Genomic DNA, 144,179 nt, shown 5'->3' on the forward strand with positions numbered 1-144,179 from the left:
TTGCACCTTGAAGTTACTGCTAGTTCTACCTTCCCAAGTTCCATGTACAGAGAAGCAGGCCCTGGCTTGTCAGCAGCTTAACTACTTACTCCTTATTTTGCATGCAGCGGGAGACTTGTTTGCCCAGTTACTCAGAAGGAAATCGCATACAAATCCAAGCTGAACATTTCACGACCTTGCATGGTTCTAGAAATACCCAAATTTTAAGAACAAAGGAGTTCCAGCAAGTTCCCATTTCGGAGATCTCTTATCTTCCTGCTTCTGCTGGTGGCAGCAAGAAGACAGCACTCTGACAGTTGTAGAGATTTTGTTTACACAATGCGAGCTGGAAAAGTGGTCACAGAGTCTCAGTCATTTATTTAACCCCCATCTTTTGTTGCATACAATATTCCTTGTAGCATAAAGGTTTTCACTAAAATACAGAGCTCTTACTCTTTCAAAGGATGGATTCTGATAAAAATCTGCTGCTGTAAATTTTAAACAGCACCACTGAGTCATAAGTAAATTTGTGTTGCTGGTGTCTGTAATGCTTTCTTGTAATGAAAGGGTTCGTTTTTACCCGGCTTTAGCTCAGATGAATATATATAGTCACTGGGGCTTGCCTTACTGTTAACAAAGACAAACGGGCACCTTAAAGGGACAGATAAATCATGTCTAAAACCAGTAAAGTTTTTGTTCAGACCTATACAAGAGCACTGTTACAAAGGTATGGGCGTAGCGTAAACAGCAGCAGCTGCTACTACGCCCGATACCTAGAAACTTCCAACACTGTAGACGTTTTTCCAGCATTTTGCTCTCCAGCAAATTTTCGAGTGGGTGGCACTGTGTAACCCTGAAAACAATTCCTAATTCTCCACTGCTGTACGAGCCCACACCGCTGAGAAGCCAGGTTTCATCTGTAGTGACGTTTCTGTAATATAGGCCCTACGCGCAGCAGATTTTGGCCTGAAGGCGACCACTGCCAAGTGGATTCATGCACGGACAAGTTCAGAAAATACCAGGAGAAGAGAATTACAGCAGACAGATCTTGAAAAAAGCAGTATTTATTTTAAAGTACAACCCAAAGTTGTATCTGTAAGAAATGCACAAGGTATCTTGTTTCTTCCACAAGTCTTGGCTGTGTGCATTTCAGTTCAACTTAAAAATGCATTCAGGTTTACAAATGTACAAACAGCACAGAAAGTGTATTACAGTCTCAACAGAATGCTCTTACATTCAGCCATTTTGCTCTTAAGGTTTTGTGTTGGTTTTGTTGGTTTCTTTGTTGATTTTTTTTTTCTTTTTTACATTCTTAGAACCTGTGTTAACAAAGACAGCCTTATTTTAAAAAAATACTCTGCATTTTAGCACAAAGTGCTTTTTGATTTTAAATTAGAACTTGGAGGATAATACTGGAAAAAATTTAAAAACCCAAACCAGTACTTTTCATAAAAGTATTGCATGCCAGGACCATTTTATAGTTCAACTCGATTCCTAAATGAAGATGGCAGATGGCAAAACGTGAAACCAGTGAAATTGTTCAGATTTACAGGCTTCAGCTGTAGTTGGGATTTGTGACCACACCCAGACTTTTTCAAGCTCATCTGCAATCTCACACTACCATGTTGCAGGACAGACTTTAAAAAGGAGCAAGTGATGAAAGCATGACTGGCAGGGGGTGGGGTGGTGGGGAAACAATGACCAGCAACAGCCCGAAAATGATGTTTCAAAAATTTGTATTCAGAATTGTATCATGACCCGGGTAAGATTTCTTTTCCTTTTGCTTGACTTCAGTTTTCATGAGGATAGTGTGAATTAGACCAAGGATCTGAACTTCTTCTTCCAATTGTTGGGCTCCAGATTCTCCAAGGATTGTAGGTCTGTCCCATGTCTTCAGCAGGATTGGCAATGGCGGCGGCAGCGGGCGGAGGAGGAGCGGCGGCGGCGTTTTCACTACCCATGAGATCAATGCCTGACAACGCGTTTGTTGGAGTGGTGAAGGGAAGGCCACTGTTGAGATTACTTGACCAAATGGAACTGCTGAATGGAGTGGTGGACCACAGGCCACTTGGGTTGCCAAGGATCGACTGCAGTAGAGAAGAGAGCCAGGTAAGCAGCAGTCAGTAACCTCTACTTTCACCTTGTTGACAGCCCCTCCGAAAGGAAAGTACCTAAGCAGCAGCAAGGCTGCTGTGGGACCCCTTCCCTCTTCACTGCAACATCGAGTTCTGAACTCCCTTCGCTAGGGCTCGCCCAGAGGAACCACACTACGAACGGCCACCGAACGCCTGGTGACTGAATGGGCTGCAGAGTGCAATTGCATGACAGGTTTTTAAGCTGTTTCCATTTGAGTTGATACATCCCCATACCATTGCTAGTTTAAGCACTACTGGTATTCAAGCTTTAACACACAGTGGCCAAAAAGCTCAAGCTTAATTAAACTAGTTAGAATGAGGTAGATAAACATGGCTCAAGTCTCAAAAACCCCATCAAAATTCAAGTTGTAATGGAAGGTAGCAGCAAAGTCTCTATTCCTTGATCCTTTTTTGTTTGTTTGCAAAACTTACCTCTTTCTATTCAGACATTTCTGTTACCAATTGTACATTTTAGATGAACCTACCTGCATTCAGCCCCGCTGTACCTCCCCATATTCTCAGTATATAGTTTTTCCCCCATCCAAAATTTTTCCAGATGAAGGGAGAGGGGATTGGAGAACTGGCCATTTGTCATGGAGTTCCAGTAAGTCTGTCCTGGCTCAAGACATCTGGAAGTCTCTGACAAATGGTCACGGTGCAGACGCAGGTGGGCAGTCGGGATGCACAGGACAGGTACAGCAAAGCCTAGCGAACACATGCAGAAATGGACAAGGCCCAGGCGCTGTCACTGTTTTATTAAAGCCCAACCAGCAGCAAGCGACAAGCAGAGGAATCAAACCCCTGCTGGGGTGGAACGTGATACTCGGAAGCAGCCCAAGATGGAGATGAGAAAGGTTAGCGTAACTTTCATGCTAATCTTAGCACAGAACCTGCTACATGTAGGCTTAACGCACTACATACCTCACTGCCAACGGATTTAATGTACGTATGCTGTAAATTCAATTTGCAAAACATGCAGTAAACTTGATACATCCAAAAGGCAGTGGACTTGTTGAGTAAATGCTGTAAGGTACAACCATGGATTTACTGGGTGGAGATGGGGCATCCCTTCCCAGGATCTCAGCCCTCAGATAACGCACACTAAAGGTTAACCAGTATCAGTGTATTCTGCATCTGAGGATTGAAATAAAAATCCCTTTAGAAAAGTAAACAAGGTAAACTCTGAAAACGTCTTCATTTCAGGTTCTCATTTTCTCCCCTGGAACGAAGAAGACAGGCTCAGTCTAATCACACTGAAATTGGTTGGGCACTAACACATTACCAAAGGGTCCTCAAAGAATTTGAGACCACGGGCTGGACAGGACTTTTGAGCACACTCGGGGGTTAACTGGGGCAACGTCATTAGGACTCTCCAATGTCACTGAGAAGTTGAGCCAAACTAGGGTTACAGTTTATTACTCTTTTTTAACAAAATGGTTATACTTAAGCTATACAAGCATTAGACTGCTAAGCCTACAGCAGGGAACACTCATTCTGCTGCTCACACCCTAACACTAAAAGTCCACTCTATTTCCTCCCGTGGGCAAGAGCCAGGAACTATTCCTACGTGTCCCAAAAGCATTCGGGAGAGCCTGATAGAAAGGCAACCGCTTATGAAGTAGAAGCACCCAGGAAAGGAGCGGTAGCAAAGAGAACCTTAGATTAGACCGCTGCTCCCTTTTCAAGGCTGGTGGAGGGAGGTACAGGGTGAGTGTCAGGCAGAACTACACCCAGGGAAATGGAGAAAAAAGGAGTAAGGGCCTGTGGTTAGAAAGAAACTTGGGACAAAGTACCAGCAATGCAGCAAGGCCTGAGGGGAGATGGGTCCCAAAGTCAAATGCTATTTAGTACCAAAGCAAAGAGTTATGCAAAAACACGAGAAAGCAAGAGTAAGGAGAATAACCAAAATGAACTCCCCAGAAACCGTCCTAGAAAGAGAGCGACACAAAAGCCACTATGTAAGTGCTGTTTGCAAGAACGGCTGTGCCTCTTGTGCCAGAAGGCCCTGGCCTGGCACCTGCTCTCTGACCTAGCCCTGAGAGCAAGGAGGCTCCGGGACAGGAACAGCCGAGTTTTCCTGTTCTGGCTCACCAGAAGCACTTGAAAAAAATCACCGTTATTAAAAAGGCTTTGAACATTTTTGGTCCGTTTGCTGCTTCTTGTTTATTATATGATCTTCTCCTTGAGTAAGCTCCTAAAATGCCTTTTTTTTTTTTTCCCCCTCCCCAAAATCAAGGTATTTAAAGGGAGAAACTGACAATTCTTCTACACCATTTGTCTTGATTCTGTCTCGACACTTCCCAAAGCACACTTGCAGGCATTTTTCAGAAGTGGCCAGGAAATAGCTTAGGAGCTACAGAGATTGTTCTAGTTGTCCTCAATCCCTCCTCCTATCAAATGCTGAGAAATCTGCCCTCCATGTGACCAAAAAGCAAAACTCTCTCCTTATGTAGTTCTAGTGAGGTTGCAGCTACAGCTGTAACTGCGTGACAAGGGCGGGATCAGTAAGCGTGTGTCTATAAGAAGCTGCGTGACCTTCTTCAGCTTCCCCTGCCCCTCACCTCCCCCCCGCTCCGTCTGAACTGCTACCAGGTGAAGTAAACACTGCCTCTTACTCACTACACAAACATTTTCAGAAGACAAGATGAAGAACGGTTTCAGCTGGCCCTGAAGACAGCTGTTGTGGTGTAAGTTTTGTTCTGACAGATAGAGGGGCACGAGGATGAGAAAGCAGTGCTGCAATCGGTGTAAAAGTTGTTTTTTTTCCTTCTTTGGCTATATTCAAGATCTCCATCAAAATTAGCATCAGTTTAAAGGCTTCCCCTTATGCTCAGTCCTTTAGTGTTTTTTTCTAAGCTGAAAAGAATACATTTGAGGTCTTTTAAGTAAGGGGGGTTTTGACCTTTTGTTAATTTACAAGTAGGTGCAACATTGGATTCAGGAAGTAGAATCGAAGTCTTAAAAGTTATCATATTGGCTGTTTTGCAACTGTCCATCAAACTGGCAGTGACAGAGGCAGTGTCCAGCCACAGCACGGGAGCAGAACAGCTCTTTCCGCAGTCCTGAAGCACGTGGGAAGGGAACACACTTTTGTATGTGCTGCAAGATGCTCTCGTGAGAAATGTTTTTATGTGAAGCAATTTACACGGATTCATCATCTGCAAGTGAGCAGAAAAATCACCCTTTGTCCAACAGCCGTGTCAACTCAGCTACACAGACATATGCGTAAGTGTAACTTCCCTGTTCCTTTATTCCTCAGTTGATTTCTTTTTTTCACCCAAATTTAAAAATCCTCTAAATGAAATGAGACAGCAGATACAGAACAGGTTGGTAACAGTAACAGGACACTGTATTTGGACTGAATACTTACTGCAGTTGTGTGAGTCGGAGAACTCGAGCTTGTTGGCCAGGAGGGTACAGAGTCTGTAGCTGAAGGATCCCAGATGGATGATGGAACATTATTGAATTCACTCCAGTTTCTCTGAACGTCCTGCCCATAAGCAGATCGAGCTAAACCAAGTTTGCTAAAAACCTCTAAAAACAAAATGAAATAAAACTGAGTACATCACTCTTCCTCTTTCTCCAAGAGCCACAGCAGACTAATACTCTTCACAGTTATTTCCCATATTTTTCTAGCAGATCCTGCTGCAGTGCAAGAATTGAGATTAGAAAAGGTCACAGGATAATCCAGATCTCATCTCACCTGCCCTACATCAGGCAGTGGCTACAAAGTTAGAATCATGGTTATAGGAGAGGGAAAAAAGAGAGTTACAGGCTTACTGTTCAGGCCAATCCAGTAGCAGCCTATGGGATGTGTGGTTCCTGGTATTATTTACCCGAGGCAGAAGCACAGCGACCCTGAGAGCCCTGGCGGTTCGTTGTAACAAGTTAACGGCTGGTGAGGTACGCGACTGGGCTGAAGGAGCCTCTTGAAATCGCAGCGCTCGCGTCCCTCGCGGCGCTCCCTTCCCAGGTAGCTCCTGGTACAGGAGGCCACGGGCTGAGCCCCAGCCCTGCCGTGAGAAGGAGAGGGCAGCACCAGCGCTCCTGGGTCACCTGGGTCCCCGCACACAGAACTGATCCCAGCCATCCTACTGCCGTCCCCCAGAGCCGCCGCTGCCAAGTGGTGCCGACGAAGATGCAAGAACCCCACGGCAGCAGCTGCTATTGGCAGCAGGCCCCCGGCATTTTTCAGCAGACCTACAATTTTTTCCAGTAGACGTACAATCCATTTTGCGAATGCCACATGCGAAGTTTGCTTCGCTCCTCTTTTGCGGACACCTTAAAAATACCACGTATCCCCGAACACGGTATGCAAACCTACGTAAGCACACAGAGCATCCGCGCCCTGCCGTACGGCCTGCCTGAGTCAAGGCCTGCCTCAGTCGTCACTTACGGGAAGTTTGGCTAAATATTTAAACACAGGAATTAACTGCTGGGTTTATAGAAGCATCAGTCCGTCATGCAGGTGTACAAACGCTAGAGAAAAGCGACATGACGGATGGGCCATTGCCTTGTTTATAGAGCAATGGTTTTATGGAGGCGTAAAGGGCTCAGGAAACCACTGGCCTAGCAGCACACTTTCGAGACCTACTGTAAAGGTTCAGGGGGAGGAATGGAGGGGAGGAAGGCTAAGGAAAAAAACAAATATCAAGAAATTCTACTGAAACCAAGAAACTTCAAAAGCAGATTATTTCCAGCCCAACACATACTCTGAGAGTTTCCACTAACACGCTCTGGGCTGGAACACAGAATACACCACCCAGTTTTTAACACGCTTTCCTGCATAGTCATTCTTTTGGGGGGCAGGGATGGGAACACTGTCTCCACTTAACCACTGGAACAGAGACACACCATTTCTTTACCTGTACTTGAGTACAGAACACTCACCTCCAGTTAAGTTAAAAGAATGTCCAAATGCAGAGAATGAGTTGAGAGGCGTGAAGTCAGGACTGCCGGGATTGCTGATGGGACTCCACAAACCCGAACTAAATATTATGGAATAACGGGAAAGCAAGACAGAACTCGTTAACACAGTGCTACCAACAATATTAACTCACCGATCTACAGACACGTCTATGTACAAAAGTGTGTGTGTGTGTGTATATTTAACTATATATTTTTAATGGTAATCAAGAGTTAGGAAATCGGCTTATTTTTGCTTTAACAAAAGATTTCAGTGAAATACCATTTTTCTGTGTAGATACCCACCTTGGAGCAACACACTGCTACAGACATAAAGCTCATTAATCTGTAGGCTGAGCGCCAACACAAACCTGAGAAGTAGCTCTTTTGATCAGTTTTTCAGAAAACTTAGAGGGTCCAAGCCATAGTGCCGGATTTTCTTTGGCAAGCAGACAAAATTTAGAGCCACTGAGAAGGGATACAAATGCTCACACTCTACCTTGTGGGCCAGCTTCTTGAAAATACAGGTGAGTGCACTGGAACCAGTGAGAAATGTTCACAGAACCAAACCAAAACACCACCCACAAACTTTGCTCAGAAAAGCAATTCCTTTGCATACTGGAACTTGAATTCAAGTCTCTTTCCTACTCCAGAAAGGTTACCAGGCGCTCACTGCTTCCACAACGGAGACAGACGTGCACTGCCAAAACGTGTCAGAAAGGCCAGCGTGCCTTGGGGAACACGCCAGCCCGGCTGTACTCCGCTGCTATTCGTCACGCAGAGCCCAGGGATAGTTCTGCTCTCTGTTAGAGCTGGGAGCGAAAGATACTGCTGCACAGCAAGATACTCCGCCTGTTACCTACTGCAAGTGACCTTGGTGCGTGTTCCTCGGCACTGAAAGATGACTTCTCATTGTTTGGACGCCCGGGGAACGTAAGACTGTCAAGTTACTTGAAAGGAGGGAGGGGAAGCCCCCATTGCACCCAGAATATCCTTCCATCTACTTCTGGGTCACTGGTAAGTTCTAAATTTTTTTTGTGGGGTGAGAGATGCTGTGCCCAGACTTTTTTTTTTTTTAAAAAACCAAAAAAGGAACCAGAATGAATTTTGTCACTACCTTCAAAATGCCATTAACAGTTTACAGTCGTCTTTTCTAGGGGCTGAGGTATTTGCCCAGAGAATATAAAAATTACCTGTCAGAGCCATCACTGTCAACAACTGTGTGGGAAATGCTGATATTGCTGGAAACATCTGTCTTGTTTGGAGAAACCTTTGGTAAACCGCTGCCACCTGCACAAAAAAGTAGATATAAAATGAGTAAAATGAAAAATAACAAAGTAACAGAATATTCAGAAATATTTAGAACTCCAAACTGGTTCTAGTACCTGGGCTCTTGTCATAACCTGCAGCTACAGCAGCAAAAGTGGGGTTACCGTTCCTGCCTGGAAGAGAAGCTGCCTTTGCCAGCTTATGTTTGGTACTGCTCGGCTGCTTGCTTTTCGTTTCACTGAAAGGAGGGGGACGGGGGGGGGGAAAATAAGGTTTTAGACTTCAGCAGTTTGATAAAAAAAGCAGCAATTTAAGCTAGCATTCATGGAAATGTTACCAACAGCTCAACAGTTCATGTACTTGCACATTTTTCCAATCTACCAAGTCATATGAAACCCCAGGAGAATATAAATAGCACGGTAGGACGTGCACAGTAATACCAGCAAAAAAGCAGTTTCCATGGGAAGAGGAAATGGGTGTGAGAAAAGGGAGATGCACCGTGTGAAGCACATGGCTTGCACCAGTGTTCGGTGCTTGGGAAATCAGTAGGAGGTGCAGATTTGGGCTCACTTGCTGCAGCTGCTGTTCACGATGCTGCTGTAAGTGCCTCCTCGGGGCCCAAAAGCAAACGATGCGGGAGGAGGAGGAGGAGGAGGAGGAGGAGACGGAGAGGCGGGTGTCGGCGAGGGCTGTCGCTGTTTCAGGAAAGCGTCTGCGTTCAGGGTTTGCAGAGAGAGTTTGTAAAGGTTGTCCGTAGCTACAAAGAGAAACACAAAACATCTTCCCGTAGTATTTACGTTACAACAAAGGCTTCTCAAACCCCTGCTATCCTTTCTGTTCAAACCGAGGCGTGACGACGAAGGCTGCTTCCCAGTGATGGGAGAAGGAGCTCCTTCTCTATGTGCACCGGTCGTTACTCAGGTTTACTACCTGCTTTCAGAGAGTTTATATTGCAACAAAAGCACTGAGATAAACTGGTTTGCATAGAAGAACGAACCTTTCTAAGTGAGCGCTGTGGAGAGGGATGACTTGATGTTCGTGTGCAACCAAGAGGGAGGATATTCAGCTCCCACACAAGGGACTTGCAGCACAACCGAGCTAACCACTGCATTAAGGCGCTTTCAGTGTTCCCTCTCACGGACAAATCATTTAATTAGTTTCAACTTTGGCTACAGCAGACCTGACCAAGTAAAACCCCACCTGCTGTAGAAAATACATTTCGTTTCCGAGCGGTAATTCTCATTTCCTCAATTTCCCCAGCAGCCTCTGAGTCCCGTTCACCACCGAACAGCTGCGGAATGGCCCGCGTTCTGCCCGCGTGGTTTTCAGACCTCCCAAACCGTACCAGATGCTATCAATCTGGGGCCTACAGCAGAAAACGGGAGCACAACTATGCAGCGAAAAAACGACGGGAAGATCTATTCACAGACCAAGCCTACCTAATGGATATTCATTGCAGAAGACTAATTCTGTCATCCTCTAGCAATTACTTACAGCTGCCAGCTTTGTGGAGAGGCACAGAGTCCCACTCTGGCGGTGGAGAATCCTTTTCCCCTTCTGAGCTGCTGGTGTTTCCTAGCTCTTGTCCAGAACCACTGGGGAGAAATTTGGCTAATACTGATGGCCTGTTCTCCATTAACTTACTGTTTGGACCTATTAAAAGAAGAAAAGCAAGTCCATGGGTAGTACAGTGAACAGCTTTCTTTGCACACCAGACATAGAACTAAGTGCTCAAGAGGTGTTACAAACAACCAAAGAAAACTCCCAAGGTGATTATAAAAAATAGCCTTACACTACCTCTTGTTTTGGGGAGGTTTCTTGATTTAGCTCCATTCGTCAAAAGGTGCTGTGTAGATATCTTGGCTGGAAAGGTTTTGCGCTGCTTGTTTTCCAGCGGGGGAGTATAAGACAATTCCAAGGAACTAAATGAAAACAGAGATCCATTTATTTTTAATCTCTCTGAAGTGTTGAAGAGGAAACTTTTTATTTATTATTTATATATATATATATATATATATATATATATATATGCACCATACGGTCCTACAAAATGCTGGTCTCCTGTGGTTTCTTATGTCAAACTTGTGCTCATCTTCAAAGCTATTCATAAGCAGAGTTTTGTGTTTCTCCTATACGCAACTCCACCCTTCCTAACCCAGGCTCATTTTCTACCCACACTGCTCCACACATTTATTAGGGCTCACTCACCTTCCAGGAGAAGCTTTCATCCTGCAGCTCCAGGATTACAACACCTGCTGGATTATCCAGAGGCAACAAGAGATGGCAACTGCTGCTTTTCTACTCTGCCCCCACACGCTCTTGTTAGTTCCCATGCTCCCAATACACTACTGCTCTGAATGTACAGGATCATCTTTCAGTCGATGACATAAAACTAGTCAAGCCCACCACCAAATTAATTTAGCTATACATTGTCATATTGTTGCTGTTCTCCAGCTATTTGATTAAGTGTCTCAGATTTTCTTGGAAGGAACCATTTTACCCATTTCTCACAGAAGAATTCCAAACCAGCTCTCATGGTGGCCTTTGAATACTGCCACATGTAATGAACTGGTGGTTTATATGATCAAGGAAAGTAGACAACAGCAAGAATAAATAAGGAGGAGACTCTGCCAGGGAACATTTCCAGAAATATTTTGAAGGGAATTAATTTATACTAACGATTAATCCCAGTTAGTCTAGTACTAATTACAGCAACAGAGAAAACACAAGCCAAGATACCCACACCTCAGTTTGGTGAAGTTTACCGATCTGATCTCAGGATTTCAGAACACTATTTCAGAATGAGCTAGATACAGTAAGACTAAGGTTCTTCATTTTTCCCCTTTCTATCATCTGCAATCAACCACCTGCCAGGAAGGGAGAGGGACTGGCAGCAGCAGCCGTCACCACCTTTAATAACATAGCCAAGGCTGATCTTACTCTGTGGTACAAAATAGGAACCTGCACGGCTGTAATGTCACCAAGGGCACCCGAAGGCGCTCCTGTCAGCGCTGGCTCACTGCGCTGCCACTAGAAGCATTAACCCCAATTTATGTATGTCATACTTGTTAGGAAAAGCTTAACATTGCTTAACCTGATCATCTTCTCTAGATTTAGTTCTCATTTTATTTACACACCGTATTCCCGTTAAATAATTTATTACCTAGAAGCTTCAGACATTCCCTGGTATCAGGAAGGCAGAGGAAGCTGCTTAAAGGCGTCTGCTGTTGGCGTTAGCCAGACCGACAGCCACAGCAGTCGAATGCGCAGATTTTTATCAGTTCGTCTTCCCTACAAGCACGATGCCTTCCCTACTAAAAAGCTCTTGTTATGCTTACCTCGGTTTCACATCTACAGGGATTTCTTTCTTGATACTTGTTAGCAGTTTTTTAGTTTTCTGTTTTACTTGGGCTATTTCATTTTCAGGTTTTTCTGGTATAACTTTTCCCTTTTGTTTTTCAGGTTCCTATAGAAGACATTACAATAACATGTTAATATTCATTAAAAGTGAAGTCCCTCTTGCACATCACAACATACTCGGTATAAATAGGGCTGAATTAAAAATACTGTTTGAAAACAGGAGCATTTTTGCAACACAGAAGGTATCTTTTTACTACTCGGTGAGTATACCTGTAAAACCTGCTATCTATTTTTTCCTATTTGGAAAAGTAGAAAACGAAGTATCTACAAAATTAACGTGCTTCAAGCAGACCTGGTGTTTGCAAATACACAACTCCTCAGGCCGTGGCCTCTGAGTCTACTTAAAAAGATGCTAGCTCTGTACCGAGACCTCCATTGTGCCTGTGGTACGCAGTCCAGGCCGTCTAAAACAGACTTCAAAGCAGCAAAGAATATGACCAACTTCCTCCAATTTATTAGTATTTTTTCACCACACTTCTAAGACTGTCTGAATACAAGTACACTGTCAAATAGCCTTCCTGAAAAATCAAAGGTGATTGACAGATGAGAACTTACTAAACTGTAACTTGTAAAATATATTACGAAGATTTCTTTTCTTACCCCCCCCCCCCCCCCCCCGCTAGAATCCTTGTCTTTTCCAAAGTTCAAAGTTAAGACATGTCAAAATTTAGGCTTGGTTTTCTTCTCTTAGCGATTACCTTTGCTTTGTTTGGCTGCCTAGCACATGCTTTAGGACAAAATATTGATGACCACCTGACCACTACACAAATTGCTAGAGCTTTAGTTTATTACCTAGAAGCACGTAAGCCGAATGAGTAAAATAAAGGTAGGGGGATTGTCAAAGGTAGTTAACTACCTGCGAACTGACCCTTTGTAACTGATGAAACGCATGGCTTTACCCTACACCTTAATTATCAAGACAAATTAGTGTCCATACTCCAGGGGTTTATTCTGCAAACAGAACAGGCTAGGAGTGTGCAGAGAGACCGTTAGCACAACGCTGCTGACGATCGGTGGTTTATTCAAGCCACAGTCATTCACTCAGGCCCTTTCAGTCCCGAGACTGTGATTCAAGCACGTCCACACTCAGAGGAGCAAATTTTATAGCGAAGAAGTAAAGGCGAGGATTGGGAAAGGTGTCTTTAAATTAACGTCGTACCTTTGCTAGGTGTTAAGAGTGTATGAGAGCTGGGGGTGGGGGAAGAGACTGCATTCCTGCTCCGAGAGGTGACCCGCCAGCTACACGGGAGCTGCCTTTTACGAGCAGTGCCGTACCTCTTTGAGAAGTGGTTCTGTGTCTGGGTTGGAGGTTTCGGTTGTGGTTGAAGAACTGTCATCATCTGCCAAGGAATCCTTCAGTTCATCCTCCTGTTGCTTTCCTTTCCCTCTTCTATCCTTTTCTTCCCGCTTCTTCTGTGGCTTAGCCTTGCGCTGAAGTGTTTTCCCTTTCCCTAGGGAGATAAGGATGCTTCAGATTCGCAGCATCAGCACCCCGATGTGGGCTAGTTCACTCCGTTTTAGAGGCTAACCCACATGATTAAGCCTCTGAAATTGCTGTCTGTTATGATATACCAATCACTTACAGCCGCTTCACACCAAATGCGAGCAATAGCATCAAACCTGAAGAACCCTGATGTCCACCGTGGCATGTATGCTCCTGAGCCCTACCTCCATTGCCTCTGTAGACGGTGGGCACCTGGCTCCCTAAAACTCTGCTCTGCCCTATTCCTGACATTACTTTTAAACACCTTCGAATCCCATCTGACAGCTTCACCATGTAAGACTAGATGTAAACACGAACTTCAGAAGCTGGTACAAGCTTTTATCACCTGAACAAACGAAGAACAGAAATGACTAGCGTGCTTTTCAGGTAAAAAAAACCCCAAACACCACAAACCAAACAACTTGCAGTAAGACTAGAGCGGATGAGAAAAATCACTAATACAATTTATCTAGCAAAGACGTAAAAAACCAGAACCCCCAAACCCTGAAATCTCACACCCAAGTATACTGTCTCCCCTTGACGTATTTTATTCTGTCAGAGCGTACTGTTCTAAGAGGTATGACTAAGCTGACTGTAAAATAGTTTGGCTCGACACATTAAAGCGTTACTGCATCTCAAGGTAGGGAAAACAACGCGTTGAACACTCCAGGGGATGTTTAATCAATTTTCTTGAAGCAATCCCCATATACATAAATAATGCTGCTTGAACAATTGATTATGTTGTCCCTGCAATTACTACAGGCTAGCTGAAAGCATAGTACAAGTTCAAAATATACAAGTTTAAGAACCTTCAAAACCAAGCCAGAGGTCCTGGGCTTGCAAAATAGGCAGGAATAGGCTCCCAGGGCGTAAAAAAGTTATCAAAAAAAGAGCATCATTAGAGAGAAACCGCCTGCATGTGGAGTCATCACCTTCTTACCACCACCTGCTGTTACTCTCTTACAGGACGAGAGCATTCCCAACATTCCCCTGGCTCTCGCTAGATGTCATGTTCGCCTCTGCCAGTAAGGTCCTCCTCGGGCACTGCCCTTTGCCCTAAGTGCTCCCGTTCACAACCCGCACCGCGCCTGCCCGCAGCTTCCAGGATGATCCTGACAGTTCACTCAAGCAAAGACTCAGTCAACCTGGGCTCAGTAAGTGGATTCAGCCTCTTCTGGGATTTGTACCAGCCCAAGTCAGAATTGCGCCTGGAAGCGCAGCGACAGCTGTCGTATTTCGTTTGGCAAAACGTTCCTCAGGGGAAGTCTGTACCAAAATACAGATTTGCCTTCAGTATTTTGGCAAGTACCAGATACGTATCGAAGGGCAGTGCCTTCGAACTTCGGGTTTTTTCAAACAATATCAATGTTTTCAGTACCAAGAATGACAAAAACAGTGGAGATAAAATATTCTTTTTAGTGTGAATGCAAACCAAAGCATAAACACAAGTAGGACTTTGTATGGAAATTTTCTAAACGTCGGCTTCCAGCTTATTGGGGTATATTCTGCTTTTGTCTCAGAAGACCTCATTCTCAGATTTGCTTCAAATTTAGTCTACATTCAGGCTTGCTAGACAGTTTAAGGTTCGTCATTAGAAAAATCTATGCAAAACGTTACCATGACACAAAAACATAACGTAAAGCAGCTGTTTAACAAAAAATCTGACGTGGCCTCTGCAGCAGTCTGCTGGGACCCGAGTCTCAGGAAGCTGAAACAGAAGACTAAAGACAGGACTCCTGCACAGGACATTATGGCAGCCAGCATTAGTCCAGAAGCTGCTGCTTCTGCAAACGTTTGTCACTAGCTCCAGCTATTTAATCTGAAGACAAATATCAGCGTGCGTACGTAGATCCAGACACATAATGGAACTTCCCCTACGGCTTCACATTTTTAAAGACAGCAAATGGAAATGGGCAAGTTTTATTTGATGTGCTGAGCTAATGTTGTGGGTTTTCTTGGTTTTACAAAGCTTGTCCAAGAAGAAGTCTACATGCATAAATCTGATTTGTTGACGGAAGGCGATGAAGAGGTCAAGAAAACTATCTGGAGTGCAAAATGTAACGTTCATCATATATTTTGCAATGCAGAGTACGTTTAAGTATTCAGTATACTACCACGTCAAAGCACAAATGATGCAAAGCCTCTGTAACAGGAGGAAAAATGTGAATTTATCTGAATGACTTCATAATCAGGAAAGAGGTAAAAAACAGGAAAGTAATGCCACAAAAATGGAACCCAGGTAAGCGATTAAGAGCTAAGCATTTTGTCGTCGTTTAAACAGCTTTTGAAACTGATAAATCAATAGAAGCACCCATCTCAAGAAAACGCATTTAAAGACACTTGAACAGATGCAAGCAAAGGTCTGTCAGCACTCAGAAGCAGCTATCTGCTACGACAAGCTCCCAAGACACAGACTGCTAGAAATGGCTACAGGTACAAAACGTTGCCATCGGTACACCACGCTATTTGGATCAGGAACGCGCTTTTGAAACCCAACTCAATGGTCGCCACCCGCGCAGCGGCTGCGTCGCACAGCAGCACTCGAGTGCGAGGGCTGGTTCCTTTTCGGGTTGAACTCCGAACGGCAGATGCCCTCCAGAAGCGCTCCCAGCCCTTTCAGGCATTCAGTCCACCTGGACTTTGACCAGTCCACCATAAATCTGCTTGGACACGCCCCAGGAGGACGTTGCATCCTCACTGCCAGCCATTTTTGCTTTCCAGAGCTCCAATACCGCGCTATTTGCTAACAGAGGCGCTGCCTGCAGTCACGCCGTTTGCCATGTGGCCTTCGTGAAGGCAATACCTGTCAAACTGGTCATAACTCTCTTAATGGCCCCAACCACATCCCCTTCTCTAAACTAGAAAAGAAACAGCCCAGAAATAAAGCAGCCTATTGCAGCAGGACCCCAAAACCTCTCATCACTTCAGAGTCTCCGCTTTGAAAGTCCAGGTGCATCACATCCACTCTGAATTCATTAAGAACATTCAGCTCACTCCTACTTAACGGAGTGAAGCTTTCCTCTTCAGCAGTGTGTGATCATACAGGTGCTTCAGGGTCTATATGCCTTCCCACCACCCATGTTCTTAACTTTATCTCTAGTAAGCAACACACTATCAGTACCGTTTCTCTACAACATTTGTGTTAGAAAAAAAGTGAAAAATCGTTTAGAAATGAACGCCTTAAGATTAAACGTATACCCACATAACTCTGGGACACAGCTGAAATGGCTGATACAAAAGCACGACTAGAAGTTCTACTCTAACAAAGTCTTTGTAAGAAGGAAAATAACTGACGTAATTTTGAAAGTCTGAATGTATCTTACGTATGAAACTCAATGCAATTGTTTTCAGCGTTAGACAACTGAAAAGATGCATAAACAATTCAAACTCAACTCTAACATCATGCAGAGATGAATGCAACTTACAAACATAGGTGCCACGTATTAACTTGCTGACCACCTGACCTCAAGGAATTTCTACAACTGCAAGTCTGGGCATGAGGAATTCCATTCCCAAACGATACCACGGGGGGTTTACCCATCCTGCTCTTTTTCCCCCTCCTCCCTGTCTCAGTTTTCATAACACACTAGGACAGCTTCCTTCTCCTTTCCTCAGCCCCCAGCCCCACGTACAAATGACAGAGGCGGGAGGGATGGATGCTAACCCAAAGGCAAAGGAGTAGCAACCAAAAGCATCTTTCTTCTTCAGAGGGTCAGATCGCTAGATGTTCACACTTACTTTCATCAAAACGTTCCAAAAACTCTGCGGAAAGAATCACAACCTAGCGTTGCACGGAGAACTTCACTGCCACCAAACGAATAAAGGAAGCGTTCAAGACGCAGGTACAGCAGGGCAGGGAACAGCTGAGAAGCTATCACTTCCCACCCTATGAAAACATGACCTTTACAGTTGATTAGATCTTGTTCTGTGGCTTACATAATGAATCACCCTGTTCAAAAAAGCAGAATTGTATTACCTTTGTTTTTTGCTAGTGGAGATGGGGGCTGCTCTGTAAACACATCTGGGGAAGGGGATTCTGGGTGGTCAAAGTCTTTTTCCATAGTTTCTATGAGCCCGGTGAGATCGGAATCCTCCGAGCTGTGCCGTCGGCTGCTGGCACATTCGCCGTGAGGCGGGCTGAGAAGCGGGAGTTGCGGCAAAGCACTTTCAGTCTGTTGCTCTTGCTGCGGGGGCCCCGATGCCGGGGGCTGCTGGAGGGGCGGCTCTGCCAAAGCCGGTGCCTGCTGCTGCGGCGGCGGCGGCGGCTGCTGGTTCTGCCTCGTCCCCTTGGCCCTTTTGCCCGCGGCGTGAGTCTGAGCCGTGGCACCCGACTCCAAGGCAAAGGGGCCCGCTCTGTTCGCTGCCTGCACGGAAGCTGCTTGCGCTGAAGTCCTGTTAGGTACGCTCGAGCCGCTTTTGGGTTTGAGGCTGTCGACGTCAGGTGCGCTTCTATTGCTGTGAAGGTGTGCTGTCGCGTTGCATTGTTTGTGACTCCCTGCGCTGGGTCGTGAACTCGAACTGCCTGCTCCGTAGATCCCTCTGGATGAACCGTGGTTAGAATCTGATCCCAGTGCATTCAAGCTGGAACAACAACAGGTGCTTAAATACACAACGTTTCCACTCTTCCACAGGAGAAAGAATCCCGATGTCCAAAAGAATCCTTGAACTACACTGTTCTTGGCACATAACCATCGAAAATGCCTGAAACTTGTTCAACAGGTCAGTAGCCTTTACCATTTCCTGCTCACTTGCTCGCTGTACATACGAACAAAACCACAAGTAAAATGACAAGCAATATATGTCTGAAGGAACACTGAAAGGAGAAGGGTTTTTTAAAACTTAAGACGCCAAAGGTAGGAACTTCTGGCCTGCAATTTTTCTGCAGTCTATACCTGTCATTTTCGAGAACATTTAACAGGAAACTTGACAGGGTTTTTTTTTCTTTCCAAAAGATGGATATTCCTCACAATCACAAAATCCATCTTTTTATCCAAGCCATCTTTCTGTAAGTAACTGGGAGGACCTTTGTTCATTCACCTGTTCTAAAGAGCAGTATTACTTTCCTACTTGGCCTTATAATTAAAGAAGGGGGAAAAAAAAGGCGGGGGGGAGGACATCCCAACAAACCCCCAAACATATACTTACTTTCCATCAGATGAAATTCCAACTATTCTCCTGAGATCAAGTGGCCTTCCCATATCAAAGGGAGGGTTTGAGGCCTCAAAGGACAAGCGTCTCCTAAATGGCTCCCAAATCCCTTGAGCTTCTAGGTAGGCTGTTCCAATTACCAAGAGAAAGAGTACGCTGCAGAGAAGAGAGGCGGCCATCTTAAGTATTTCTTAGTTTTGAGCATTTTAAGGTTAATGAATCTAATCACACAAGACCAAACAAGTTTCTATCTTGTACTGAAAAAACTGAAAATTGCATCCACACCACAACTTTGTCCGACAAATGTAAAATTCACAAGTCTAGCGTGAGGCACGTATCGCTAACACTGAGAACAGAGGCTAAATGCAAGTCTGACACACAGCTGCCAAGAATATTAATCCGAAAAAGCGGTATCATTCAAAGCCTAAAGGGGCACCCAAGTGGCCAGCAGCTCTCTCCGCTCGTTGGTGCGGTTCCAGTTTAAAAGCAGAGACCTTCTGCAGAGCGCCGTACTGCGGCTCAGAGAAGTCAAACGCAAGAGCATTTTTCCAAGGAGCTTTACAACTAACGGCATCTGCTGCAACACCGTGCTTAGAGCTCTGCACTTACATAACGCACTGCAGTGAACTGTATTTTTGAATGAAGCAATAAAACCACTGCAGAGACCTTCATCGCACCGCTATCGATCTCCTAACAGGCAGGAGTTTCGGGGGGAGGAGACAATGGTGATGGCTAAAGCTTGCCTTGCCTATTACCCTGGAAAGTTTATGAGAAGAGAACTTTAAATTACCAGCTTCAGTTTCTGCTCCCGCCCTGTTCTGACTGCCAGGTTTTCTAAGCCAAGGGTATGAAAACCAGCACCAGTTCACACAAAAGGATGAGATAACTCTTGCTTAATTTGAACTAAAAGAATCTAGTCCAGGTCTCATCTTTTAAGCCTCCACTATCACCAAAACCACAAGCAACCCTGGAGACTCAGTCAGCTGTTGATAGCTGGTTATCAGTGCTTTCTTCCCTGCCCCTGGGATTAAAAAGGATTCTAGATGCATAACCAGAGGGCAGAAGGTAGGAAAGATAATTTTCATCAAGATGTTAACGATCAACAGCAAAGTTGAAAGAAAGGAGGGGATTTTTCAGACAAGCTTACATAAACTGTTGCTCAGAAAAGTAATGCTCGCCTTGGGGGCCATGCCACCAACCAGAATTACCTTTGGGATGCAAGGAATGAGGTACTGTCTCTTTCACTTGTTAATTCTAACCCATGGTGCCATTTGAGTTTCACAAGACTGATACCAACAAGAGCGTCACATCTCTACCACTGTGGTGCTACACAAACTCGAGATGCAGCGCACAGGGTTTTGGTGGGCCCCCTCCTCCCCCTCGACCCCGCAGCACCCCCTCACGTATCAATGCTGGGCTCCACAGCGGTACAGGGGAGGCTGCAAGAAGAGGTCACCTCAGGGGCTCCTTTCCTCTGACTCCACTCCCCCTACCTAAGCCAATTTTGGTGTTTTCATAAAGAATACCAGCTTTGAAATTAATACCAGAGCAAATCTTGTTTTATGGTCTTTTTAACTGCACTTTCTGGGTTTGGTGCGGTCATGGTGGAAGCAGTGGTGGTTTTGGCTTTTCAAAAAAAGTATTATTAAAAAAGAGAAAAATATAACTAGCCTAAAATGTTCATGCCATTTAAATCACAAAACAAATTAGCGTGAGGAACACCACGCAGCAAGCAGTAATGTGGTGTAGACACCCAAGAATGATCTTGGTACATCCCCCTTTCCCCTCGCGGTTTTATCCCGGAGCACACACATGCCTAAGCCGGTAAGTTCTTCATGAAAAGGACCGGCTCCTTTGTCACACGTGTACATATCCTATCAAGGTGGACTTCAAAACCTGGAGCCACAAGCATGGTGCAATCCAAACCCACAGCGATTTAGGGAGGGCAACAATTAACACCACCGTATCGAATTAAAAACATGATCAAGACAAACCCCCAGGGTTGGTCATTCCTAGAAATTAAGGACAGCTCTGCAACAACATGGAGGTATTGTTTTAGTGGCAACCAGCAAACCCCTATGTAATGGCACCCTAAAAGAGGCTGGCTGTGCACGGGATCCTTTGAATACTACGAAATGGTTACACTAGGACTCTTCTCTAGTTTGCTGCTAAGAAGGATGTTTTGTACTTGTAGGAAAAAGACATAGTGAGGGAAAAGATTAGCATTCTGGTTTCTTTCGTAAAGTCTAATTAGCAAAAACAGTACATACAAAGTTATCCACACAAACTACAACTTATCAGCTGACAAGTATTACTTGCTTTGTCAATAAACTAAAGAGAAACCAAGCTTATAAATTTCTAGCAAACATACAGAAGAAAACCACTTAAGTACTTACTCAGCACTTTCCGAAGTAATGCAGCATTAGTTAGGAAACAGCATTTTCCCAACTTCCATGTCTGTTACTTGGGAAATTTTGTTTCCAAAGTAACACTGCATTAGTTAGGAAAGTGCTGAAGAGTCAAAAAAAGAAAACGAAGCAGGCTGTAACTTTTATCTTCTCTATTTCTTTTATCAGTCCCTAGAAGGGAAGAGAGCCTGACTGAACATTTATGTAATATAGTACAGCAAAACTGAAAAGCCAGTGTCTTAATATGAAAAAAATAATAAAGGAATATTACACATCTGTGATAATGCTTTGGATTTGCAACACACAGGAAGACCACTTTTTCATCACGGGCACCTACAGCAGCAATCCATCTCGTGTCAAGAGACAAGCTTAACAGCAATGGAAGAGGAAGACAGCATTTGCTGTCACTGGTAAGTTTCTGTGCTAGGGTTTTCTCTGGATAAAGGCAGCGGGGGAAAGTATCTCACCTCCGAGAAATGAGCAGGGACACATTGCAACCTCAGATTTCAAACAAACAAAGATAGGTAGAGGTTAGACTAGGAAAACACAGTGGAATTTTCAACCAGTCACAGCTAACACACATCTGTTTGCCGAGGAAGTGCATTAATACGCTACTACGTAATGCCGAGCGTGCGGAGTCGCAAACAATGCCCTTGGGGCTCTCAGCACGCCCAGTATTAGTACCACCAGTTGTCTGTCACACACACATGGCAGCAAAGCTAAATTCATCCAAGGCACCTGCTAAGCTCATTACAGTCACTGCCTCCTATCTCTCCAAAGCACAATACTCCAGAAGGAAGCTTCAATTTTGATGGGAATTCACCGTTAGCAGTGCTTTAATGCCCGATTCGATTCAAGTTTGGCTTAGTTATTCATCAAATAAATTACACGTGACCAGGGCTAACAGGAGTATGTATCTCACTTCAGGAAACAGGCCCAAGCAAGAAGTGTATTATTTTTTTATCCTTGGTTTGAGCAGAAAGTCAGCACTCCTCAGCCTTAAACTGTTCACACCCAACCCAAAGGAGTGTTTATTAATTTGTTTCCCTTTTGACCTCACCCTATTTTATTTTACACCAATCACAGCATGTACTGAAAACATACATCCTTCTCTGTAATCTGCATTCATGCACATGTACTGTTAAGAACACACACACACAAACACACTCCCTACCTCATTATTCCTGAGATGATTATGTACAGTGCCAGTTCCCAGTTGGGCCTGGGTAGCGCTTCTGCACACGTTGCTAACATGTGATATGGAAGGGATGCATTCAAGATAAATATGAATTCAGAGCCTCCCGCAGTGATGAATTTTAATTCACGTATGACTCTGGAAGCAGTGAAATCAGGTGTAAACCTGAAAACAAAATAAAGTACATTTCCAAGCAATTAGCCTAAAAATCCTTATGAGTGTCTCAAATACCTCAGGATGTGTTTAGCTAAGTTCATAAACACCTGTGTGCTTAACACATCGGATACTAGATGACCCCTGATACACCATATGATGATATATTATAGCAACTGAAATTAAGTTTTGACCAAATCTGTTAAAAGAAAGGTATGAATGCAGTAAAGAATTAACAGCAGCTGTAAGCAAGCAATGAAACTGGCCATTATGTGAGCGGTGAGGTTTTTAAACACTTCACCTTTAGTCAGAACCGCATGCCTTATCGAAAACATCACCACCAGGCTCCCGCCTCGTCACAAACTAAGATTGTTGCAGAACAACGACCAGTGTCATCTATCTAGACCTCTGCAAAGAATTTGACACTTTGGAGAGGCATGAATTTGATGGATGGACTGCTCAGTGGATAAGACATTGGCTGGATGGTCACACTCAAAAGAGTCACGGTCAACGGCTCGATGTCCAAGTGGAGACCAGTGACAAGTGGCAATCCTTGGGGGTTGGTTTTGGGACTGATGCTGTTTAACATCTTTGTTGACGACATGGACAGTGGGATCGAGTGCACCCTCAGCAATTTGCCAACGACACCAAGCTGTGTGGTGAGGTCGACATGCTGGAGGGAAGGGATGCCATCCAGAGGGACCTTGGCAGGCTGGAGAGGTGGGCCTGTGCAAACCTCATGAAGTTCAACAAGGCCAAGTGCAAGGTCCTGCACCTGGGTCGGGGCAATCCCAAGCAGAGAGACAGGCTGGGGGATGAGTGGGTTGAGAGCAGCCCTGGGGAGAAGGACTTGGGGGTGTTCTCGGTTTTACAAGAAGCTCAACATGACCCAGCAATGTGCGCTTGAAGCCCAGAAGACCAACCATGTCCTGGGCTGCATCAAAAGCAGCGTGGCCAGCAGGTTGAGGGAGGTGATTCTGCCCCTCTACTCTGCTCTGGTCAGACCCTACCTGCAGTGCTGCATCCAGCTCTGGGGACCCCAGCACAAGAAGGTCATGGACCTGCTGGAGCGGGTCCAGAGGAGGGCCATGAAGATGCTCAGGGGGCTGGAGCACCTCCCCTGTGAGGACAGGCTGAGAGAGTTGGGGTTGTTCAGCCTGGAGAAGAGAAGGCTCCGGGGAGCCTTTACAGCGGCCTGCCAGTGCTTAAAGGGGGCCTGCAGGGGAGGTGGGGAGGGACTCTGGATCAGGGAGTGTGGGGATAGGACAAGGGGTCACGGTTTCAAACTGAAAAGGGGTAGGTTTAGGTTAGGCATGAGGAAGAAGCTCTTCACTGTGAGGGTGGTGAGACACTGGCACAGGTTGCCCAGAGCAGCTGTGGCTGCCCCCTCCCTGGCAGTGTTCAAGGCCAGGCTGGATGGGGCTTTGAGCAACCTGGTCTGGTGGAAGGTGTCCCTGCCCATGGCAGGGGGGTTGGAACTAGGTGGTCTTTAAAGGTCTCTTCCAACTCAAACCACCCTATGATTCTAAATACTAGTGAAGTTTCACTGCCTGCAGTATCTTGTACAGCCTCTTACAGAACAGAAGCATCTTCTGAACTTTTTAGATATCATATTCTGAACAGTTAACTGTACATGCAAGCAGAGTTAAAAGATCAGTTTTTGGGGCAGAGATCAGATCTTTTACAATAAAAACTGACAGGATTAGACAATCATTATCATTAAGGCAACAGATACAATATTCAAGACTAAAATTCTGTGCGTTATCACAACAATCCTTAGTCTAAAGGCTCTTTTCTACATACTGCAATGCACCAAAAACTTATGTAAATCTAGATCTCATGTGTATTCACAATCCAAATGAAGAAAATTTATAAAAAACGCATATAGTAACACTATTCCACCTCAGAAATTTATACTTACTGGATGGTAATAAAAGAAATACTATAGTCAGTCATGAAAATTTGAAAGTTATTTAAAAAATAAATAGTGTTTGCAAGAAGAGAAGAAAAATTTTCTCTTTGAAGTTGTTTTAAAAAAAAAAAAACCCTAAACACTCAAACCTTAAGTAAAAAACCTGAGAATTTAACCAACAGTTTTCATCTGAAACAGAATTAGGTACAGAGAATTCCCATGTAAGACTCCATTTAAACGTAAGAAAACACACTTACAATATGACAATGTCTTTAGAGGCATTGGCACTTAGTGCAAACTCATGACAGTTAACTACTTTAAATCCGTATCCTTCACATGTATAGCCACTGATTTCCATGGTTTTCACATTAATCTGCAGCTGCCCTGTATTTTCCACTTTAAACGTTCTTCTCAGAGTGAAATTTGGTTCTTTGTATTTCATTTCTAGAAAGAAACAGCAGAAAATGGTTAGTGTTATATCCTTCACTATATCCACGTTGTACGGTAGAAGAAAGGCCTGTCAGTATTCCAGCAGGGAAGGGGACTAGCAAGGCCTGGGGAAATCCCTACGTAACCCGCAGAAACGGATCTCTGAAGCCAGATTCTCATCACTGTCAAGGTAGGGCACTTGTACAATTCCAGAGCACTCTAATGCATCAGGGAAAACCCACAAACTCCCAAACCTCTGACAGCACTGCTGCCTCACAAAAAAAGTCATCTAAGCTGTAACGTTCTTTGAGGTACTGCTTAGTGGTGTGGCATTCTGTGAAAAGTCCCAGCATGAGGAGAATTAAAGCTTATTTTTTGTGTCTTAAAAAAAACCACGTGTGGCCGAGCTACACACACCTTATTAGCAAAAAAAATCCCTAAACCACAACATGTAAGAGGCAATGACGAAGCTTTACTTCAAGTTTTCTTCCTTGTCCCTCAAAGAAAGCAGAATAATCTCAGATGATAATTATCATGGCACCTTACAAATACATCTGGAAATCTGCAAGGTACAACGCGGATTTTAATACCAGATACAACTAAACTTCTTTCACCAGCTCCTGTGGGAATACAGGTACTCTTAGCTCTCCCCGCGGAAGCAAGCCTGGGGCCACAAAGCAGAAAACCTCTGGCACCAGAGTACAATCTAACTGGGATTTAATTTTCCACAAGGAACACACCCTACCTTTTTCCAGGTTGGCTATGTGCATACACAGATTCTGAAGGTGTGAGAGGGAAAAAAAATACACAGAAAGTTTCATCTGTGATACAATTTGACTTAAATTTAGGAATTAGAGATTATCCTAGCAAAGGTACTGGGATCTTCACCTCCTCTGTCTTTAATTTTAGTGGATGAAGGGCTTTTGTTTCATCTTTCCCAGTTTTCACATTAACGTGACAAAGGTAAAATATTTCATTCTCTGCCTAAACGAAGAAGCAATTTTAACGTATTTAAAGAAATTAAACTTCTGGGGCATGAGAAGAGGGGAAAAATACTTCCACACATTTCAAGTTGTACATGTAAAATGTGATTTCTGTTCAGCATAGTAGCTCACAAAGTACTCACTTTCTGAACAGTCTTTTAATAATGCTTCTGTGATTTTAAAGCGTAAAGAACTTCCTGGACCAGGCGGCTTGCCTGCAACCTTCAAGCTCTCAGTCGTTCCTTGTCCTTGTACCATTATGGCATCTACTACAGTCAAATTATTTCTGTGTACAAAGAAAAAGAGGAAACTCTCATAAGAGGACTATGCAAGCTTCTCTAGAGACTATGAAGTTAACATCCCAAATCTGGAGGACAGAAACACAAGCAGTTCCACAGACAATTCCCCACAATACGGAAGTAAATAGTGGGGGTTCCCAAACATAGTTTGAGACAAAAACCTAAGAAATCACAACGTAGCGTACAAATAAACAACTCAATGAGGTACTGGTTAAAGGTTTCTATTTCATCATCATATTAATGTATCACGCCTGATACAAAAGCAAAACAGTTATTCAAACAGGGCTCTTTACTAGACAGATTGAACTGGCACTGCAGCTCGGTCTTGCAAACGTCATCTATAACCGGAGTCCCTACGTTCAAGACAGCACAGTAAGTATTTAAGAATGCGAGCCTCCAAGTACAACAGTGGATTACATACTTATATTAGAAAGCATGCACTGAATACAGTTTAACTACTGCAAAACATATTACAACTGAATTTAAATTCAAATTTTCTCCAGACACAAAATTCTACAATTATTCTTGTAGAAGTGATGGTTTCTTATCGGCAGCAGATCACAAGTATGACCTTATATATAAACTAAACACATCAGAAAAACTCACAATCATTTTTGGAAATATCTATCATACCTGATAATAATTAATGACGACACAGTTTTATTGAGAACTGGAGTGAACTTTACTTTGACAGACTTTCTCTCACCAGGTTTTAACATTAGGCTTAAAACTGAATGACGAGCCAGGCCCTTTGTAAGTCCTACTGTGCTCTGTATTGGCTGGACCTTAAGAGAGTGGGGAAAACAAAGTAACACTTTTAAAAATAGGAATTTTTTACATATATTTGACAGAAATAATATTATTTTAGCTACAAAATTGGTCGTCTTATAAAAAATATGGTATATACTGGGGTTTTTAACCAGAAAGTCCGATAGCACAAGAATTTCCCTACTTATCGGTAAACCATCTGTGTTCATTAAGAAGCAGAGCACAGCAAGACAGAACTGAGCTAAACTACACACATGTGGATGCATAAAGCTCTGCCAGAAGAAAGAGTTCAGAACTTTTCCGAATGTGTATTTAAAACACCAAGTTAGCATTAGGCCATTATGTAACATTTTCTACCCACAATTGTTGTTCCATTGTTAAAAACATTCTTAGAATATCATTTTTCCTAAGTAAATGAAAAAAGGGGAAAAAGTAAACTTAAAATAGAAGAACTACTGAAGAAAGTATGTTTCGCTAAGTTTGCCCTTAGGTACTGCGCAAGCATCAAATTGCTAATCTAAAACTACCTGCAAATGGAGGGGAAAAGGCGCATACACTGAATGAAAAAAGAAAGCGTTCAGGATGCGGCATGCTCTACATGAAAAAGCACACACTTAAAGATGTCCACAAAACTCAAATCATTTAAAATAAAGAACAAAGCAATGGAAAACTCAATACTTTCCTAATTTTAGAACTACCAACCACTACACCAAAGAAAATAATCCTGTAGCAGTAACAGAATGAATAAATGCAGTTTTCCAGTAACTTCCACAATTCTCTTATAATGTCAGCACACAGAAAAAGCGACATTTTAACTGTTATGGTTGAAGAAATACTACTTTGCCTAATTCCCTGAAAATATCCAACAAAAGCATCACATTTTTCACACATACTGATACCTAAGCTTGAAGTCACATGCAACTGAACAAAACATATTTTAAAACATTAAAATATCTCAATTTAAAAATCTAAAGAACGCATTGAAATACTTACACAATTTCTGAAGACCTGGAACTCGAGAGTCCTCAGATTGAAATTGGTCGGCTTACTCAAATTCAACCTAAAACAGACAGGCAGTATTTTTTTCCCCCAGATCAGGGAAGATAATGATGATACACTTGCACTTCAGGATTTTGGCACAAATCAAGAACTTATGGTAAGACTGAAATAACATACAGCTGAAAGGATCAATTTTTTTTATTTTCCCCCCTTAGACTTCAAGTTAAAGAAGAAATGTAAACACCATTTTAGCTTAGCAAAAAACCACAGATGTGCATTCAATGGCAATCAGCCTGGATTCAGTTCTCGCCTGGCCTAAGGATTCAAATTCTAGAAGTGGCCAAAACTGTAACTACCAACACAGCTGCCAAACAGTGCACGCAATTTTTGTAAAATACACCTTGCTGCAGCGTGAGAGCGGCCTCACTTACTCTAAAACAACACTTACCGGTCTAACATTTTATCCACGAAGGTGGATGGATTAGAATACAGAGCTACAGGAAGGAACTGAACGTACACGGGAACGTCAGCTGGATTTTCTACAAAAATTTCTTCTTCCTATTCAGAAACACAGTTTTTGTTAAGTTTACATTGGGGTTAATGTCATCAGGAATAGTTATTAAAAATGCAGTCCCTACAGAATGATGCCATCAACGAAATAACTTACTGATGAACCGTTTGTGTTGGTCAGAGGGAAGCTCAGCTGGCGTGGTGAACTAAGGACGGAAGGCCAGGCCATCTCTGCTGTAATTTTCAACTGGACATCCTTCTGAAGATCTGTGTCTACTTCAAATACAGCATTCAGTCTGGAGTTAGAAGAGTTATAGAACTTACTTTACAGGAGTAAAACAGGAAAAGCCTGGAAAAGGCAAAGCGCCGAAAAGCACCCTGAAAACAACGTTAGTTTGAGAAACGGAACGGTACATCATTTTTATATGCAATTAAAAACCCCACTGAGCTCTGCCCATACGTAATGCTATTAAAAAGCGCAACAGAAACAAAACATGCTATATGAGACCAACCCAAAGATTCTACAGATGCTCTCTGTTTAAGTATTGTTGCCAACATCCATCCATTCCAAGTTCTGTTATGGCCTATTTAGGGATAAAGGTGAGCAGAAAACGTGGTAGGACTTATGTAGCGCTTCACAAACCTTTCAGTATTTGCATTTCTCTTAAATCACTGCTCTCTGGATGGAGACACACAAATTTTATCTTTCATTAGAAAGTGCCTAACCCTCACTATTGCAGAAACAAATTTTGAGAATGAGACTCGCATCAGAAAGAAAAATAACCAAAAATAACCTGATGATTTGCAAAGATATAAACAGTAGAAAGGAAAGACATCAGCCCCGTTACAGCCCGTTTCCCATACAGCATCCAGACATCCACTATCCCTAACACGCACTGTCCGTATGTACAGTATGTCCGTACACGTACTCTAGCTGCAACGGATACACAGAGTATGAGCTATAATCTTGTCTAACATTTAAATCTAAAGCAAACCTGAACTGGTCACACTTGGGGCCAGCTGCTATTTCCATCAGTGAATGAAGTTCTTTGCTGTTAATCAACTTCTGCAACAGGCTTGATTCCTGCTCTCCTACAAGCTCTCTACCATAAGCTGAAACAAGACTGACAGTATTGAGCTCTCCAGTCAGCCAAACAGACGAAACGCTATGGACTTCAAACCTAGAGAAGTATTTTGGAGAGACTCCAAATGCCCAAGTCAGAACACCTCTGTGTTCAGAAGGAGCAGTTTCTCCTTTGCTGAATGCTACCTTGGGTACGTGGTTAATTTTAACTCTCTTTAAATCATTACAGATTCTAGATTACATATATATTATATTAGATAATATTAAAGCATTATATATTCTAGCTAGAACTGTTACTTACTCAAAAGTAGCTCTTAACATAATTTTCCTTTACTGTCCACTTACTGCAGGTGATAGGACATTCTTGGAAGTTAGTGGTGTGGCTAAACAGAGGATTCTGTTTAGATCAGATTTCTTCAGGAGTTACTACTATATCAGCACTGTAACAAAGAAGTGCTGAAGGAGGTATGCTTTTGTCACTGTGTTTAGCTACACATGGTCATTTTGTTTCTCCACAAGCATGCATACCTTTTTTTGAAATGGTAGTCTGGGTGCTATCATCACAAAAGACAGATGTGCTTCCTGTTAATGCTAACTTAGGTCTCTTGGAAATGAAATCACTTTATATATGAGAAGGCAGATGTTTAAAAGGTACACAGCAGCCTACAGATTTGTCTTTTCCTAAATATTACATAGCAATCATTAATCACCTTCTATTTAGCAAAGCTCAAGGAAAAATGCCAGACAATTTGATAATTCACTGAAACGCAACAATCCCAGAATAGTAACAACAGAAAACCTTACGAAATCTTAGGGGGATATTGCGGTTACTACTTTCAAACAGATTAAGCAGGGATACTGCACAAGCAGTATAATCTGTTTTGAGAAATTTCTGCAGAGCAGGGACTGCTTTGCTGTTGCCATCTTCTCAAGAACTGCAGCATTCTCCAGTGAACAGTAACTTTCAGCGTTGTGTCTGACTTGAGGAAATTATTACTGTTTTTTAACTTTTGTATTTTATGAGAGCACACACAATGCAGAATTATCCAGTGATTTAAGGCCTGAGAAAATAACAAGGATAAAATACTTACCTATGGCTTGAGTTCTCTTTTATGTCTGTCCATTCTTTGAACAAGTTCTCATGCAAATCCCAGTCAGAATCCCATGCATCTTCTTGCATCGCTACGCTGTGCTGAACTTTAGATTCCGCTTTAAGAAATAACACGTCATGTAAAACCACTGCTTAAGGAGAAGACTTTTTTTTTTTAAAATAAGATTTTCATTATAAAGTTGAACATGACTTACATTTAGATAGAAAAGGCAATCCTACATAACAATGATCTCCACATTGTAAACCAGGATCAAAATAAATATTTGCAATCTGCAAAACAGATCAGAGCAGATCAATTAAACAGCACGGTAAACCTAACAACCAAAAGGAAAAAAAAACCCACAACCAAAAAGACTTCTGATGACCACAGAAACTTAACACACGCTATATATAAGAGAGAACTTGTAAACATGTAGAAATAAGGCATGAACAAACCTTTGACTTTTTTCCTGGCTCTAAATCTTCTTTATTACTTCTCAGCCTCTTATAATAAAACCTTACATCTTCTGACAGGGAGCGTATGTGTTGTATTTTCACTTTCTGAGAAAAGGAGTTCATAATGTTCAGGCTCTGGTGAACTACTTTCCCCTAAAGAAAAGAAAGGATGAAAAAAAGTCTGCAGGATATGCATTTTCCCTAGCATATGTATTTATTTATGCAGGTTGGCAAAAACCACAGCAGAGCTGAAATGTTAAATTGAGATTTTTAACTAGGCTATTTTAAAAAAAAATGCCACTTGTAAGACTTCAAGGTAAGTTTCTGAGAAGTTGTATTGATTCCTCCACCTGCTTCCAAACACAGTTCATCCCACTTTCAAAATCAATTACACCTTATGTGTCTTGAAGAGCCAGGACAACAGTTCTGCTTAATCATGTTAAAAAAAGTACCAGAGAAGGAAAGGCAAGAGAAAACTTTGGGTTTTTGAGCCTCCTAGAAGAAGGGAAGAAGAAGAAGGGAAACCAGCTTCTTGTAAGAGACGTAGTACATAGTTGTTAGTAATTAGAAATAACGTGAAAGGAACAGCAGAGTGAAGCTGCAGATTACAAACACTGCAGGTGACAGAGGGCATTTAAAAACATAGGTACAGCCTTCCTTCCCACTCCCATTGAAATTAAGACAGCAGACGCTAAAATTACAAGATTTAAAAAAAAACCAACCAAAACAAAACAGTGCAAGTTCTTTCCCCACACCTTTACACTCTGCCTCCTCTTCCGAGCCAAACGTTACTTCACCTTTCGAGCACAGAACATGTAGTCTGTTTGTCACGATCAGAATCATTACAACGCTTAAGCTCTCCCCCTGCCCTCACTGTAAATCAGTGATTCTGTGGCCATGTTTTTCACGTTATCTCAAAACCCAACCCTGACAGAGTAAACGATACATAAAAACCAACAGAAACAAAAAAAGCGCAACTAAGGATCGGTGACAAGATTCCAGATTTATATAAAATAAATGAATACAAGCAAATTTAAATACCGAAGACTTATCTTCTAATGAACATGACTAGAGTTTTTCACATTCCCCTTAAATCAACACTTTCAGCTTTTTAAAAATGTCTCTAAGGCAAGGACTGAAGTGGAAAGATGGGAAATAGGCACTTTTGCAGGCTCAAAATGTCACTGGGGCCTCGGGAAACATCACATACTGTAACAGCCTCAATAGCAGCAACTGCAGAGGGAAAGCAGCTACAAGAATAAATCTCTAAACAGTACGGTCCTGTTTAACTGAATAGGAGGTATGTCTGTGATTCATCTATGGGATCCTATGGGTATTGAATGAGCCAGATAAAGGTCTGTTAAACTCTGCAGAACAAACGAACAGTATTTCGCCAACACCCTCACGCAGCATTTAGACTTGAAACAACAGATAAGGGAAGGCGCTTCGTCCATCAGTAATAAGAAAAACAGAACAATGCTATTTAGCATACAGGTCCTCAAAGATGAGCTTTGACAAGGGAAGAGTTGAGAGGTGGCGCTGTGTAAGCTAACAATGCCGTTACGAAGCAGAAGCCAACACGGCTAAGATCTGTTTAAATCGAGACACAGATCTTTACAAGGCCTGTATACACTGTTAGCGTATTGCTGACAAACTCTGACAGAACACCAGAGACCAGACTTGGGTGCAAATACACTAAAATTATAAACAGGGACAGACAGCACTGGGAACTGGGCAGCTGCAGGAGAATTACATCCTAGGTCTGAACCGAAAAGCAAGTGTTACTAAAATTGTAGCGCTTAGCTATTCCTGGATGTTATAGCTGTCAAATTTCGCTACCAAACACTGAAACAAGAAGAATTAATGCTATTTAAGGCTTATTTTCATAAGTAATGGAGGCATTACAGAACAACTAAATGCAAGAGTATCATGACTTCAGTGATCACAAGTTCAGTTTGAAATGAATCCAAGAAAAAGGGAAAATAAGTCTGCTCTCCATGTCCTCAAATATCAAAAGAGCTAAGTGAGCAACTAACAGAACCGAAGCTGACTACTCTGAAAAGCTTGGGGCTTGAACACAGAAAGCAGTCTAGAATCTTGTCGAAGGTGGTAACTGTATCTGAAACTATACTCCAAAACAAAATGCAGGAGCCCAAGGGTCCCCTGAATGAATAATTATGTGAAAAAATTACTAGAAAAGAGCATGAAGTCAATAAAAATCACAACAGTCTGGGGATGAGAAAGAAGGATGACAGCAAGGAAGCTATGCCTTAGAGGCTGAGAAACATAGGTGCCACAAGTAGTAGTAGCTGCCAAACCAAAATAAAAGCAAAGAAAAAGAAAAGAAATCAAGCTGACCAAGACCTTGGGTGCATACTGAGATACACTAACAAGCTCTTTAGACATTCCAGTTAGAACAAAACAAAAGGAGATTTTAAAAAACTACTATTTTATGGCCCAAAATGGAAGAAGATATTTTAATGCGGCATTCAAGAGGGACAGTGATCTTGCTAGGAATTAGGATACAGAATATAGAAACTGCTTTATCTTTGGCGAAAGGGAAAAAGACCTTAATGTTATTTCATTTTATCAAAGGCTCATGGAGCAGTTAATAGATGAAGTTACAGATACAGTATTCAGTGTAATAGCTATCCATATAATGGTGAGGCCGTACAGTCAAATAGGAAACAAAGATCTTAAAGATAAAAAATAGCAAGTGTTCTTTGCAACCGTAGGCACGACTGTTTGGCCTCAGAAGTAACGAAAGACTTCAGAACAATTTGTGAAGTTGGAGATCAGAAGGGAGATGGAATGGATAATGGAGCAAATGTAGCAATGATTTACTGAAGTCCTGCCGACTTGACCTGTCTTCCTCCAATGAGGCCTATCACATTACTTTTTCAAAAAATTATGATTTATCTACTAGACATGAGTAAAGCATTTGATAAAATGCCAGTGAAAAATCACTATTTAAGAGTACACAAATTGTAACATAAACAGGATATACCAAGGAGCTGCTAGAAGAGGAGGTGAGAACATGTGGCACTCTACAACAGATTGAGACTATGCAGGACAGGCAAGGAAACAGAAACCATTTCCACCAACGTGCATGGAATTAGTTTTATCCTTTCAGAAAACTGACTATCTCCTTTTGCTACCTTTTCCCCCTCAGTTTTCAATCTCCTTCCCTATGATTTTCCACCACATTACATTCCCAACTCACCAGAAAGTCCCATGAAGTTTACACCTCAATGAAATACCAATTGCAAAGTCAATATGCCTTGACTGCCCATGCTTCTGTGGTTATGCTGAATGCCAAGTGAGAAGAAAGTATTATCTGATTAATAGCTTGCTGCTGGAGCCTGTAGCCCTGAGCAAAGCTGCTGCTTTCAGCTCCCACTACAGGAGCAGGAATGAAAACAGCCATCACATTTTTACAGAGAGTTGTAGACCCACACAGCCCTCTTCCTTTCCTGTTACTCCACCACGTACCCTTGAGAAGATCTGCTTTCAGTGTGGAAACAACACAATAATGCTTCTTCAGAGATCAAGGACTTACTACACTAAAACATCAATTTACTAGCAGGTTTTGTTGTCTTTGGTATTACACTTCAGGAATTTGAAGAATGCATTTGTGCAATTTCATCTCTCTCTTACTCTTGGTGCTAATGCACATGAACTGGTAATCACCAAGTGACCACAACTATGTTAGAATGAAGCTGCAAAGAATCGGGTTTGGGATCACATCAATATTTCAAGATCCCATTCAAGTGGGCAGCAGAGGAGATGCTGGGGCTCATGCTTGGGACACGTGAGGGGAAAAAAAACCCCAAAAGTAGCAACAAACTGAATCATAACCGTTTGGTAGCACAATCCCTCTGTCAACTTGACATGCAACAATTGAAGACACTGGTTTCTCTTGAAAAGGACACATAAATAAATAAACAAACAAACCAATAAGAATGTAATGCTATGGCCCAACTCTCTTACCGGAAAAGAAGGCGGAAGAAAAACATGTTTTGGGGAGCAGGTCAGAGACCCCACAGCAATCACTGCCTTCACTGGTATAGTTAAAATCTGGAAGAAAACACAAAACAAAACCAACCAAACAAAAAAGAATGAGAAAAATTTAGGGAAAAATATTTACAACTTCAGCCTTTAAACATCTCTTCTACTTTCTTTGCACAGAATAACAAAAACCTGAAATTGTACAATTAGTGTAGTCTAGGTTTATACACACATTTCGAACATGGAGACATGAATTCAGAGTTCAACACATCATGATATTCAGAACAGTCACTCCATATCATTAGGAAGCACACCTTGGCTCAGGCATACTTAGCACCACTCCACATGGAATATAAAAGCACAGGTAAAATATATAAGGTCTCCAATCGGGCATTACATAGGTCTCACTTGAACGGGGCTTCCTTTGTTGGAAAGCAGGAGGATAACATCTTTGAAGTAAATGAGTACAAGGGAAGAGGATATACCGAACTTCTCAAAAAAACATTAGAAGTCACGGTAAGACCTTGAGATAGACATAAACTTAGAAAAAGTAGTGTGGAAGGGATGGCAATGAGATCATTTCTGTATATTAAAGCTACCAATACGAGTAACTTGTAAGAACGAGCAAGAAAATAAAACATTTCAAATTCTGTAACTGAAGGGTCACATATGCATATGGTCATACTAAAAAAAAGCTTAAAATCTCAGGTAACTGGGAGAAATTTGGAATTTCCCATTTTCTTGTAGCTTCATCAGAATCACACAGTAAGCTATATAATTTCCTGTCTTCATAAGCACAGTGTGTCTCTTTTTTCCCCCCAACACATATCACCCAAAAATATTAAATACAGATTCCATGACGTATTAGAATCTCTCTCTTCTGCAAAATAATTTATTAACAGGAAAGGCACAAGAAATTGAGAATTAACCTGTTGTTCTTCTCTCCCTTACTAGTCTCAGTGTAAGAACTCTGTTTCTTCAACTGTCAGCAAACTGCAATTTCTCCAAAACAACTTTCACATTGAGTTTTGACAAAAAATCCTCTGCAATTACAGCTCAATTTCAGTAACTGATAATGTACCAAAAAGCACACTGTCAGCACATGTTATGCCAAAACATCCACGTATTGATGCTTTGAGGATGTGTGAAGCCATACCTCAAAGCGTTAGGTCAGATTTAAATGGATATTTCTGAAAGCTAGGTGAAAATCATAATGAAAGTCATTCTTCATTGTGTCAGAGAGGACACAGCATAAGTAGCATTACTGTTTGATGCAAGGTTAACTTCCAGAGATAACTTGACCTCCAGAGGTCCCTGCCAACCTCAGCTTCTCCCCGCTATTGCAATCTGTCCACTAATACAACTCTTAAAACTTCACGCTTAAAAACTGAACAAATCATTTGTGCGACACCCATAAATATACAATAAATATACCTCATAATCTGTCGTGATTTGTACAGCTCCGTCATGAATTCCTTCAAGTTCTTTCGCTATTAGTTTTACTCTAAACACAGCATAATAACCTGATGCTAATATCACCTGTAAATGGTAGAAAGAGAGTTACCCATCCTGTTCCATGAAATGGAAAGAAATTTCACTAAAAAAACCATACCAAACATCCTTATTTCTTTAAACTGAATCAAAACCCATTTGAAACAACTGACAGTGGTAAAAAGAAAAATTCAAACACAAATTACTAACACAAAAATTATCTGTTCCTTGGGGTGATAAATTCCACTCTTCCCAGATAAATGTTAAGCATCATCTGAGGGCATGGAGGTTACTGTTTCTGAGGCTTCCTCTTTCAAAATCTAACCAATCTGAACATAATACTGCTTCTTAAAATACATTTTAAAAATTCTACATGCTTTTTCATACTCAAACTCAGCCAAAAACTAAGAATTCTTATCCTCCCTCCCCCCTCCTGAAATGAAACTGCAAGAAGTTGCACCAATTGACCTCTTTTCCCCCTGCTTCTCTATCTAGCTTTAAGCAACAGATTCAAAGGCTTACTTACCGAAGACTGATCGGACGCACTAGCATTTTGTAGTTCCTGGTGGTTGGCAATTATCGTTGTTCTGTTTCCCTTTTCGGTTGTTAGAAGTTCTATGGCCAAACCATCCCCTATAATATGCCAACCTTTTATAGCCAGCTTTAAAAGAATGAGAGGTACTGTTTTCAGTGACAACACTGATGTAATTTTTACAAGGCAAATTAAAAAAAAAAAAAATTTAAATCAAAAATTTTAATTTTTAAAAAGCAAAAAAAAAAAAATCCATCCTTACCTCTATCGGATTGCTGTTGATGACTGCAAATAAAATGCTGGTAGCTTCTGTTGCACTCAGTATGCCAAAATCTATAAATCGTTCCTCAGTTTTTGGAGGCAGTACGAAGTACTAGAAAGATTGATAAAGTTATTTTAGCACAAGGTAAATATAAAAACTCTAAGCTTATTAACAAAAGCATTAATAAGTCTAATACAGCGGTACTGTATTCTATAGGGATAAAATAAAAACTAAAGGGCATAAAAAAGAATTTTTCAGCAGTAACCAAAGCTGTTCACTGAACTGGCGAAATCATTTTGAAATTAAAAAAGTCATCCTCCCACAGAAGTAGAACAAAGAATTAAAAACAGTCCTATAAAGCCTGCCTCTAATTAGACAAAAGTAGCTAACAAAAAGGGAAAATACTTACATCTAAAAATCCTGTGTATGCTCGGACAGGTAGGTGAAATTTAGAAGCATTGGTGATAAGTAAAATATTATTATCTATATGAACCGATGATGTGGAAGGCATAAAATGAAGTGTAAAAATATATCTGGATTCATTAGGTGGAATTAAGACTGGTTTACTGAAGTTCTGGACCTAGATCAGCGAACAACGAAGATCAATGTTACAATTTAACAAAAGTGCAGCACATTTAAACATTCACTATTAGCTAAAAATGTTCACTGAAATGGGCCTTACTTTAAACATCGGTTTTGCTTCTTCTGGTAACACAACATCATGTATAAGGACTGCAAAACTGAACGTGTTTGTTAGATAGATCAGTCTTTCCACGGAATCAGCAGCACTGTCACGGATGTGAAAGAGTGTGGCAGCATGATCAAATCCTAAATATCTATTAAAAGAAAACAGTATGAGATAAATAAGGTCTTTCCTCAAACATAAAGTGTTTTCTTACGCAAAAGACTAGAATTTGTTCAATCCAACAGCAAAAAAGGTACATACCCCACTGAATACTGAAACAATATTAGTTATCACTGTACCTGTAGTGCTAGTAAGTAATTAAAATGAGATAAAACATGTGAATCAGCGTGTTAGGAGGACTAAAAGGAAGTCTTAAAGTATTGAGATAATTTGCAAACTATGAACATTCCTTATTAACCAAACCAGGCATTTGCAGCACAAAAGTTACCATAGGTAAGGTTTAGTTTGTTCGCTTTTAAAATACTCTGTCAGTTCTGCTGATAAAGTAGCACCTCATTTCAACAATAATTTTGAAGTCAACTGAGCCATACTTCATAAATAAGTAACAAGAAATAAGGAAGCACTGACAGTACTTCCAAAATTTTGCTTAAAACAAAAATTTTCTCTACCCTTACTTCATATAGCGATAGAACAGCAAATGGAAAACTGGAAAAATCTCCAATATCGCATTTTTAAAGAGTCTCGTCCGCAGCCTCCGAATGCTCTGAAAAACAACTCACTAAGGTCACTCTGAACCCAAGCCTTAAAGCCAGCTTATGCATTACTAAAAGTACCTCATCTACTAGTGTAAAAACAAAAATTCAAACAAGTAATTTTAGTTCTAAATGAGCTCCAGATCCAGAAAACTCGGGTATCGCCTCTTTATATCCCCTCTCCCCCTAAAAAAGGCTAAATTCCCTGCTACATCAGCTAATTTACAGCACTTAGCTTTTGAACTATATTGAATTATGGTGAGCTTACCCATCCAACACTTCTGCTTGATACGGTATTTCAAGTTTGGAGTAGCTCTTCTCTTTCGCTTTAACAGTTATTTTCCCAGAAGACTGTGATGCTTTTTTTGCTTTTGACGCTGTACACACAAGAACATAAGAAGTTTGTTAAAGCAGAACAACAAAAAAGATCCATTAGGTTAGACTAGTGTGAGTGGAAGAATAAAAGCATAGAGCTAGCTCAAAAATAAAGTATCACGGAAGACAAACATGGATCTTCCGTTTGGGAAGCAAGAGATCAGAGTTCTGAATTCCTCCTCTTTAGTAACAGTTGACCTGACTGAGTTAGTAAGCTTATCTAAGATAGGGAAGCCTGGTTGTTCCTGTCAAATAAATGATTCTGACACGTCCAGAGGATAGCTCAGATCCCAGGCGAGCTGAACTCCCCACTTAACAATATGGAACACACCTATCCCTCCACTAAGAGAACAGAAACCTGAGGTGGCTGAGCTCCTCACGCAGAGCTACCAGCCGAGCAGGACCGAATGCAGCAACATTTTAATAATGAAGAAATCAAAGAAATGCTGAACTTTACAGAAATAGAACCAGAATCCATGTGCGAACGCAAACTACACAAGCACCAAGAACGACGCTCACAGGTCTGCTCCAAGATCACAGAACAAGCAGCGTCAGCCTGGTAGCAGTATCACCAGAAAAGCCAAGGGATTCAAATACCAGTTAGGGGAAGCCACCAGCCCCTAAAGCCCCTGCACGTATTAGGACAGCTGAAATGGCAAATATTTAGGGCTGGCTGCTTCACTGAAAAGAATTCCCTAAGTCAATCCCTTAAACACATTAAGCAGTTTGACTGGGTATTTTTCCCCAACTACCACTCCTTGCAAGATCTACCACATGTTAGTCAGTAGGTCCTCGTACAACACTTCCCTCCAGTTTCAAAATCTGAACACATCATCACCTCAGGTTGACAGAGCGCAACTATTTCATAATTTATTTATAGGCTAAAACATACTTCACTCTTCTTACAAACCATAAGCTACTAAATATCTAAAGTACTAATCAATAAATAACAATAAAAAAAAAAATAATCAATCCTCTCCTCTCTATCCATACAACTTCTAAAATTATGTCTACCTGAAATCAAAAGCATTACATCTATAAACTCCCATTTTTAACCAATCCAGGCAGAAAGACTTACAGCACCAAGTAGTATCTTAAAGCAGTAACATCTGAGTAGGTCAACAGCATTCTGACAGTTGATTAAAATTTCTACAAAAATAGAGGTGCCTTTCTACAGAACGTCAGCATAGTATTTACAGTCACACTATGCAGGAGGAAAATGAACCAACACTTCTTTCATAAAGATATAAATGAAAGTCAGTATCAGCATATATAACATATCTTTGTAGGAAAAGTACCAGTAAAAGATTTTTCCACATTCACATCCCTTTTTAATATGAATTCAAAACAGCAAAAGAAAATGAGCCAGCTTTCACAGTAAGATCCTCAAGAGCATGACAGAGCCCTATTTCCATAGGCATTCCAACATAAAATATACTTTTTTTAGAAATAAGATTTTTGGATTCTTTTTTAAACTTTGAAAGGATCAAAGGCCAATCCAAGGGATATACTCTCCTCTAATATACATTACTGTGAGAAACACATCCTGGTTTGTTAGGATTTCTCAAAACCAAATGCCTTTTTAGACTAACAATACATTTTTAATAATCATAGAATCATTAGGTTGGAAAAGACCTCTAAGATCATCAAGTCCAACTGTCAACCCAACACCATCACGCCCACTAAACCACATCCCAAAGCGCCACATCTACATGTTTTTTTTAACACCTCCAGGGATGGTGACTCCACCGCTTCCCTGGGCAGCCTGTTCCAATGGTTGACCACTGTTTCGGTAAAGAAATTCTTCCTAATGTCCAATCTAAACTTTCCCTGGTGCAACTTGAGGCCGTTTCCTCTTGTCCTATTGCTTGCTACTTGGGAGAAGAGACCGACCCCCACCTCACTACAACCTCCTTTCAGGTAGTTGTAGACAGCGATAAGGTCTCCCCTCAGCCTCCTCTTTTTCCAGGCTAAACAACACCAGTCCCCTCAGCCGCTCCTCATAAGACCTGTTCTCCAGGCCCTCCACCAGCTTTGTTGCTCTTCTCTCAAAGTGTCTTAACACAAGAATACTGCTTATGTTTAATAGAAGAATTAAAAATTCCTTCTCTTCTTTACCAGTCTAAGTTACTTGCTGATTATGATCAGAGACAATCCCTTCAGAAATAACTGAAGTTAGAAGAACTGTAAGGCTTTTCCAGGTAGGAAAATTCCATTTCATTCTCAAAATTAATTACAAATAACATTTTGTTAAGAGAGTGAAAATAACTCATGAAGTTTCAGCAAGTTTTAGGAAGCACATGACAAGTTCTAAGAAGAGAGGAGCAGTACTTACCATCAAAGCTAATACTTGCAACTTTGGTATATTTACTTTCAGAGGCTTTTAACGTAACTGGCTTGAAATGTACTGTTATAGCTTCGTTCTGTGGTGTAGGTCTAACACTCTGCAAACAATCAAAATAGGAAGCACCTGTAAATTTATCATTGTTAACACACTGTGCAGCCTTCACGTATCCTTCAAAGTGATACAACTGCAACTGTTCTGGCTGGGTTCTTACGGGTCTGCTTTTCCTATAACAAAGCAGCACTGAAAGAGGCTTTAAAGTTTTTTCAGGTTCTGCAAATTACTTGGTCAGTATGCAGGAAAGTGGGGAAGAGAGTTCTCCTTGGAAATGTTGGATGAAGTGACAGTATGGCCTGAAACATGTTAATAAAACAGAAAACAAGCCTTGTTTAAATTAAGATTTATTTTTTATCCTTAATGTTGCAGGGTTACCATAGCTAGACTATTTTTTTCTGGTGCACTCTTTAACGAAGCTGTTAACTGGCTCGTGTAATTACTGGTGATGATACAGACATCTATCTACCTTGTCTCTGATCCTGTGCTAAGTCTGCAGAGATGCCACAGGGAAATGAAACAACACCGTATAGAGAATGGTTTTGTAAAACTGAGATGACACTAATTCTATACCAACATCTTACAAGATCATCTTTTGTATCTGAGGATTACTGTTTTAATTTAAATGGAAAAGGTAAATTGGGCATTGCTGGGATAGCAAATCTGTTGGTTATTAGCCAGAGCTATTTGTAGAGATACTCATTGCTATGCACCAGGATTATGGATTCCATGCCAACATCTGAAGCCTCTCTAAAGGTTGCTAGCAAACTCTTTATCTAGATTCCATGGAGAGAAACTGGGCACAGAGCATTTAAATGCTCTTATTCTTGTTTTGCTTAAAATTAGGATGGCTGCCATGATTCCTCCTCCCCAGCTGTCTTCTCCTGCTGTAAGAACAGCTCAGCTGCTCACGTAGCAGCTGTTAAGCCACTGCCAATTCAGGATGCTGTATGAAGGAAAGCAAAATGAGTGCTGGTTTACCTTATGCTGGGCTGCAGAGGTTTAGCACCTGCTCTATAAGCAGCTGAGCCTTTCTTGGTCAGAGAGGAGCAAGGCAGACAGCTAGTGGTACAAACCAATTACAGTTCTTCCATGGTAAGTTGTCCTTGATTGTAAATTAGAGCCATAAAATCGTGCATACGTAACTAATTTCTGCAGACTGCGTGATCCTTGGAGGAAACAAGCAGCACTGCTCCCACAGCTAATGAATAATCTCTGTTAACTCAACTAGAAGTTTTGTATTTTGGATTTATAGTACTGACCTTTGTCAACCATTTGCATACACACAGTGCAGATATTTGCTATTTCTCTGTATATGTCAATTCATAATTACCACAATTTTCTTCTGATGAAATCCATACTACAAAACTGAGATCTTCAGGTGTCTTTAAAAAAAACACCCTCTTAAAGCAGATTAAACCAAAGCTGTAATCACGTTCACAACTTTTGCGTGGCAGAAAAGATAACCATTTCTAGTAGCTCTTTTCATGCAAATGGCTGGGTTTTTAATTAGTGAAGTTTCAAATTTTGCTGATTTTAGTAAATAAAATCTTAAATATTCAAAAGGACAGCCTGTTGCCAGAAAAATGGCATGTTTCAGAGGTGCATCTCTTAAACAAGTGTAACAAACCTAGATGTATTTACTCAAAATGTCTACAGCTAATGATTTTAGTTGAGGAAGGAATTTACACTGTTTTGTGAAAATCTCTTAACTACATCATGCACATTTCTCAGTTGTTGCTTGATACTATAAAAGGAAATACAGAACTAACACAACTAGATAAAAAAACCCAAACATCCTTAAGGATCCTTTCAACTACACTTCCCTCAAATTTCAACCTATTTCAAATAAAGCCCAAGCAAAGCTTGTTCTGAAATGTGCCTTAAGAATCATCAAATACAGACAGGTCATGCGAATACTGCAAAACAAGTTCCATCAAGAATCTAATACCACCAATTTTCTCAAAATCTCTCGTACCAGCAAATTCAGTGAGGAAGAATTTAAAATAGACATGCTTCAGTAACACATGGCTCTCCCATGGAGTCAAGATTCCTGACCCTGCTGTATGAAGATACATTCAATGTTTAGCATAAGAGCAGAAGCATAAGAACAGAAAATGAGGACCTTAAATCTTCTAGAGAACACAGAGCAGGGGAGAAAGTTTTGTGCTATTGCAGCAGTTATTGGGAAGGACTTCGAACGTTTAAGGACTCTCAGACTATACCTATTCTAATAAAATAAAGAGGAGAAGAGTATGGCTTGAAATACTGGCACGTGTTCATCTATACTGTTTACCTGTCAGCAGGCTCCTGAACATAGTTTTGTCTTCTCCACCCAATATATTGCTCTAAAGACTGAGCAGGCTGTAGAATTCTGCTTACAGGCAGTAAAGACACAGCTACCTGCCGCAAGAGGAAAAAGCCCTGTGGCTACAGGCAGCAGGCTAAGGCTGGTTCCATTACCGTCACAATCCACCTCCGTACCATTTTATTCACTTTTACAGACACAATTATTTTGTCAGTAATATTTTGGCTTTCAGTTTAAATAGGGACACACCTAACTAACTGAAGTTTACTTTCACCATAAAGCACCATGCAGAACAGCTACGGAACAAATGACTACTAGTTTTTAATCCTTTAAGGTAACTTTCCCTTGATAACTGAGATGCGTGCACTCAAATGTGCAGACTGAAAACGTAATGCAGAAGTAAACTACTTCTTGCAGGTTCATAAGAGAAAAAAAAAAATCTATTCTGAAGTATGCGAATTGTGACAAAAGTAAGTAAATACTTCCTTATACCAACACTTATATTTTCAAACTGATAGAACTCAGCTTCAATATGTGTCTGTCCTGAAGTTCCTGGTTCTTTATGCATCAAACATGATCAGGAACTCAAATTTTAAGGAGTGTCTTTGTTTTTAGCAATTAAATGGTCTTAAATTGCCTTAAGAAAACACAAAATTTTCATTCTAGAGAAGGGATAAAAGAAAGTGTTCAACAATCTACATTTACTAGATTTTTGACAGCGTGGCTTGACTATTGCAGCATGACAGCAGTTCCTCCAGTCATGAAACAAACGAGATTCTCCCTAATAATGGAGAAAACCCTACAAAATGTAATTTAAGGAAGTTTTTATAAAGAGTTTTAGAACTAAAAAAGAAAGTCAAGTGACTCACTCTTATTTTCCTCAACCAATTTGTGGGACCACAGCATGACTAAGTACATAAAGACAGAACAACTACAACACTGGCAACAGTAATAGTCTCTCATACAGATGACCTGAAGGTATTTAGTTCCTCCAGCACCCAGCTTAAATACATGCTAAATATAGCCTTGGCCTTTTCTTCTGACATTAAGATGAAATTTGTCACAGAGCTCTGTCTCACTTTTAAACCCTAGCTGTAAAGGGTCAGAAATCCATTTATCAAGCTTTCCTAGAAGTAAGCTATTCACCAGGTTCCTTCCAAAAATTCTTCTACTCTTTACCACTTTGAAATTCCTCAGTTGGCACAGCAGCAGAAATTCACATAGTGCTTCAAATGCTAGAAAGGTTACAAACTTCACAACAAAGCTGTGCCTTAATGAGAAGAACAATTGACCTGATGTGCTGTACGTGACACACCGAAAAATAAATCTTATCTGGACCTATGTGGTAATTTTATCATTGCAAATGCAAGTCCTAAAAGCTTTAAGACCACCGAATTTGCTGCTTTGACACAATGTGAAAGAATAATTAATCTGGAAAAGTTCTGTCAGGACATGTATAATGGTTATCAAATGATAAGTCTTCCATTAGATCGCAGTCTTCTATAGTCTACGGTCCAAAGACCATAGCTTAAAAAAAAAATGGGTAAATTTTTGGTTTTTTAATGGAGGAGTATGAATTAGGTACTACATTATGAGATATTAGAAGTGATGTTGATGGTTTGAATATATGGTTATTTGCACTGTATTCAGGAAGTACATTACACACTCTATAAACAAAAACAACCACTAAAAACTGTCCCTATGCCAAAAACCTGGCAAATCTATGAAGATGGACATAAGACAGCAGATATAGCTGGAAAAACAACTTAATATATTTGCCAACCCTTTGATTGTAAAAATCATACATAGGTCTTTTTTTAAATAAAAACTCTCCATGGGAGATGGTTCATAGCTTACAAGGCCACAAGAGACCTTACAGGATTCATCTGGCCTCATTAATGCGATAACCATCAGGACTTAGACGAATTAAATTCTGTTTGCGCTACACTGCAAGTTTCTCTTGACTTGAAAATTATTAGTGAACAGCAACTCAGAGAACATTGCAATGGACTATTATCACAGTGGAAAGTTATCCTTGTTACTAAAAAACCTGTCCTGGTTTTAGTTTAAATTCACCCAGCCTCCGCTTCCAGTATCTTGGTTTAAGTTTTCATTAGACCTCTACTATTAAAATACTATTTCCTCCAGTTACAGCCATAAGCTTTAAAAACACAGAAATGCTCTCCAAGAGCTCAGTAAGAAACCTTTGCCAATCCTTCAGTCATTCTTCTGGCTCCTCTGGTTTCTTTTCAACACTTCAACACTTTTTCAAGTGCACTGGGACAAGGTATAGCTAGCTATACAACTAAAGCTGGAAAACAAGGAAGACAGGAAGGGGAAAATGAAGAAGTGAGAAAAACAGTGGGCAATGAGAAAAACTACACAGGAAAAAGGTATGAATGAAGGCGGACTACCAGACTAGAGCCAAAATTCTGTAATAAAAATAGAAAGCAGAAAACCCAATGCCTAGAATTCTGAAGCTGGCTGCACTTTGCGTGCAGCTGCAGTGATCTCACTGGAAAGGGCTCTAGAGTGTTTGCAGGCTTTTTCCTTATTTCAAGCTACAAAGCAGAGAACCTCAAGAAAACAAGGGTCATTTTACAGTCTGCTCTTGAAAGCTACTTTTTGCTCATCTTGAAAGATTATGTTGGGCAACCACATTACACACTCTCACGGAGCATGTGATGGGGTCAAAGAATCCCACAGACTCTGCATTAATCTCTCGTTCACTGAACAGGAGTTACTGTTCTCAAGCATAAAAGCTTCCGGAGGCTCAGATACTGCAGGCACAGCCTATAAATACCGAAACAGCCGTTCAAAGAAGGCTATGAAGCAAGTGAATTTTACCATGCATATAGATTATCTGTCGTACTATCCAGTTACTACCAAGGTGTTTTCAGTCATACCTAGCTTCTAATTCTGAACACTACATGGTGAACCTGTGAATGATCAATTTTTTTCAGAGAAAGTAAATCCAAGCAGAAAGTTTCAAATTGAAAGGAAATAAAACTTACTGTAATTGGCACATCTTTTGTTCCTGAATTTAATAAATGCAGATTTAAAGTTTTTGGCAGATCTGTTAAAGAACAAAAAACACACCCGGCTATTAGGCTATTTTAACATAAGGACCTTATATAAAGTCATCTGCACTAGCTGGTTTCTCATATAAATCCACTCAGAAACTCATCATCATCATCAGAAACTGAAACTCATTCATTCAGCAGGAACTAATCTTATTTAAAAATCTTTACACGTTAAGTTGCAAGGAAAAGTACCTCAGAAGCTACCATTTTTAGTTGGAAGAAGATATATCCTGTTTTTCTTCAGTAATGAGTCCCTTTTACAGTTTCAGAAGATACCTTCAGCTTTACTACTTTCAGCCATATACATACTACTTTTTTATTTCACTATACAATATTAATTTAAAATGTAAAATATTAGGCACAAACGTGTAAGAGGCACTTCAAAAAAAAAAATACCTTAAGTAACAAATTTTATCAAGTTCTCACACTTTCATTACTCCCTGTGTCTGAAAATTATTAAAACTTATCTAGATGTAAAGCAATCTTTCAACACAAGTTCACAAATTAACAATTGTTTTCAGACTAAGCCATGCACAACTGTGTAAGACCAATGTTGCTACTACACTTACAACTGGATGAGTAAGCTACTGTTTGCTTGTACACATCTCAAGTATACTTGCAGGTGAAGACATTTGTCCACTGCTCTAACACATTGTTATCCTGCTCTTGAAACTCTGGCTTTTAAAAATCATCATTCCACAAGCAACCCTCAGCAGTACAAAGACAACTGGGCTTTCGCCTCCTCACCCTACTCCTTACAAATATTGTGAGACCTGAAGTACAGTTTACCTTGTGTTCGTAGTGTACCAAAATCTAGCATTTCTGTTGATGAATAGATTCCTGGAGCTTTAAGAAAAAAAAAAAAAGTTATCATTTTCTTATTATACTGAGTTAATTAAGCTGAGTAACTTGAAAAAAAATCCCCAAAAAACCCCAACCACTTTTCTACGAACCTGTTGTAACTTCTACTTCAACAGGGAGAATGATAAATTCTGTGTTGTCTGAGGCATTTGTTTTTATTCTAATGAAGGCTGTATGATTATCTGCTTCTCTTGAAGAAAAGCTGGCTCTCATCACTCCTTTTGTTTCATAGGGAGGTATTTCCTGATAAATAATCAAAGCACATCTATGAGAGTGCAGTAATTACAAAAAAACTGCCACACCAAAAAATTACAGAAGAAGCACGGAGTGTAATTGTATTAAGAGAAAAAGCTGCCATAGCAGTAAGAGATAGGCTGCATACTATTAAAATTACCATTAAATTTAGTAAGGATAGTTGTAATCATCTATTATGACACTGATTAAAAATAACTATATGCAAGAAGACTTTCACATCCCATTTGATTAAGTTTTATGTATTAAAATGTGGTAAAAAGACAGCAGACTAAATTGACAGAATCTTCCAATAAACAAAATCTAGTAATAAAAATGTTACTGATTACAGTAACACCAAATACTGTTTTTGTGTATTCTAATTTGTTTTTTCTCCAAAGCAGACATAAGGCACTGTTTGTGCTAAACACAAATCGAAATAGTGCAGAACGGCAAGTAGCCAGAAGCTTGTGGAGCTGCAGGTTTATTACTCACAAAGCCATTTACAGGGAAAAAAAAACAAAAACAAAAACAAAAAAATCAAGATCTGTTTTAGTTTCTGTACCAAGACTATTCCATCAGTTCCAATCTGCATTCAGGATTTGAAAGACAACTCTTCCTATATTTGCTGGACACAGCTGCAGCACAAGACTAGCTTCACAACCACAGCTGAAGGACTAACATTGCATATTCTTCCCCATCAAATTACAGAACAGTTGGGGAACTGGATTTTTTTCTTTTTTTTTTAAATAGAAGATTAAAACCTTCTTCCACTTGAAATGCAAACAAACATGGCAGAAAGGAGGAATTTGATGAGTAGTCCTTGCATCAACTGATGTTTCTGTTGACAGCTTCTTTCTTTTGTGTTTTTGATGAAGCAAACTGGACAGGATGCAATCCATATAGGTGCTGACTGTCTTACACATCCCTTCTGTGTAACTCATACCAATCCATTCTGGAGGTCAAGCCATATTTTCCACGGCACAATGACTGTAGATGTGTTCTTTGAAAACTGTTGAACATCAAGCTAGTTTCAACTGCCACTACTTTGTGTACTTTAAAGTTCTGTTTCCGCACTTATTCACAGACCTAACATAATGTAGCCGTTCATTACTGTTTCAAAGGATGTGATTTAACTCTTCCGTATGTGTAACCAGGGACACAAGGTTTGTCAGATCTCTGAAGTAACTTTGGACAGTGATTACAAAAATACTTGTGCATATGCAGACTGCTTCATCCAATTGTCCACATATCTGGCATCAAAAGAATTTTGGACGACGATATACATCCGTATGCCAAAGTATCATCAGTGCATTTCAAATAATTTCTTCTACTTTGCAGCTTTTTCTATGTGCAGTGCAGCTCTTGACATAGCCAATACAATGATACACCTGGTGTTTTCCTCTTACTGATTTAATTTCTGCTAGTTGCCTTATTGTTTTGAAATACCAATGGTTGATATGAGGACTAGCTCTGACTAGTATTAACCTAACTGCCTTTCCATGCAATAGACTGGAAGCTTTCACATGCATGTCATCATTGCTTTAACTGGCAACCTGGCCTAGAGAAGCTAAAACCCCTCGTGCTCTGAAAAGCTACATGCTCAATAAACAGAGCTAGAAATAAACTGGACATTTAAAAATCTTCTAGTCTTTTGTTTGTGCCTCTAACATGTTTGTTACAGCCCTACTAATGGCTACAGAATTCAACATTCCCCTTGAGTTCTTTTGACAACAAGGAATGGGCTATCTTTAGAAGCAAAGCCATTTGAGTAAAATGGTGTCAAAACATTAGGACCTTCATTTTTTGAAACCCATTTTAGTGTTTAACATCTAACCCTCAGCATCTGTTTACTCTTTCCGCTCCATTTTTTAAAATGCTTGTGAACTGTATTCACATCACTTGTTTGCAACTTTTGTGTCTACAACTGAGACGCTGCCCTTCTCATGGACTTTCTCCAGAAAAGCCAGGAATTAAGTTTTGTGATTGTTCTCCTTAGCTCACTTGGAAATATCCTGGGTTTACTCATTACAACAGGTGTAAATGTCAGTGACTATAATGATACACCTGAGTAAAAGACAAGTTTTGGAGCCCAATGACTTTCAAGTCTCTCCCATACAAAAAACAGCCATCAAAAAAAGGAGTAATTCTAATTAAAGAGGAATACAGGTTTTGTATCTAGTTGGACATCACCAACAGTGTGATACGCAGCATGGAGCCAATACTCTACCTTCAGGATGCTTCTAAAACTCATTTCACTTAAAGATACCAGTGTGTGTTACTTTAAAACTACATTAAGTGAAGAACACAACAAAACAGATTTAATATAGGACAGATTGCGAGCCCATCCAACCTACTACCCTGTCTCCAGCAGCAGACACGAAGAGTAAAGAGTAAGTGCAGGGCGTGCATACAAGAACATTTTCCGAGACAGCTTCCAGCCACTCTTGACTCATGATCTAGGGATTTACTGCAGCTAGACATGCTGCTGGTTTATTTAGTAGTCTTTTAACAGATTCTTCTTCCCTAAGTTCATTCAGCTGCTTGTTCAACCCATGTAACCATTCATAGTGATCTGCAGGAAGGACTTTCTCCGGTTAAGAAAAAGGGAAAATTAAAACAAATTCCATGTATTTTTCCTGTAGGTTAGATCAAGCTCACAGGCCATCAGAAGGACTACATTGTCCTGAACGCTTAGGTAGGTGTAATTCATTCTAATGCGAATCACCTTATTCCTCTCATTTAAAAAAAACAGAGCTCAATACAGACAGCTTCTTTTAGTCAAAGCTTTCCTTCAATTCCAATACCATACAGTTAACGGACTCTGTCATTTTAAATTTTTATGGGATATTTTTAATGATTACATGACAAGAAACAAAGTTAGTAAAAAACCCCCCAAAAATCTACCATCATATCAAAATAAAACCTCCTCAAACAGGTATAATGAATGCTGCAAGGCATGACTACTCACCCATAGTTTCCTTGTACCTCCCTGCTGACCTGTTGGAAGCTCTAAATGGAGATCACCTCCACTGGAATACATTTCTACCACCTGAGGCGGATAACAGGAAAATGTTAGCGCTCAAATTTAAAGTGGTTTAGTTAGCAGGTATAATGTGCACTGGGTCAGCAACTATTTGACCACTGGAGTATCTTATAAATTCACTTTAATGATGATATCGCCATTTGGTAGCGCTATTCTTTATGCACTTTCTGTAGCACTTCACAGTTTGTGGATCAATTCACAGATTCAGATCATTTACCAGTGGGCTATTCATTTACTTGTTGGGCTAGGCACAGACATCAATCCTGCCTTAACATAAGAATGCTTGCCAACGTTACATACTAGGGTACACCATAAAGGCACCTTATGCTGTGCAAAACAAGCAGAAGGAAGCTAAGAGGCATGCCTGGATTAAAAGCACAAGATCTATTTTAGTTTTTTTGCTTCAGTATTTTTCGTAATCACCAGTGAAGTTTAATTCTCTATTTTGCAGTAATTGCGACCGTTTTAAAAATGGAAATTTCACAGTAAAACCTCAATTTAGCAAATTAAGACATCTATGAGCATAATCTACAATTTCTAGAACAACTGATTTGCATTTAAGCAGAAAAATATTTATATAACATGAAAGACAGTCTCAAATAGCTTTGAAGTTCAAACAGAACTTTAAGTACCAAAATAAACAAAACTTCAGTTTAATTTCATAAACATAAATGAGCATTTAACGGATTTCTCTTAGGCTCACCTGCAAAGGTTCACTGTGAGGGTTATGTATATTTATTATAGGAGAAAAACTGCTATTTACAGGAACTCGTGCCCCAATAAATGGGCGCAATCGATAGGGATTTGGTACCCCAATGCCAAACACCTGGTTCGGAAGAAGAAAAACAAGCTTAAGGAGCTGTATGTAACTGTTGCAGAGCCTAACATATGTGCGCCAATTTTAGTAATCTACCAAGAACTCTTTTAGATTAATTTTATAGCATATTAACCGAACATTTAAAACCAGTATCATGCTAAAGCACGGAAATAAAGAAATTGGTTTAGTTTGCAGCTAAAGGGCAATTCTCATAGCTACTACTTACTTACACTGACATATTTAGAACACAGGAAGTCAAAATAACACCTTTTTTTCTGATACTCTGAAAGACTAGATAACCAGCTAAAGGTTAAAAAGATGTGAAATATCCTTTAATCACACCATTAGGGACAGACTATCCACATGGAAAGCATTTTCGTTGTTGTTTTCCAAACACTGCCATGGTACGAGTCATATTCTTTCAACAAGAGGATTCCTCTCACTTTTCAGGCTCTCATCTGTTTGGTTTATCCTTCTGAATCTCAAGTGAGTAATTTTTTTGCCAGCTTAACAAATAACATTGTCTTGTCACTGGATCAGATGAGTACAGAGCTAAAGAATGAGCTAGATCACTGCAATAAGCCACTAAAACAACACGCACAAAAAAGTTGTTGGGAGGATTTTAAACCCTACATAATTTCATCAATCTGGCATACGGTACTGCCCTACAGATATTTACAACGATATACCTCTGTGTTACAACAAGCAGCAGGGATGGAACCTCCTTCAACTGGGCTGATTAAAAAGCACACTATTGTGCAAATATCCTTGGATGGTTTAAACATGCCATAATAAATACTGCTCTGGTTGATTCACACTTCACAACTTTTTCCGAAAAAATGTAATTCTCTTACCTGATAAGTAAATACCCCATGATTAGAAGTGTTAATAAATAAAGTGTTCTCTACATTTCCCACTACTCTTGCGAGGAAAACTACATCAAAGGACGTATTCCCTCCCGGAAGAATTTTCTGAAAAAAATAAAATCAAGCAAGCAGGGAATAAGCAAAACTGCTTATTGAAGACATTCCACCCTGCAGATAAACAATAGTTTGTCCGCTACAAAAGATCTCCAAGCATTCTTTATGGAAAACTGAAGTTAGAAAGTCTACTGCAAATCGGGGGGGGGGACGGGGGGGACGGGACGACACACACACACGACACAGACAGGGGGACACAGATGACATACAGGGGAAGTAGAGGTTTTAGACAAATAAAAATGTGTACAAAATAATAAAAATACCGATATTTTACAACTATTATCTAGTGCAGGATCACATTTAATTGAATTTTTATGCTGAATTCTGAACTTCAAGCTCATCTTATCACAGAAATACTTCGGACTGACAGTTTACAGAACAACGGAGAAAGGCAATTACCGCAGGATTTGCACAAGTGAGAAAGATTGCTTGTAGACAGGTTTTCTAAGTTTTTAGTGTTTACATGGCCCCTGCCTAAGCCACAGGCCCTGCAGACAAAACCAAAACTAGAGGACTACATCTGACAGCAATGTGGTTAAGAGTTAACCCTGTTGACACCATGTTTTTTTAACCTGCAAGTTCCTGTAACACGACTGCAGTAGTTGCAAGTGCATTGGAGGGACTGCTTCACACTAACATCACTCAAAATTTTCAGAAGAACTGTAAGAACAGCTTGCTCCTGTATGTGCTCTAAGGCAACGCACACTTAGTCACTTCAGTAATAAAGGAGATCTGCTGTTAAACCATCAGTTACAGTATACATTTCCAACGTAGTCATAAGTTCTACACAGTATTTCACTCCTTGTCTTCTAGTAGGGCTTGTTTCCGTACTTGTTTCAAATTTCCTTGGTAACTGATATGAGATCAAGAAGTGCAGTAGCTTACTGCAATAATTACATACCTGAAAGTACTGAGTAGTCCGTTTAAAGAAGGGAGGGAAATCAAGCTGCCATTTGGGGTGGGGAGGAGGAAGGAAAAGCTCATTTTGAGAAAGCAAAATAACTTACCCTGTTTTGAAAAAATGATGCATGAAAATGTGATGTTGTAGCAGATATTGATACTAACGTAATTGTTTCTTCTGAGCTAGGGTTATGTAGGTAAACTTTTTCCATTTTTGGCATTCCAACTGGCCTGTCGAAACAGAAAAAGAATATTTTTAAAGTTACAGATTTCTAAAAAATAGAGCATTGGGCTTTGACCCATTAAACCAGATAGGAACGTAACAGTGATGAATACCGACAACAGAACTTTGCATAAATGTTTTTTCAAGTAATATATGTAAATTCTACCTTGAAGGATTACTTAGTTAACCTATTTTCCTTTTTTTTTTTTGATTACTTTTCCTGAAGGCTTACCTAACATTGTATCATCCTCTAAAAGGACAACTATCCAAAATGAAGTTCTACTTTTCAGGTTTTTACTTCCGAATCAGAAGAGCTAAGTTTTCTATTCTTGTGCTAGAACCCCTAAATAATGATCTTAAAAGTTGCACTCAGCAACTTAAACAGAACACACCCTAGACAAAAGTCCAAGCACAATTTTTTTCGTGATACACTGTAAGTAGCCTTACTCAGAAGCCAGAATTTTTCTGTTTTATAATATGCCCTACAGAATTACATACACAGACATGTGCAGCAACAACTATTTTATTTGTATATTGCATTTGAAGTTATACTTTAAGGAAAAAAAAATAAATGCTTGAGATAAATTCTAGAATTTAAGAATTCTAAAACACAGGAGTCAAACAATTAAACAACAGCACACTTGTTCAGTAACAAGTCATGTAACAATTTATTCCACACAAGCTTTAGGCTTGTTCCTTTTTGCTTAGCTGACATGACCATAAATGCTTCAGTTTCACCAATTACTTTTCAGACTGGTATCTCTTCAGTTTTTTTTTCCATGCCTTTTAACACATACGTGTTAAGCATCAGCATCAAAGCACTAATAAAGTGGGTAATTACATCTTGCTCCAAATAAAACTTTGGAATTAAATTCTGGAATTCAAAATAGTTAACTCTTAACTTCCAGGCTACATGTATTCTGTGTAGCACTCCCTCCCATGTCACCTGCTCCAAACATTGCAAGGACCACAAAACCCCTGATAACAACCACGATCTGTAGTACCTGAAATGATGATGACCAATTACAGGCAGATGTTTTGCCATCCTCAGTTAATTTTAACAGGCCAAATTAATAAGCACTCCTGTAGTTGCAGTTTTTCAGCTTGGGGCCAGGGGGGAGTGTCTCAATAGCTAAAGCCACATAAGTTTGCTGTAAATTAAAGGTTGCATTGAGCAGAGGATTTAGTGACAGTAACTAAACTATACCACAATTTACAGAGTGATTGTGGTAACAGACAGAACCTGCTACTTATGAAATATGGGCTAAACAGATAGATGCTGAAGACCATGATATTAATTCAAAAACACAATTACTAATCTTCAATAAACTACGGCACTCCATTACTGTAAATCTTTTTGTTTTGCTTGCTGAGTTCTCCTAATTTCTTGTCTCCATCAGCAAACACTTGTTCTTGATCCTTCTTTCACTGCCCAAAAAAACCCTCATTTTGTCTTCTCCAACTTAACTAGTAATGAAGATGACAATTTCTCTCCTTACCTTTTAAAACTCGTACAAAACCTAACATCCAGGTTAAGCCATAACATAAAAGTACTCATATCTGTTGCCAGTATACATGGGGATATTAGAAAGCAAAACGGTTCCTCAGCTGCGATGTTTTGCATTAACTGCTGTAACTGCTACATTGTTGGTCAATGGAATCAAACAGTAAACCCATACACCTGTGCTCCCTTTGCTAGGGAAAAAGCTTATCAGGCCAGAGGAATCTGAGTGAGAGCCAGCCCTCCAAAGTTCCCCATCTCTACCCCACCCCCAGAAGAAAAAAAAAAAAATAAACCCACAAAAAACCCACATACAACAAAAAAACCCTCAGAACAAAACAAAACCCAAAACACCCACAAAAGCCAACTGAGGGAAGCGCCTGCTGATATGGAGTTACCCAGCACCTGCTTATGTCGGCACCCACTGCTTCAAACACTCCTTCACTGACATCAGTACAGATGGGCTTGAGTATTTTATTTTACCTGGTTGGTGACTGTGAAAGGCACTAGCAAGCTTTTATAACAGTCAGCAATTTTGCCTGAATTTGTTGTTTAGAGAAAGTGGTCACACCTTAAACAAGCACACTCTGATTCTACCAACACTAAAAAAAAAAGTCCAACTCCTCCAACATCGAAGAGAGCTCTTTCAGTCTCTCCTGAGGATCAGCTGCCTGTTCCCTAGTTCTCACTGCAGTTTCTCATTCTCCTCAGTGGAAGATATGCTCCCAGAATCTTGTTGCAACTCTCTTTGCTTGCCACAGCCCAGTTGCTGGATACTTCTCTTCCCCAGAGCATGTTCAGTAGCTCCCCAAGAAGAGGAAACCATCCTCCTCAATGCACTCCAACCAGTTTTCACAAGAGGAGCTTAAGAGCCAAAAACAAGAATCAAGGAGAACAGTTCCTACCAACCACAACAACAGCAGGAAGAGAGAGATGATGAGGTAGACTTTAAGCACTGTATTACATGTGAGCAAACAACATGACTAGTGTATCACCTGTGGTCTCTATAGAGAACCACCTGTGTACTGAAAACCTAAGACCAGAGTTGACTTAAGTGACACTTTTTATGATGCACAACTTGTGAAACACCACAAAGCCAAGAAAATTACATCGAATGAACTGGTACTACTGAAGTGTCAGCCTGTTCCTGTCAGAAAGGCAGCTTAGAAGTAAAACTCATTACCCAGGAAATGTTTCAAATATTAACAATCTTTTAAGGCCTTCACGCTTTTCCAGTTTTGAAAAGAGGGGAATACAAGACAGTACATTTGAGAGGCTAAAGCCTACAAAAACAACTAGTAGGGAAGCACCATGACAGATGTCACAGTCCACTAACTTCATATTCCAGAGTAAACCACCACAGTGTAACTACAGCTGACAGGTAAAGTCACTAAAAAGGAATTCTGTTGCTAGGACTATGCTTTATTTTGCTATTTTGTTGACCATTCTGATTTTGAAACAATTAAGCCCAGTATCATGCCTTGCTCAGATAGAGCTTTCCTTACATTCTTTAAGCTTGATGTTAGCCAGATCTACAGAAATAGGACAAGCCTCATTTGTTTTTTCTTCCTTCGGACATGGTAAAATCCAGGTAAAGCACTCCGCACCAGTCACCTGTATGAACCTACATCCCAAGCAACAGTGATGCTCTCCAGGCTGCAGATTATCAAGCTGCAACGATCTGCACAAGTACAGTGTTACCTGGTGCCAAATTTTACAGCAGAATTTCCTGGAGCAATCATAGCTAGCACTTTTCTTTGCAATAAGCTGGTACAGACACACACCTTCAGGCAAACATGAACTGTCAAAGCATGTAAGATTTTGCTCCTGATCTTTTGTCCCTGCATAATGCTAGGTCCACCTACACTGATAAAAAACAGATACCACAACCTAGATGAGAAGATGGTAATTAAAAAGGGTGAGGTGCCTGTTCAGATCAGGAAGGAAGCCTGTGTTCATGTTCTTTACTGCTGCAACTCAACTCTTCCCAAAGTCTTGAGTTAGTATCTGCAGTGTATTGTAAGAATGTCCTTGTAATGGAATTCATGGCTGCTCTAGGGATCAAAAGGTAGATTTTTTTAACAAAGGAAACAAACTCCAGCAAAAAGTTGTGGAGATGAGTCCTTGAGTTATTGGCTCAAACTTAACTTGCAACAATATCTAGCTACTCACTGTGAAACAAATATGGATTGAGAAAATGCCCTTTTAGAAGGGTAATTACTTTTTTTTTCTTACTGCATGTAGTTTAGACACCTCTGTAAAAGGCTTGCTGGTTTTATGACAGCTGATGCAAATGTATCATTGAAAAGCAAAGGATACAAATTCAGCAGATACATTCTTCCTCTTCCATCTCCTATTCTTTCTCATGAGACTGGGAGAGAGCTGAAGTCAATAAAAAGTTTCCCATTTAGATTTTTGGAGTGCTATGAACAGAGATAAATATATTCAAGATTCAATTGAGGTAAATTCCCCATAAATCTGAGAGTTTAACAAATACGTTTTCCCCTAAGTATTTTCTCCTTTTAGCATCTTTGGCAACTGTTGAAACAATTGTACAACCAGCTGTCGCACAGCATATCAAAAGTTGCACGTGGGTTAAATCAGTATCCTGCGTCAGACAGCAGTGAACGGCAGATGCCTAGAAGGCAAAAGTGTAATAACGTGGAAAGCATACAAAGTCAGGTGCCCAGAAAACTCTCTTAGCCTCTAAATATAGGCAGCTTGGGACCTCCTGAACCAATGCAGATGGTTCTCCAGACAGAAGATCAGAGAGAATGAGCTTCAACAGTAAGAACTTGGGTGTTGACTTGTAATGTGTCCAGCTACTTTTCATGACATGAAACGAGCTGGTCTGACAAGGTTACCTCTAGAGACTGAAAAGGAATGCCTTTTGTACACCATTCTGAAGATGCTGCTAGTTTCTTACGTGAAGGAAGCCTGCATGATGTACAACACCAGAGAACTAGTGACACGTGAAATTGTATGCATCACTGGCTGAGTAACACAGTCAAGTCACTTCTTTAACTGAAGACAGAGTGACCGAAGCATGTAAGATGAGAATGCAAATGAGTCTCTAACTCGGAAAAGCAAAAGAAAACAGAAAGGTTTTGATTTTGTATAGGCACTAGCTTATAAACCAACTGTTTCTCAGCTTCCAGATTTCACTGGCTTTTAACAAACCAGGAAAGTTCTTTTACATTACACTTGACAGAAAGCTAGTGTCCATGTAACATACCAAATAGAGCAAATGTCCCATTTTATGTTAGGAATCTAACTTAGATCCCATACAACAAATCACACCTTTTCCAAACACTTAGCAAAACCCCACAGGAAAAATACCAGTAGCGGAGTCTTTTCCCATCATGTCACCAACTGTGATTTGAGTATAATAAACTACTATTTGCTTTGGCAGCATTTTGCAGTCTAGCATGATAAGCGATCAAAACCAGAGCCAGATCTAGACTAAATGTCAATTTACTGTCAACAGTTTCTTACATTTAACAAGCTCCACAGGAAATGAAAATTTCATTTTGCAACATTTTTTTTTAAAAAATTCCAACCATCTCAAACTCTCACACATTAGAATTATATTAAATGTACCATGTAAACATTTGCCTGCGTGTTATAGGTGCCGTATAGGTCCTTTCACCATTTGCAAATATACTTCTTTAAAATGTAAGAAAATAGCCATTTGGATAAACTCTCTACTTGCAAAAATTCTCCAATATTTACTGTTAAGAGATTCGAGTTCTTAAAGAAAACAGACCGATCTGCTAAACTCTAACCTTATCTTACTTCAAGTAACAAAGTCTCAAGACCTGCAAGGAGGTCTCAAATATTTGAACATTACCAAACAACTACTTTCGAGGCCAGCTCAAGCTTTCATAGAATATCCTGCCAAACACAAGAGCTCACAAGCAAGAAACACAAAAACACTGCAAAAATCCTGTAACAACAACATTTCAAAGGAAACGCAAAGCAAGATTGTTTATCAACAGAAAACCAAAAGACAGATTTTCAGAATACTGTCCTACCAACGAGAAAACTTTGTCTAGAGAATGGGACCTTGCTCAAACTGAGTGAAGCAAGAACCTCCATTTACCACAGAAGCCTATGTTGATCAAGATTAAAATGTCATTTTTGCTGAAAGTACCATTTCATACATGATCAATCATTTCTATGAAGCAGGGGCAAGATGTCAACTTCATCTTTAAAATAATTCCACATTTTAAAATTTTGATGGTAAGCAGTTCTAGCTTATGTTATGTTAGTATCCTAAAACACTCAATACCTTAGCACTCCATTACCAAAAGTTACTTCTATCAAAAATTCAATTGTGAAGAACTTAGAAACTTTACTTTTGATATAGTCAGAGTTGAATTCACACAAGGAAAGTAATGTATCAAGATCTATGAAGCTCTCCCACAACATAAACTGCCCTGCAACAGTATTCTTCAGTCTTCTCCCAGATGGACTGCCTGCAAGAGCTCTAATATGAAGACTTGTCTCAAACACAGAAAGACATATATGTAACGACTGTTCTGCCAAAATAGCTTCCAAGCAACCAACTCCCAAAGCTACGGAAGACGACGTAATGGTTACTATTCGTATGCTAGAACACCTCAATCATTCCATTCCCATTTAACAACAGGGGAGAGTAACAGATTAAAAGAGCAATTACAAGGAACAGAAAACAGCTAAGAATAAAGGCAGCTAGTTACGGAGTCATTGGGTTTGGGTGGCAGGTTTTTTGCTTGTTTGTTTTCTTTAAAGCCCCAAATCTCCAATATCAAACACATCGCAGAATTTGTTCCAGAGGAATACTGGTGTTGCTCCAGAAACAAAAGCAGAAGGCTTTCACATTAAATAACCAAATGAGTATTCCACTGGGTCCGAGGGGTCCCCTGGAGCAGTGATACGGGAGAACCTGCCTCAGTTCCACCCCATTCCCAGAGGCTTAATGTATACAGGGAACATCTGGGATGTCTTCAAGTGAGCTAAAGATCTGCACATCCTAACATAAAGCATACCTTTCCTTTGATAAATGTGAGATTACCCGGACTGCCTTCAAAGTGGTAGAATATGGTAGTGTTTATCTTATATTAAAACAGCATTTAAAAAACCCCAACTGTTATAAAATAGAAGTATAAATCCATTGTAATCTCATCTCCAGGTGGAACACAGGATGTGTGTCTACAGCACCTATTTATCAGCTTAATACCGATTTTGATTTTCTGAGATCCCTAGATAAAATAACTTTTAATAAATATTATTCCTGCTCAAGTTGGCATGTTTTTGAAACAGACTAAACCCACACACTTAGACCAAAAATGTCACAGGAAGAAGGGGTTAGCTTACAACTGAAATTAAATACTGCAACTTTCTTCAGCCTAGGAATGGCACATGTCAGTAGCTCAGCATAAACATGAACTTTGAATAAGCTTGCCCTTCTAAATGCTACATGCTACCTATTAACAAAACACCACTTCGGTACAATACTCATTCAGAAACTAAATATGCATTTTATGCCTTTCCTAAAATCCATTATTGGCAAAAGAAATAAAAGCCAGAATTTGAATGTGAAAACCCTGTCTCTAGTTCAAAAGGCAAAAGAACCCCAAAAGCTTACATCTGCATTATTTGACTTCTAAGGTGCTTGGCACCTGCAGTTTGTTCCCACCGTAAGGTTGAGTTACTCAGCGTTTCTCAGAGTTGGTTCACTTTTATTTAAATGCCCAAGTACAGATTTTAAACTGAACTTTGGGGCTCCGTATCTAAACCTTTTCTAAAACAGTTTTTGACATCTTACTGAAGTTTTAATAAATCAGAAGACCGTTTCTGTCTGACACTATGACCTGAAGCACAACAGATAAACTAATTATCATATGCTGTTAGAAAATAAACAAACAGTACACATAATGAATCAAGATCTAACATGCAGGTTCCCTGTTTTACTCGATGGAAGGCAGCGATCCCCCAGCGCAGTTCTGCATTTATTGCACAGAGCCCTTCCTATGTAAGGGATTTGCACTACTTTAACATTGTATTAGATCTACACTATTTCTTCAACGCTTTCAGCTCTCACAAGAACAGCTTGCATAAAAAGCCAAAATATAATGAAGAACAGCTTAAAGTATTTATGATGCTGTGTGGGATCTGTTTTTACCAAGGAAAAAAAAAAAGCATCTCTGGAAATCCACAAAGCAAGGAAGCACATGTAGCTTTCTTCAGAGAAGCCTGCATACTACAGATGACCTTTAAAAGCAAGATACAAAACACTTTATTCATATTAGAAAAAGGTGTATAAAATACATTTCAAATGTCAAATTCTGTAATTACGATGAGCTGAAAGCTTTCACAACTTTAAGGAGAAAAATCACTTAAAACCGAATCAATAGGGAAGTTCACAGTAACTAACAAAGAGCAAACTGCTCTACTAGTTTGTACTGCACTCACCAGTATAATTTGTTAACTATAACCTAATTTTGTTACAGCAGAGATGCAGCAGAGCAAGACTTACCAGTAATATTTTACTACTCCATTTAGAAACTCAATATTCTCTTACCTAGGACCAGTTACAGACATTACAAAAACCAAAACAAAACCACAGAACATCAAAAGCTAGAGATTCTGAAATTTTGAAGGAATAAGGAAGAGGTGACAGAGTGATTATGTCTTTACTCAGAAGTAAGAGTTACAATCTTGTTAGACTGAGCATAAATAAATTCTGTTAAAATGAGGTATTTTCATATTAATTTGCTATTTAGTAGTTTGGTTTTTTTTGTATAAAGGTTATTTCTGTAAAACTACTCTGGGCAAACAACGTACAGTTACAGCCTCTCTTCTTTCAGAAACACAGAAGTATATACCGAGTCAACACACAGGAGCTTCCTCGCACAACTCTGTAGTCACCACACAGTACAACAGTCTTTCCTACAGACAAGGGGTACTATATTTTTATCAATAATCCATGGCTTATCTGTAAATAAAGCAGCTTTTCATTCAGTGGCAGTGCTGGCTGAGGATGGGGGAAGCAATACTCTGCTAAGGCACATCAGGGCTATTTTCTTTCTTCCAGGATGAAGCGTTCACAAAACATTTGAAATACTCTCACTGCAGTTTACATTGTGTCAAAGTATCAATCATGCACAGAGGCTGCATCCATGTACGTCAACTCCAGAAACAATATTGAGTGTTAACAAGAAGAATGATTGTAGCGACCTATACACAGCGACCAGTTACTGGTAAGAAAAGTTAAGACTGAAGCAGTTCTCAGAGGAACTGTCTACAAGCAGGTACACTGCTGAAACAAGCTTCCTTCCTCCTCCCTTTCTTTTATCTTTTAGAGAAGTCACAGATAAGTTTGCTGTAAGCCATTACATTCAGCCACTGAGAATCGAAACAGCAACCAGCTGCAAGGTGGAACATGGAGCTAGGTTCCTGGAGGCTGCTTCTCCTTGAGGCTGTATTTTCACAACTCTATGTTACTGTTCTAATAACTGCAGATGCACTGACGAAGTTTCTTTGCCACCAAAGCAATACTGAAACGGACATGCTAGAGTAGATGCTCTCTGACACGGGTTATGTACAAACAGAAAGGTAATCTCACCTCAGTACGTTAAATTCTAGACTTAAAACTGTTTCCACTCTACAGAGCAGCTGTAAAGCACGTAAAAGTAAGTGCAAGTACCAAAGCACTACCAAAACGAACAAAACCACGGCAGCTGATAGGTCACTACATGATATCTAAGACCATGTACACCAGCTCTCTGGAATAAGTAGGTCAACTACACTTACGGACAATCTATCAATGCTATTTCTGTATACAATCTTCATCAGTTTTAAAAGCTCTTGAGATGCTTTTTTCTATTTGTCTAACTAAACAGATCAAAAGACTTTTCAACTTACTGTTCATGGAAATCCAGCATTGGTGGCTCAAACCGGAGAGGTCGGCAATTTCCCCGATACAGGGATACACTGCAAGAAAAACCAAAATGCTGTAAAAGATACTGTTAAATGATACATTTTTGCTTTTTTTGCTCCCTTTTCATCTCAAATTGCTCTTTCTTCGCAAAATGTTCATTAATACTAATAATAGAGCAACTAATTCGAAAGAAGAAACAGCCTGACAAACTTGTCTAGTCAGAATACTGTCATTTTACCAGCCACTCACATGATTATGTGGTGTCTCCAACAAAGACTATGCAAGAGTACATACCTTGGAAGTGGACATAATTGAAGTGTTAGTTTTCCTCTATACAGTGACGGCTAAATGAAACAGTGAGCTAAATAGGTTTATATCATCAAACATCTTCTTCAATGTATAATAGTAGCATGGGTTTCTCTAGCTACATCTATTTTAGTACATAAACAATCTTGGACTCATTTGATGGTACTGCGGCCACAAGGATGAAAACAGTCCATGTCTATACTGTTAAAAACTCATAGTCTCCATAAGACAGCAACTCTGCTCTAGAAACATTCCTTAGCTTTGCCTATACTAACCTCACACTGGGAACTCTTTAGAAGAATGCTAGTAGATGCAGTTTAAAACTTAAATACTACTCAAACAATCCAGCAGTGAAGACAACAAAGTATCTGGAAATATTCACTACTACCGCTTATTTTACCAGTACAGTTATATAGAGTACAATCAATAACCCACAACATAAATTACAAGAAAAAATACAAAGCAGTTGCATTGACTGAAGCATTTTCTTATTCAGAATGATGTGACTGTGACCACACTTAAGTTATGTCTGTAATCCACTAACTATTTTGGGCTGAGCAAAAATCATATTCGTACAACAAAACATAAAACAGGGAGACAATAAGGTAAAAGAAATAAACAGGAAAGGTTAAAGAATGGCTCAAGACCAATGGTTTTCTTTTTTCTTTAAATGCTTTTGTTACACATACTGAAATAGCACTCTTGTTTTAGAACCTTGGTTTTCTAACTTTGTACCAGTCCTAGACACCCAAAGACAGAGCTGCAGCCACATGTCCTGGGTGAGAAAAGCTGCTCCACAAACCCAGCCAGGGCAGCAGAACCACCCAGTTCTGCCACAACAGAGGGAGAAGCGAGGAGATGGAAGATGCCCTCGGACATGCACATGTGGCTCGCCTTACAACAGCTGAGGCCTTGAACTCAATCAGTCTAATGCCATCCAGCATACTTCCAGGAAAACGAATTATTGATCGAATTCAGCTATCCTTCCGTACTCCAGAACAGGAAGCTACTTACAGGAGTAGAAATATAAGAATACAGTTGAAATCTGTATTCTCTAAAGCACAGATCTGGGCAATGACAACAGTGTAACAAATCAACCGCTTTTTTTAATAAAACTACAACGGCTCAACAACTAACTCTAGTACTCCACAACTGACTCTTCACATTTCAAGTATAATACATGTGTAATATTCATGCCGATTGATTTACAGCTAAGTTTGGATGTTGAAGCATCTTCAATACTCCTTAGAGCTTAGTCATTAAAAATAGCTTTATCCACATAATAAAACATTATTGGGGCAAGAGTAGGCATAGTACAGTCAGCTTCAGTGTAGACTTACATACATACACGCCTCTGTGTGCACACGCACATACATGCATGTGTATATATGCATGTATATATAGATCACAAAGCAATAGACATGAAGGTGTAAGACACACTAACAGGAAGAACTGTATTCAGTTCTACAGAAAATCACAATTCTTGCTACTATTAAGTGCTGCTGTGACTCATTACAGTTGTCAAGTAAGACAGAGCTTGGGTTTACCTTCTCAGGCTAAAGTCAAACCTTGTGGAACAAGTGGTCAACAAGATGAAGTTTACAGAGACACAGGACATAAGAGAATAAAGTTGTAAAATCATATTAGCAGTGATATTTTGAAGGACAAAAGTTGGTAAGTTTTCAAAGTTTATGGTCCAATTTTAAAATACTAAATTTAGAGTGCATTTTTAAACTGAAAGGACAAAAAGCTCATGTACTTCCACTGTCAAGATAACACTAAACAGGAACTATTCTTCTTTAATAATGATTTTTAAAATAGTTCTGACAATTTCTTCCAATTTCAAAACTCTGAACAGTCAACCAGCACCTCATTTTTTATTGGCAATTACTGGTAAAAGGACATATCAATTCCTTTTATGGAAAAGTTATCAGAAATATTTACAACACTTACAAAGGCAATAAGTAAGATCTTTATTTCAAGTACATTGAAAATACAGTCAAGAGTAGCTTGACCCAACTTGAACAATCAGCACATACACAATTCTCCATATACATGAAAAGTTTAGGCAACGTTTTCTCAGACTGCATAGCTCTGTTATCCTGGATAGCCATTTAGACAATACAGTATTTTTAAAAGGCTAAAGTTTGGTAAAGGCACCTACATCATAATGAATGCCAACTATTATAATAAAAGTAACAACTGTAATAAGATTCAAATGGGAACAAGCAATATTGGAATTCCCAAACTTTGCCTACTGAAAGGCCCAACATGACTCAACTTGCAGCAGACTTCGAAAATTATGATGATGTCTGCTCTGCTGGGCACTTGCTCACTGAAGGCTGGATACACCCATGGGTAGGGCAACTCCACCACATAATGACATTTAAGTTAATTACTATTGTATGCATGCAGAGCAATGTCTCTCAGTCTTCTATCAGAGTTCAAACATTTTTCTTTCCCTACCCCTCCAAATCTTCTAGCTTTCAAAGTCAAGAAAACCACGAAAAGGTAAAGATGCATCTGAATGCGAGAGGACTACCAACATCTGCCAAGAAGCTCCAGCACATCAAGAACTGGCCAGAAGTCATCTGAACCTATGAAGTTTCAGGAATGACTAGTCCCTGGCAATGGTTTAAGACGGTCCCAACACTTTTTCCCTTCTGCAAGAATTTTAATTTTAGAAATGAGACTTGAATGAACTACACACAGTCCCTGACATGATCATCACCATCACCACACCATCCACTCTGTCACCCAAGTGAGAGGGCATTTACCTCAATACTAACTACTGTACTGCTACTACCCAGAAGCAGCCTCCTACCAGATGCAATTCACTGAAGTGCAACTTCATGTCTCAATAAGGTTAGTCACAGATGCAGTTATAAAGACGGTCAAAACATCATTGCCTGGAAAGCCTGTAGGTGATATGGATGTCCATCTGCACTGAGAAACTATTTTCTTCTGTCTAAGGACATTCTGCAGCACTTCTATAACGTTTTGCTGTTTATCACACAGTACTAGGCACTTGTAATTTTAAATAACCTGTGAACGTCTCCACATTTGGAGATGAAGAAAATGCTTGTTAAATATAGTATTTAAAGATTTCTTCAAATTTGGGCAGTAAGTGTTTCTCCATGTCCTCACTTTACCTTTCTAGCTGTTCTGCGATTTCTGGAGGAGGTCTGTGCTATGTGGAATCTTATCTGTACCATCTTTAATTGCTACTGTGGAAAATTCAAATCTAAGCTCTACATGTATTTTTTCCCACATTACTTTACCAGTTGTTTAAAGGGTTTTATTTCCTGTCCCGTGCCATAAATTGTTAAGAAATAAAGACAATGGCATCAAACTATCAAACAGCAAGAGATCTCATTATTTTATTTAGCGACACAAACTCTTAGAAAGCCACTACTTTCCTATTTTTATTACAACAAAATAAAATGAAAGTGTGTCCAAAAATAATCACATGAATTTTTAAAATTACAAATACCTCACAGTGGGTACTTTTTATGTCAGTACGTCCTTGAAAGAGCTACCTCAAAGACAGAACATTTTTGGCTAAAAACATAACCAATCATACTTCCCTGACTGCATCCATGACTTGTTAATATTTAAAAATATGGCTGAGCTGCATATATCAGAAAATGTATTAAAATTTTTATAGTTAAAATTGTTTTAGAAATACGGGTATTAAAGAAAGCCTTGGTGAGCAACTGAACGCCCACAAAACATTTGACCACTTCAATGTCTGGCAGTAGCCATTGCTCTAAGTGCAGATGAATCAAAAGACTAGCAACAGAAGTTTTTCATAAGCTACACCCAGCTAGTGATTGGCTCAGTTATGCCAACATTAACCTTGTATCAGGAAAACACACTCATGATACTAGACATTAAACTTCAAAGCTAACACTTCCTGAGGGGGTTGTCTGGGGAAAGGGTGGGGAAAGAACAGGGTGAGGCTTGAATAGATGCACTGTAACCTGACCACGGGCAAGAACAAAACAAATTAAATGGCTAGTTCATTTCCCTCCTTCCAATTAGTGTTAAAAAGCAGATCAAAGAACTGAATAAACTGTCTAGATAGGGAAGAAATATCTGCAAGCTATACCAAGAAGGAGATTTTATAATCTCTAGCAAAGACAATGAAAGACAAGTCATCTAGAGAAGCTAAGCATGTGGACCAGAAACCTAGTTTTAAGCAACGCCATTAAAAAAAAACAAAAAAATCACCTGAAAAAAATACTTGCAAGAAAAATCCATGTAAAACCAATAATGACAGAGATACAGAGAGAAACAGCCAGCCAGCAAATTGGAAAGCTACTTTGCAATATGGCATCAAAGAGTTTGCAATGCAGATCTTTATCACACTGTGACTGAACCCCAAATAGGCCAGTGCTCTGAAGTGGAATAGACTATTTCTCCTGGCAAACTCGGAGATTTTTCAAATCTGTAAACTGGTGTTTTATTACAACACTGCAATTTCAAGCACAGAAAGCAATCTTTGATAAAAGATAAAAAATCCTGGAAGCATAGCTAATCATGGCCTCAGTCTCATTCTCAAGGACCAAATTCAGTTGTTTCCTGGGAGACAAAAAAATTGCACATACTCCCTAGGTCACAATAAAGGCACCTTCTTTCTGGCATTGAGACTTAATGATTTAAACAAGATCCTATTCCATTTAAACCATCTCCCTAAGTACGACTCTACCCAAGACATAAAATACACTAATCATGGTTCTCAGAAGTCCAATTGTCATTCCTAAATTCATGTTTTCCTACTTGCAATCTGACTAACATACGGCAGCAAATAGCTATAGCTGTTTAAGTTCCTGTCCACAGCTGTGTCCCCCACCATTTCGCAATCCCCTAACAGCTCGTGGAAGAATGCAACAAGTACCCACAGCACAACAGCTCCAGTTCACAATCCACGTACAAACCCATCATGTCTGGCAGGGTAAAATAAGTCACTGGACCATGAACTGCAGCGGCTGAGCCACAGGCACACATATTCACTTTCTCTGTCACCGGAGGGAGAATCCTTGGCAGGAAGGACAGGTAAACAACAACTGGGGTACGAGCACCTTAAACCACTCATGTTGGTACGAGTTATGAATGACCAGAAGTCCGGCTGATTTAATACTACAAACCGTGACAGGGAAGAACACAATGATCACTTAGCTTAAGCTACTTGGCTGATGGTAATGGAAGTTTATACTAGTTACACTGCCCTGTAACCTATTTGATTTGATTGTGTTCTTCCAGAAGCATTAAGTATCATCTTATTTATCTTTCAACATATAAGAGAAGCTCAATAATGAAATTTAAGAGTTTCTTTTACTGCTGTGCAAAGTCTCAGTCTACTATAGGGTAATGAGTGCAGGGCTTCAAACACACAGTTTAAGATAGCAAAATGGGGAAAACCCCTAGTAAACAAATTATCTAAAGTGCATCATTTTAATTTGATCTTTACAAAACTATTTTTACTTTATCTTGACCAAAATATTATGATTCGTATGATTACGGCAACCAGGAAAACCAAATTCAAGTTAACACTTAACTACATGGTAACTTCATGTGTGGTAATTCATTCTCCTATCACAGTACACTTACATACACGGAGGTGTGTATGTAGTATAAATAGTTAACAGAGAAATCAGTACTGAATACAGCTTTGGAAGTGATTATTTACAGGAGTAGTTTAGTGAAATTCACATTCTGCTTGCTTAAATCCAATGTTAACAGGCAAGTAGGAAACAAGTAGTTTAGTAAAAGCACCATGTGGAAAGTTTAATTTGAGGGACTTCGGAGATAAGAAATAAATGGTCAGAAGTCATGAAGGAGAGAGAGGAGCCTCCACTGCTGGGGAAAGGGAACAAAGAGAGATTCAGGGAAGGTACAGCACCACGAGTTTCAAGTGTTATGCAGAATGACTAAGCTAAACTTCTTAATTTAAAAAGCAAATAAGAAGTTTGTATAACACTGCATTGGGCTTGCATGGCAGGGTTCTGGTAGTAGGGGGAGGGGGTACAGGGGTGGCTCTTGTGAGAAGCTGCTAGAAGCTTCCTGGGCTCCAAGTTGGACCCTCCTCTGGCCAAGGCCGAGCCAATCAGCAACGGTGGCAGTGGTGCCCCTGCGGCCCATGGTGGGATGGCAGGCTGACCCCCTGCAGCCCATGGAGACAGCAGTGGAGCAGATGCTCCTCCTGCAGCCTGCGGAGGACCCCATACCAGAGCAGGTGGTTGCACCCAAAGAAGGCTGTGACCCTGAGGGAAGCCACGCTGGAGCAGTCTATTCCTGAAGGACTGCACCCCATGGAAGGGACCCACGCTGGAGCAGTTCATGAAGAACTGCAGCCCATGGGAAGGACTCATATTGGAGAAGTTTGTGGAAGACTGCCTCCTGTGGGAGGGACCTCACACTGGAGCAGGGGAAGAGTGTGAGGAGCCCTCCTCCCTAGGAGGAAGGAGTGGCAGAGACAATATGTGATGAACTGACTGCAACCCCTATTCCTGTCCCCCTGCACTGCTCAGGGAGAAGAGGTAGAGAACCTAGGAGTGAAGTTAAGCCTGGGAAGAAGGGTGCAGGAGGGAGGTGATGTTTTAAGATTTGGTTTTTATTTCTCATTATCCTACTCTGATTAGATTGGTAATAAATTAAATTGAATCCCCCCTGCCAAGTTCAGTCCGTTTTGCCTGTGACCATAATTGCTCAGTGATCCCTCCCTGTCCTTATCTCGACCCAAAGCCTTTCATTATGTTTTTTGCTCCCCATCCCACCGTAGGGGAGGAGTGAGCAAATGGCCACATGGCGCTTTGTTGTCAGCTGGGCCTAAACCACGACAAACACAAGTTTGACAAAATTCACATTACCACAATACACAAATTGCCTCAAGCTTCAGATCAAAATACGAAGTAACTGCCTTATTTCAGTACATATTATTAAGTCTTCTCTTTTACATTATCACAATAAAGATAATGTGAATTTGTGTTTTAATTTCACCTGGACGGAAACACCTGCCACATTTTTCAAAACTTGTCGCAAAGAGAATGCAATGGATGGACGAAGGGATGGGGAAGAATCTATTCACAGTAACAACATAAAGTTTTTCTTCAAAAGGACCCCAAGAAGTTTTGAAGCAGGTAATCAAACCCACTCCTTTCTCAATAAAACTTCAGTAAAATGAAAAAATAATCTACAAGCAGAGTTTCTGTTTACCTGCTTTTTACTTCTCTGTGGTCTACATTACAAAGTGAATTAAAGGATTCTTCCATTTCTCATTCCACATGTGATCTAGCTGTCCAATATTAAAAATTGGTTTACATTTTAGTTTAGAGACAAATAGTTGAAAAATTACATGAAATGTATTTGATGTTGTTTACACTAAAACTTTATTATTCTTACGAAAAAGATCACAAATCTCGCTGCATTAAACTTTTAGAAAATCAGGCTTACCTTTTCTGTTGAAATGAACTGAGGCCTATAGTTGTCTCAGTCTGTAAAAGAAAAAAAATAATTTTAAACTTAAGACACTGACAGCACTATACTTCCTGTGGGGAAAAAATCCCCAGCAACTGTTACAATTTAGCAGATCAGATCTTGAAAGACAAAAGGAGAACTTCTGATCTGGAGCAGAAAATGCAAGCGGCTTTTTCCAATTACTTAAAAAGAAACAAAGCCTCTACCGAAAGACTGTTTGGCCCTGGACAAGAACTGCAGTCAGTTCCAGTGGCAGGAACTCCTACAAACTGTAAAACAAGCAGCAACTTAACAACTTAAAAATTGAGAGAAGGAAAAAAGGCCAGGAAATTGTAACACTGTAGGTAGCAAAAGAAAAACCTAGCATAGATGTAAGAAACAAATTAAGAAGAGCATATAAAACAAGTACAGTCAGGCAATTATCTCACCGGTGTAATTCAATGAACTAGAAAACAAAGAACACTATAATCTCCATTTGATTCGGAAATTTCATCTCCTTCCCTACTAATGATCTTCTAACCTCTACTATTCATACCTTTACTACCACTCTGCTGGACATTATAGTTAATTATCTGAAAACAAGGAGATCAGGTTGTCTAGAAAATTCCAACTAGTTTACCCTTGTCTAAGAAATCCCAACTGGTTCAAAAAGCTGCATATGGAATGTCTTCCTGATGCAGCTAATGTTAAAACAAATGTCTTCAAAAACTTGTCTTCCCACAGGATTTGGGGATCAAACTGAGCATTTCAGTCCTTCTCTTAAAGGTATTTCATGGACAAGATGAGTATTTATCTTCTGGGAGCAGTAAGAAGTCTTATAGGTCTGGTAAAGTCTATGGTGCACCTTGAGTCATCTGACACAATTCACCTCTAGTATACGGATGTCATTTGTTTGTTAGGGGAATGTGAATTTTTCATATGTCATTTCAGAACTAAAATCAAGTCCCTTGGCTGACCACTGATTTCTATTTCAACTACAAATTACACTTTCTTTCCTTGTTTTTCCTAAGATAAGTGTTTTTTCTTAAAATATTTTTTTAATTACCTTTACTTAATAATTCCTCTGATAAAAGAATCTATATTTTATTTTGCTTTTTGGAGACACTTCTTTGAAATTTTTTAATTACTACTATTAAACCACTTAGTCCACAAATATTAATGTTTGATTCATGTCAAGGATCAATTCTGGACTGTAAATCTAAGTAGTGTTTCAGATTTCAAATGAAATTATTTGTTTTATTGACCCTCCAATTTGTATCAAACTAAAGAAAGCTGGAAATGTATTATTTACCATTGTAAAACAAAGTAATCAATTTGTAACTTGAGAATTTATTTGCAATTTTAACTGTCTAGGTAGAGCATCAATTAGCTTTTTTGTTTTAAAACCTCTGAAATTGAGGGGCAGACTGCCTTGCTAAAAGGACGTTGCAGGAGGCAGGGGCTCATATGGAATTACGCTTTGCAGTACAGCATGATCAGTGCAGTTTTTCCCTCACTGAACACAATGCTAAGAGACAAGGTAAGTTGTTTTATATTGCCCATTTTATTATAATTTAAAAATCAGTAAGTTTTCATTTAAAGTCAGTAAGCTTTCATTTAAACTTATCTATTACATTTGTACTGTTACTAGGAGAACAGAGCATTTCTCTTTTTTTCATTAAAATACACTGGCAAGTGTTTCCATTAAGTTTTCCCAGCTAAGGTTCATTGCTCACATACTGATAAGCTTTTAGTTCAACTTCTTAGTTTCTGATGTCACTCTCCATTTTATATTTCCAGTAAGACATAAGTAAATAATTACAACCTGTAGTGAATTGTTTCAAATAGTAAAAGAAATTCAATTAAAATGAAGAAAAAATAAATTTAAAATCAGGTTTAATTAACTGAGGAATGGTTAAGATATGAAAGGTTTTGTATCTAAAACTTCCTAGGAAGTACTGCCTAACAGATTGATTAGCTCCGAAATCTAAATAATTTAATCATAAAGAAACCCAGATCTCTGCCTTCCACATGTTATTTTTTCCTCAGATTAGAAAGCTGAGAGCAAACCTTCCAGTTTTAAACTGCCACCCATTAATTTCTCAACTTAAAAAATAGATAGGAAACTGAATCAAAGTGAATCAGCTGAAAATGTTCTCTCCATCCAAAAAGGACTTGTGCTGTCAGAAGCTGGTTTAACACTTCATACAAGCACTTATTCAAAACATTAAGCCAGTAATTTCCTCTAGTTCACAACAGCACGATTTTATAAGCTCTGCAGATAATACGTATCACTTGAGTATTTTAAAAATGGTTTCAATAAGCTTCAAACAGCTACTTATAATTACATGTGCTTATTCTTATCTACTTTTCTATCATAAATCTGACAACCATGAATCACCATCTGCCTTTTCAATTCTCTCTTTTTTTTTTTAATTTTATTTTAAACTACGTACCTATTGCCTACAGCTTGCAGATGTACCCATTCTCTCTAAAAGCACATCAAACTACACCTGGGTCTGAGGGCTCTGCAAGAGATGCTGCATAGCCTACTCTTTAGAAAGAGACTAGTGCTTGCTTGTAAGGACTAAACCCAAATTATTTGACTGCAGCTGAGAGGCACACTGATCTTCACCACAGCCAGCTACCATTGATCTAGGCTGACAAATTGCTCAGTAAGTCTCAGCATTTATGAGCTTCCTGCACATCTCTGATGCGTGTAGCAAGTGATACGCTCCAAGTATTGAGGAGGAAGTTTTGGATCTGAAGATCTATCCAATAATCAGTAACGCAGATGTACCCAAAAATGACCCAAATCCATTCTGAGTTTTCTCTACAAACAGAAATCATCTGCTATTCCTCCCTACCAAACAACCGCATGCATCCCTCTTTCTTTTACTACAGCAATTATTTAAAGCCACTCTTCTGATTTCACCAGCTCCACTCTTCTGTGCTGTGCATTCACACCACTGACTTTCCTGTCTACTGGAGGGAGACAACCAAAAATTGCAGCGACAGTGTTCCTTTGAAATACTGTTATACAGCTGTACTGGTTTGGGGCAGGATAGAGCTCATTTTCTTCATAGTAGCTAGTATGGGGCTGCGGTTTGGATTTGGGCTGAAAACAGCGCTGAAAACACAGGGATGTTTCAGTCACTGCTGAGCAGGGCTCACACAGCCTCAAGGCCTTTTCTGCTTCTCACCCCACCCCACCAGCGAGCAGGCTGGGGGTGCACAAGGAGTTGGGAGGGGACACAGCTGGGACAGCTGACCCCAACTGACTAGAGGGATGTCCCATACTGTATGACGTTGTGTTCAGCAGTAAAAGCTGTGGGAAGGAGGAGGAAGGGGGGGACATTTAGAACGATGAAATTTGTCTTCCCAAGTAACCGTTAAACGCAATGGAGACCTGCTTTCCTGGAGATGGCTGAACACCTGCCTGCTGATGGGGACTGATGAATGAATTTCTTGTTTTGCTTCATGAGTGCAAGTTTTGCTTTACCAATTAAACCGTCTTTATCTCAACCCACGAGTTTTCTCACTTCATAGAATCACAGAGTAGTTCAGGTTGGAAGGGACCTTCAAAGGCCATCTAGTCCAACCCCCGTGCAGTGAATAGGGACATCTTTAGCTACAGCAGGTTGCTCAGAGCCCCGTCCAACCTGACCTTGAATGATTCCAGGGATAGGGCTTCTAAAACCTCTCTGGGCAACCTGTTCCAGTGTTTCACCACCCTCAGTGTAAAAAATTTCTTCCTTATGTTTAGTCTAAATCTGCCTTCTTTTAGTTTAAAACCATTACCCCTTGTCCTACTGCAACAAGCCCTGCTAAAAAGATTGCCCCCATCTTTCTGATAGGCCCCCTTTAAGTACTGAAAGGCCACAGTGAGGTCTCCTCAGAGCCTTCTTTTCAGGCTGAACAACCCCAGCTCTCTCAGCCTGTCCTCACAGGAGAGGTGCTCCAGTCCTCTCATCATTTTTGTGGCCCTCCTCTGGACTCACTCCAGCAAGTCCACATCTTTCCTGTGCTAAGGACTCAAGAGCTGGACGCAGCACTGCAGGTGGCATCTCAACAGAGAGGAGCAGAGGGGGAGAATCACCTCCCTCGACCTGCTGGCCATGCTGCTTTTAATGCAGCCCAGGATACAGTTTGCCTTCTGGGCTGCAAGTGCACATTGCCAGCTCACGTCCAGCTTTTCATCCACCAGTACCCCGAAGTCCTTCTCCGCATCCCCCAGTCTGTGTTGATATCGGGGATTGCCCCAACCCAGGTGCAGGACCTTGCACTTGTCCTTGTTGAACCTCACGAGGTTCAGATGGTCCCACTTCTCAAGCCTCTCCACATCCCTCTGGATGACATCCCATCCCTCAGGTGTGTCAACCGCACCACTCAGCTTGGTGTCATCTGCAGACTTGCTCAGGGTGCACTCGATCCCACTCTCTATGTCACTGATGAAGATATTAAACAGCACTGGTCCCAGTATGGACCCCTGAGGGATGCCACTTGTCACTGACCTCCAGATGGACTTAGAGCCGTTGACCACTACCCCCTGGCTGCAACCATCCAACCAATTCCTCACCCACTGAACAGTCTACCCGTCAAATCCATCTTTCTCCAATTTAGAGAGAAGGATGTTGGGGGGACTGTGTCAAAGGCTTACAGAAGTCCGGAGAGACAACATCTATAGCTCTTCCCTTGTCCACTGATGCAGTCACTCCATCATGGAAGGCCACTAGGTTGGTCAGGCAGGACTTGCCCTTGGTGAAGCCATGCCGGCTATCTTGAATCACCTCCCTGTCCTTCATGTCTTAGCATAGCTTCTAGAAGGATCTGTTCCATGATGTTCCCAGGCACAGAGGTGAGGCTGACAGTTCAATAGTTCCCAGGGTCCTCCATTCTACCCTTTTTAAAAATGGGTGCAATGTTTGCCTTTTTCCAGTTACAAGTTCCAGTTGACAAGTTCAGCTCCAGCCACACCTTGGCCTTCCTGATGCCATTCCTATACAACCAGGCAGTGTCCCTATACTCTTCCGAGGATACCTGTCCCTATTTCCACTGCTTGTGCATTTCCTTCTTGCCCATTAGTTTGACCAGCAGATCTCAACTCATCCATACTGGTCTCTTGCCTTCCTTGCCCTGATACACCTGGGGATCAAGAGCTCTTGCATTCTATGGGAAGTGTCCTTAAAGATCTGCCAGCTCTATCCTGCTCCCTTGTCCCTGAGGGAAATTTCCCAGAGGATCCTATTGACTAACTCCTTGAAGTGCTGGAAGTTTGCTTTCCTAAAATTCAGGGTCCTGACTTTTTTCTTTGCCTGACCCATACCCCTCAGGACTGTGAACTCCATCAGTGCGTGATCACCGCAGCCCAGGCAGCAAGCTTTTCCCCACTGCCAGCCCGCACTACTTTTACCCTTCTGATTCTCTCCCCCCATCCCATCGTGGGGGAGTGAGGGAGAAGCTGCGTGGAACTGAGCTGCCAGCTGGGGTTAAACCACAACCACTACCAAACTTACTCTATGAAGTTAACAGATGTATAAATGCCCTATATTCCTTACTAATGTCCTTGAAAGTGCATTATCCACTACAATTAAATACAACCTTCCTGTCAGTAATTAATTTTTCTTTAGAAACATAACTAAAGCACATAATTAAAGCACCAGCAGCTACCTGACAGTCAGATGATGGAGCTAACAGGTTCAGATTCCATGACAGGGCAACGAAAATAGTCATTACCAACACTGTCCCATCCTTGAGAACTAGCTTTGGCTCTAACAAGAGAGCATGTTCTATTAAGTTGTAAATGATCTGGTAGATAAAGTTGTTTGTTATCTATGCTCTTAAGCATCTTAACTGGCAGTCAATATGCCTATTATCAGTTTTAGTCTAAGACCCCACCCAGGCCAACTTTTAGACAGAGAGCAGTTAACTCCAGAAAAATACAGAAACAAATAGAAATACACATCATTGACCACAGCTGAATTACTACAGAGTCATGGCTGTAGTTAACTTTTGGGAGTTAAATTCGCCAGCTGATCATAAACTAAAGTTTTCCCTCCTATGTTCCAAAATCACGGATTTGCTATGAATAATATATTGCCTAATATCTGTACATAAAATTTAAAACAAAAAAATCACTTAAGTAGGACATCACACATCTAACACATATTTAAGGGCAAAATCTATCAGAGATTCATGCTTATAAGGAAAAGCCTGGTTTTTCCTTTCAGATGTCTGTTAAACACAAGAAAAATAACAAATTCATTTCAATGATACTGTTTGTGTTTTGAGCAGGGAGTTGTTTGCTTTTTGGTTTGTTTGGGTTTTTTTGTGGGTATTTTGTTTTGTGGCTTTTGGTTTGGGTTTTTTAGGTTTTTTGTTTGGTTTTGGTTTTTTGTGTTTGGGTTTGGTTTTTTTTAAATCAGGGTCAATCAAGAGCAAAGAAATAGCATGCCAACTTCAGCAGCTCATCAACCATAGCATCATGGAACTAAACCAAAAATAAATCTCATGTGGCAGTTTCTATAATTACCACTCATTTTTATTACATGTCAATCTTTAGAGTCATGCAGTAAACAAAACATACAAATGTGTTCAGTTACATGTTCTAAATACATTTTTTTCATTTGATCTTCAAGTAAAATTGTGGCCCAACTGTGCTGCAGTCTGGCATGCTATTTTTCCTGTGTGACTGCACAAAATTCTCAACCATAAATGCCAAGAACTAAAACCATCTATCAGATCAATCCACTATTTAAAGTGTGAAATCCTGATGGTTTATAAGGTAAAGAGAAATAAAATTATGCTCTTTAATAAATACCATTTATTCTTTTCTCCTGTAAAGGATACATCTGTATTAGTGCAGCATTAGCAAAATATGACTTACAGGAAAATTTCATTAAATCTTATCTGTATGTGAGAAGTATTACAAATAAAAAATACTACCTTGCAATGTACAGATCAGGAAGCAGGCTGCATAAGCACACTACTAATATTTCAAGAGACATAATAAGCTAAGTTACTGGGGAAAAAAATACAATTGGATTAATTTCTGGGTCCAGCTGACTGCCTAACAACAAAACCTAAGGTCAGCATATAAGAAGCAGTAGAAATATACAACTGAGTGGGGAAAAGCAGCAGGAGAGGGAAAAATCACCCCTGTAAAAGTACTGGGGGTCTATGATCCTTCCACCCAAAAGCCTGTGTTCAAGTCCTAGAGAGTGAAATTTTTATTTTTATTTAAAGACAGCATATGCATTTAGTCTGTTGCTACTGACAGTTGCATGCCTTAATTCATCTCTTATATAACCAAGAAGGATTAAACTATAAACCAAAGGGATTTCAGAATAAAGACAACTTGCACACAGAGAGTTCCGAAGGCAGACTGCCAGCACCAGTTTCAAGACTTAAAACCTCTCTCCCGAGGCTCGTATCCTCAAGCAAGATTTCACAGAGAATCTGTACCTGAAAGCACACCTTACACACTCAGTACAGGTGTGGAACAATACCAGACAACAATCTTGCACACATAGAGACTCAAAAACCACACCTTACATTTTGAAGGCTTAGTCTAAAGACATACCCATGGTTGTTAACTTCAGCCAGAAAACAAAAAAAAAAAATCCCACCAAAAAAACCAACCCAGCAACAACAACGGCTAATTTTAATGTCTCACCAGTTTGTTATAATAGCTATTCTTCACTTCTTGGTAAGAGGTCATATTACCTAGCACTACATTCAGTCAGTCATCTAAACATAGGCATCTGCTGCCACTTGAGATTAATGTCCTAGGGCAACCTGCCTGGTTTCAGACTGACATCCAGAAGGGCACGGAGTTTCTCCTATGCCCTGTGCCATATCTGCCAGGTCCATGCAGATGTCCAGGACGGCCTAGGGCATCTCAAATAGCACTGGTTACCTATGTTTAAGCAACGGAATTAAAGTCCTAAAGTCTTAAATAAGACAGCGGGCAGTGGGTGGAAGGTGCCACGAAGCAGGGAGGCACTCTTAATCGAGAACTGAGGTTTCTGAACATAAAATACATATCTTTAATGTTACCAAAATTCTCAACTACCAAAGCTTTCTGTATTCCTACACAAGAGTACTCGCACTAATTTAAAAGACCCTTTTAGAACATTCTACATATTGTTATTCTATAGTAAAGCTGGTTCCTTCCTGTAGAAAAGCTAAGTGCTGCTTGCAAGTGAATGTTCAGAGGCAGCCACAAAACCAGTATGTATATGACAGCTTAAACCTTCATTGCGGCATCCATGAGCTCTATGCAAATAAGTACATAAAAGAAACATAAGTAATGATGAATACCTTGCCTAAGGTAATGAAAAAAATCGAATGCTGTAAGCTGAAAGGTAGCTGAAAGTGGACTGAGCTGAGTCATTCTTGCCATACTCTTTCATGATCCAGACTCCCATAAAGAAACAAAAACATCAGTTGACTTTAGCTGATGCAACACATGCTATTGACATTGGCTTTGCAACAGTCCCTTACTCCTGGGCATCAATTAATTATTTTTAAACTAAAGCCTGGGGATGGCAATGCTTCCTGCACAAGAAGAAACTGCAATTTTTTTCTGAGCAGTAGCAGGAATGGCAATGAACCAAGATGGGTTTTCACAGAATCAAAGAATGGTAGGGGTTGGAAGGGACCTCTGGAGATCATCTAGTCCAATCCCCCTGCTAAAGCAGGTTCACCTAGAGCAGGTTACACAGGACTGCATCCAGGCAGTTTTTAATCTTTTATAGAACCGCATATATTGGAAGGAAGCTCCAGAGGCCATCTAGACAACCCTTGCTCAGAGAAGGTCTCATTAGCGCAGGCTGCTCACAGCTTTTCGGTCATTGAGTTCTGCATATCTTCAAAGACAGAAATTCTACAGCTTCTTTGAGTAATCTGGTCCAGTGTTTGATCACCCTCAAGTTTAAGAGCTTTTTTCTTACAGGGTTTTGGAATGTCCCATGCTGAAATTTGTGTACAAAGCCTTTCATCCTTCCATTGTGTGCACAATGAAAAATCTGGCTCATATCAACTCTACACTGCCCACAACAATTAGTTTTCCCCTTGGCCTTCTCTTCTGAAGGCTGAAGAAACACTTTCTAACATGAGAAGCATTCCAGCTCCCTGATCACGCTGGTATCCCTCTGCTGTGCTTCCTCCAGTATGTGAGTGCTTTCCTTGTACTAGGTAGCCCAGACTAGGCACGGTATTCCAGCTACAGCCCCACAAGTGCTTAAGTGGGCGGGAAATCACCCCTTACCTTCTGGCTCCACATCTGTTCATAAAGTTGGCTGGCGGCCTTCTTTGCTACACGTGCACACAGCTACCTTATGTTCAACTTGTTGTCTACTAGGACCCACCAGGTCTTTTCTGCAGTGCTGCTGTCAGTCTTTTCCAGCAGTGCCTAGCCTGTCCTGTTATTCTCTCCCAGGTGCAGGACTTGCATTTGCCTTAGCTGAATTGTCATGAGGTTCCTGTCAGCCTGCTGAAGTCCCTCTGAATAGCAGCCTTGCCTTACAGCATATCGACTACTTTGCACAATTTGGTAGCATCCACAAACTTTCCGAGAGCACTCTCTATACCATCATTCCAGCTGCTAATGAAGTCACCAAGCAGCATTGTCCTCAGTATCAACCTCTATCACGGGTAACCGACTGCCAGCTGAACTTTGTACTGTAGAGTACACCCATTGAGGTCAATGGTCCAGCCACTTTATTGCTCACTTACGCTGACTGTATCTTAGCAGTTTGGCTATATGGATATCAATGGAGATGATAGCAAAACCCTTTGAAAAGTCAAGATAAGATATGAAAATTTGAGGTAATAAAGAAATACATTTAAAACTTGCACCCTGAAACACTATCGCTGATACACCAGAACTGAATAGTTGCCAATTCTGCAAGATACTTCTTTACCATGCCATATGGAATGAAGTACAGATCATGCAGAAAATACTAAAATTCCTCCAGCAAGAGATCAGCATTGCTGATTCCCACGCATGTAACTCAGTCCCATAGCTTCCTTGTTGCAAAGCCACCACAAGTAATGTTAAGGTTCGCTCTATTTGACATTTAGGACCATTATAATTCACATTACCAGCTTCTGTGACTAGAAGTTTACAGCAGTTTATGAACAAAGACAGTAAACGTATTAAGTGTATATATATAACCACACAAGTTTTCTTTTTACCCTATCTTAGCTATTCTGCAAACCAGTAAGTATCAGTAAAATAATTTCTACAAGTTCACCTGTAAAGAGCATGTCACACATCTAAGATTATTGCCGCAAGGGTAAGTGTAGTGATTCACGTTAAGGGAATTTGATTGAAGAGTCTTACCATTTTCCTTTTCACTGTAGGAATACGCTACTTTAGAAATACTACTAGATAGGCAGAAGTACTTTCCAAACGCTTAGTCTGAATAAGAGGATTGCTTGCTCTGGAAAACAGTGGCCTCAACTACATTGTGCAGGAAAACATCAGACACCCAAGGCAAGAACTCTCACAATAAACAGAATGACCTAGGAAACATTCCTTTGTGAACTAAAAGCAAATGAAAACTTTGCTCTGAAAAATAAATTCTACTTTACTGTTCAGTTTTCAAAATAAAGTCCTCGAAAAGCAAGACTGTATGTTGGCTTAACATGAAAGGAAAAATTATTAAAAGTAACAGAGTTTATTTCAGCACTCCTAATATTTGCAGGTGACATCATTGTCAGGGGCTTAAAGCATCTGTCAGGTTCTGGACACAGGTTCAAATAATCAGGACACACAGAGGAGATGGTCTGACACCAACAAGGTGAAGTTCAGCTGAAGGACAGCTCAAATCTAAAAGGGAACAACTGACTAAGCAGCAGTACACTAAAGAAAAGAGTGTGTCTAGAGAGCACAGCACAGAAATACAAACTATATGAGCAAACAAAATGCTATCAAAAATTTACAACTCATTTTGGAATTACTAAAACAAGTGTTATTACACAGGGAAGTAACCACCCTGTCCTTTCTCAAAGCCTTAAGAGTACTAATGTCCCAATTAAATGCTACACTTTAAGTAGTGTGTAGAGAAACAAAGGTCCAGTAAAGAAAGTTACAGGCTGTTTTTAAAAATCTGCATGAAGAAGCTATAGGTGTCTTTTAGTACAAAATTAACACTATGAAGAGGAAAAAAAAAAACTAACAGAAAAAACCCTGAATATATATTGGAGAACAAAGAAGAGGCAAAACCAGCTTTAGGCATGCATGAAAGAAACACGTATGTAAGGAAACTTGTGAAAGTTACTTCTGTAGAGATTTTAAGAACAGAAGAGTCAAGCATCTGCCAAGGGCAGCCCATTTACACACTACCTGAAGAAAGTACTAGGTGATCTCCTGAGGTCCATTACAACCAAACAAATCTATGACACTGTGAAGTGCCAACCAATTACATAGACAACTCCAAAATACCTGCTACTGAAGAAAAAAACCAAACCCTACATTGCATTGAGCAATGGACAACTAACATGAATACAATTCTTACCCTATGCTCAGGATCTAAATAAATTATTTTAAGAATTCAAAAAGTTATTGAGTCATTAACAGGACTGATTCATGTGAATAAACAGACAGAATTAGGAAATTAACTCATTATTGTAATTCAATCCATGTAGCATAAAATTTTTCAGATATAAAACTTTAATCTAAACATGTATGCTAAAGAATAAATTCTTGGGTTCTGCTCTGATGAGACAGAGGGCAAAGCTACATGGTGTAGCACTTTCTAAGCCACATACTGGAAGTACACTTCCAAAAAGTACTGTCTTTACTTCCCTACTGTATTCCACTAGCATGAACCAAAGAAATTTGCATTGCCAGTTTATTTTTACTAAATGTAAGGGTTTTTTTACTTAAATATTTACAGATTTATGCTCTTTCAATGAACAACCATTTTAAGTCAGTATGGTCAACCCCAATTTTCCCAACACATTTCATTTACTTTTTACATCAAAAGTTCCAAAATGTGATTGAAACACATAAGGAGTGTTTCACCGATAATACGTAGTCCAAATAAGTAAAAAAAACAGTATTCAGAGGATACACTCCAACTGGAGGGAGGTGTCAGAAAGCCCTAACGATTAAATTATGCAAGACTCAGCATTTGATTTGCCTTACTTGGAAAGCAACTCCTTCAAACAAGAAAAAGGCTTGCTTCTACTATAAAGGTATCAGATTCTCTGAGGGGGGAAAATTAAACCAAGACTGGGGATGGCTTTGACACTTCGATGATTATTAATCATTTTATGCACTGAATTGCTTATTTTTTATATTTAAAAAACATCATCAGAAGGTGACAAAATATTAGATGGCACTGAGTTACTACTACATCATCGTATTGGTGCTATAATGGTGGGTGACCTACAACCAATGAACATTTGTGAAAACTTGCAGCAAGCCCAAAAGAGAATCATCTAATGACATTACAGTAGGTTTAAAACTTTAGTAACTGCTGTTCACAAGATGTAAATCTGTTTTTCCAACAACGTAGCTGCTTTGCTTTTATTTTTTAATTGCAGTAAGTAGTCACAAGAGGTCACCATATTAAAATCCACAGGAAAAAAACAAATAAATGGTAAGCTAGAGTAAATATGCTGTATCATTCTGATTAAAAGGAACCGGTTTCACTTAACACAGGTATTTTTGGCTTAAGAGCCACAACCATAACATAAAACATATAAACCCTTTATTAGAAATTTTGTGTCTCTTGCTTTGTCGTACATCAAATACTTCGCAGCGTATTAGGATAAGTGGCAGCCAAATGCAAGCCAAAGCACTGTGAAATTTACAATGCGACATCCAGAATTGCTCGACTTTGTCCCAACATAATATTTAAACTAATTTTCCTGTCTCTGTTGCATCTTGCAATAAAGCTGGAATGATTAACAATCCATTTTACTTTTCCATCTTTATATGCATTATTGAGGTGGTTCACAGCAGCACCATTACTTCTAGTCCTGGGAACTATAATGATTAATAGAGGGCCAAAATTAATAAATAAGATAATTTCAGATTTGTAAGATTAATTTTAATTAGTTAAAAAATATAAAAGAGAAAGCATCCTGGGGAAAAAATCCCACCCAAAATGCAGGTAAGTGAACTCAGCTACATCATTATCATCTTAAAAACTGGGCCAACCCATGTCTGTCATTTTTACTGAACCACAGAATCACAGAATGTCAGGGGTTGGAAGGGACCTCGAAAGATCACCTAGCCCAACCCCCCTGCCAGAGCAGGACCACCTAGAGTAGGTCACACAGGAATGCATCCAGGTGGGTTTTGAATGTCTCCAGAGAAGGAGACTCTACAACCTCTCCAGGCAGCCTGTTCCAGGGCTCTGTCACCCTCACAGTGAAAAAGTTTTTCCTTATGTTTACATGGAACCTCCTATGCTCCAGCTTGCACCCGTTGCCCCATGTCCTGTCATTGGCCATCACTGAAAAGAGCCCAGCTCCATCCTCCTGACACTCGCCCTTTACGTATTTGTAAACGTTGATTAGGTCACCCCTCAGCCTCCTCTTGTTGAACAAAATATACGCTAATAGAGTTTGTAAAAGAAAAGAAACTAAGTCCAGTGATTTTTTTTCCCTCTCATATTTATACTGATACGTGGTATCTCCATGCAAGTTAAAGAAATATTCTGCGTCAAAAGCTTCAACAATTGAGACTGTAACCACTACATGGCAAACTTCCACCATTCTACTCTCTATGTCCAAAAATAAGCCTACATAGATATATATTATGAGAAGGTGTTTATCACATGACATCTAAATAACTACCTAATGAAGAATCTGGGGCTTCTTTGCTTGCTTGCTTGGTGGTGGGTTTTTGGTTGGTTTTGTTGGGAGGGGGCGGGGCAGGGTTTGGTTGGTTTGGTTTTTTACAACCATTTCTGTCACCAGTTCAGACCATTCTGAAGGATCTGATCCTTATACATTATAATCTTAAAATCTATAGTAAATTATTCTTGATTTACATTAAGGACCAAGCAGTGGAAGAAGAAAACAACCCCAAACAACGAAACAAAAAATCCAAACAGCATAGGTAGGTGGGCAGAAAAAAAAAAAAAAACACCCTTCATAAATCTGAAACAAATAATATTACCATAAGCCTAGAACTATACAGCCTTTACATTTGTTGATTCTTCTAGATTGGAGTTGCAAATCAAGCACTGCACTGGTAACTAATGAAGTTTAATGCAGTCACATGCCATGTTTTCTAATCATTTAAACAATTAATTGCTTTCTTCTTTCTCCTCTCCTCCCTCTCAACTACCAGGACTAAGATCATCAAGGAGTTTTAAAAAAATACATTCTCAACATAAATACAATCCACAAAATGCATGCAAATGTTATTACAGTCAATAGAACTTCAGAACTATGTAGCTCTAAAGTATCAGGCCATGTTGCTATGTATTTCATAAGAACTACTACCACCATCTCAAAATATGAGCAGGTATTCTTTAAAATTAACTTTTTGTCTGTTTTGACTCATACCAAAAGAAATCTGACAAGAATGGCAATGTTATACCTGACAAATCCGTATGTGCAACAACAGTTACCTAATTTGAGCTTTCTTTAAACCCAGAGGAGACTTGGTCCCAAGGGCTACCTTCATATTTGGGAATCTTCCAACACTTCCCAGCCCCTCTAGTTGTGGTATCGAGTTGCATCCCAACTCTACATCAAGATGAGTTTTAAACACAAAGCATCCCTGAGTTTTTTTGAAGAAAAAAACACCCTGGACAAATAGGCCAGACAGGACCTGTGGTAAACTCCATCAGTTTCGCAACACAGAAGATCAAGGAACCAGAACCTCAGGACACACCGAAGCACATTGCTGAAAACAACTTTAGAAGGTCCAAAAGTTTTTTGGACTGAAGTTTGATGCTTGCTCACTTGCAAAAATCCACTCACCCATGAGTTTCAAAAAGCAGTTATGAAAAAGATGAAACATTGCTAGTTCAGATGATTTACTCAGACTACATACCTGCAATAAGTCTCCTTCATCAAAACGTAGCATTTCTATTATGCCATCTGACTGGATGAAAGCTGCAAAGAAAAACAAAAAGCTAAGTAACTTAACAGAAAAACATTTTGTTATTAAATTAAAAAGAGCAACTTAAACATCTAAAAGTTGCTGTACCTCATTTTGCAGGTGACACGCTATGACAATCGAAAACAACAATGCAGAGTCTACTGAAATACCAAACACAAATCTGTGATACTAATTTTCCTCTGAGACCTCCAATTCCAAGATGTTCGCATTAATAAGTACCACACTTTGCAAATCAGTCTTTTGGCATAAAAACATTTAACTCCAAAGTGAACAACTTCTATGCTCTCTAAAAAGACTGGCTGCTCCAAGCTAACTCAGTACTTTGACCAATATATGACTGACTGGGTACCTAAACAACTGAGTTTTAATACATCTAAGCCCCAAAAGAATTCCAACATTCACAAACGGAATTTCAGTTTCATTTATACACCTAAAATCTTAACTGTACATCTGGAAAGCCTTGTTCACAGTGTTCCCTAATCCTCAGGTTGGCAACAACTCTCTCCATCTTGACAGTAACACAATAAAATTTGAGACAGTTTAGAAGTGCTTGCACCATATGACTAAACTTGATGAAAAGTTCATGCTTCAGTCACATATATGGTCCTCAAATTAAGCATTCCTCCTCCACTCATTTCCTCTAAATGTTTGGTCAGGCAATTGTTCTTCAATTCCTCTCAAAATGTAGGGAATGCTACTTTCTTTTAAAGACAAGGAAATAAGGGCATTGCCCTTCCTGTAAAATATAATAATTTGTACAAGAATGAACACGAGTTAAAGAGGAAAGAAAAGTTCAAAGGGGTCTAAATTTTACTCCCCAAAAAACTATTCACACACACACAAAGCAGGTCTTTAGGACAAAATTTTATTTTTACTTGTTTAGTAACGACCTCAAACCAGAAAACTGCATTAAGGAAAAAAAAAAAGAAATCCCTATAAATAACCCCTCCCCCACAGCCTTTTTCCATGACCACTTTTACCATTCAGCTACACGAAGCTGAGTGTGACAACACACCTCTGTTTCAGCAAAGAGGAATAACTTCAACAGGAAGAAGTTAAAGGTTGCCCAGGACACAGAAGCCTAGTGTGCGCTTCTGGAAGATGGAATTTGAATCCCTATCTGAAAAAGGAGATTTAAACTCTCATCTCTCACTTTGAAGGTCAGTGTTCTAACAAGAACAATTATTATAAGGTCGCCAACATCACCACTTGTCTCTATATGTTTTAAAAGAAAGAGTGACATCACTTTCAGAAAGCAAAAATATGAAAAAAGCACTCTTGGCAGACAGGAGTAAAGGGAACTACCACAGAGAGAAACACAATTTTTGACACATATTTGTCCCAAGTGTTTCCTCACTGGTTGCATTAGTGACACTTCACTCAGCACCCAAAATTCAGTCTGCTACTTAAGATATTACTGTTTGCACATCCCATTCTGCAACCCTGACTCTCCCCACATTTTGATACCTTCTCCTAAAAGGTACAAACTCCATAACCTTGCTTTCATATGACCAAAAGTAAAAGTTAACATAAAACAAAGATTGCTGCTGTCATCTCCAAAAGTCTCTTTTGGTATGCAAAGAAAACAACCAAATAAACAAAAACCCCAAACGACAAAATTTCATACAATTACTTTCCAAGCTACCATAACTCAGAATTCTAATGTTTAGGGACACAAGCAGAGAAAGCAGCCCAGATCACGTACAAGTGTGAAAATCACCACAGAAAAGGGGGGAGAAGCTCACATTACAAACAATATACTTGTCCTGCAATGTTAACAGTGGCATGAGTAGTACTAGTCAGTCAGTAATATCTTTTTTTTTTGTTTATTTATTGTTATTACCCTAATGATTTCCAAAACAAACAAAAGTCATCCTCAGTCCAAGACTCAGCAGTTTGGTCAATCATTTATATTGAAGAACTACACAGAACATAGGTCAAGAGATTAAAAAAATCAAACCAAAAACAAATCAGCATTTAAACAGCTGTTATGAGATCAAGTCCTACAACTTACGAAGATTTGGGCTTTTAAAGCTTAAAATTACTGGAGCAGGTCTATCAGTTTAAAGTTTAATCCTAGAAACGAAGAACAAGTTAATTCTTGCCAATTTACCTGGCAATACATGTGTAAGACATTCAAGTCACTGTTTAACTTTGTCTTTAGAACCACTCAAAAATCTCAAAGTGAACTGCAGCACAAGTAAGAAAATGAAACTTTGACATGTTCAGTTAAAAGGCAAAGTGTGACAGTTAATCCCAGTTTCATGGAAATGTCATGCCTACTCTCTGTGCAAAAAAAAAAAAACAAAAACAAAAACAAATTACAGATTAGCTGATATGGAGGGAAAATTTTCAATTATTTACTTAGGGACAAATCTAGAATGAAATTATGTCTTCTCATGTATTAGATTTACTGCAAGTTTAACAAACAATTTAATAAAAGAACATATCAATAAGAGCACACCTTCCTAACATTCAAAAGGAATTGCACCTTTGAGGCTAGGGTGTTTTGCAATTCTTTTGTTTTCTAGTTTTCTGCTCTGGAAACAAAAAATACACAGAACTTGACTGTGACATCAGGCACAAACAAAAAATTCATTAGAAAACAGCTTTTTGTATTCATAATCTAACAACAACAAGTAAAACACAAAAGGATATTTCTTCAAATGTGTATTTCGACAGAAAATTACAAATTCTTAATATTTTCCTGAGGCTTTTTTTCCCCCCGTTTTAAATATGATGATACACAAAGCAGAAAGTAGCAACAATTCTTCCATAACGATAACATACACAAAAGCTCACAGAAACTAGCCAAAGGCTTCTTCCCAAGCAGCTTGAACACAGGCAGCTCTTCTGTAAACCCCAAACGCTTTCTCAGCCACTCCACAGTTATTTCATCTTTGTTGCACCTTACGAACAAAGCAACAGATGTTCCAGAACATTTTGAGCGGATGACACTGTTAAATAGAAGTGCCATTCATCATTATATCATTTAAGAAATGTTTTCAGAGAGCAGATGACAGTGCCAGGTGAAGTCAGATGCACTGCGAAGCTTGGCTGCTGGCCATTTCACAGCAGTCACATCCCAACTCAGAACGTGATGAAGTTTCTGTGGTTATACCTTTTACTTCATTTTAGACTAACTTTCAAGCCTTTGTTTCTACTTTATCTGCTATTTCATCAAAGCAAGGAAATGACAAGCAAATAATCTACACCTTCATGAGATGAAAGCTTGTTTTTGCAACCGACTTCTCAGACTCTCAATTCAGGATGAAGCAACGAGTCACCTCATTCAAACGAGGCAAAGCCAATTACATTTAAAAAAAAAAATCACCACCGACAAGTCGTAAAGAATCACCCAAACCCCTGTAAAAGCGGCTCTCAAACTGTCCAATATGGACCACAGAGAGGACAAAGGCTTCTTCAAAGTGAAATGCCAGCAGTGCCTGAAGAGCAGAACACTTCCTTCTGGGTATTTGCCCATTCCAGAATTAGATGCAGCTGCTCACCATTTGCACTTGCGGTACCTGAGCTGAGTAAGTTCACAAACTTCTGCAGCGCAAGTCCAAAAATAGTATTTTCTGTCCTTTTCCACAAAATATGTATGTCATCAATAGAGAATAGGTTATTATCGATGCCAAAAGACTCTGCAAGCAATTAAGTATGAGATCACCTGGGCATGCTTTATTAGGTGAACCATTCCCCATGCTACAGAGGAAGATGACTGTTTCTGCAAAGTCCTTAACAATTTCGCCTAGAAAAACTTCTTCCCAAAGTCCAGGCTGACAACACCATGCTCTATTATCAGTCTAATACTGCAGCCAATACTTTAATACTCTACAATAGTAAACTGCAGCAAATTAAGAACTGCTGACTGTGCCATTTCCGTCACCCTTGCCACATGACTGGCAACTGCTACAAGTGGGGCAAAACATAACATTTGGGATAGGAAGCATTTCAGCTGTCATAGTGTGATCTGCCACTGCACAAATCAGCAGTCAAGAAGCCAAATTACACATTAGGAAAATAATTTCTTCCTGACCCTAAAGGCAACCGAAGACCTAAAGGCTGATTATAATAGTTATTAGCCAAACTTTAAACATTAGCATATTCAGGGCCCAAAGAAGGAAAAGGACAAAGGTTCATATCCACAGATTTCAAGGCCAGAAGAATCACCTCCTCCTTGCCTCTGCTGAACAGAGTATTTTCTTCTAAGAGGTATACGCATACCCCTCTCAGCAGAAAACCTTTATCCTTTCCAGCACTCTCAAGAAGCAAATTTATCAGATTCATGAGAATCCATGAAATTGTCAGTCACTCTCACTACTAGGATATTAAGTGACTTCAGGGTCAAATTTTTCCAGCTTCTAGCTTGCGTATCCTGGTTTCCTCTTTTCAGACGGTAGGACACTATTAACAGAAGTTTATAAGCAACCACAAACACTAAAAATACTGTAAGTTTCGTTTTCTGTTTGTTTTCAAACCACAACCTTTAAAGTGCAACTTCTTTACTTAAGTCAGCTTTTCTATGAAAAGCTCATAAAAGATATCAGAAAAAGGACCTTGAATGTAGGCCTTTCCACTTGTTCCAAAAAAACCTTTTTCTACAGAGAGCACTTTCTAAGCTTTTCCAAACTCTTTAAAAAATAGTAAAACAAACACCACCTCCACAGCCATAATCCCCCGCCCCCCAAAACACAGCTTTCCAGAACAGTAAAAAGACGTATCTATTCATTATTACCAGCAGATTTCTAAATGCTTTCCCCTGCCTTTTCCAACAGTATCACAGTGCTTGATGATAAACACCTGAAGTAATAAAAATGGAAACAACAGTAGCCTCAAGAGATAAGAGAATTCACTTGAATCCCTCAAAGCTGAAGCAACATCTTCTCACAAGTTTATATAGCTAGCAGACAAGTTTTGTTTGAATACATCACTATTTTAATCGTCTCTGGTTCAAGCCTTTTATATTTTAGCTTAAAACAAGAAAAGTACAGATCTATAAAGCATCATGTAACATGAAGAAAATTGTAAGATCCTACACTTCTCTAGAGTAAACTGGAACTTAGTATCAAAATCACTTTAGCCAACAGCAATCCTTAGATGTGCCTGAATTACATATAACAGAATAAATTTGCAAGTAATATGAGACCACTGAATATGCCAAGACTCTTGGTGCACAATGATAAAAAAAATTTCCATGGGTCACAGGTTATGAGGCCTACTTCTGACTGCCATCTGATTTTAAGGTGGCTTTGCAAAATTTTTTTCTTTCCTTTAGCCATTATCCATTTTTTTCATCTCAACAGGAATGTATATTCTGCCATACATGCTTATAAAAACACTATTCTGGAATATTACTTAATTCTGGAACAGCTACTCTAGAACATGGTGCCTTCATTTCTTTTTATGTTAATCATCATTATATATGCTCTTACTTGCTTATAAGAAATATTTTCTCCCTCAACTCTTTCTAAACCAATTTTCTTATAAGCTGTAGTTATAAAACTTGGTATCATCTAGTCTAAGAATTCTCCCCAAATTCTGGAAATAGTGTCCCAACTTAATAAAATAGGGCCAGATTGGTTATTTAAATCTCCCCTGATTTACACCAAGTTTTTTCAAAGTTCAGTTTCTAACCCTTTGTCTCAATGACTAAGCTCACTTCAAGGTAACTATAACCACATGAGCCAATTACAATGTGCTAAATGTCATTCACTGCTGTCTATGTAATTGTAATTACAGCATTTGTATCACTACCGGTTAAGCAGCACAACTAAAACTGGACGAGTTGGTTTTAAAGCTTTGACTATGAATTAACTGCCTATGTGCAACCACACAATTTCAGTCATCCTCAACAGTCAAAAATTGAGCACCACGAGAAATATAGGCAGGTGGATATAGAAAGATAAAATAACAGTATTATGAAAGGAAAAATACATTATAAAAAATTAAATACCATACAGATAAAGAAAACCAGTATAATGCAAGCAATGATTTTTATTGCCTTCAGGAACACAGAAGTCTGGTGAGCCTCAAAAAAACCCATCCCAGTTCAGTGTTCAATACACTAAAAGCTGTTTAAAGAAAGGCCTACTCTCCAAGATGGGAGAGTCACTGTAGCTATCAGCCTGAATTTCTGCCTACGTCCCAACAGGTGACTGTTCACTGGAAATGTAAGAGATCATTCTCTTCTGGGACAGTGAAGCTCAGGAAAGAGGCTCCAAGAGAGAACTACCGGTCAGCGGGCTTCCTTTTCAACTAAATCCTCTTGCACTTAAATAGCCAGTTCTCTTGTTTCTTTTCCAGTAGTCCATAATGAAGGGATATGGATAATTTTTCCAACAGACCTCAGGAAGAGTCATCACAGTCAAGGCAATAAATACACACAAACTAGTAAAGATGATATGCAAAAATAACTCACTTAGAATATATTTTCTATGTAAAAAGACATTTTTTTTAATTAAACCCCCTAATTACCATCCCTCAAAAAGCCAGCTTGCTAAATTTTTATTTTCTGTTTACATATTAGCTGAAATAGAAACTTTCCTAGATAATGCACTCTAATCATCATGTGAAACAAAACAGCAATACACCGAGCTAAATAACAAAAAGACAGCATTTTCATTAAAAACCTCATTTTGTGCTACCGGTCATAAAAAATACTTTTATGACTTTACACAATACATACTCAAGTTCATATGCATCAACCTGTGCCTGAGTTAATACAAGCTAAACAGACACAGTAGATCACTTCCACTGCAATACCTGAGCACATGACTCGCTATCCCACAGTGAAGGGGGGAAAAAGGTCAAATAATTTGTATTTTGCACACAGCAGCACAAATCTGAGTGTATACACTGTTACGCAACTACGTCTGCATATAATCTTTTGCTAACTTACTCATGTGTCACTTCTGACTTTAGATACAAGACAAGCTTCTTTACAAAGCACAGCCATTTCCTAGTAAGGAGAGCTGTCACATTGCATTCATCTGCTCATCTCTTTTCGCCTTAGTTAAGGCTGATGCAGATTTTTAGCAATCCAGTGATCAATTCAGTTTTTAAAGCCAGCCACAAAACAGAAAGTGACAGCACAATTCTGATTCAGAACACAGGCCGCAGGCAGACAATGAAGCTACCGCTTAGCCTGGGAAAGGAAGAAAGTGCGTCTCCGTCCTGAAGAGGCAGTTTCACACATGTGGCTCGCTACATTTGTTTCACACTTCAGAAGATGGTGCAACTGCTTGAAGGCTTGATTTTTTTTTATTTTTTTTTTAATTTTTTTTTTTTTTGCGGAGTTTGCACTGATTGGATGTGTTGTGTAATAGAAATATCCTTGCAACAGAACTACAGAAACATACCTAGAAACAAAAAAGCTCACTGAAAGTAACACGTACTACACCTAGCAGTCTGGTTTTATTTAGTTTTTTTTTAAGAAAATTACTTTAGATTATTTCAGATGGATAGAAAAAAAGAATCACACATTATTCAAATACCTTTATTCTCAGATGCTTATTCTGTACTCAGCCTGTATTTCCACCTTATAGGAATTTGCATTTTCATCTACTTCAGCTAAAGCAATTTTTATTTTAATCTGACTTTTTTGATGGTAAGAGTTTTAAGAAGTTATCTGCCATCGATCAAAATGGTCTATGTCAAATGGTAGCAATAAACACCATAAATCGTCATATTAAAAAAAAAATACAAACCCCAAATACTACTTTTAAAGTTCCTAGATGCTTTAAAATACCTATTAAAAACATTTGCTTTAAGATGGTGTTTTACTTTTAAACATTTCAATAATTTCATTTTGTCCTCCAAAGACATTTAATTGTTGTCTCCAAAATGCTTCTCAGGAAATAACATCCAATTCTGTTATTTCATGGAGATTTCATAGAGGGGTATAAATGAGAATGCTTATTTTCAAATAAATTTAAAAAAATAAAAGAAAGGATAAGTAGTTCTCTCATCTGGAGAAAGACTTCAGTGCACAATATTTTTAAGCCAAAGAGAACAATACTTCTGAGACTCATGGAAATGTCTCATAAACCCTTTAAAGTGAGGGGAAAATTTAAAAAGAAGTTAAAGAGAAAACAAATACCTGCAAAAAGCACCCTTTTTTCCGGCTTTGGGCCATAGCAATGACGGCTTTTTAAAGTATTTAAAATAGCAATCATTAGAAAGAATGAAGTTTCAATATACCAAATCAGGTTATACCACCATAAATTTGTCATTATTGAACTTGTATAGACATAAAATTAGTTGGAATTAGCCTCAAAAACAAGATAATCTGTCCTACAATGAGGGGGAAAGCAGCAATCCCTCCAAACTATTCTTAAATCTTTATCACACTTCAGTTCTCAAGTTTCATCACAGAATCACACAATGGTTTGGGTGAGAAGGGACCTTAAAGACCACCTAGTTCCAACCCCCCTGCCATGGGCAGGGACACCTTCCACCAGACCACGTTGCTCAAAGCACCAGGGAGGGGGCAGCCACAGCTTCTCTGAGCAACCTGCTCCAGTGTCTCACCACCCTCACAGTGAAGAATTTCTTCCTAATACCTAACCTAAACCTACCCCTTTTCAGTTTGAAACCGTTACCCCTCGTCCTATCCCCACACTCCCTGATCAAGAGTCCCTCCCCACCTCCCCTGCAGGTCCCCTTTAAGCACTGGAAGGCCACTGTAAAGGCTCCCCGGAGCCTTCTCTTCTCCAGGCTGAACAACCCCAACTCTCTCAGCCTGTCCTCACAGGGGAGGTGCTCCAGCCCCCTGATCATCTTCATGGCCCTCCTCTGGACCCTCTCCAGCAGCTCCGTGTCCTTCTTGTGCTGGGGACCCCAGAGCTGGACACAGCACTGCAGGTGGGGTCTCACAGAGCAGAGCAGAGCAGAGCAGAGGGGCAGAATCACCTCCCTCAACCTGCTGGCCACGCTGCTTTTATGTAGCCCAGGATGCGGTTGGCTTCCTGGGCTGAGAGCGCACATTGCTGGGTCATATTCTGTTTTTCACCCACCAGCACCACGAAGTCCTTCTCCCCAGGGCTGCTCTCGATCCCATTCATCTCCCAGCCTGTCTCTGTGCTTGGGATTGCCCTGACCCAGGTGCAGGACCTTGCATTTGGCCTTGTTGAACTTCATGAGGTTTGCACAGGCCCACCTCTCCAGCCTGCCAAGGTCCCTCTGGATGGCCTCCCTTCCCTCCAGTGTGTCAACCGCACTACACAGCTTGGTGTCATTGGCAAACTTGCTGAGGGTGCACTCGATCCCACTGTCCATGTCGCCAACAAAGATGTTAAACAGCACCGGTCCCCAATACAGACCCTTGAAGAATGTCACTTGTCACTGGTCTTCACTTGCACATCAAGCTGTGGACCATGGCTCTGAGTGTAATTATCCAGCCAATTCCTTATCCACCAAGAGGTCCATCTGTCAAATTCATGTCTCTCCCATTTAGACACAAGGATGTCATGCAAGACAGTGACAAATGCTTTGCACAAGTCCAGGTATGACATCAGTTGCTCTTCCCTTATCCACAAACACTGTAACCCCAGCATTAGATCAGAAACTTCTAATTGTGACAATAACTTTTACTACTCATGCATCACTGCAAACTGATGTGTGCACAGATAACATGCACTTATTGGAATCCTAACCTTTTCAGCACACAGAAACATTTAACACGTAGTTTACAAGAAAAGACAGTCAGTTCATAGATTCTGCAGCCTCAGGAGAACAATGCATTAACTGACAATAATTGTAACTACTACCATTAACGTCAGCCTTCCAAACTTGCACGCTTACTAAATTAGCCACTGAACAGACCCACAAAACCCACTTACTCAAAAAAATGGATTGTCCTGACACAGTGCAAAGACCTACTTGAAAGGTACATCCAGGCTGATTAATGACCTTAATAAACCTACACAGAGAGCAAGAACTGTTCTCTACACTGTAGAAAAGAGGAAGGAGGATGTGATTTTCAGAGTTTCCCAAAAGCCCCACAGCGGAAGACGACAGTGTGCCAGGCAGACACCTCCCAACATCTAAATGTCTTGCTGGCAATGTGAATGCAATCAGATAAGAACTACAGCTTATACTCTGTGGACACTACGGTTTCCAATTCTTACTCCTACCTTGCTACCTGCTATAGAGGACTCTTTCTGTCACTCATCTTAACCAATGTTATGACACAGAAACAGCAGCCTACTGAGTAACAGAGTTCTGCCCTCCTCGCTGCCCCTGATTCCTACCCCCTCCCTTTTTTTCAGTCACTTATCAGGGTGGAACTGCATGAATTCACAGAACAAAAGGGAACGTGGACAGCACATAATTAAGATTTTGCTGCCGTAACACTTGCAACTTGGTTGAGACTAAATTACAAGTGGAGAGAAGAACCATTAGGAGGGAGGAGCACAGCATCTCCACCCTCTCTGTGCTCATGTGGCAACTGTTACAAAAGTGTCCACTGGAAACAGCTATTAAGCCTGGAGGACAAGTAAAAGAGCAGCAAGATAATGCTTAATCAGCTACCATACAAAGTCTATAAATGCAAGGATTGAAGGTCAAGAAAAGGTAGGAAAAGCCTAATGCTAAAGCCCTAGTGTTAATGATGTGGCAGTAATGATACTTATTGATTGTTTAGAAAGCAGTCTGCTGACTTGCCATGTGGGAACACAAACCAGCAGGAAAAAGCTGGCCACAATGTCTGATAAAGCCAGAAAAGAAATGGGTGGAGAATAACTGCAGCAAGTTTTGAAAGAAGATAAAATACAGGGCAAGAAGAGTGAAACAAAATAGAAGAACTCCAGTTTGGGGGAAAAACTCTGAAAACATTAATAAGAAATTAAAAGCTGCAAGTAGGCATACGGAAATGAAATGCTTAAGTACACTTAACTGCAGAAATTCAATTAATCTACCCAAACCACTTTGGAATCAGTTACCTCTCAGAATTAAATAATCTCTTCTGGTCAGACTCTCAGAAACTGCCACAATGACTTGGGTTGACACCCTGTGCAACACAGATCACAATTTCATCCAATAATCCCAAACCCTTAGGCTTCGTTACAGAATACCTTTTGAAGAGACATCTAGTTCTACTTTAAAGATTGCAAATATTCCATAACACCAAGTTGCCCCTTAATTAAGATAACAGCCAATTATTTTCACTCAAAAATACCTTTTGTTTCTACTTTGAGATGACTAGCACTAAGTTTCAACCTAAATACGCACACCTTTGCTAGATTCAATGGCCCTTCATCATTAGAATTTCTTTTTCCCAATATAGGTAATTTTAAGGCATAATTAAATAATGCTAAATAATTTTTTTTTTTTTTTTTTAAATTCAGCTTCAGAGTTCCTTACTCTAATGTCTTCTTCCCTAGAGAAATTCAATTTAATTCATGGGACTCATCAAGTACTGGAACTCTGATCAAATTTTCCCTGATAAAGTGGAACTTTGTTTCAGTCTTCATCAGATAATGATATTCAGTAGAACTGATCAGCAGAGTAGCTTCACCTGTAAAGATTCTGTCTCTGTCAACGAAAAAGATCTTTCCTTCAGCATCAGACATAAGCAAGTTTCCCCAAATCCAAGCAACGTGTTCATAGTTTCATTACTTTGGAAGCCACAGTTTAGCCAAAGCTATTTGGGCAGATCATGACCCAGTTAAGCTATATGAAAGGCAACTGACTAGCTATACACTAACATAAAAGCAGCTATATCATTATATAAAAGTTTCCCCCACACCTTCCTTATCCTCTTGTATTTAGAGGCAGCGATTTAGAGGGCAAGAAGTGTCTCAGTGCCTTCTATCACCAAATTAAACAGCAGGATGCCTGGGGGCAAGGGTCTCGCTAAATAATGGTCATTTATGCCCATTGACAGCTCCACAGACTGAAGTTGCACACAGATCCAGAACACCAAAGCAAACATACGAGAAGGAAACAGTTTCCAGTAAGGAACAAGTACTCCCCTGATGCAAGAAAGGAACAGCCAAGCTTGGCAACATTCAATATCCAGATATCTCAGTATTTTCTCGGATATACGAGTTGCACAGATTGTTAAGTATTACTTTAATACATCTTGTATATTAACATGTCAACCACAATCCAATTTCTTGTCATATTACCAGGAGCTAGCAAAGATGGAAACCAATGGCTATATTATCCTTTGCATGAAAGATGGCATACAAATATTCCTGTCTAAACAAATTTTTCAAGAGAAAGAATGAAAACTAGGGGACAAATAAAGCCTATGTGATGCATGAATATAGAAACAAGGAATGGCCGAGAGGGATTTTTTTTTCATTCTACGACGGTACTTCTTTAGTGATGCAGTGACACATGAAACTTCCTGCATCAAATTACAACTTTGCTCCTATCTAAATTATATCTACATTACTACTACCATACATAGCACTGCTTTCACCATGGAGTTACATGGAAACACACAATTCTCCTGTCTCACAGATATTCCCATCAGTTGTGACAGTTATTGCAACTTCTAACCAAGTTTTGAAGACCACAAGGGAGACTCAAAACACAGAGACAGAGCAACTCAGTGCAGAATGGACCTTAAGATGTCATCTAGCTCAACCTTCTGCTGAAACATGGTGAATGCTTAATTTGGACGAGGTTGACTAGGCTTTTGTTTAGCTGCGTCTTGACAACCTCCAAGGTCAAAGATTCCACAACCTCTCTAGGCTTCTCTCTGTTTCAATGCCTGATTGTCCTCATGGTGAAATATGTGCTCATTATGTCAAGCCAGAACATTGTAGTGATCCTGATTTGAAGACCATAATACATTGAGGAGTCAGCGATCCACACAAGAGCTAACCCGAGTAGGCCCACGTCTGTGCTGTGTTGCATGTACGGGCTGGCTTTCAGGCCCACGCTGCGCTGCACATACCCCCTGGCTGCAGAATGAGCTCAACCAGCTCACTGTAACAGAGGAGCCTGCAGGCAGCTCCCACTTGGTACCAGCAATTATGCCTTTCTTACTGGGATCATCACAGACCAGCACCTCCTGGTGCAAAACAAACTTTCCCTGTTTCACTTTATGGCCACCATCTCCCAGGCTCCTGCCATGCATTTCTGTGAAGAGTCTGGCTCCATTTTCTCACAACCTCTACTTTGATACTGACAGGCTGCTACAAGGTCCCTCCAAAGCCTCATCTCTACGCAGCTCTGGGTCCCTCAGCCTCTCTTCATAGGTCATGTACACACCAACCATCTTTGCGGCCTTCCAGTGGGACAGTAGATAGCAAAACTGGATGCAGTGGTTTAGGTGTGGTCTATTAAGTGATGAGTAAACAGGAATAATCACTTTGCTCTAGTCTAGTGGCTACACTTCTGTATGCTGCCAGGGTACGTTGCTGACTCATGTATAGCATTTCCAGCTTATATCCCCTGCAAGGGGTTATTCTGTCCCACATGAAGGACTTTCCATTTGTCCTTTTTGGATTTCATGAAGGTCCTGTCAGCTCATTGCTCTGACCTGTTTGGATCTCTCTGAAATGCAGCCCTGCCCTTAAGCATACTGACTGCTCCCCAGATTTCGTACACTCCAATTCCAGATCAGTGACAAAGATATTAAGCAGGACAGATCCCAGAATAGAGCCAGGAAGAACTCCTTGTAAACAGCCTCCAAGGTAGAGCATGAACCACTGCGGGGAATAAACCAAAACCAAACACCCTGCAGTTTATCTAGTTGTCTGGATAGTTTCTATCACTCTCTACAAATTCCACCTGCAAATATTTGCACAGTATCTTGGTGTAAACCACCGATTCATTAAGACTTTTTCTGCAGTGCTAACTTAACATACTATATTAACATCTCAAATAGGGAACCCAAAAATCCCCTAGTGGAAGCAGATGGCACACAAAATAGTTGGTTTCTTTATCTCAATATCAGTATCTTCTATCATCTTCAATCTGAGCCAGACATTTTCAGGCTGCAGCTTATCTATTACAAAAATAAAGAAATATCCTAAGCCAGTCACATCAAACTATGCTGAAGCCATCCAATTTCACACTACGGAAATTACCTTGAGATGTTTCCAACAGCATATGCCTGTAAGGAAATGAGAAAGCTTTCTGTTTTCAAATGCTAAAATTCCCTCTTTAAAAACCTCCTCTTTGAGATCTTTTCTCAGCCATTTTTTTTCTTCACTACCACCTTCCTCTACAAGGACTCCATCCTACTTCAGATCTACGCATCTAAAAAGTCAAGCTGATGAACAATGAGTATATAAGAGGTTTAGTGGAAACAAGTGTTTAAGTTATTTAAATCAGTACCATGCTTGTCTACAACTTTGTCTCCTAGTCTACCAACACTCCCTCAAATGGTGATTTAGTCTGTTTAACACCACTATTAGGTGTATTTCCTGACTTACATAACTTTTAAAAAACCTATAATCAAGGGTCTTTTGGGATTTTTTTTTTTAAGTTTAAACAACTTTAAAAAGTATGCACACATTCTATTACACCAAATCTGTACAGTTCAACACAGATCTCAATGTTCAGCTGAAAAAAACTCAGATAAGCCTTAAGACATCATTGTTAAGACAGATTGCTTGATGAAGAATAGTTAATGGATACATTGATCAAGTAACTTTAAAAACCTAAGCATGCTGTATTAAGAGTTAGCTAAACAGTCCTATTAAATAACATTTTGTAACATCATACAGCACATAGACAGAAGGAGCCGTTAGGTACACAGTTTCATTCCATGTACACCTCCTTCCACTAAATTTCATTCAGGCACCCTTAAAACCAGTTCAATAACTACAGCAGAACTCCAGTTCTCAGATGGTTCTATACTGCTATGCATACCAGGCAGTAGGAGGAGAGGTATTAAAAATGCCTCTGTGATAGCCTTAGTGAGAAGATAGATCTAGTAAGCGTAGCCGGAAAATCTCATACTAGTGTAAAACTCCTCTTTTTTTTTTTTTTACTCCTTTTCAGAGTGTGGAATTACATTGCAACCTTCAGCTCTTTGCTATTTACCCATTACATCCAAGGTTTTTAAAAAGAGAGAAAGAGCGTGAGTGTGCACAATCCTGGTTTAGTCTCTTTAATATTCCACAGCGCCAGTTATCCAAGCCTACTTATAAGAAAATATTAAAAATGGATTTAGACAGTGTTAAATGCAGATACTGCATCACATCCTTGCTGCAGTCAGTAAAACACTAATTATGCCATACAGACAGTTCAGAAAACAGAAATACCCAACATTCCTGCATCGCATGTTAAAATTTTACCAGCTGCCTCTAACAAACCCGTATGTGACACAGGATTATTCTGTGCCTGTATTTATAACCAGAAAGATAAATACCTCCCCTTTAACTCTCATGATCATTGGTTCCTTTAGTCTCCTAAATCAGGCATCTACATTTTCATTTCACAAGCTTTACAAAATGCAAAAAAGGGAAGTTGGTGGCAAGAATTTCTGCCTCCATACCCACATTGTTTGTTAACAATTCCTCCATATAAGAAAGGTGGGTGACACTGAGCAAACTGAGTTGAACTACGTTCTTATTTCCAAATGAACAAGTTAGATTACTAAGGTAAAACAAGTCAATCGCAAAATACAGGCCATTCCAGCAATGCACAGATATACTCCCAATACAAAAAGAAATTCTACATCCTCTATCTTGGTATTAATAATTGAAAACGCTGAAATACTAACACAAATTTTCAGAAAAAAAAACAGAAAGGATTTTTAAAATAACTACACTTTAAACTCAAATTTGGTGACTACCACAAGTGAACAGATTGGGTCAGTTTCTTCCATAATAAGCACCTGGTGCGCTCATCTTTCAGAACTACACGATAATGCAGGCTGGAAGTGACCCCAGAGGCCTCCAGCCCAGCCACCTGATCAAAGCAGGTCCAGTTAGAGCAGACTGCTCAAAATAGTACCCAGTCCAGCTCTGAGTAACCCCACTTATACCATGAAGAGTGCAGATTTACTTCAAATGCTCTCTTTTAGAGACAAAAAAAGAAACCTTCTTACAGTTCCTGTTACACCCAGGTAAATTCGTGCCGTGGACTGACAAAATCAGAGGCACCACACTGGATAGCAGTTACTAGCAAGAGAAATAAAATGGATCTTTATTGACTTTTATTCTCGCTGAACCCACAAACACAGGAACAAACCAAACTGGTTCCAGCCTGCACTTCAGTCACACAACTTTTACTGCTGGTTATGTATGAACCACATCCACCATTCACTCTCAAACTCCCAGCTGATTTACCAAGTTTACAGTTTGAAAGATTCTTTATACTTATAAACTTAGTAAATCAAACCATGGTATCATAAGATATATTGCTTTAAGCAGAGCAAAACTGGGTAGGTTTTGAAATAGTGTGACACACAGCAAATGTCAAAGCTATACTGCAAATAGCTGAAATTTTAACATGCACAAAGGTATCCAAATGACTCAAAGTAACCCATATTGCAATACTGGCAATCAATCACAAAAATCACAACTGAAAGCTTTAAACAAAGTAAGGCCTATAGACTTCCGCAAACTTTGGAGGGACTTCAGCATGTTAGGCACTATACAAACACATAGCAAGTTCCTTCAACAATTTACAATCCAAGGCCCTGAACGGCAGCATGCTATATCCTTCAGTTGACCTCTACAGCTGAGGGTATCTCAGTCCACCTCACATGTGCAATACAACTGGACACTGGTGAGGGAGAAAGAGATGCAGGGGTGGGAATAGCAACCACACTGAGCTTACACAGAAGGTCACAGAGAACACGGGGTCTCAACCTCCTGTCCATTGCATTACAATTTTTCCTTATATTTAATTTAGCCCAGAGATTATGCAGACAAGTATGAGACCTTTCAATCCAAGCACTTGGTTAATATTTATCATTCAGAAGAGCAAAGACATAGTGCAAACCTAATCAGCTCTCCCATACTGAAGTTTCAAAAAAAACAGCGAGATAGCATCAACAATTTTTACTCCCTGTGTTTTCCTCACACTGCTCATGATTTTGATGTGCTACTTCAGCTGCTAGGGTGTTTTCACTTTCACTGAGGTCATTCTTTTTAGATCACATTTTGATTTAAGTCAGAGTCAAAACATTAGCATTAAAATAAATGGTAGCCTGCTATATATTAGTTCTGACAGTGGGATATGACAAATGAGCAGTATATGTGCTAAGTTTTTTTTTTAAATAAAGTTTTTAAAATATAAGCTTTCTCCCACATCACCTTCCAGCATTAGTCTACTTTCAATACTCATACGAAGTACCCTAGATTGCTGTTTTAGATACAGGTAAAAAGCAAAAAGGAAAAGCTACTTCCCTGAGATGAGACAGAAGGACAAAAATGGAATCAGAACTCCAGCAACCCAGTGCACTCACTGTTCTAATGACAACACCTCCCTTCAACTCATCTGTGATCACTTTACCTCCCATTTACACTCCGCAACTAATTTAGTTTCTAGGATGCTAGCGGAGAATATGTCAAGCTTTAGAGAGAAAAAAAAAAAAAAAAAAGAACATTTTGTATTTTCACTAACCTATCTGGTGTCAGATCTCAGATGTTTAAATAGAAATTTTTCCCAGATCCAGCACTAAGATGTAACTTCAAAAGCTACAGTTAGCAATTGAGCCTAGCCTAAATATCAACCTTGCTCTAATTGCACCAATCTTGTCAACAGGTGGGTGGGTAAGAGAACTATCAAAATAGTCTCAACAGGCTTTCAGTCAGCTGTCCAAGTAAAAAGTGATTTAAAAGCAATAAATCACTGCTGTATAAAATTAAGACTCTTTTTTTTTTAAAATATAAATAAATGTAAGTGAATATAAATAAAGGAACAAAGGCAAAACAATTCTCAGGTATAAAAGCATGCTGATGTTAGACATTTATCTTTAAAACATTTTACTGACCATAGGGTTTACGGCATTATTATGGTTTCCTTCAGCCTGAAACCCAGAAGGCTGTTGTGTGTCCCCCAAAAAGACACAACTAAAAATAAAAACAACCCCCCAAACAAACACACAAAACCCAAAACAAAAACTGTACGTGCTCAAATACAAACTGAAAGCTGTCCTCAATCCATGCGGCAATACAGAACATGATAATTACACTAGGAAAGGATGAGCCTACAAAAAGGCTGAAAATCACACATATTTGCAAAACAAACTCTTCAGTTATTTTTACCCTTACTAAATGGCAAGAGGCTTTGAGACCGAATGCAGAATGTTTTTCCTGCCATGTCATTCTTTTGCTAGGGGTTCACTTCCTAAGTGAAAAAACCCCAAACATAAAATTTTACTATCTTCTCAGTCTTACTCATTCCTCAGCAATACATGGGCACTGAGGACACAGCTAGCCACACACACACAAAGTCACACATCAGTGTTTAGTCTGAAATTGATGTTTACATTTTTTTGGCTGGTCCACATGCAGTTTTCTCTGCTCTCATATTTGTTCAAATACCAGATACTTTCCACAAGTTCTGTTTCTCTAGCACAGAGAGAGTGTACAGCAGTATCAGTGTTCCCCATGAGCCTAACTTACAGCTTGTATACACAAAGGATTTTGGTTTTGCTTCTCGCTTTTAGACAAATGGCAAAGCTGTTTACATTACACTTTTACCCTCAAACTCTTTGACTAAGATTGGGGACCAGAAGCAGTCATGTCAATCTGGAATACTCCAGCACCAATCTTCTTCCCACTTGTGACAGCTCCATAAAGAACTGCTTGCTGCTCCTTCTCCACAGAAGCATGAAGCCAGCATTACTCTTCTGTGCATCAGCTCCGTCTTCCCCGCAGTTTCTCCTCATGTGCATGCAACGTAAGAAGAAATTAGCGTCCTCCACCTTCATTTTCCACTTTATTTTGTGATATTCTGACCTATTCTTCTCTCACTCCTATCATTCACCTGAACACCCACTTCTATCAATTTTTTTTCTGTAGCAACTTCTCTGGAATATATACTGCACTGTGGCTTACTACAGTCACCTTCACTTCGGCAGTGCAGAAATAGTACAGGAGCAAGAATGCACAACCTCAGTCCTAATCCCTCTCCACAGCTTCCTTCCTGCAGCTGTAGTGAAACGTGTATGTCCACATTTGGGAGACAGAAAGGATATTACTACCTATTTCCCTACTTCCAGATTTTTTTTTTTTCTTAAACCATGTCTTGCTATGTTTAACTTGACACAACCTGGTAGAAGTTAAGGCACTGAAGGACAGAGCCTGAAACACTCTCCCCTCCTTTCTTCTGAACTACTGTTTTGAGCCCTTCGTCTCCTATGCTCTGTCACCGCCCCTTGCAGACTGGCACTTAGTAGTTTCAAATCAATGGGACTGGATCTCACAAGACACTTTTGACTTAGTCTTGCCTTAAAACTCCACTGATCTTTTAACCAGGGTATAAACAGGCATTAAACTCGGCAAGAGGAACACTCCTAGACAACAGTTTTCAATGTGTGATCCACAAACGCAGATCGTCAAGGAATTCTTCTAAGGAGTCCATAAAAGATGAATTGAAAAAAACAACAACAACAAAAAAGACCAAACCAAGACTTATTAGCGAGCTTAAATGTACCACTTATAGGCTACGCTCAAGCAGCAGAAAAGTTGGGAAGAAAAATGAGTGTCAGAAATCAGAAAAACTGGGAAAAAAAAATCCATGTTCTATATGAGAATCAAACTCACTTTTTGAAAATGACAAAAGCGCTGCTGGGAGAAATTGTAAGTAACAAACTGTATCAATAGAAGGAAATGGTATGAGTACAAACTACTCAATTTTCTTGAAGGACTTCAGTCATCTCATCGAATCACAGAACGGTTTGGGTTGGAAGGGACCTTAAAGATCACCTGGCTCCAACCCTCCTGCCATGGGCAGGAACACCTTCCACCAGACCAGGTTGCTCAAAGCTCCGTCCAGCCTGGCCTTGAACACTGCCAGGGAGGGGGCAGCCACAGCTCCTCTGGGCAACCTGTGCCAGTGTCTCACCACCCTCACAGTGAACAGCTTCTTCCTTGTAAAAGTAAAACATCCATTCACACTTTACAAATCTAAACCTGCTTTTGTTTGTCTAGGAATGCCAAGGAAGTCCACTTAGAAAAAATCAGTATCTCTTTCACAAATGAACAAAGCCAGATCATCACTTCAGCCATCACAACTTTTAGGGCACAAATCAATTCCATCATACTGGTATATGACATAATTGATAAAGCTTATAACTTGTATAAGCTATTACCTGTAAAGAAATACAATCAAAATCAGAGTTAAAAATAGGTATTTCTTAAGCATTTGTGGTTTTCTAGTACCTCAAGACACTACAGACTGAACCTACAGACTTAGAAATTCTCATCACTCTAAGGATACTGTATCTTCCTCACACTGTTTTCTAAATGCTAAATTCTCTGAAGACAAAGTCAAGTAAACAAGAGCAGCTGTGACACAAAATTATTTGGTTTTTTTCATCACTTTAATATCAACACCATCATATTTGTAAAAACAAGTTATCAGGAAATTACTGAAATCGAGCCCTTCATTACAAAATGAAAGGCGTATCTGCATTTATTCCAATACATGCATTATTAGGATGAATTTCTTCCCTCAAGTCTGGTCTAGACACGTGACTACAGCATCCTCACTGAACTCCTATTCCATACCCTTCTTACTCTTTTTTTTTTATTCTTACTTCGTTTCATCCTCTCAGACCTCATATGGCCTCACACGTTTCAATCTCCTTCCAACATACCCTCCTCCAGCGCAGCAACTTGCTTGAAAAGTAAATTCTCGTGTCAGCCAAAGCAAATGCGTTTCACCAACTTCTGTAGTACATCACATTTATCTGCCACACTTTTAAGTAGACCATGAGTCTGCACCTTGGAAATGCTTGAAAGCCGTTCTCAGCAATGCTACAGAATACGCTTAGGTGTTTCGCTCGGGGCTTTTTTTCCTTGTTAAACCACAATGAAAAGACACCGTGCCAAAATCAAAGGCACCAGAAGTTACAAAGTCTCCGTCTGACTTTCACTAAAGTTTGGAGAAAACGCCATCGACCTCGCGAAGGTGTCGGACACCTGTCAAAAGTTCGGGGAGGCAAAGGGGAAGGGGGGGTGTCTCGCTGTCACTCCCGAGCGCGCATTTTTGCCCTTTCTCAGGCAGGTTTGCCCGCCTGTTTAGCTTGGCTCGGTCTCCTGCTGGAAGCCTGCCGCAGGGAAACCAGCTCAACGCGAGAAAGCCTTCCCCCCCCCCCCCCCCCCCCCGCCTCCTTTCCCTTCTCTCCTTTTTAAAGGGCAGCTCCAGCTCCATCCCCGCCGCTGTCAGCGAGGACAAACCCCACCGACTTCGCCCTAACCTCAAGGGCTCCCCCACGCCATCACACCCCCCCCCACCCCCCTGCAGACCCGTCGGCGCACCCCGGCAGCCGCGGGGGGGGGGGGGGGCGACGACACGGACGACACACACACACATACACACACGACCGACACACACACACACGACACAGCGCCAGCGACTCCCCGCGCGGCCGCCGCACGGCGGGCAGCGGGACCCGGCGGCCCCACCGACAGGGAAGGGGGGGCGAGGCCGGCAGCCTCACCAGTCGCCCCGCGGCACGCACCCGCACCGGCTCTACTCCCCCCCCCCCAACCCCCCAAGCCGCAACCGGGGAGCGAGCGGGCCGCGGCCGCCAATAGCCCCGCAAACCGCCGCCGGAGGAAAAAAAAAAAAAAAAGGAGGAGGACGGAGGGAGGACAAGAAAGGAAGGGAAATCTGGGTCTCACCTTCCTTCTCGGCCCGGGCCGTGTGGAGCAGCACCGCCAGGGCGAAGCGCAGCGCCGCGCCCCGCCAGGCAGCCGCCCAGCTGCCGGCGCGAGGGAAGGGGGAGCCGGGGCAGCCGGGCGCCGCCACCGCCGCCGCCGCCTCCCGCCGCGCCGTCATCGCGCTGCCGCAGCCGGTGCGGGACCGCCGTGTCTCCGGCCGGGCCGCGGCGCGCGCGCGGAGGAGCTCGGAGAGGGACGGAGGAGCTCGGGGAGGGGCGGGGCGGGGCGGAGCCGGGGCGGAGCCGGGGCGGGGCGGGGCGGGGCGGGGCGGGGCGGGCACCCCGCGGCGCGCTGCGTCTCCTGACGCGTGTGTCACGGGCGGGGTGAAACACCGCACGGGCACGCGCGCGCGGACGCACACAGAGGCGCGTACCTGCTGCCGCCCCGCCCCGCCCCCTGCCTGAGGGGGCGGGGTTACCAGGCGGGAGGTGGGGAGAGGGTGCCATTTTAAGTGCGGGCAAGGCGTCCCTTTCTTCTGTCCGGGGCAGAGAGTTCGGGGAGCGGGTTGGGTTGGTTTGGTTTGGTTTGGTTTTTAATTAAATGTGACTTTAGGTCTTCTGCAGGTGCTGGCTGTTCGTGGCGGGGTCCTCCCGCCCCTTTAGTACTCTCTTCTCCCCGCCTCTTGAGGGGTTGGGGGTGGCGCTCTCATTGTTTCCCAGCGGAGGGCATCGGGGGCTTCTCCTGCCCGCCTTCAAGATGGCGGCGGGAGAGTGCTTGCCCGGAGGGCGGCCAGCCGCGGCGCGGGGAGGTCCCTTTTCGGCGGGGGCGGTCTGTGCGGCCGCTCCCGGGGCGGGCAGCGGTGTTTCCCTGCGGCGCCGATGTCCTTTCCCCGTGCCGTAGCTTCCCGCCCCGCGGCCGTCGGGGGATGTCGGTAGCCCTCGCTGCGAGGCAATCCGTCCCGCTACCTGGCCGGGCCTTGTCCCCGCAGCAGCCTCGCCAGCGATAAAACCAGCGGACACCGCGGTATTGCGGCGCCCGAGGCGTAGCGTGAGGCCCTGCGCTAGAGCAAGGGCGTGATAGCACGCGCCTGCCGCTCTTGAGGAAAGAGATAGACCCGTCACCACCCACGTCAGCGACACGGGAGGCCACGGGGCCTTCGTGAAAGGGCGTGAAGCGGTTTGCGACGGGGGAGAAGGCGCGTCGGTGCCAGGACGAGGTTGACGGCTCGTCAAGTGGGCGCAACGTTGGGTTGGCACGTGGGTCCGTTTCGCCAACGGTGGAAGGAGCGGTGATTGCAGGCGGGCGGCGCGGCGAGGCTGCCGATCAGAGAGGTGAACCGCAGCCGTAGCTTGCTCTGGGTGTCGGCAAGATCGGGGCTGATAGTGCCAGAGTCATCTTAGATAAAGCGGCAGAGGGAAAAGCGTGTAGTACGAGCAGGCTCTGTTCACTGATGACCTGGCTTAGCTTTTCACAGTAAAAAAGCTGTATGCAGCCATGCTCCGTTCCTTAATCATTGATTTCCCCATGTGATCAACGTGTTACACTGGGTTTCAAATGCTTGAACATGTAGTTGGATTTCAGCTGTCACAACAGCATAATAGATTTGGATAGCGTTAATAGATTCAGAATCTCCAAGGGACTGACTAATGCGCAGCTTAACTAAAAAATAGTAACATTTATTATGGCTCTTACACAATAATAACATATACTGTTCTTTATTGTCAGAACACCTCTGAAGCATCTTGAAATTCTGGATGCTGTTGTTTTGTTGAGCTATGGCCACAGCATCAACTAGGTTTGTTTCCAAGGGAGAAAAGGAAAGTTGGAAACATTGGGTCAAAGCCTTCTGCAGCAACAGTGATCCTTTCCGGAAGAGGCATGAGGCTCTTAAAGAGTTAAAGGCTTCTGTGTAACTACTAATCTCTCAAACTTGCATAATCTTTTGACCACTGCATTGAAAAAGGACTTAGGGGAATCGGTGACTTAGGAGCATGAGTCTCTGTGCACAGTTCTCAGACCCAAACCACGGTAAATATAAAGCCCGATTGCTATGAGCAGAAGCCCACATGTTGACTTCTGTGGGGGATAGGTATGTACATCAAAGAGCACAATCAAATATAAAAGTAAAGAGGTCAGACAAACAGCAGTTAGTAGTGCTTCTTTATTACAGTGGACCCTGTACGATCTTGATTTTACCTTCTTAACTAGGCTTCTGCTGTACATGCATTACTTTTCTGGATAAAGAAGTCAGCTATTTTCTCTTTCTCATATTTCAAATCAGTGTTGCACAACCGAGCAGCCAGACTTTCTCGCTCCAGTTCACGCTGTAGAGCATCCGACCCACTAAAATGAGTGGGAACTCTAATGAAACTAAGATGTAAGGATGGCAAGATCTGCCTTGTAGTAAAAATGGAAATGCCAACAGTGCTATAAAAAAAAAAAAAGGCCATGATATAAATGAGAGAACAGCTGTGAGTCCTGCCATTATGGTATAAATCTTAAACCTCACAGCATTAAAATATGGGCAGGTTTTAATTGTTCTATATACAGAAAGTCTTTTTCAACAGATATTATTAGTTGTGTAGAAAACAAATAGCTTGCAGTACATATTCTCCCTTTCATCTTTGTCCAGGACTCCCACTGTTTTCTGTGCAGGAAAAAACAATACAATATGGTTCAATGTCTGCAAATGATAAAGCAAAAAGCATTCTGTTAATTTATTTCTGAACTAATCTGGGTTATATTATTTCATACATGTTTGAGGCTCTTCAAGTTTCTTGGTTTATGCATGCAGCGCGTATAAATATTAACATTTGGATATTGCAGTATTGCTTGAGCCTGTTGAACAGTTTTTTAAAAGACGATTCTCATACTAAAAAAACCCCCAACTTCTTATAATAAACTATGATGAGATGTAGAACATAGTTCTTATGGAAATGTACTTGTGTTGATAAACAAAAATGGCATGAATATTTAGACGCCAAAGTTCAACAGCTGACTTGTCGGATGAAGAAATGCCCTGTTCTACAGAGGAACACATTAGAAAGACTTTGAAATGGGGAGCCATACTCTGAATTCTGCAGCCATTGTCAGCTTTGTTAACATGATTTCTAAACCAGAGTAAATTTAACACCGGAAGAGGTATGGTTGGTCTACCTTCAGTCTTTCCTACTTTCAGTGGAAAGGTGTGTACTTAAAAACTGCAACATTTACTGAGCTATGGTAGTTTAAAGTGTTCCTCCTAAGCATACCCAAGTGTCAGCATCCAACTGTCATGGAAGTTACCTTCGTTGACGGTTTATATTCTTTTTTTCTAGGCAAGGAACCAGAATGTCTAAAATACAGAGGTATGGTTTCTGTCCTGCCACCTTTGCTATGGAGGCAGAAACTTCTGGGAGAGTGTCAGAGTGGTTAGTTAGAAGCCGCAACCTCTTCAACTGCTGGTACTCATTAGAAGTTATCTCCCTGACAGACTCCAAAGTAAACATCAAACATTTGAACTGCGTTGTCTCTCCTGCAGGGGGTTATCTCTTCTGTGGGACACGGATTAAATCCAGGTGATGTTGCACTTGAATAAATGAGTAACATCCGTGGGGTCCCTTTCTCAGGTTCTGCTGGGAGCAAAGGAACTAACTCACAGTGGGAAATACAGTCCCTTAAACTGGCATTGAGATTTCTGTCACGAGTGTGCCCCAGGTTACTTTCTCTTTGCTTTTACTGAATGTTGTACATGGTTAATTGGTTGAAAATAAACTAAGCAAAGAAAGAAATGGGGAGAGGAGGCTGTTGGATCATCCAGTCAACTTCCCTGCTAGTACAGAGCTACTCCTTGTAGCTTGTTTATTAGTATTTTTCAAATTCTTTTTTAAATAACTAAAAGAATTCCCACCGCTTTCTCTGAAAAATTTGCACAAGCTCTGCTCTTCGCTGCCAACAAGATTTTCTGATAGCCTTTCCCCACCCTCTTTTCATTTACTTCTGCTTGTTCCCATATGTATAAGCCAAGTATTTCCTCCCATCCTTAAGGTTTGCATTAGTTAAGCATTTGCTGGCTGGAGACTTGCCTCCATCTACCTCTGCTTTAACAAAACTAGATGTATTAAGCTCTTTTAACCTCTCTCTATAAAACCGCTCTTCCAGATAATTCCTGCTGCTGTTCCTTAAATTGCCTCATTTGCCTCAATGTTATGATGGATTGCACAGAAACGATGCACATACAAGCATCGAGTCTGCTAGGGAAAAGTTGTCCTTTCAGAAGTGTTTCAATAAGCTTGAGCTGCCAAAATGACTTTGCATCACTTCAGTGCTTTGCATCACTTGGCTGTATTTTTGATCACCCTAAAACTGGGCTTACCACCATGTGGATCTGTGGTGTGTCTTTTACTTGCCGATTCTTTGCAGTTCTGGCTCGGCTGGACCTGTGTGCTGAAGGCAACCCTGCAGTGAGGAGAAGTGGCGCAGGGCTCCCCCTCTACTTCATTGTCCATGCCAGCTTCGAGTCATTGGAGGGCTTTGTTTCCAACATTTTATTTGTGGCATTGCAAAACTTGTGCATGGAGAAAACAGAGTAGACATGATATATTGGGGTTTTAATGTTCAGGATTGTCTACAAGATTTATTTTTGGTGAGCCCTTGTTACTTTTTACTTAATGACTTTATTTTCTACATAAACAGTGGTAAATTTGCCCTTTTCTATTATGTTCTTTTTCTGTTTTCTGTTCACTTAGTCACTCATATGATCATACACCTAAATTAAAATCCAAGATATGTCATGTAATTTTTGTTAACCCATTGAGAAAAAAAATATCCTTAATTTCTTTAAGAATTTTACATTTTATAAACTAAATTTAATGATCTAGAAGTTACTTTCTCAGAGAAAGGGAGGATCACCTGATCAGGCTTGTCATTTATGATACTAATGAGAGCCTGCTTTCAGCTTTGCCTTGATAAGACCCATGACACTCCGTGTGATTTTGGTTTACTCGTTTCCACTAATAAAAGAAATGATGCAGTATTTTGCTGGCAATAGTGCTAGCTGTAGTATCGCTATTGTGAACTATGATGTGAACTGTTGCTGTGGATACGTACCCGGAAAGTTGCACGCCCTAAGCACGAGCCTCGTTCATTTGACCACCACTTCACGTTTCCCTGCTGCTACCTCAGCGTCACGCAGTCACCATGTCATAGCCCCTCTCTCCTACTGCGGTCCTGGTGCCAGACAGAGTGGGCTGGTCTGATCTGGGGTGACCTAATCAGTTGTGTCTGGCATATAGGTTTGATTTATAAAAGATGAAGGCACCCAGAGGAGGCTGGCTAGAAGTGGGTGTTGTGCAGCTGTGGTATAGTGACTCAGGCTCTCCGTGCTCAGTGACAGACCACTGTTACTTGACCCAATGCATTATCAGTGTCCTCAAGCCCTGTCCCATGGGGTGCTATGCGCTGGGACGTAGCGAACTTGGGAGATACAGTACAGAGGGCTCAATCCCGCTGCAAAGTCCAGTGTAGCACAAGACTTCAACACCAGTTTAGCTCTGTGCATAAGACTGCTCTCAGTGAAGGGAACTGCTCCCGTTCGACCGTGTGTTTGTTAGATGCCTCGCTAGTATGCTCCAGACTTTCCAGATTTGTTCCCTGAGGGTGCCGCGATACAGCCCCCTTTTTGCTGCCAGCACAGTAGTATTGCCTGCTCAATGTTTGGGAACCTAGCACAATTTCTGGTGTAGTTGATAGGTGTTCGGTGTGACAGCAAGGTGCATGGTGTTTATTCCTCCTGTCCTCCACACTGATTCAGCAATGCTGCAACTTTGTAACACAGGACTCCTCTTGGTGGTAGTCTGGTAGAAAACCAAGACTGCTGACATGGTATGGTAGTGTGGTACCCACAGAATTGTGCTAGATAGCTGCTAATTGTGTTGTAAATTCTGTATGTTGATTTTTCTGCTGGAAGAGGAGGCATCTAGTCATCCAGTGCAAAAACACCCTTGACTGCAGAAGCTGTCCACTGATGCATTAGAAAGAGAGAAAAGAGGAAGAAAAAGGAATGGGCCTGAACAGAGTGCTGACCAATCAAATACCCTGTTCAGCCCAAAGATACACAGGCTACATTCTTAAGTTCCTAAAGCTTTTCTGAGTGTTGAAACTTCATTGTAAATGTGTTCTTTCAGTTAAATGGGATTCTACCAAAATGATGATATAGTCAGCTATGTGTGTCTTTTCTGATGAGAACACCCAACAGCATTGCAATGATGTGCCAGTGCCAAAGAGTATCCATGCCTGGGTAAAAAGATGTTAGTTAACACTCAGACTGGTGAAGTGCAAGTGATTTTCATGGCATTTTGGAAATGATCAGCATGCTTGATCATTTATCCGATTGTCTCCATGCAGATTCAGAAGCCCAGACACAGACACCTCCGTCTGAAATTCTTGGCCAGAGTTTATTCAGTCCCAGATAACCTGCCAACACACATGGAACCCAGATATCCCCATGGCACAGGAGGGCTTTTTTGTGAGGTGCTGTTGATTTCAGTTCACAAGCCAAACAGAGCAATAGATGAAGCATGCAAAGAGGGCACACATTAGGCGCTGTGGATTCTGGTTGCTGCCTGGGCCCCTGATCCTCAAGGAAGGAGACCAAAGTCAGAGACATCTGCACGTGGAGATCAACTTGCAGTATGAGGCAGGATGGAATTCTGATGGTAGAATTTGATTAAATGCCTTAAAATTTGAAAGCAGCCCCATCTGCTTCTTCCTGCTTTATGTGCTTGTGGTGTGTCTTCTTTTCCATCTTTTTAAAATCTCTTTTCTGGAGGAGCTTGAATAGTTCGATGATTAGCTGCTTTGCCCTTCAGACAGCTCTAGATATTTTCTCCATCTTAACTGAGTCATATGCTACATAATAGGAAGAATGAGTAGGTGGATGTCTGGATTTTCCTGTCCTTTCAGGTAGCCAATGTTATCATTGGTACTGGCATTCTGGGTACAGGCTCTTGGGTGTGCACTTCTTCTTTTTTGGTCTTCTGTTTCTTTCATTTCTGTTTCTGGGTGGAATTGTATAAATGATGGCTCCTCACTGTTGTCTGACTTCCCTTTTGCTGCTGTGGGTAACCATCTCTTTCGGTTCTGTGTGTTGAAATAGAAAAAAAAAAAAAGATGAGACCAAAAGCTAGGGTAGACTCTCATGATGCAGCTTTGTAGGTTTGGAAAGACCTTCTCTGCTATTTTATCGCTTGGACTGATTGACATCACTTTAACATTTCTCCGAATTCTTGCTGTCTCCTCTCTCACTCAGGGAAATAAAGGCTGCCAAGAAGCAATACAGAGTGAGGGTGAGACCCAAGGTCTACAGACGGCTATGATCGTTGAAGGCTCTGTTCCCTCAGCTTCTATGTTTATCTGTGACCTCCACATCTTCTTTTAAAATGTGCTGTGCTGTAGGCTCTGGGGAAAAGAGTGGGGTCAGTAGAGTTGAGGTGTGGAGCTCATGAGTGTTGTCTCCTCCTTTTCACCCTTCAGAGGAGATACCAGATCTGTCAGAGCAGGAAAAAAGAGAAGTGGCGCCAGCTGAGTGGGACAGGAGTAAGACAGCTCCTGCAAGAGGCTTCAGTAACAGCGTGGGGCTGAGGAGTCCCACAAATGGATATAGGCGGTGCTTTAGGAATTGGCTGCAGTGCCCAATGCCAGCTCATCCTAACTGAGCTAGCATGTCTTACTGTTCTTCAGATTTGTGTCTACTGTCAATCAAATCCCTGTCTGCATAAGCTGAGATATGGCTAAGCGTGAGACACCCCAGTCTTTTGTTATACACCAGAGTACAAAAAGATTCAAAAGATGAAGTGCTGCCTTGGGTGAGGAGCTGCGGTAGGTTGGTGGGCCAAGGCAGCCTGAGCTGAGGCTCCTGAATAAGTAGTCATTTTTCTTGAGAAGTTTGTTTTTAATAAGAACCAGCTGCTTTTCTTCCAGGTGCCGCTCTCACATGAGCAACGCAAGTGCTGTCAGCCTCACCTGTCCGAACTGAGGTGCAGAAATCTGGGCACGCATCAGGACGGAGGTGGAATTTCGTCTAACAGAAGGAACAGAAGGGAGAATTGAGAACCCAGAGAAGACAGAGAATTTGGGAACTCATGCCCTTTCTGGAATATTAAAAGACCTTATACGTATCTCAGGGGTTATGTCTTCATGGATGGGTGTGGAGAGTTGCTTGCCTGCTGTTACACTTTGAGCTATGAGGATGCAGGCCAGCTCTGATATGAAAACTGAAACCACAGTGGTGTGATACTGTGCTCGCATTTACCATAACCACTGTCTCTGCAGGACTTATCAACAGAGCTCTGAGCTTTTGGTTAACGTAGCTGCCTGATATCCAGACCAGTCTGGCTTACATCCAGCTAGCTCAGGCCACAAGTAACTGCATGCACCACTCTGCACGGACACTTTTGGTTTGTGGCAGTAGTCAGCTCTCACAGTGGTTTCTGCAGCCATTGTGAGCGAATTGCCAGCTATTGCACAGTGACGGCAAACTGTTCTTGTGACAGCACCACTCTTAGTGTATAATTCCATATTTCAAGTAATGTTCAAGTAAAATGTAATGATGACTATGTATTGACACCAAAGAAAAAAAAAGTTAAAACCAGCTCTAAACTGACGTATTTGAAATTACTTTGAAATAAAATTAAGCTTTTCAGAGAGAAATGGGTTTCTTGTGGCTTCAAAAAAAAACAGTAAGCAACGAAATCCAGACTTACTTGTGCAGTAATTATTTAGGTGGCAAATGGGGAAGAGATGGTCATAGAGAGCTGAGCTGAATAAAGTACATTTGCAAGTTCTTGAAAAACCCACGTAGGAGGGAGTCCCGCAGAAAATCTGCAAACTGACTGATCAACTTGATCCAGATAAGGTTTTCATAAGGGGATAAAAACCAAAACCTCTGCTCTTGGTAGCTGTGATAGAAAATTGAGTAATAAACAACAGTTCTGTTAATGTCTTAATCATAGCTTACACAGAATTTTATGTTGCCAACATTCCTCTCCTTCTCATTGTACTTTGACACAGCATGATTGTGTGAGTGTCTCAAGTGAACTCAATAGCTGTTCCACGAGGAGGCCTGGCTCCTTGCAGGCCACCAAAGCTGGATGTGTCAGAAGAAAAGGACTAGATGAAAAGCAGCCAAGGGGACTTCCGGGCTGGGGATTGTGCAGCCAGCCATCAGCCTGCTTTCATGGAAACACTAGTAACAGAAACATCCCCAGAGAACCATTTGGGCAAACAACGACAACAGATGGATCTGGGGAGTCCAGCTTCTCCCTTAAGCAACATCTGCTGCTGCTGGAAGTATCCAGAAAGCCACACCATACTTAAAAAGTAAACAAACAAGTAAATCTGCAAGAAGGACGAACTAAGATAAATTAGCTGCCAAAGTACATACTTGCCATGATAACCTGCATTTTAACTGTAAAGCTGCATGAAAATATTGTATAGCAGGAGTCATGCCAGATAGAGAACAAAGATCATTCAATACCATAATCAAGAGTCTCAGCCCAACAAGGAGCTGGTCATGTCCAGAACTTGCAGGTATTAAACTCTCGATCCTGCTCAAAACATGGTTATTTACTACCCTGTCTGGTTTACCTGCACGTCCCTCCTAAAATATCAGGAAGGCAAAACACTTAAAAATGTTGGTAAGTGAAGCTTTGTTAGATTCCTGTGTGGTTTCTAAGTCTTATGATCTATTTAAAGTCAGAAAACTGAGATACAAAATGGGTACACTGACTGAAAGGCATGAAGAGGGAACACCAAGGCTTTGAATAGAAAACCTATAAATTATAAGAAAAGAGATGAGAAAGCATATTTTTGGAAGTACTGCCCCTGATTAAAAAACAAAACAAAACAAAACAAAACTAGACATTCTGTGAAATTCTCAAACTTGTTACTACATGTGGTCATTGATAAATAAGTTGGTACCCTAGTGGCTACCTATATAGAAAGCTGTGCAAGTTTCTGGAGCACAAATGAAAACTGAGTTATATATAGTTTAACATTTCATTTCTTTTCATGCTTCATATCTTTGAAGCCAGTGTAATTTTTAGCTCTTCAAAATACAGGGGCACCAATTTCATTTTTGCAAACCTACATATTTAAAAGAGGGTGTTTAAACAGTGCTGGCAACTTCGTATTTCTAAATGTTAGTGTTCTGGTTTTCATCTAAATAAAGAAAGCAGGATTTGCAGTTGAAAATTACGTTTGTAAGCTCAGAAAATACGGTTAGGAAAAATATGTGGAAAAACAAAAATGCCAATTAAAAATATCTGTGTTAAAACTGGACCATAACGCCTGCTGCAATGTTACTGTTACTGATGCAGTTGCTGTAGAAAGAAGAGTACCAGGACCAAGTACAGAAGTACAGGAATTAACTTTTAGCTACTCCAGCAGGGCAGAGCCCTGTAAATCACACTAGGAAGCACAGATCAAATCCTCTTATGTAAACATCATACGGGGCTGGCACTAATCCTCCGTGCACCCTAGGAGGACTGCTGATGTGGCATTCCCCAAACGCACATTTGCTTTGCGTAATTGTGGGCAGTCATTCTTGGGTGCAGGAGGCCTAAGTGTAAGCTCAGGGTGAGCAAAAATAGATGAGGAAAAGCAAACTGTGAACGTGGCCATGGGCTCCCGGGGCCACCTCGTGTACCTCTTGTGGTCACTGCCCTCCCCAGAGACAGGATATCATCCCCCTGGCCCACCAATGTCCCACACCTGGGTCCAAGCCTGTGGAGACCCGGGTGGCCCATCCTGGTCCCAGGTCCCTCTGGATCTCCAGAGCTGTGTTGCTGCGGCCCCTTGGGTTTCCTAGCAGTTTTCTGCTTCAGTGCAGTGCTGAGGACTCATCTCCTGTTTCACACCAATGTTTAACTTGCTGAATCAGGACTCCATGAACTGATTCAGACCCAGTTTCTGGTGACTAATGCCAGGCACTCCCTTCCTCCTAAGCAGCAGTAGCTCCTCAGTGCTCCCAAGCCCTGTTCAGCCAGACAGCTACAGGACTGGAGACCAGATGTGCTGCTTTTCCCCACTGAACAAGTGCTGACAGATAAGGCCTTGTTTCAGGTGGCTGTTTTTTATTTCTACAATGGTGTCAATTTGTAGTCCGAACCTTTCTTTAAAAAAAAAAAAAAAAAATCTGTGTACTTATATGATCATAAAGTATAATCCCTGCTCACACAGGTCCTATAGTTTACAGGACTGATCCTCTTGAAGAGAGTCTGGGTGGGGTACTCTGAAACGCCTGTTGTTGCTCCTCTTAGTCAGCTGCGATCAGATGTGGAATAAAGCAAATATCTTAGGAATACTTTTAGCATTGAAGACTTTATGATAGCCATAGTTTTATCTATTTCAACCTGTCTTCTACCAGGTTGTTTGTTTTATCATTCACATGTAGAAGTCTAAGACTTAGAGGAGCACTCTGAATAAAAGCTCTGGCCCAACTTCCATTTGCCTCTCCTCACCCATCAAGCACAAAAAGTGTAGTATAATACAAACACAACAGTTTCCTACTAAGGCAACCGTACAGCATCACCACCAGGTGCTCACTGCAACTTTTCCCTATTTTGTTTAGCAAGAATTTGAAAGCGTTAGTGGTTTGATCACTGCTATGATCTCCATGGTTGCAGGAAGCCCACCAGTCCTCTCAGGCTCCAGCATGTACGACTGCCTGCTCAAGTCTGGGGGATACCCTGCATTCTTCATTCTAGATTATCAGTGAGACAAAAATGTTTGTTCTGCCAACCAGGCCAATCCATTGCATGCAATTTGTCTCTTGAAGTCTTCAGTGCAGAAGCCGATGACATTACTAGTGAGTTAGACCTTCTTAACTAAAAAAGCTTCAGAGACCTTTTGGCCTGGGCAAGATCTTCCTCCTGTGGGTTTTTTTGGGTGTCTTGAGTTTTCTTATCTTGAGTTAGATAATTTCTCATCCTCTGAAATATCTCTGGTGTATGCATGATTATGAAAGGTACTCTGCAGAACTTGTGGTGGTTTGTGCTCTGTCTTAATTTGTCAGTGTCAACGTAATTGGATGACCCAGACTCCCAGTCACAACCAATAAGACATTCTGCTCTTGACTGCAGGGAAGTGTGCTGCTATTTCGAATTGCATTTCTCATGGTTATTGCAAAGCTTTGACTTGGTTGTTGGGGAAGTTGTTGAGGGGTTTTTTTTAGCTTAATAGTTGCAGGATGGGAAGCGCAAGATGGTGTAGATGCAGTCAGGCCATTTTCCACCACCTAATGTAATCCCTTACAGTTATCCACTGTGACAAGAATTGTGGTATGTCACCTGATACTACACCCAGTTGCATTACTCAAATCCTTGCAAATTTAAGGAAAATGGATTGTATTAGAGCATTAGCTTCTATTCTTTGTCTTCCGTGAATGTTTCCCTAATTTCTAGACAAAGTGGGATGTTTCACACTTCTTTGCCATGACATGCTGCGAAACATTTGGCTATTGTACTTAGGGTCTGGTAACATCAATTACATTTTTTCTTCTTAGAGCTTGACTTTTGAGAAAGGAGAAAACCTGATGGCACGGCTGTATTTTCAAATACTCCAACAGGTTCGCTTAGGCATGTTATTGCACAATGACCTAGTTTAGAGCTATCACGGGGAACGATTAATCTTTGTCACTCCATACTCATTCTAGAAGTACCTGAAGCCCAGAGAACTCCCTGGAGCCCAGAGAACTCCCTGGAGTCACGTCTCTTCCTGCCAGCTTTCTGTGGATGGGTTCAGTTCTGCTCCAGAGCACATTTATTTGCTTCAGTAGCCCAGAATCCCTCCAGGGTCCCTAGATGAAGGTGACTCTCGGTACATTAGTAATAGAAATACTTATCACACAACATAATCCACTGAGTTTTCACACACACCAAATTTGATGGGAGATGAATTTCTTTTGGTGTCTGCATCAGCTGGTCATTAGCTGCTCCCAGTGCTATTCTGCCAGTAAGTTTTCTTTCCCTTCAGCTCGTAAGTATGTTTCGTGGATCATATTTTCACCAAATCACGACCCTTTTCAGCTGTTGATTTCTGCAGAGAGCAGCCGGTGCCTGGACAGCTCTTCACATGTGTTGCTCTGGTTGTTGTGTGCCTACATCTCTGCAGCTCCTGTTTTCCTGGATGTTTAGGCAACTCCACCTCCTTTGGCCTTTGTGTCTACATCATCTGCAAATACCATCTGGCCTGGGGCCCCCTTAAGAAACAGGTTCTTTCATCTGACCCATAGGATGCCTATGAATGCATTGCACTTGGGCCTCCTCCAACTCTTTAGTCACTTCACTAGACATGATTCCTTGAAATGCTGCATCTGGTCTAAATGACTCACCCTGAGGCTGGGAATTCACAGCTGATACCTTTAAAAAAAACACCCTAAATTCTGTCTCAGTGTCTATAGCTCAGTCGGTAGCCTGGCCGTGGCATTATCAGTGACGTTATCTTCGTCAGCCAACAAACTGTGAGTTGCCTTTGTGTGAACCCTTTTCAAAGTAAATGTTAGTACAAGAGTTTCTGAAGGCCTCCCCTTGGGCACGCAGTCTCCCTGTATTATTCATTCCCAATTCAATACACAAAGTTCTGCCTCTCTTAAACCCTCTTCTGACCAAAAGTAGAGGGAAAGCCCCAGCAAAAGCTTCCTCAATGCAAATCACCGCCTCTGTGGAGGTCACCCTATTGCTGCTTTTTCGGTTTTCTGTTTATTCGGCATTTCCAAGGAGCCACGTGTCTGCTTTTTTCCTTCCTGCACTTCAAGAAAAGTTTTATAAGACTCACTTTACAAGATGCACAGCCTACACATTAAAAATTGTGGCAAAAGTCTTTGGCCTTGCCATCCAGAAGCACTGTCCAGATGCTGTTCTGCTTTCCCTTTACTGTCAGAGGGTATTAGCTCAGTGACTGGAAAGCCCTCATACTCAAGGCCAACAAATTTCTTCTCAGAAGAAATGCTTTTTTCTGTTTGGAGCCCTCTGCCACTCATGCAAAGTACTCAAAGGCTACCAGGGAAAGGGAGTAACATGCTCAGCGTGGAGAGCAGCATTGCCTTCCTTTTACTGCCACTGGCTCAGAGGCAGCAATTACAGTATAAGGCTGTAGAGTGTGTTATTAATAAAATACAGCACCATCTTTTGGAGGAGGTGCTGTCTGGCCTAATAATTGTAAACTACTTATTCCCTCACCTATCTGGGAGACAGCAGGGACTGGGTGCTGCAATCTAGAGGCAACTAAGCTGTCAGAAAGCTGGTTGAGTCAGAGCCTTGCACAGTTATTGTGCAGAGGAAGGCTTAAGTTGAGTCAAGGCAATGACGAGAGACTCACAAGAGACTCTTCTAAGCCTGAATCTCACACTTGAACTGGGAGTTAGACCTGCAGAGTCCTGCTTTTAAGTGACCAGGCTTGCTGCTAATATACTTTTTTTTGGTAAACGAGCAGCAACTGAGGCAGTTTGCCAAACCATCTTGTCCTTGTTATCAGAGTGAAAGAATATGACTCATACCTCTGCCAAATTGGTTTATGGTTGCTGTGTGGTCAGAGATTAGTAGGGTGATCTAAGCCACAGATCCAGGTGAGTTACCAATACCTTTCCAATAAAACATTTAAGACTTTGTCTCAAATAAAATAGAGGTTCTTGTGAAGATTAACATTAGGGTCATACGTAATGTGGGTTTTGTTCTCTTTTTTTACTTCACAAAAAAGAAAGGCCTAGAATAATTTCTTACTGTGCCAGTACAATCTCATTTATAATCTCTGTAACACAGAAGGACTTTCATATAGCACAACAGCTGATGTGTAAAGATAAACAGTATTATTCTATTATTTCTGTGGCTCACGACATCAGTCCACATTTATTCATACTTTGAGGAGCATATTGAGGGGTAGGGAAGTTTGTTTTAGTTACCAAGCAAATGAATATTTTAGCTCACTTTATTTATAGTGTATATCTACCACTGTAATAAAATGCAGACATTTAAGGCAAAAGTCCTTTCTGAGGCCCGTGGCTTGTGATCTCAGATTTGTAGGCAGCAGACATCTTTTTTATTCATTTATATATGTGGAGGAACTAGAGTTAGTAATGCTGGTAAAATAACAGCTGCTGAATGTTATTTCTATGTGATCTAGCAATTATAGCACGTGCCATCACCTGATAACTTAGTTGTTCTCTTGTACAGTCCTCACTGATGGTTTCAGATATTTGAATTCTTTCTCCTTCCCCCCGGATACCAGGTGGCTCTAAATAGTGAGTGCAGTCTTATAGACTCTATGCAGAAGGCTCTGCTGTTTTTATTTCCTTGAAGGGGAAATTGCTTAGTAAGCAGGGCCTTCTGGGCTCATGAATAGAAATGCTGGACATGTGGCCGAGACCCCTCTATCCGTGTCTGTCTCCTTGCTGAAGGAAGGCTGGTTTTAATAGGTTTTTCCATCATTCTGAGTGTGTGAGTTTTTGATCCTCCACTGCCAAAGATATCTGAGATCTGCTGCAGCTATCTGATGTTCCTCTGGGACTGCGAAGGTGTGCCTCCCATCCCTGCGGCGTACTCCAGTGCTTTCGTTTTGCAGAGGAGGGAGATGGTCCTTTGGCAGCCTCCAGCTCTGATCATGTCATACCTGGTAATCCGACTACCTTCTGCTTGCCTAGTGTACTGTAAACTTTTTCTTATCAGTAAAACTCTCTGACAAAAGAGGAACCCAAGAGGTTATATGAGGAAAAAAAAGACCCAACTAAAAAACCGCTTATTTTGTAAGGTGATCAAGAGATCAGTCATAGACTGTTCCTTTTACTCTTTCTTACAGCTACTAGACACTTCTGTGAGTACTATATAAAACCAGTAAGCAGCCAAATGCTTCATGTGGCTGAAGATTTGATATATGCATGTTTCAGTTCTCCAATCTGTTCCCTTCCTGTGAAACCACCTATATTTTAAAATGCTAAAAGAAATCGCTTAAATACAACAATTTGAAGTGGAGGAAAGGATACTAGCTACAACAGGGAGATTGACTTTCTCTGGGTGTTCACAAAGTTGTGCTTTCTGCTTGTCTTCCTCCAATGATTTTCTGTATCTCCATTGTCCTACCACTTGTTATGTTTGACTGCTGAACAGCTTTTGGTCATGGGCTTCTTTTTGACTAAGCAGATACAGCTGAAGTTTTCACGCTGCCTGAATTCTTTCATTGGAAAAGACTTAAGACAAATACAAGAGGACACCAGATCTCTTTCTGTCATCTAAATAATTTTCAAAGACCGCAGAGAATGTTGTGGGCATCTCAAGTTTTCAGTAATGTCAGAAGGAGAAAGGGAAGATCCTAATGTAAATACAAAGTAGTATATGTTATCTTCCCTGGGAGGCCAACACACCAATCAAACTGAAGATATGCTTTTCAATAGAAAGCTGCCTGCACTTTAATCAGCTTTAGTTGATTCTTTTCTTTTTTTTTTTTTTTTTTCCAGAATACCGTATTTACCAAAGTGTAGGGCAACCTTGAATGTAAGGTGACCTCTCACTGTGTGTTTTAGCAGAAAAAAAAAATCAAATATCATCATGTACGGAAAATTCCCTGAATTATTATTGCAACCCAGAATGATCCTGCTTCTGACAAGCCACTCCTAATGCCTGATGGAGATGAGAGAATTAATGTGGAGCAGGAAGTATGCTAGTTATAAGGGCTGGGCTTGTTCTTAGATGAGGCAGTCACTGGTTCCATGTAAAGTCAAGAAAAAGCTAGCAAATAAAAGTTGTATGTCTTTAAATCTTGAAGGGTATTTCCAGGAGAATTTCTGTAGAGAAGCATACAGAAATGACAGTAAAGACTTGTTCAGCAAAGGGCATGTGGTTTTGTGCCTGTGATGCACAGATAATGACATGAATGCTACCTGTAGGCAATTATGCAGTTTATAGGATTCTACAATATAAGCCATATGTTGATGGAAACAATTATGTCAGTAATTAAAGGTGTACCTTACATCTAGATCCTAGGAACAACAACTGTGGGAAACCACAGCAGGTTCAGTATTTGGTTTGGTAACCAGACTGCAAAAGAAGGAACCATGAGCTACAGATATGCCTTGCTAGCAGCAGTGCCTTCAGCTGGCATTTCAGGATGCTATTATAAGCAGTACTACCCTTCGAGATCCTTTTGAAACATTTGATAAAGTCACAAAAGTAATTACATTTTTGTCAAACTTTATCCAGGAAATAAGGCACCTGGAGAGGGTCATGCCTTTCCTATACGCAGACAGCCAGATCTCATGCAGAAGTGCTGCCTTCTGTCCTGAGCACTGCTTTGCTCTCTGTGCAACCTGTGATGGCAATGGTGAGATTGAATTTGTGGTATAACAACTCAAATGGAAAAAGTGCACGTTAATTCCAGACGCTGGCTGAAAGTCTTAAACATGGTACATCCATCCCAAAGTCTACACAGACTGAACATTCCAGCACCGGAATCTCTTACGAAAGTTACTTCATTTACTTTAGTTGATTTATGATTTAGACTACAGTTTCTTTGGGAATCAGATTAACGCTGGTAAAAGTCTAAATGCCCACGTTGCCAAGGTGAAGTCCTCTCTCTCCCTTCTCCCCTGCCCCTAGGTCCAAAATCTGGAAGGTTTATAGATTTATTTAGCTAGAAACATTCCTAGTGTATGTAATGACAGGTTTGAACAGAAAGACTACTCAGTTTTTTTAAATTTTGCAACTCTTGTGACAGATCCAAACTTCCCGGAAACTGCTGAAGACACCCTTCAGATGTATGGTCCTGATTACGCTCATAATCGTGTGATTGCCCAGATTTAGCTGTAGCATGCAGTTGGTTGGGTGTAATTCCCAAGCATTTCCATTCACTCAGCCAAGCAGGACATAAACTATCCTCTAAAAACAGGGAAGTCGATATAAAATTATTTTGTTTGGACCTGTATCCCAATGTTGCAAATGGTTAAAGCACTCAGAGCCACAGGAAAACATGGCTTTGAACCACAGGAGAAAAGTCATGGCTTAAGGATGTATTTCACATACATGAGGACTGTGGACAACTTGACAGCTTACAAATGCTGGGGAGGGCTACATTTCAGGAAGGCCGGGGCTGTAGCTCATTGCCTGGCATCTCTTCAGCTCTGGAAGCTGTTCTCTCCGGGATCAGGTTTCAGAAAAGAATGCTGGGAGATCTTACACCATGACTAAAACTGCTGACTTTCCAGCAGGATGTTAACCTCCCATTCCAGGCTCAGCACTTGCTTTATTTACTAATGCAGCCCCTAGTTGTTACAGTGATGGCAGAACAGGGGAAACGCTCTGCCTTGGGAGCATGTGTGTGAGCAGAGAAAGTACCACTCATCTCCCCAGCATTGTAGCCTCTCCTCTGAAACAGGAGGAAGAGCCCTCATCTGCAGTCAGGGAGCTATTAGAAGGAAAAAACACGAGAAGGAGTTGGAATTCACTGTCAGCTTTGTTCCCAGCAGAGAAATTATCTCTAGAATAGAGCATCCCAAGCTGCAATATATCTTCTGTTACACTCTCCGTGCTGGGAGGGAGATGTGGACAGGATCCACTGTAAAGACAACAGCTGCAGGGAGATTTTTATGGCCTCTCTACTAGAGACATTGTGCTCTGGTGTCAGGAGATTGACTTGGGACAACGCCTACAAAATATACCTTTTGCTGTCCGGCAACAAACCACCAGCCAGGGGTCAAACCTTTACCTGCAATCGCATTTATTTTCAGTGAAATAGTGGGCAGTCAGTTATTACTCTGAAAGATCAATAATACTGAAATGATGACAGTTTCTTAATGTCACAGAAATACCAAGTTTCTTATTAGCTGCTCTTTTGTAGTAGCAAAAATATACCTCAAAATATAAAAGTTCAAAATGGGAAACCGTATAAGCATTGCTGACTTGTGCTGTGGGCTTGGTTCAGTCACTGCCAATGTTCACAGGTTCTTTATGAGTGAGAAGGTTTTATCTTGAATCCCAGCTTCCTGGGTCATGGGATTTTATGAGATTCTTCCCTCTTGTCCTTCCCCTGCTGTCAAAGGATGGTGTAGGCAGCCATCATGAAAGTATTTGAAACTGCAGGCTTCCTGAAGCCTGAAAAAAGAGAAAGCAAACAAACCCACCTTTAATGTGTATATACATACACATGCATACACCCATACACCCATAGGTGTATGTATATATGGTATGGATGGGTGTGTCCATGTGTCTATCTGTATAGAGGGAGGGGGAGAAAGACGTACACATCTTTGTGAAGGCAAGGATTTCAGTTTTTGGAGGGCAGTTGCTGGCAATGCCAACCCTCTAAAAAAAAACATTAATGAAAGTTTGGAGGTATGTAGCCGGTTTGGAGAAGACTCGTCATGCTGCCAGACTAGGCCCTTTAGGAGACAGCACGCTTATGGATGGGTCTTGCAAGCGCTTGATCCACTTCAGCAGCTTTTCATGTGGATGGAGGTGGTCAGCAGGGAGTGGGAGCTACGCATGAAGGAACACAAGAGCTCTGTCTCTTCCAGCAAGAGATTCCAGCACCCTGATACTGCACTTAGTTTTCTAAATTGTGGTAGTAAAGTTTGCATCATACTTTGTGAGGTCAGAAGCCAAGGATCCAAAAACTACATTCTTCCTCATGAGTAAGCTTTAGCATGATCTGGAATGACTCATCGGGTTAAAGGGTTTTAAGGCCAAGCCATTTATGAACATATGCTTTTAAATATTGGCTGAGTTTTCTGAGAAGGAAATTTTATATAAAAAGCATGAAGAATTGCATCCAGTAGGTACTAAATATTTAAATACATTTTTTGTGAAGATTTGTAATTCTATAAGCTGCAGATTTTCTTATTTATCTCATTTTTTTTTCTGTATGCCAAAATAAATTTTAGAGCACAAAAACCAATAGGTAAAATCTGGCAAATATTCTTACCATGCAGTATATTCAGACTTATTTAATTAACTTGTCAGGCTTGGTTTTTACCAAGCTCTTTCTGTGTCTATGACAAATTATATCTTCCAGATATGATTATTCATTATATGTCTACTGTGAATTTCAGGCTCCCTCGTGCTTAAAATACAGTGCATGTTTAATACGATTAAGAACTAAAATATGTTTCTTAATTTTATTTAATTTATGACTTAAAATTACAGAATTTAAATTCTAAAGACATGACAGAACTATCAATTAACTGTACTGAGCTAATTAACTTTCATAATAATTTTTTTGACTGCAGCACATATGTTTTCAGACCTGAAAGAAATGACTGGACTGTTTATTACTGGCATTAGCTTAAAAGCTTTGTTTTCATTTCAGTGGTGGGCACATTTTAATCCACTTCTGAGTAAATAATGAATGACTGAATCCTCATTGCATTTATCAGAAAGATTCAATGATGAAATTAAATGTTATTTTAGAGTATTGTTTCCCACTGTTTCTTGAGTGGTATAATAAGGTCTGGGGAAGCTTTTTGCAGGACTTTGAGGCAAGAACATCTCACTGCTGCGCTATAGTAAACTACAGAAATTTTGTTCTCTTGCCGTAGGGGAGCAGGATTAGAGTTGAGGTTCTCAGTAGCTGCTGGTCAGAAACCCCTGAGCCTGGCCCAGTGTGCACCGATGGCTATAGGGAGGTTCCCTCAGATTCCTATAGATCCTGGATTACATGGATTAGAGCTGTGTTGCACAAGTTGCAGTTGGTGCATTATTTGCATATGCCTATTTCTTTGGAGAAAGTTATTTTACCCTTTTTGTCATGAAGATGATATATCACATATATTTTATTTATTTATTTATTTATTTATTTATAATGAACTACTGTCCCTATACAGCTGACTGTATTTTCTCCATTCAGGGCTATAAAAGAACCTTAAGCACGACCTTGGGTAAAATTTGCATGAGAAATTATTTGTAGCACGCAGCCAACCACCACTTCATTATACTCACAGGAAACCCTCTCCCCTCTCAACAAAGCAAAAGTTTTAAAATAGGACTCTGTATGCGGAGCCTGATGTTATCGCTGCTGTCCTGTCATTTATGACAGTTGCGTAGTTCATGCAGCACAGGTCTTTACAGGCTGAGCATATGCAGACAGAAATGCAAGGTTTATGAAAATGTCATTAGAGTAATAAGCAAGAAGGAGGACGCAGTATGAAAAACAAGTTTAAAGGGTGACACAAGCTTCTCAGATCTTTTAAACAGTCTTAACTGGGAAGGAAAATAACCCCTGGACAATTTGCCAAAGATTGCTTCTCCTTCACAAGTAACTTCAAAATCCAAATGAAAGACTTTTCCCAGAGATATTTTCTGCTTCAGCTACAGCTACTGGGCTGGGAATGCGTTAATTCAAGCAAGTCCAAAAGCTGTGTTAAGAAGAGCTCGCCAACTCCAAACTGAACTGAAAATCAACAAATCTTCATTTATTACTAGGCAAACGCCTGTCAGGAAGATTAAAATTTCATGCCAACAGGTTAAATTTCTTGCAGCCCTTTTATCTGTCATATCTATGATGATACCTTATTCTCTCCTTTCCCTGCATAACACGTTCCTCTGTGGCATCCTCTTCTGCATGGAGGAAGCCATCTCATCTTCCTGTAAGGCGTTTTCAAGTCCCTCAGTAGTGCCTGTAAGAAAACAGCTGCTACTTAACAGCTTGAAGGAGGGACTTGTAAAACAGGAGCTACACTGAAAGCGTAACAAACTATGATACAGGCTTTTTGACGTTTAACAGTCTCCCCCTTTCCAAAATGGGTACAGGGCTTGTTCTTTTAGAGTCTCATTTACGAAAGGCAACTCAAGTGCAACGTAGAGTGTTAAGAACCTGTGGGAGTTCTTATAAACATTAATTAAATATTTAAAAATAATAATATGTACACTCAACCCCAGTTAACTGAGGCTGGTTGCATAAGCAGCCATTTTGCTGCTGGTGGACTTTATTCGCAGCTTGGCAAAAATAGCTAAAAAAAATAGCTAGATTTTTCTGATTTTTAAAACTAGCTTGTGCCACTGCCGGTTTCGGATAGTCACATTAATCCAGTTGTACAATCTAAGATGGAAAGCTTGGTTGAAGCCACAGTAGGCAACAAGCCCTGATTGGCAATAAAATAATCCTTAAAAGCTAGATGTTGGATTGAAGGGGCTGCGTTTAAGGCACTGTCTGGCGTTCATGGCAAATTTTGCCATTCAGTTTTTGAGGAAAGAAATGGGGTCTGCTGTTAGGGATGGTTTCAATAGGGAGCAATTAGGATAAGGTGAACAATCAGCTATTTTTGTATTCTCTCTCTGGCCCCGCCCTGGTGACTCCACATGGGGCTACACAAGTCGTTTGACTTTGGGCAGAAGGAGGTAACACCTACCTCCCCACAGTGCTGTGAGATTAGCTTCATGTTTGTAAAGAACTTTGGCAAGATTAGGAGCTAAGTGTTACTTGGGAGCCCTGTGCTCCTGCCTCTGACACTGCCTCAACACCCAGGGCTTTGGCAGGTGGCAGAGGCGCCTGGTGCCAGCTGGCGGCAGAGGGGTGCGAGCAGCCTCTGCCATAGATGCTCATCCACCTGTATTAACGTATGAAGCCACCTTTGTGAGGCTATACTGTACTTTAATTATGGCTTAATTTGCTCTGCCTGTCATTTTTAATATGCAGTTGTATGCATTTTGTTGTCTTCGATTGGTTCTCTATACTGAGCGGGATTATCTTTTGAGCAGCAGCGCAGATCAGTGGGAATAAGAAAACATGTTAAAAGAAGAAGAGCAGGATTGTTTTATGCTTAGTGTAATTTCTCAGATGTTTTGCTTGCCTACCTCTGCTTCTTTGGGAAATGGGAAGCGTCCTCTCTCTTTTTCTAAGCATCTTCTTGCGCTTGTGGGGAAGGCAAGTGGGCAATGACCTAATTCAATGCAAATGAAAGGGATTTCCTAGGAAAGGATGGTAATTTGTGCAGCTCTGCAGGTATGTGAAAGTGCTGAATGGGAGTACTGAGAGGGGAAGACCTCTGCCATAACACAGCTGTAATCACCTTACACTTTCACTAGTTGGCAAGAGCCAGAGCTCTTAAGTGCCATGTTATTTTTTATTTAAAATCTATTAAATTGCTACATTGGCCATTTTCTCCAGCTGTTTCTATCAGCCCTCATTGTTGCCTGCCCTCAGCAGTGTCTCAGAAATGAATGCAGTTCCTACAGCCCTCCAGTCATGAAACTGATGGTGGTAGAAGACAAACTGTAAAGAATAAAGAGGGGCCAACTACTCCTACAGTATAATGAAACGGGCTGTGGACCCAGCTTCCCCTCTCAAAAGTAAACCAGGAATCATCTTCCAAACACAATGCCTTACCTCAGAGCAGACTCTTACACATCTTATCGCTTTTATTCCATCACAGGGATGCTGGTGGTCACTCCCATTTATGTTTTCACATGTTTTTCAGCAGACTGATCAACTAGGCAGGTTTTCCGGAGTAGATCACATGCATCATGTGTTTGTAATAGTTAGATTATTCATTCTCAGATGTTAACCTCTTCTAAAGCTTCCTTTTAGCACTTCTATAGGTCTGATAGATTGAGCATGCACCATTAAAAAAATCAAAAGGGGCAGCAGCAAAGAGCACACAAGTGAATTTCAGCTAGCTTAGAAATATAATAACATCTAAATAAATACTGGGAAGGTATTTGCTAAATGAACCTATTACTGTGCTCCTTAAAGTTTTGCCTGAGAAGTGCTTTTATTGTGACTTAGTTACCAATATTAATTCCCAGAGCTATGCATTTTTATGTTAGTTTTACTGAGTATACGGAGATGAGAGAGAGCAATAGCATAAGAAAACCATTAATATTAACACCAATGGAAAAGGAAGTAATAAAAAATAAGACTTTTTTTCACATTTCTACAAAAACATAACAAGAGAATTGTAATTAATAACCATTTAATTATAAATGTGTAATTTGATGAATAGTTTTTTAAAAGGCTGCCACAGATGTGGTAATGAATAAATAAGAATATTTTACAGTTCCCTAGCCTAGCATATTCCATTTCACTGTGCTTTGCAAATATTAACTGGAGAGTAAATCTGACATCAGCCTGAGATGAATGTGTATTTTATTCTGTGTTAGTGAGAAGGACTGAGAAACACAGAGGGATTGGGTGATCTGCATAGAAATGCCCTCATGCTCTTTCTTTTCCTTCCTATGTGGTGTCAACAATGAGCTGAAAAATGATGTCTGAATTGCACCTGCATGTACATCACGTGTGTCTGTGTACTGGTTTTTTTTGAACGTTAGCGCCAGCCAAGCTATACACCAGGCCATGCATATAATGTTATTTTTATATATGCAGAAGTATGAAGTTATAGCCTGCTTTTCTGTTATTTTTTAAACTACAGCATATTTATACATTTACCAAACATATCTGTGAGAAAGGACAACATGCAATGAAGAAGACAACAATTATTCAAATTTTTATTTCAGTAATCAAATAAAATCAAAATTAAATCAAATGAAAATTATTTAAGTGCTATATATATATATGGCTGTCACAACAGAGAATGCTTTCTTACAGAGCAAAATAATCTTTAGCTTCAGGAAAAGTAAAGCAGGTGTTCATATAGAAGAATAGCTGCTGAGCTTTATTTTGCATGTTTTCAAAAGTCTGAAAGCTATTTCTCTCAGGGAAGAAAGAGATTATGACTGAGTTAATCTTCAACCAGAAAAATAACACACTCTCAGTTGTTGCTTTTTGCATGCCTAGAATGAATGCTCGCGCTTAGCAGTTGACCCACCAAAAGGTAAATTAGGAAAAGTGAAAGGCTCAGTTTTCATTGTTTATTACCAACTAAATTATAAAGTCAATTGTTTATCACTACTATATATTGACAGGTTAAACATTTACACTTACAGACACTGGGACTGACTCTAAAAGGAAGAGGGTGTGAAAAACTCTGTGGAGAAAGTCTGAGTTCCTTTTGGAGACAGGGAAATCCTTATTGTCACTCCAGGTTGTATTTTCAGACTAACTAAGTTTCATGTATGGAATTACAGGAACTTTTTCTTCCTCTCACAGACCTGTTGAAGAAAAGTCCATCTCTATCTGGAAAGTTTTTATGTGTGTGCTGAAATGATTCATGTATACACTTAGTGAAGCATATGCTGAGGGCCTTTTTTGTTATTACAAGAATATTTTACTGAATAACAATTAAAAACAGGGAGGAAGAAATGAAGCATGCTCTTTCCTGCATGTCAATAGTGAAGTACCTGAAGGTGCTAATAAGATGTGCTGACTTCTGCGCTTTTCTGTCTGCCAAAAACATTAGCCCTCCTCTGCCAGCTGCCTCAATCTCTTCCTTTCCCAAAAAATTCCAATGATACAGTTGTGTATTCCAAGTATGAATTTCTTCAGAGTGATGGAAATCACAGGACAAGGTAAAGCAAAGCAAATGTAGTATCAAAATAACTGAAAGAGAAGACTCTGTTGGAGCAGGGCAAAATAATACTCTTTTTCTTGCTACACATGCAAATCCATCCAAGTATGTGGGCTGCAGAGGGGGCAAAATGTGCGTTTTGGGCTCATGGGCTGTTCTCATTCAGCCCATCAGTTGTAATCCCTCAGTTCAACATGTTTAACCAACGCTAAAGACTGGGTCATCCTGGCTTCTGGTTTCCAGGATGCTGATATTTTTCAAAACCAGCTACTTTTTGGCAAGATTCCGGTGCTGCTTGTTTATACTTTGTGGCCAAAAGTGGAATGGGGACTGTTAGAGCAGTGAGGTTTGTTCTGTTTCTTCAAGTCTGCTCTGGAAAGACCTGAAAGGGGAAGGCTGATGGAGTCTTTGGGAGGACTGTTTACCAAGAAGTTGAAAAAGGGAGAGCAGGGCTTTCTGTAGCAGCTTATTCAAAGAGCTCCTTGTTTGCTGTTGGAGGCAACAGCATTTTCTAGGTTTACTATTGTCACATGATGACAATATCAGAAACACAAAGATACTCAAAAGTTGTTGTGTACCTGTCACCATGTGCTTACTTAAATACTTGTAAAAGTCAATGATTTAGCAGAAGGATATGAACTGTAAGTGCCAGCTCCCTTTTGCTAGCTGGCTATGTCTTAAACTGCTTTTTGTCCTTGCTTCTATGGCTAATGGCAAACCTTAAAACCTTCTTTGGTGTTGAGACCCTTTATTTTGCTGGCACAGACCACAAACCATGGACAGTGTGCAATTGCAGCTTTATATTGCAAGACCACTGAAGAGTTTATTGCTTGCAAACGTCCTGGGCACACTGGGGACCACTTGATGGCACAGGTTTTCTTGTGGATCTTTGACACAGGATTCACAGCTTTTAGGTGCAAAATGGTGGAAGGGCTTGTTACAGTACTTCCTTAAGCAAAGCAGAACAAAAAGCAAAATATACTAGCTCTCTGTAGAAAAATAAGCATTCTGGCCTTCAGCAGTCTTTCAGATAGACTCTCTCCTTCTCCTTATTTCTCTCCTGAATAGTGCTTTGGATAGTATTTAAGGAAGGATGAGGAAGGGTAATGATTCTGTCCAGTTCTGGGCCCCTCAGTTCAAGAAGGACAGGGAACTGCTTGAAAGGGTCCAGCGCAGAGCCACAAAAGTGATTAAGGGGGTGGAACATCTCCCTTACGATGAAAGGCTGAGGGAGCTTGGTCTCTTTAGCTTGGAGAAGAAGAGACTGAGGGGTGACCTCATCAATGTTTATAAATATGTAAAGGACAAGTGTCAGGAGGATGGAGCCGGGCTGTTCTCGGTGATGGCCAATGACAGGACAAGGGGCACCCGTTGCATAGGAGGTTCCACATTAACATAAGGAAAAACTTTTTCACGGTGAGGGTGACAGAGCACTGGAACAGGCTGCCCAGAGAGGTTGTGGGGTCTCCTTCTCTGGAGCCATTCAAAACCCGCCTGGACGCATTCCTGTGTGACCTACTCTAGGTGGTCTTGCTCTGGCAGGGGGGTTGGACTAGATGATCTTTCAAGGTCCCTTCCAACCCCTACCATTTGTGATTCTGTGATTCTGTGAATTAAGAAACAGGACGTAAAGTTATTAAATTTATGGATGAGTAACAGCTGAAACACAACTGAGACTTGAATTGGCAGACTCTTTGAATCTCTATTCCAAGTGAAATTCCAAAATAAAAAGTCATTCCAAAACAAAAAAATAACTTGGAGATTTCCCATGGAAGGAGATTTTTGGATTTTTTTCCAGGACAGCATTCTGAATGACATATTTGTTTGTCCTTTACAAATTCTTCCTTAAGATCTTTGTACAGTCAATAGCTCTGGCTTTTGACCATGCTGTGACGTGGAAAACTCAAGAACGAGGACACCGAAGAAGCCTGATTGCCTTAGATTTCTGGACTGCTGAGAAGCCTAGCTCTTGGAAGTCCTGGAAGAACCTTCATGTGAGCATCTGTTTTGGAACCTGAAGCTGGGTTATTGTGGGATAATTCATACAATGACAGGCTAATCACGAGGGCCCTGTCATTTAAACGCTCCAATTACTTTTTTTCTGCAATAGCTTCTGCTCTTGTCCACATCCCACAATGCATTCCAGAGCTGCTATGTTAATTGGAAGTATATTCCTGTGCATGAAGTGGACTTTAATTAGCACCTAAGGGGCACGTTCTGGTGTCCTGACTCATGTGGCATGGAGGTGTACCTCAGAGTCGCTCCACGGCAGCCTGTGGGACTGCTCATGAAGAAAGGTGCTTCCTGGCCCAGACAAAGGCTAGCTGGGAAGCTCGGAGCCACCCAGATGGGACAAGAGGCTCCTCTGACTATCCAGCATGCAATGCCATGGCCTGGGGCCCTATAAAACAATAGTTATACTAACGCTTCCAATTATTTTGCTCAACTAATGAGTAATATGAGTGGCTCCAGATTTTAAGTCTGTGAGCAATGTAGGAACACTGTAAAAATTGGGATTGCAGGCAGTCTTATAATAAATTAATAACTTTGTCTATTACATGAGTCACCTGTAAAATGGGCCTTGAGTTATGAAGACACACACCAACTGTGGGGGGTATTATGGAAAATTAAAATTAACGTGACATAATACTACTTCAATTACAATAAAAAGTACTGCAGCTGGAAGTGATGGGAAAAGTGGGATGGGCATAACTCCACTGATTAGCATAATTACATCCATGCATCTGGTTTCCAAAAGCAGGGTGTGAATTGGTTTCAGCTCACTATCAGCACCTCCTGCCAGCCATGCAGCGAGACAGCCATGAGCAGATACCCCGGCTCCTGCTCCGCAGGATGAAGCTGGCAGCCAGGGTGGAAGGAAACAAAAGGCACTGATTAAAAAGAAAAGCCTAGTTGGCAGGTTCCGTGATCAGTACCTAATAAGTCATCTCTTTTTTTTGCCTTAATGCTATTAATCACCTTTCAACACCCTTACAAAATGCAGTTCCCTGATGATATATATAAAACATCCCCTCCAGCATCAGTTCTCTGGCTCTTTCCTTGTTCTGAACCCTCGTGCACTCAAAACCCTCACCTGGAGAACCATGGGTGCAGATGTCACTAAATACAGCTTCTTTGGTGGTTACTACAGAATGATGTGTATCACTGTCCTTTGCACAAACATCATATGACAATCCCAGCAGGAGGAACCAGGGCCAAGTTATAAATCACCCGGGCAGTGTCCCAATTGCGCTATCTCCGAGAGGCATGTCCTGCCCATAGTGACAACTTGGGATTAAAATGTCAGCAAGCACTTCATGAAAGTTGTTATCTATGAATTATTTCATAACTTTGTAGAGTATTTATGAAAATACGCTGTAAAGAGTTATTCAGACTTTAGAATTGTGCTTAGACTGAGGTTACTGATCTCTTCTGAAGGAGCTCAGTGGTAGTAAAATATTTTAAAATGCTTCAAAGTGAGGAGAGAACTGAAGTTATTTAAACACAAAGTCCTGCTTAAAAGTATTCTAAGCAACATGTTCATCACAAATGTAATGTGAAAATATATGAAAACTAAAAGGTGAAAAACATGTCCTAGTTGCTGGACGGATTTCTTTTCCTGTATTATCAAAATGTTGTGCAGAATTTTATCATACCAAATCTATTTTATACTCTTAAAAAGCAGTAAAATATTTTAAAATATAACATTAATAGGTTTAATGTCTCCTGTAGAACCTGATGTAACTCATATAATGTGAGTTACTCTGCCAATGAAGAGAAAGCCAATCCTTAAATATTCTTCTACATTTTGCAAATTATACCCTATATATTTTTTCTGTACAAAATAACTGTCCAGTGTGTGTACATCCTGCTGGGTAAAGACTTGTGATCTATGATATATTTCTTTTGGCCAAATAACCCTTAGCATGAATGAATGTAGAGTAATTCAGTTATTGTTCAAGACACAGGTATAAACACAGTGACTTGAGAATAAATGTTGCTTTCAGGATTGATATTTATCATCTCAGTGATTGTTGTTGGACTGATGCTGCATTTACAAGTGGAAACAAATCTTTTTTATCCCTTTTAACAGCCAGCCTTGCAATCTCAGCTTAAGATTTAGGAGTCAGCTTTGAGACCTTTGCTTTTGGCACATAATCCCCAGCAGCTCGGGTTCAGCAGAGCTGCGGGGCCCTCACCCACACTCTTGGTCCCATTTCCCCTGCTGCCTTATGGAGGGTTGGTGCAGACGTGAATGGTGGAACGCAGCAAACGGCGAGCTCTCTTGCTGCTGGAGCACAGACTTCTGCATCTGAAAACCGTGTCCTATCTCACTGAGACACATGAAGGTGTGTCTGTCTTGGCCACTCACACAGGTCAGAGCCCACTGGCAGGACGACACCTACCCATCATTCACATCATTTCTAAAGTTGGAGAGACTGCAAAGGTTTCCTACTCGGCGGAGGTGCAAGCTGGCATGCCTAGCCTGGGCAGCCAGAGTATACGTGGATACGGGGAGATGGCTACCCATCTCTCTCCACTGGCTCATTGAGGAGGGCAGGTGACTAGCTTTGATTAACCACCCATTTCATAGATGACTGAAGTCACATGAGGCAAATCCCTTTCTGTGGGCTTATGTGACCAGCAGCATGCCACCTGCAATTCTCATCTCTGATAATCCCTTTTGATAACACCATGATACTACACTCTACCTGAAAGAAAGTAATACTGTTAACTTAATTTTTCAACCTGAGGCACTGCCCTTTGCTTAACGGTTGAAGAACAGACAAGTCCAGATCAACTTCACCTAAGATGGAAAAAGCTGCTTTCACAGTTGTCCACAGTAAAATACTCAACTTGGTCTATACTGAAGCAGCGTACTGATGTGGGCTTTTCATTGTACATTAAAGAGTTGAATTTACTATTACATAATACTATATACTTTGCAGAACAGTAGCGGGATATTTTGGGGCAGCTCCTGTTCCTCTGGATTCCCCTCCTCTGTCTCTGCTCTGCTTGCTTCCATCTGCAGCTGCCTCCTGCTCACCCTCACTTCACCTCCACCTGCAGCAGCCATTGCTTCAGGGACTTGGGCTTATCTTCCTCAGTTGGTGCCTGTCTTACCCCACCCTTGCTATAGTGTTGGCAGTAATGCAATAATATTACAGTATCTCTTGTCTAGGCTTGATTAGAAATCTCGACATACCCACTTTGATTTGCTGTTGCAGTGAAGTTCCTCTGTTATCTGCTATACAAGATGGGCAACTTCTTAACAGAATATTTAACAATTAGTGGTCTTTTTTCTGGCATTCCCAACATTCCCTGCTCTCGTAGGCTTAGTCACTCTAACAAGGATTTCTAGTGAATTCATATTTCTCTGTAGAAGGCAGACAACACGACAGAACTACATGTAACACCCTGGCAAGCACTTAAGAAAATAAAATGCAATGTCAGAATTCCTTGTGCATGCATTGATGGTTTGATTTGAGTATGAATGGTAGGGTCATGGTATAGCTAGATTACTGTGGATACAGTGTGGCTCTACATATTTATAAATAAAACAACCTGACTTTCATAAAGGCTGTTTTCATTATAAATGAATGTCTTTCGAGTTGGATTCAGCCTCTAGATACTATATATATATTTAAAAAAAAAAAAGTCTTCAACCTGGCTGGAATCCCAGGGACTCTGATGTATCTTGATGACTTCGTCATGCAAGACCTCTCTCTACCCTTTCACACCAGGTGCTGGTGTTTTCAATGACTTTTATTTTCACAATTGTCATTTATTAGTGAACCAAGAGTGAACCTGTTGGTTTCCACAAACCACTGCACGACTTAACCACTGTTGCTCCTTAGTGCTTATGATAAGCCAAACCTTCGCTTACTGGAGGAAACTGTTCATTCTCCATCTTGCCTTGGAAGAATGAACTTTTAGCTTTGGCTTATGCTAGTTTATTCAGCTTGCTAAGTTATTTACTAGCTTTTAAACATTTCTGCAGAATATTTGTTAGATTTTTGAACTCTTCTGGCACTCAATCAAAGCATCTTCGGTATAAACTTCTGTCACTATGTGTATGTGAGCTGTGCCCCAAACGTCTTGCCGCATTCAGCGTTCTCATGGTGGTGTAAAGGAAGTGTTTGAACCCAAAGCAATTTTTAATACATGTTTTACTTGCTCTTATTTCAAATACACCATTGAAAATTTCTCTCCAGTGTAAATTAATCTATTCATTCATTCCTTCACTTACTCCTCCTCTCTCTCTACTTATGCCTCTTTATCCTCATTCATTTTATATCTTGCATTTAGCAATTTTGCATTCCTACTCCTAAGAACAGATGAATGGGCAGGACCTTCTCCATCACTTTGTATTATCAACCTTTATCTTTTAAGCTGTTTGTATCCCACCAATACTCCAGCTTTAAGTCTGTTTCAGGCCCTCACTGTTCTCACATTTAAGACCTTTGTTCTGTCTTTTAAACCAGAATTATTAATGGCTAGCTTAGTCTCCTTCATTTGCCTGTTGTACCTGCATCGGAAAAAAAAAAACCCTTTACTTCTTCACTTTTGCTCTATATGCTTCCCAGCCTCTTTGCTTGTTCTGGCTTTCCTCATTTACCACTAAACCATTTCTAGTCTACCAGTGCCCATGATGTTCAAAGCACTTTCCAGATCTTCCAGGGTGGATACGCCCTGTCCTGGGGGTTCACAGCCTGAAGGATATTAGCCAGCAGATGTTAGTGGAAGCAGGCACGGACTTTCTGCTTATGTTAACTAGAATCATCCTGTGATGGAAAGACAGAGATGGGAAAATGATGGAGAGAGGTACCACAGCAAATGAGATGATTCCTCACTGGAATAAGAAACCAGTTCCCTTCTTTCCACTCCCCTTAAAAAGAAGCCCTTGTTCAAGGACAAGGTGTAAACAACAGTGACTTCCGTAAAGGGGAAGAAGCACATCACTGACAATGGACTTGAGGAAGAAAAAGAGCTGTGAGAGCCTCTCCTTTATTTGCTGAGGAGGACAGCTTCAATGCAGCTTATGCCTCATACTTCTGCTTTCAGTATATTCTCTCCAGTATGGGTACGGTGCCTGCTGGCATATTTTTGTGCATGTGCAAGCAGGCTACCTGGAAAGAAATTCATGTGATACAAGTAAGGCAGTATCACCCCAGGGCAGTGGGGAATCAGCAGCATTTGTATCTTCCATCCTCCATTCCAGAAGACACAAACACTGTGTGGGTGCCAGGGAGTGGCAAACCTTGATGTGCAGCGCCTGTCTTAAACACGAAGGTTATGGAGCACTGCTATCTTTTTAATATTTTTTTTTTATTTTAAATTCTGACTGATCTGTTAATGCACTGTTCCAAGTAGCATTGCTTCTTCAGTGACAAACTGACCTCCATTAGCACCTGGTCATCCTACATGTGGTAACTGGAAGACAGAAATCTGCAGGGACGGAGAACTTTCTGTTTACTTCTGTCAGTTTGGAAATACTTCTAGTTAAGTACAGAACTAAAGAAAAGTAAAAAGAAGAGAAAAAAGTAACAGCCACAGAATGGTATGTGCATCTTCAGCAACCATCCTTCTTGCAAGACTGCACATGGCAGATTTGGGAAGCAGCAGAGGATGACTATGTAGAGAAGATGTGCACCACTCAAAAACACAGGTGGGCTGTTGAAGACAACCGATTGCTGGCTTCAGCTGGAAACATGACTCTCTCTCCTCAAGGCCTGAAACCAGATTTTTAAACATGGGCACTAGACATTCACAGCAGATGCCCAGCCTTTCATTATTATTCTATGGCTAACAGTTTAGTCCTACAGCTATTACAGTTTGGTTAGACTTACGTGTGGTGAGTGACATTAGCCTCCTACTCCCATGCCTTCCTCCTCCAGTCCAGTGCTGCTACAGAATGGGACTCACCGTTTATCCAGCATATCCAATTTGATACGCAGATTGTGGGGCAAGGCACAAAAAGCCCCTATACACATCACTTCCACCATGCCAGTACAGCCCTTCCCCATTTTCCTATTATGTGTACCCACATCTTTAATATGGATCCTGCTCCTACAGCTTGAATTCTTGCTTCTCCCTGCCATCACACATCAATCACATACCCCTTAACTCCCCTCCTGCTTCTAGCTTTCCCCCTAACATTTTAGTTCATCCCCATTCGCCCTTTCACACACCTCCCTTCATCCTCCACTCTCTCACTACACAGTGCCTATTTTTTCATTTCATGCCACCCCTCTACAATGTCCTCACCCAAAAGTGTGATGACTTCTTTCCATGTTCACATTAGACAAAGATGCGCATGGGCTGTAAGTCAGTCACAGGCTTTAGGCTGCACAGCACTGCCCTGTACATTATCTGACACACAGAACTTAAGGAATATCTTAAAAAACTGAAGGAACAATTGAAGTAATGTCTAGAAACTCAAAATACTTTTCTTTGGGTAAATGTACAGTGCAATGCCAGACACATGCGATTGAGCGTGCTCTAAATCCCAATGCTCAATCCTACTCCTAATGCCCGATGCTCTGTCCTGCCTCATTTGCCTGCTTTCTAGGCAGGAAAACGCAAAATCCCCACTCATGTTTCTGTACTGCTGCTGAATCCAGGGTCAGCTCTTCCACGGCTAGCTCATTTACCTCTGACTTTTGCAGACATACTATGAAGAAATTTTTTTAGGAGGCTCTTGAAGGGTGAGAAAAACATACACATGACAGGAGTATTTAAAATATTTCACTTCTTTGACTTTCTTTTTATGCTTTTTATATTCTGCCTGTGCTGATAAACTGTTTTTTAGGCGTATGCATTTTTTTTAGACAATCACTGTAAACAATGTGTCTAGTAAGGACATCATTAACTCAGATTCGTTCTGGCTTGCTTTTGGTTTTTTTTCCTTACCCCTTGCAACTGATTCCTGTCTCTCTTTGAGAGGGAGTCAACAGGAAGCATGACACTGTGGCAGGATGCGTGACAATATTAAATTTCCTGGTGAAGCTCCATGCTTCATACTAGCATAGCCATAAGCATCAGTGCCATAAGTATCCTTACTCACTGATCCCATGTATCCCTGTAACAGACTGTCTCTTTCTTAATTCAACAGCAGTTAGATTAGATGCACCATGTACAATGAATATTTTGCATGGATAAAGACATTTTGCAATTTTTTGTTAAATGTGGTTTTAATTATCTAAAAAAAAAAAAGAGAATATGCTAAAGAGTTAGGCTTTTTTTTTTTTTTAAAAAACACAAGACAGAAAAAGAGTGGATTATGTTTTTATTTTGGTGGTAGAAGAATCATCATAAAACTCAAGTCAACAGTTTCATGTTGTAAGCACCAATATAGGGGAAATGCCGACAATGCTGATTTTTAGCCGTAAGAGAAAGTCATCAAATATATTTATTGATATGTGAAATATTCTAGAGTCAGGACAAAGTCATGCTTGCTAATGCAATCTCAGGCCTGCATTGCAATACATTCTCTAATGAATGACATAGTAACGTGCTTTCCACCCATCAATATCACCTCGTCATTCAGCCTAAAGGTCAGATGACAGAATAGCTCAAGATTTATTTTTATCATCCCTGTAAGACTGAATTCCCGCTTCCCAGTTACTTGGATCCCCACCTCCTTTATTACTCAGCCTTGCCTCATTCAGCAGGCAGCATCTGGAGAAACATTCCTCGTTTTCCATGTAAGTTGCAGGGCAGGCAGTGGCCAAGGCTGGGCTCCCATGTGAACAAGGAACAATGTTTATTTGATGTGCAGAGAGCATTTTATTTTCCTAAGAACTTTACCTAAGAGATGACAGCCAGTACATCATGAAGCCTGTGGGAGCTAGAAGTAGCTTTGCATTTGCCAGCCTTTGCCCCTGGGCTTGTCAGGCGGTTGTACAAGCCCAGCAATTCAAAGCATTGGAAGGAATGTTTTCTTGCAACACTTGTTGTTTAGCATAGCCAAGCCTAGAGTGAAGGTTTCTGGCAGACTTTATGCATAGAAAGTTACAGCACATATAATAACTTTTTTTAAAAACTCATAATTACTACATTTACAGACATTTAGGCATGAGAATAGACGACTTGTTCTGTACAGTGCAGAAAAACCTACCTGAGTGAGGTATTTTGGGCATTTGATAAAAAAACTTGGTTGCTGGAAGCAGCAAAACAAATCAAGAAATTGACTGGTTTGATTTTGGGACATCTACTTATAAATCCATTGCACTTGCACTTTCAAGAGAAATTTTAAAAGCTCCCCCCAAAAATACATGTCTCTAAAGAAGCTTGTGCTATGGCAGCTGTCGTGTCCAAAAGGATCCAGGGACCATTCAGTACCTACTATTTTTAATGATATAATGGGAAACTGTTTCATGCCTGAGAAATATATGCCTTTTCTACACCTCAGGGGAAGAGTTGTGCAATCCCGAATGACTTGCCATGCCTAGGCTAGTCTTTAAACCCTTGGTTTCAGCTCCATGAGAAGCTGAAGCTCCAGAAAGCCACGTTCCCATCCCAACCACATGCCTTATAAGGAACTTTTCTTTCCTATCACTGTTTACCAAGTCATCTCGGAGAGCTGAAGCCAATGCTTTGGCATGCCGCACAATGCTCCATCCGTGCCTGCGGGCGTCTATTTCCAGCTGAACATCAATATGCAGATAAGACTGAACCGTTGATCCTATAAAGCGACCGATCTTTTATTGCCTTGTGATTGCGTAGTAAACCAAAGCGAAACAGAGAAAGTGCAGAGCTCAGCACTATCAGTTTCTTAGCTGGAAACTATGCTTACAAACATTTACAGCCCAAATACTGCCAATACAACCCAGGGGTTCTGGCTGTCTGACATCAACGGGAGCTTTTAAATACCAAATTCAGGTTTATGACGCACATCTTTTTGTATACTGAACTACACTAGAATAATCTTTAGTTAGGCTTCTCCAGGAGCATGGCAATTCCCCAGCAGTGTCCCTTGTTCCTCTGACTTAAACAAAGGACACGTGGCTGCTTGTAGTACAACCATTGTGAATGGCTTAGCCTAAATTAAGAATTACCGAGACCAGAAGACGGGACCCCGCTATGTATAGATTTCTGTGCCCCCCCCCCCCCGAGCTGCCTCGTGTACTTTTGGCTCCCAGAGAAATGAATGCGCGTCGCTGTTGGGGCGTCTGTCGACA

At 40.7% G+C, this 144,179-nt stretch overlaps 1 protein-coding gene across 1 annotated transcript; it reads right to left on the bottom strand.

Annotated features, from left to right (window-relative positions):
* Positions 1-1,753: 1,753 nt before the first annotated feature.
* On the bottom strand, positions 1,754-107,757 carry TMEM131 (transmembrane protein 131). Its single transcript, XM_086482202.1, has 41 exons — positions 107,601-107,757; positions 85,756-85,817; positions 70,725-70,765; positions 62,948-63,016; positions 53,423-53,546; positions 52,290-52,406; positions 51,322-51,444; positions 50,544-50,624; positions 47,434-47,584; positions 47,270-47,326; positions 46,412-46,473; positions 41,027-41,135; positions 38,585-38,693; positions 37,601-37,754; positions 37,328-37,498; positions 36,919-37,029; positions 36,651-36,785; positions 36,068-36,172; positions 34,616-34,702; positions 30,626-30,778; positions 30,385-30,460; positions 30,171-30,288; positions 28,153-28,291; positions 27,934-28,043; positions 27,480-27,546; positions 26,352-26,503; positions 25,563-25,705; positions 24,265-24,451; positions 21,922-22,107; positions 18,337-18,495; positions 17,168-17,772; positions 12,984-13,159; positions 11,627-11,754; positions 10,086-10,210; positions 9,783-9,941; positions 8,859-9,045; positions 8,405-8,526; positions 8,213-8,309; positions 7,005-7,102; positions 5,485-5,648; positions 1,754-2,066 (listed from the first exon to the last, which is right to left on the bottom strand). The coding sequence occupies exons 1-41, from the start codon at positions 107,755-107,757 to the stop codon at positions 1,770-1,772; spliced, it is 5,673 nt and encodes a 1,890-aa protein (XP_086338328.1). The 3' UTR covers positions 1,754-1,769.
* Positions 107,758-144,179: the final 36,422 nt, after the last annotated feature.

This window comes from Leptosomus discolor, chromosome 1, assembly GCF_034619465.1.
Source record: "Leptosomus discolor isolate bLepDis1 chromosome 1, bLepDis1.hap2, whole genome shotgun sequence".
In the NCBI taxonomy this organism is placed as follows: Eukaryota; Metazoa; Chordata; class Aves; order Leptosomiformes; family Leptosomidae; genus Leptosomus; species Leptosomus discolor.

Bases quoted from the DNA above. Each gene is read 5' to 3' on its own strand.
- TMEM131 (XM_086482202.1), bottom strand. From the start codon at position 107,757: ATGACGGCGCGGCGGGAGGCGGCGGCGGCGGTGGCGGCGCCCGGCTGC. The intron at 22,108-24,264 runs GTAAGTGTGTTT...TTTTGTTTTCAG, and splicing joins TCTAAAGACATTGTCATATT to GTTTACACCTGATTTCACTG. The intron at 17,773-18,336 runs GTAAGTATATGT...TTGTTGTTCCAG, and splicing joins GGAATTTCATCTGATGGAAA to CTTGAATGCACTGGGATCAG.